Genomic DNA, 105781 nt, shown 5'->3' with positions numbered 1-105781 from the left:
GGGTCCCTTCAGACCTGAGCAGGTGGGAAAGGGGCAGGTGGGAGGCTCAGCCCGAGCAGATCCCGGAGAGGGCAGTGCGCACGGAGTGGGGGCGGCCAATGCTAACAGGCCTGGAGGCGAGGCACGAGCTTTGGGGGCCCCAGGAGGCCGCCAACAGCATCTGCCCTATACCAGCTTGACCACCACCAACCGCGCCCCCATCTGCCTCACTGCGGAAGCTAAGCAGGGCAGGGCCTGGTTAGGACGGGATGGGAGACCGCCTGGGAATACTGGGTGCTGTAGGCTTTTGCCTCCCTCTCTTTTTGTCACCTCCCCAGGCAGACCAAACACGCACAAGCATACCCACGTACAAAAGCACCCCTCCCCCCCCACACACACACAGAACAAAGGTGCCCCTGTGTCTTTCACTCTGCAGAATTCCTCAGGCCCCTCAGCAGGGGTCCCGAACTCCCACGCGAAAATAAAGATCCCCCTGCACTTTGGACAATCCACTTACAGGAGGGAGAGCCTTTTCTTCCCCAGCGCCAGGAAGAAAAACTCCCAGCGCTATGATATAAAACCTGCACTTCGGAAGGCCTACCTGATGCCCCATAGAGTGAGTTCCCTAGGCTGCTTTGGAATCCTGTACCCCAAAAGTAAAACTCGTGCTCCTGCACTGCAGAGGGGGCAATCCGAGCTATGGAGAGAACACCGAGATCCAGGAAGAGATTCTGGCTCCACAAATAGGGGAGGATCCCCATTTACCTAACTCTAAAATGGAAATCGCAGGCCAGGCACCTACCCTCCTCCAGCCTTATTGAAACAAAGGAGCTGGAGTCAAGTGGAAGGCACAGGGTGGTCCTAGGAAGCCAGAGGGGAGTGCAAAAAAACAGCAAGCCGCTCAGTGTTGCTGAGCCTGGAGGCCAGATGTGGGTTCTTTGGGCTCACAAGCTGCTCACAAACGCTAATTATGTTTGAACCTGGTTAGTACTTAGATGGGGCCTTTTCTGAGAATAACAAGTGCTGAAAGTTTCCTCCCTCTCTATTTCCCTAAGCTGCAAAGAGCCAAAATGGAAGGTTTTTAAAGGCAGAGGAAAAAGGAAGTTTCCAACTATGAGTGGATTATTTCAGGCAAGGTCACCTTCCTTGAAGGGATGGCAGGGGCCTGTCATGCAGATTATCTGACTAGTGCTGGTAGCATAGGTAACGGGCTATTAATAAGGGAAGGGAGCAAAGGGAATCACACATTATTAAGCCTAGTAAACTGGGAAGCTGAATCCAATATTGGGCCTGCTTCACTAGGAAGCTACAGCTTCTCACACACGCCCCAGGGAACCACTGGGCCATTCTGCAGGGAGGGGAATGACAATAAAGGGGAAATTCCTCTGCTGGGCACATGCCCAGTAGAAGCCAAGATGGCAGCCATAGAGGCCTGTGTGTCTAGCCTGGGGAAAGGACGGGATTGGATAAGGGGCACAGAACCCACCTGCCCTTTTGTTCCTACATTTTCTCTCCATAAGAATCATGCAGGTCTAGCAGCCACACAGAATCCAAGGGCAACACCGTGCCAGCCAGGGTGCAGCTGGGAGCAGGCTATGCTAGCCGCATGGGGACAGACGTGAACTAAGCTTCCACATGGCACAGAACTTTTGGAGACTGTCCTTTGATGAAGACAAGGCTGAATTTCTTTCTTGGCAGAACAGGTGGAGACTGGAGCTGAACTCGGGATAGTCCTTTGTGTTCACTCCAGCTTCTTTAATAAATCTTACAACTATGCCACAACCTCCCGTACATGGGTCCCTGGAATGCTTTCCTTGCCACCCTGTGAAAGGAGACTACTTCTGCCCGCAACTGTGCTGATTAGGTAATTCCAGGTTGACTGCTTAAAGGTCCCATTCCTGGAAGAGCCTGAAACTGCAGTTAGATTAGTAAGTCTTGGTTTGCTGACATGGAGCTTAGCACAAGTGACTCCATTTTAGGCCTGTTGTTTCTTTTTTAACAAGCTCTAAACAATAATGACCAGAATAAATTAATGTTTATCTCTTCATCAACAATCATACCTACCAAAAGTTAACACCACATAAAGTCATCAATATTAGCAGGTATGGCCCTGGGCGAGGCACTTGAACATACATTCTCTTAGTCTTCATTGACAACTCAGGGAGATTAACATTGTCCCTATTTTATAGGTAAGAAACTAAGCTTCAAAGGGAAGTAAATTGCCCAAGATTCCAAAGCTGCTAAGTAACACAATTAGGATTTGAATTCACGTCTCTCCCAGATCCTTCTGCTTCACCCAGCATAGGTAAATATATCATGAAGTTAATAAAGGTTAAGTTTCAAGGCCCCTCATTTGCATGTGTACCTTCCAATCCCCTGTGCCTAGTTTTTTCAATTCTCAATTTTGCACTATTGCTCATAAAGAAGGCCCCCACTATTGCCTAAACTTCAGGTCCTGCAAAACCTAGATCCACCCACTCCTGAACTTCCCAAGTTAACATAAACACTATCTTGTTTAGTAATTTCAGCCTGAGGGCATTTTTAAAATATGAATGCAAGAGGAATCCTGCCAACAGCAACCAAGGCTCAACTTCAACATGACAGTGCACACAGCCCACACAGGGAGCACCTAGAAGGCCCAGCTCAGGTGACGGGGGAGGCTGAGCCACTGAACCCTACAGGACACCTACTACACAGAGCCACTATAAATTCCAGGAGACATAGCAGCTCTACCTAATACATAGAAACAAACACCTGGAATCAACCAAAATGTGGAGGCAAAGAAACATGTCACAAAGGAAGGAACAGAAGAAATCTCTAGAAGAGGAACTAAATGAAATAGAACCAAGCAAGCTAACAGATACAGAATTCAGAATTTTGTTTATAAGGATGTTTAAGCAGACTATTAGGGAAATAACTGAGAAAATTGATAACATAATAAAGTACCAATTTGAAATGAACAAAAGGATCTGACAAACTAAATAGATCCAGAGGTATTAATGCATGCAACATACGATCATATTTCAGAGGAAAGAGGGAAGGGGGGTGGAGGGTGGGAAGAGATTAACCAAAGAAGTTATATCCATATATGCATAACCCATTGACACAGTCAATAACAGGGTGAAGGCCTGGGGAGGGGGTGGGAGCGAGGGGGAGGGGGTCAATTAGAGGGGAAAATGGGACACCTATAATAGTTTCAACAATAAAGATAAATTTTTTAAAAATGAGGAATTCTTGCTGGCTTTCTGCTCTGGGAACCCATGCTGCTACTTTAAGCAATAATAGAATATGGTTTCACCTTGTGCCATGTAAACATGGGTAGCTCACTAGCCACTCTTCTCCCACTTTTACTTTGTACCCACCATAGCTTCCCCCATGACCTACTGTGAACTTCCTCTCTCCCTTGTGGCAGGCCAGCTACAGTGTGTTTCATCCTGCAGCATGCCACCCCATTCTGGTTTTCATAGATCTCTATTCTTCACCTAATCTGTGTGGTAGAGTCTGTCTTGCCCCTCCTGCTGCCTCTTTTCACCATCTGCTCTTTGGACCAGAACCTGCAGCACTTTGGTAGTGGGCCTCAGCTGCTTTTTATATTCCTTTTAGATTACTTTGAGCTAAAGGCAATGTTATCTTCAGGCTCAAGAGAAACTTCCACACACACCCCCCCCCCACTCCACCCCCTTAACTACCTAGGAGAATTTGAATGAAAGGCGTTGCAGAGAAGAGAATATCAGAGATAACTTCTTTTGACACATCTAAACTTCTATTTACTAAAAGGTCTGCTCTTCTTATCCTGCAATGACCTCTTGAAGCTCCCAAGCACCTTCCCTCATCCCTAGCTCAGGATGCCTTATATACCTCAATCCTTCTTTCTATGGCGGAACCTCTCCTGTATGTGGAGTCTGATTCTTTCATGTATGCGGGGTTCCCATGTGCAAGCTACTAAATTTTATTTTCTGTCAATTTGCCTCCTGTTGATTTAATTATCTGGCCAGCCAAAAAGAACCAGAGGAGGAAAAGGGGAATTTTTTCTCTTCTCCATAGTAGCTATAAATGCAATGTTTATTGATCACTTGGAAAGGAATGACTTGAAAAGGATTAGAGAGGGAGCATTATATACCTCAATTTCTGGTAGGCCCTAATACTGGAATTTTCACATTTTGTTCTAGCTTCATCTATAACCCCATCAAAACATATTAACGCTATCTTTATGTTACTGGGAAACTCCGGTGGGGCTCAGGGCTGCCTGTCACTGTATCCAATTCAACAGAGGCAGGGTTGAATCATATAAGGCATTTATTGAGAATGCTGGCCAACCAAGAAGATAGGGTGCATACAAGTATCCAAAACCTGTCTTCCAGAGTGGCCTGAGGGATTGGGTTATGTGGGAGCAAACTGAGTCTAGGAATGGAATGCAGCTACTTGCAGTCCTGGAAGTCATTCTTTTGATCTTGGTTGCCTGGGGATGTCTCGATAAGGTGATATCGTTACCCATTGTTCACAGCTTCGCCACCTCCTTAATTGCTTCAGTCCAGGATCAAGGGGAGTGCAGGGTGCAAAGTCCTAGGAGAAAGAAGCCTAAAGGGAAAAAAAACTTAAATTCCTGCCTATATGTGTTCTACAATTTTATAAGTAATATAATTATATTTCAGATTAATTCAGGTGCTCAAACTTTGGAAATTATAAGTGCCCCTATCATTAATCCTAATGTTTCTTTTTTTCATCTTCACCTTAGTTGTCAAACTCCTGTTCTTTAGATTAAAACAAAATTTCCCTTTCTTCCGCTCTCTGCCAACCAGAAAAAACTTTGGAAAAACATAGTTTAGCAGAGAAATACCTTGGGAACTGGGAATTTCATATGAACTCAGCACATCTCCTCCCTCTGCCTGTTCACTCATCTCCCATAGTCTCCATATCTCCCACACAACTATAGTCATCTCACAGATAGAAAAACCTCTGCTTGGTAAACAAATACTTATTGTACAATGGTAGCTGAATTAGTAATATTAGAAAAAACAGATGAAACTAGGCTATTTATACATATTCCCCAGACACATTTTTTATGCAAGCATTAGCCATCTTTTAGGAGTGGTTTAGATACTATCCTACTGGGATCAGAAGCATAGAAAAATTGATATTAGGATGCCTGGAAATCTTAGGGATATGTAATTCAAAGATATGATTTGAACCTAGAGCAGTAGAATATTAAACATATCCCATAAAAGAACTGCAAAACCAACACACAAAGCCACTGGTGACTCATGCTTTTGCTGAGCTATGAACAAAGCTATAGGCAGTGGATATATAGGAATCGGCTATCAGTAGCAGAGATGGCAATCTTATTATCTTAGAAAGGAATTATTAGTTTACAAACTTAAGATGAAATACTTTAAAACTCTGAATTCTGCTTTCAGTTTCTTCTCTTGTCTCCTATCCTTTCAAACCACATATAAAGAAATCAATTCACTAAACTACCAAACTATGTTCCTAGGAACAAAATAGAGATTCTCAAAATGCATGGGAAAGATAGAGTAATTTCAACGATAAGGAAATCCTCACATTCCACATATGTGAATGAAAATTGGGACTGGGAAATGTAGCAACTTTTGCTGACAGCCTCCAAAAGCATGAGGCTTCAGAAGAAAACAATGTACAGAGTAAAAACAAATTTGCAAAGACTCTTAACTACGTATACTGAGAATCTTATGAACTGAAAAATTCAAGATCTGATTCCTTCATCAAGATTGTAGTTTAAAGATTAAAAAAATACTTTGAATAGACATTAAAAAGGATATGAACAGGCTTCCAGTCAAGATGGTGGCATAGTACTCGCACCCTCCCACAGACACATCAAAATTACAACTAAACTACAGAACAGCCATCACTGAGAACCCCCTGGAATCTAGCTGAACAGAAGTCCTACAACTAAGAATACATAGAAGAAGCCACATAGAGACTTGTAGGAGGGGCAAAGATGGGGAAGGGGCTGGTCCCAAACCCATGTGTAGCAGATAAAAATTGGAAGGGATATCTCAACTGCAGAGGTCCTCCCTGTGGAGAAAGAGCTCCCCAACCCAGGGTTTCAGTGCCAGGAAGAGAAGACCCCATAACTTCTGCCTGTGAAAACCAGCAGGGATTGTGGCTGAGTGAGACTAAGGGCTGTTGCAGTCCTAGGCATTCCTCTTACAGGGCCCATGCACAAACTCATTCCCTCTGAGCTCCAGTGCCAGGGTAGCAGCTCTAAAGGCACCAGAGGCATACAGGGAGGAACTGAAGTGTCTGGCATCAGCATGAGAGCTAGAGGGGCAGCTTTCTCCCAGACAGAAGTGCTGGCAGAGGCCATTGTTCCTTTCTGAGCCCTTCCCACAACAGAGCTAGCAGGTGGACTCCATATCTGAGTCTCCACCACCCTGGCTCACACTGTTCACCTATCCTTGGTGATTCCCTGAGACCCCCACCCAACTTGTGGGCCCACCCAAGTTGTTTCCAGTGGCTTTTCCATACAAATGTCCTCTCTTGGCTCATGTTTTAGACTTTCCTAAAATCTCTCAAATAAGCAGCATCTGGCCTCTGCATGCCCCCTACCTCTCACTAAGTGGACCTGTAACTGCTCTGAAATTTTGTTTTCCCTAAACTGACCTTTTATTTTTTATTTTTTCCTTTGACTCAAATTGGCCTCACCTAGCACTCTGACTCGCTCACCTCCCTCTTCCTTGCTTAATCATTAAGCACTCAGGACAATGAGGTTCTGGTCAGCATCCAGTAATCTTAGAAACAAGGTCCTGGGTCTATTGACTATTGAGACAGAGTTTTCAATCTAACTAAAGATAATATCTTGGCCTCACTTGTGTTTTAGCTCTGGGCCCAGGAAAGTGGAACAATCTCACAAAACAAATCCTTGAGAAATTGGACAGAATAACTCCATGGTTGAATCAGGACCAAATGCAATGATCAATTACCCCCTACCTTAGCACCAACCAATCAGTAGAGACCACAACCCTAACTCTATTAGTCACCATGATTAAGGAATTTTTTTCCTTTATAATCCATCCCCCTGGAAGCCATCAGGGAGCCAAGTTTTTAAGCATTAGCTACTTGTGGCTCTGGATATGGCACTATCTCCTTAACAAATCCTTACTTTCTGGGCTGTAAACACCTATTTCCGTCTTATTGGGTTTTGATGCATATAGACAAATAGACTCCTTCAATCTGGTAATAGACCCTGGCCTGGGACTAGCAACAACCAAACTTAGTTCACAGCTGGGCCTCTCCTGGGCACCTCCAAGCCCAGCACAAGTAGCAGCCATATGCAAATCACTTTGTAGCTCATGCTAGGTGGCCCCAGCAGAACACAGGTCATGAATGACCTTGGCCTGCACCTCCTAGGAGGCCCCAGAGCCAGTACTCCCAGTGGACAGTTTCAGACCATGTCAAAGCACCAACAACCACCTCCACAGCGATACACTCAAGGAGTGAATTCAGGGAGCACCAGAGCCCCACTGAAGTAAGTCCTGTGCTGTGGGGTGGGCCCTTGCACAGTTAATCCTCCACAGTGGTCACAGCCAGTCCTTGCAGCCAATCAGACTAGGGGGTAAATCCTTCCCATTGACGGGCCAATAGCAATCAAGGCTCAACTACTACAGGAGGGTGTACACAGACCACACAGGTGTGTGTGGGGGTGCACCTGGAGTGCCCAGCTTATGTGAATGGGAGGCTGTGCCACTGGACCTTACAGGACACCTTTTACATTAGGCCACTCTACCAAGCCCAGGAGACATAGCAGCTCCACCTAGTACATAGAAACAAACACAGGGAGGCTGCCAAAATGAGGAAACAAAGAAACATGTCTCAAATGAAAGGACAGAGCAAAACTCCAGATAAAGAACTAAAAAAATGAAGACAAGCTATCTACTAGATGCAGAGTTCAAAACACTCATTATAAGGATGCTCAATGAAGTTAGGGGAAGAGTAGATGAACTTAGTGAGAACTTCAACAGCACACAAAAGGACATGAAAACCATAAAAAAGGACAAGTCAGAAGTGAAAGATACACTAACTGAAATGAAGAATAATTTACAGAGAATTGGCAGTGGAGTAGATGAAGCTGAGAATTAAATCAGCGATTTGAAAGATAAAGAAGCAAAAAACACCTAAATCAGAACAGTGAAAGAAAAAAAGAATCCAAAAAAAATGGGAATAGTATAAGGAGTCTCTGGGACAACTTCAAGCATACCGACATTTGCATCATGGAGTGCTGGAAGGAGAAGAGAGCAAGGAATTGAAACTGATTTTAAAAAATAATAATGGAAAAGTTTCCTAACATGGTGAAGAAAATAGACATACAAGTAAGGAAGTTCAGAGAGTCCCAAACAAGAGGAACCCAAAGAGGCCCACACTAAGACACATCATAATTAAAATACAGAAGGTTAAAGACAAGGAGAACCTTAAAAGCAGCAAAAGAAAGTAGTTAGTTACCTACAAGGGAACTCCCATAAGACTGTCAGCTAATTTCTCAACAGAAACCTTGCAGGCCAGAAGAGAGTGGCAAGAAGTACTCAAAGTGATGAAAAGCAAGGACCTACAACCAAGATTACTCTACCCAGCAAAGCTATCATTTAGAATCAAAGTACAGATAAAGAGCTTCACAGATAAGAAAAAGCTAAAGGAGTTCATCACGAAACTGTATTACATGAAATGTTAAAGGGTTTTCTTTAAGAAGAAGAGGAAGAAGAAGAAGAAGAAGAAGAAGAAGAAGAAGAAGAAGAAGAAGAAGAAGAAGAAGAAGAAGAAGAAGAAGAAGAAGAAGAAGAGGAAGAAGAAGAAGAAGAAGAAGAAGAAGAAGAAGAAGAAGAAGAAGAAGAAGAAGAAGAAGAAGAAGAAGAAGAAGAAGAAGAGGAGGAGGAGGAGGAGGAGGAGGAGGAGGAGGAGGAGGAGGAGGAGGAGGAGGAAGAAGAGGAAGAGGAGGAGGAAGAGGACGAGGAGGAGGAGGAGGGAGGGAGGAGGAAGATTAAAACTATGAACAATAAAATAGCAAGAAATACATATTTATCAACCATTGAATCTAAAAAACAAAGAAGCAGAACAGAAAGAGATTTAGAAGTGCAGAGAACATTTTGACAGTTGTCAGATCTATAATAATCTTGTTCTAGGTACTGTACTAGATCCTGGAAATATGAATGCAGTGATTATGATACAGTCTAGTGGTTCTCCCCTTTAGCATGTATCACAATCACTGGAAGGGCTTGTTAAAATACAGGTTGTTGGCTCTGCCCCAGAGATTCTGATTCAGGAGGTCTGGGGTAGGGCCCATAAATGTGCATTTCTAACAAATTTCTAGATGCTGCTAATCCAGAAACTATGCTTTGAAAACCATCGTATAATCTAACTGATACCAAAGCTCCATGAAAGAGCATCTAAATAAGATTAGGTGTAATCTGAAAGTTTTGGGGAAGACTTTTGGGGATGAGCTGAGTTTTGAAGAATGGGGAGGTAGTAAGGAAAAAGTGGGTAATGGCATGACAATCCAAACAGAGAATAATGAATTGAGAGGGACAACAATATATAGGGAGGTAATGTACAGATGATGTATTGTAGAATTGTATACCTGAAACCTATGTAATTTTATTTACCAGGCCTGCAGACCTGGAAATTAATAAATCCGAACATCAGACATGCTCAGGTGAACAAGTTTTGGTTTTTCTGTTTCAAACCCATGCTTCATGGCCCCAGAGCACCCTGTTCTCAGCATCCTGGGTTTGGGGGCTCTCTGGACATTAAAAACACTGTCCCCGTCTCCCCGTACATGGATGGAGTTATCAAGACTAATCTTGCCTGAGAAAGGATCCTAGAGGAAGAGGAAAGAAAGAGAAGCCAGAAATAACTCTTTCCCAGATGCTGTTGACCTAGAGGGATGTGGAAATTGAATTCTCTCAGGAGTGGGAATTGGCCAGGGACATGATGTTGGAGAACTACAGGAACCTGCTCTTTCTGGGTGAGGGTAGTGTCTTTCCAGGAATTGATCTCTATTAGATGTGTGATTAAGGAATTATCATCAAACAGAATATTAACAAAGGAGAAATATTCCAAACATTAATGATGGAAAGACACAAAATAATGACATCAAGGATTTTTATTTCAGGAAAGTCCAGCAAAATATGCTTGAGTTTGAGAGTCAGTGTGGATATGATGAAGTAAGTTACAAAGGTGTGAGTGCATCCTATAAGAAAAAGCTTACTGGTAGAAGAGATCAATGGTGTAAAAAATCCTGGAATAATTTCCTCTAAATAAGAGTGTTTCAGTAAGGAAAAGTACTTATCAAATATTACAAACACAAATCATATAAAAAGGATTTGTTAAAGCTAAAAAATAACATAATCAAATGCAGGAAACAAGTACATAAAATTTTCTAAAAATAGGCCCTGACCTGTGTGGCTCAGAGGTGAGAGTATCCGCCCACACACAGGGTTTTGGGTTCAATTCCTGGTCAAGGGCATGTACCTGGGTTGCAGGTTTGATTGCAGGTTGGGGCACATTCAGGAGGCAACCAATCAATGTATCTCTCTCAAATTGATCTCTCTCCCCCACCCCCGTCACTCCTCCCTCCCTGTCTTCCACTCTCTCTAAAAATCAATGGAAAAAATGTCCTCCAGTGAGGATTAACAAAACAAAAAAAGTTCTGAAATAGGACTGGATAAAGGTTTCAGTCACATCTGGCTTAACTTCAGAAGTTTCAAACTGAAGAAAAAAATTATGAAAGTAATCAAGTTGAGAAGTTTATTAACAATAGTTGTTCTGCTTCACCACTTCAAAGAATTCCCCCTAGTGTCAACATCAACATTTGTAATAAATCTGGAGAAATTTTTATGCATCCTTATTACTTTTCCAGCAACAGAAAATGCCTATTAGTGAAAAATCTTACAAATGTAATTTTGTGGGAAGTTTTTTAGAGAAAGCTCAAACCTGATTGTCATCAGAGAATTTAGTCCTGGCAGAGACCTTATAAATGTAATGAATGTGGGAAATTTTTTATCCAGTTTGCAAGCCTTACTAGATATCAGAGCATCCATACCAGAGAGAAACCGTGTAAATATATGTGGCAGGGGCTGTAGTCAAAATTCAAATATAGCAAATCATCAGAAAATTCACACTGTTGAGAAACTTTACAAATGCAATGAGTGGGCAAAGCCTTTTCTGGGTGTAAGGAATGTGGTAAGAATTTTAGAGGATGCTGATATCTCACTAATCATCAGAAAATTCATTCTGCGCAGGGACCTTATATATGTAATGAGTGTGACAAATCTTTTAATTGCATCTCACACCACACTAGACACCAGAGAATTCATTCCGGAGAGGACCCATATAAATGTAATGTATGTGGCAAGTGGATGGTAGTGGAGAAAAATCTCACAACTTTAATGTGTATGGCAAAGCCTTTCAAGTGTGTTCAGTTCTTACTTGACATCAAATAATTGATACTGAACAGAAACTGTATAAAAGTCCTGTATTTGGCAAAGCCTCTAACCAGGCTCACACTTAACTAGACATCAGAATATACATATTTGAAAGAAGACACATGCATATAGTGGGTACCGCAAGGCTTTTATCCAAAACTGAGCCTACTGTAATGTTAGAATTCCTACTGGAGAGAAAACTTATTAATGTAAGGACTGTGTTAAGCTTTTATCAAATGTTCATACCTTTGGGGTCATGAGAGGTTTCATAATGGAGAGAAAACATACAAATGTATTGAATGTGGCAAGGTCAAGCAATAAATTGTTTAACTTTTTCTTACCACAGGCTACACTTCAGATAATTCACACTAGAGGAAACCTAATGCTCTCAGCTCTTCTCAAAGATTATTCAAGTTAAATTCTACATGGTCATTAAAATCAAAATCATGAAACCTATAATGGCCATCAGAGTTGCAAGGATACCTGTGGAAAGGTCCCGTTACCTTCATTTTATTAAATTTTCATTTTATAATTTAAGGTTTCTTTAAATAGCTACATTGCTATTGATGATTTTCAACTTGAGGTTTTATGACTTTATTACAATTCTTTCATGTCACCATAAAGGTGTTTGGGGAGGGTTTACTAAGACGAAAGGGCATACTTTATCAGGTGAGGTTCATTGATGTCCAAAGTTTTCTGGAAGAACAAGAACACTGAATTTATCATAGAATATAGTATAAATTTGAATGAGAACATGATGGAAGACTGTTAGTATTCAAATAATAAAAAATTAAGTCAGACTTTAAAAAAATTTATTAACCAATGTCACCCCAATAAATTCAATTAAAAAATTAAAAAGGGAAAAAAATATTAACAGGAGGAACAAAGGCATGAAACATCATTCATTCAAGTTACTTATTGAATGTTTGCTATTATATGCAGGGTAGTGTTCTAGTTGCTAGGTATAGAGTGCGCCCAGGGAGGATATATAGAAAGGAGCCTCGATGCCATTTTAAAAAGGTACACAGAAAAGGAGACTGATTAAATAGCAGCTAAAGAGAAGAAAAATTAGGAAAGAGTGAAGTATAGCACTCCCATTTCAGCCTTTACAATCGCTACTTTGAAGATAAGCAGCAAAATTTGTTATGTAGAAACAATGACCTCTTCCCCTCCCCTGGCTCTTTGTAAACTTTGTAAAAGGTTTCCACCGCTAAAATTCCAGGGAATAAATTCCAAGGAATAGTTAACCAAGAAAGCTAATTAACGCTTATCTTAGCTTCTGTATGCTGCTGTGCTAGTCCCCCACCTGCCCCCCTTAGCCAAATAGAATGTGTTTTTTGCCTTTATATTCTCCCTGTGAAGCCTGTTCAGGGCTCTGAGTCTGTTTAGGGCAGGAGCCCACTCTAGCCGCTGGCTAATAAACCTCCAAATGATCAACTTGGTCTCTGTGTGAGTTGGGTATAACAAAAATAGTGGCCAAGAAGCCAATCGTGGAGTTTTTAAAAGGGAGAGAGCCCGGCTGGGTGTGGCTCAGCGGTTGAGCGTCGACCTAGGATCCAGGAGATCAGGGTTTGATTCCCAGTCAGGGCACATGCCCGGGTTGCGGGCTGCAGCCGATCAATGACTCTCTCATCATTGAGGTTTCTATCTCTCTCTCTCCCTCTCCTTTCCTCTCTCTGAAATCAATAAAGATATATTTTAAAATAAATAAATAAAATAAATAAAAGGGAGAGAACAATAGTGTCAAACGCTGGAGAGAGGTCCAGAAAGAACTGAAATGTCCACTGGACTTAGCAATATGTAGTTGATGACTCTAGTAAATGTGGAATGTTAAGGGTAGAACTAAGATTACAATAGACTAAGGAGTGATTTGAAAGTAAAGTAGAGAGGACAAATGGGGCTTGGCTCAGAGAGAAGAGGAAAGGCAGATTCAAGGGAGAATGTTAATATGAGACTCTAGCATGTTTATATGCTGGATGAGTTAGAGACGATACACTGAAGATAAAGGGAAGAGGGGCTGACTGATGGAATAGGTCCCTAAGGAGTTAAGATGGGATGGGACTCATTGACTTGCTCATTCATCTATATATTCATAGTGTTGGCCAGAGGACAGACACCTCTTCTGAGACAGATGAGGATGCTGATGGTAGAGGTGACTAAGCTTAGAGCTCTCCTATAAGCTTCAATTTCCCCAGTGTCAGGAGGGGAGGCCTCTGCTGAGGGAAGAGAAGTGATAACATGGGGGTTTGACAAGAGATGAAAGTCTTAAATAGCCTTTAAGAATGGAAGAGGGCCCAGCCATGCGTGGCTCAGCGGTTGAGCATCGACCTAGGATCCAGGAGATCGGGGTTTGATTCCTGGCACATGCCCGGGTTGCAGGCTAGGCAGCAAATCAATGACTTTCTCATCATTGATGTTTCTATCTCTCTCTCTCCCCCTTCCTTTCCTCTCTCTGAAATCAATAAAGATATGTTTTTTAAAAAAAGAAAGAAAAAAAAAAGAATGGAAGAGGTTGTTGGACCACTGGGACTGCTAGAAAAAGTAGAAAAGTTTATTTATAAAGGAATAAGGAATTGAGGTATTTATAATACAAAGAATTGACAGGAAGGGCAGCAATAGAAAATGAATTGAAGATAGCAAGTAACAACACTGGAATATGTGGAGAATGGGCTGATCACTGGACAGGTGTCTATTTTAGTTGGCAGCAATGAATTACAGGGATGAGAAGCAAAGTGAATCAAACCATCCTCAGTGTTTTAACTGGAACTGTGGAGTGAATTTCTATTACAAAATAAACAGAAGCACTGAGCATTGACCAAGGCTAGATGTGCTTGAATTGTTGTTGTGGGTTCCAAAAAGAATATTATTGATAATTGTTTTGAGTCTCAACAAAGCTTAGCCTCAAGTAGAGAGGATGGCATGGCTAGGCCAGGAAGACAACTAAAGTTGCCATGGTCCAGGTGGCCTACCTGTTTCAGCAGGGCACATCCCTGTTAGCGAGGAAAAGGGCCTATGCTTTGAGTGGGGGAAGACTATGAAGGCCAGGTCAATTCAGGAGAGTGTCACAGTTAGGTCGGTGAAAACGTGTCTGACACTCTCACCTTACTTTCAGAGAATTTGGCACTGAAGAATGGCAAGATGCTGGTTTGGGGGCACACATGAAAGTCTTCATGAACTGCACAATTCAGACAGATCCAAGTGAAGGTAAAACTACTGGTAAGCTCTAATATGAATGTTAATGACCAATAATTAAAAACTTTCTAAAAAAGATTTCAATATAGGCTGTATGTTCCCTCAGTACTGAACAGATTTTTCTATCATTAAATGGGGGCTTGGACTACATATCCAAAATCCATCTATATCTTACTCTTTAAATTCCATAAAGTTTTATTAAGAAACATCCTTAAAATTCATCATCTATGTTTTACCCTCTCTCAAGGAGAGGGGCTGTAATTTAAATGTCTTTGTATACATATGAACTAACCCACACATGGTAGAAAAACAAGACTCAAAAAAACTAAGTAACATAAGGTCATACAAAGAACCATAAAACCCAGATTACTTGATTCCTAAATCCAGTGTTCTTTACCTGAAGTCCTCATCTAGGCTTTTGAAGTTTTTGTTTGTTGGTGGTTTTTGCTTCTTTGTTTTTAAATTTATCTTTATTGCTGGGAGTATTACAGGTGTCCCATTTTCCCCCCCAATTGATCCCCTCCACATCGCTCCCACCCCCTCCCCAGGCCTTCACTCCATTATTAACTGTGTCCATGGGTTATGCATGTAACTTCTTTGGTTCATCTCTTCCCACCCTCCACCCCCCTTCCCCCTTTCCTCTGAAATATGATCATCCGTTGCATGCGTCAATGTCTCTGGATCTATTTAGTTCATCAGATTCTTTTGTACATTAGCTTCTTCTTAAAGAAGACCCTTCAACTTTTCCTGTAGTGCTGGTCTGGTGGTGATGAACTTCATTTCAGTTTGTGTAGCCTTCATTTCAAATTTAGCTTTTTCTTATCTGTGAAGCTCTTTATTTGACCTTCAATTCTAAATGGTAGCTTTCCTGGGTAGAGCAATCTTGGTTGTAGTTCCATGTTTTTCATCACTTTGAATATTTCTTGCCACTCTCTTCTGGCCTGCAAAGTTTCAGTTGAGAAATCAGTTGACAGTCGTATGAGTGCTCCCTTGTAGGTAACTAACTGCTTTTCTCTTGCTGCTTTTAAGATTCTCTCTTTGTCTTTAACCTTTGGCATTTTAATTATGATGTGTCTTCGTGTGGGCCTCTTTGGATTCCTCTTGTTTAGGACCCTCTGTGCTTCCTGGACTTATAAGTCTATTTCTTTCCCCAAGTAGGGGAAGTTTTCTGTCATTATTTTTCCAAATAGGTTTTCAATTTCTTGCTCTCTTTCTTCCCCATCTGGCAGCCCAATAATACAAATGTTGGGCCTCTTGAAGTTGTCCCAGAGGCTCATTATACTATTTCCATATTTCTGGATTCTTTTTTCTTTTTGCTCTTCTGGTTGGGTTTTTTTTTTTTGTTTCCTCATGTTCCAAATTGCTGATTTGATTCTCAGCATCCTCTACTGTTGATTCCATGTAAATCATTCATTTCAGTTCCTTGTAGCCTTCATTTCAAATTGGTACTTTATTATGTTATCAATTTTCTCAGTTATTTCCCTAATAGTCTGCTTAAACATCCTTATAAACAAAATTCTGAATTCTGTATCTGTTAGATTGCTTGGATCTATTTCATTTAGTTCCTCTTCTAGAGATTTCTTCTGTTCTTTCCTTTGTGACATGATTCTTTGCCTCCACATTTTGGCTGATTCCAGGTGTTTGTTTCTATTAGGTAGAGCTGCTATGTCTCCTGGAATTTGTAGCGGCTTTGTGTAGTAGGTGTCCCATAGGGTCCAGTGGATCAACTTCCCCAGTCATCTGAGCTGGGCCTTCTAGGTGCTCCCCTGTGTGGGCTGTGTGCACTGTCGTGTTGAAGTTGAGCCTTGGTTGCTGTTGGCTTCCCCGGGAGAAATTGACCCCCAGGCCAATCAGCTGTGAGGACCAGCTGCAACTACAGCGAAAGAGCTGCTGTTCTGGAGACACCCCTATGGAGCAGGATTTATTTCAGTGGAGCTTTGGTGTTCACCAAGTGCGCCCCTTGCGTGTGTCACTCGTGGATGTGGTAGGATTGTAATCCAGTGTGGTCATCTGACCACCAGGTGCACTGTCTCTGGGGCCTCCGGGGAGGTGCAGTCAGCCTCTGCCAGTGCCTTGCCCAGGGCCACCCAGCATGAGCTACACAGCAAACTATAGTTGGCTGCTACTTGTGCTGGGCTTGGCGTTGTCTAGGAGAGGCCAAGCTATGAGCCAATGCAGGCTGCCACTACTGCCAGGCCTAGGGCCACTTGTCAAGCTGTATGGGGCCTGCTGCTGCTTGTTTGAGATATTTTAGGAAAGTCCTAAGCATGAGGCTCAAGAAGCCACTTGCATAGAAAAGCCACTGGAAATGGCCTGGATAAGCTTGCAGGTGGGGAGGGGCGGGGCCTCCAGGAATCACCGAGGTGGGGCCAAAGGTGTGAGGCAGGTGCTGGCGATTCAAATATGACGCCTGCCTGCCGGCTGTGTGCGGTGAGGACTCGCCAAAGGAGCAATGGCCTCTGCCAACTCTTCTGCCTGGGAGAAAGCTGCCCTTTCAGCTCTTGCTCCAATTTCAGGCAGGTTACTTCCTCCCAAAATGTCCCAGGTTCAAGCTGCTTCGCGGCGCTGGGGCTCAGAGGGAGCACGTCTGAGTCTGTGCTCGGGCCCTTTGAGCTGCTGGGGCTCCCGCAGCCTCTGCCACCCTCAGCGACAGTCCCCGCTGGTTTCCCAGCCCTGGAACCCTGGGTTGGGGGCCTGCTGTGGGGCTGGGATCCCTCTCTCCTCCGGGAAACCCCCACCGCCGAGATTCCCTCCCAGGTTTAAACCGCACCGGGTGTGGGCTCACAGCGGAGTCTCCGAGATTCAGCCCCCATCCGCCCGTGTCTCTGCCCCTCCTACTGGTCTCGGTGCTCCTTCTGTTCCCTGGTTGTAGGGCTTCTGTTCAGCCAGATTTCAGGAGGCTCTGAGTGATGGTTGTTCTGTATTTTAGTTGTAATTTTGATGTGGTTGTGGGAGGTGGCGAGTGTAGCTGTTACCTACGCTGCCATCTTTTTTTTTGTCCCTGGTTTTTTATTTTTAACTACAGGAAATTCTGGCTTCACCCCTATGTCCCTTACAACTCATCAGGGTTCCTTAACCCTTTGTGGTTGTATTAAATTTGGACATGGGTGTCGTACTGGTTGGAATTAATTTCCATTGAAAGAGCAGTGATACATAACATGCAAGATTATGAAGGATAAACAAGATTTATGAACTGATACATGAATGGAGTTAAGATTCGTACGGTTCCTTGCTGTGGTGGCTGAGAGCAGACATACAACCGGAACGGTAAAAAAGCTTTGGTGGCTGAGAGTAGACAAACGACTGCAAAGGGTTAATACAAGCTTCATCAACCAGCATCACCAAGCTATTTTTAAAGTTTTTTGTGGTACTTTTCCCCCATGAAAAAGATATACATACTACCTAGCTCCAAAGACAAGGTTAGAGAAAATCCTTGCCTAGTAATTTCATGAAATTACTATATGGAAATATTAAATTCTAAAAATCACTCAAAGTTTACTCACATAATATTTACAGTATTTGACTTTACTCTTTATATTGTTCTTTACTTGTATCATGTGTAACTTCCCAATTAATGGCTAACTTTCCCATAAAGAGATTCTGGATCTTCAATTTATTGGTATCAACTGCTGTGCCAAGGCCGCAAGAAATGCTTGACCTGAACTGGGAGAGTCCAACACAATTTCTAAAAACAAAAGAATGTGCAACCTTATGAAATTTCAGGTCTTTCTTTGTTGGCAAGAAAGTTCTTTTCCAAATTGAGATAACCAGACTCCCCCCCACCTTTTTCGCACCAATTCTCCTCCCCACACATACAGTCACATACCTCATATCTGAGGCCAATTTCACTGCAAGCAAACCTTAACATTTTCAGCAATGGTGGGATGGCCTGGTAACCTTGGCAATGAGAAAAAGGTGCTATTTACTTCTCTGAAGTTGCAGTTTGAACTAGTTTTAAGCATTAGGAGGCCAAAGGAACGTACAGTTGACCTTTGAACAATGCTGGGGTTAGAGGCACCCACCCCTGTGCAGTTGAAAAACCACATATAACTTTTGACTTCTCAAAAATGTAACTACTAATGGCTTGCTGTTGACTGGAAGCCTGATAACATAAACAGTCCATTATCACATATGTTAATTTGTGTGTGATAAATATTATATATTGTATTCTTACAATAAAAGCTAAAGAAAGTTATTAATAAAGTATAAGGAAAATACATTTATAGTACTTACTGCACTGTAAAAAAAAACACCTGTGTATAAGTGAACCTGTACAGTTAAATGTTGCTCAATGGTCAACTGTATTTCCTCATTTTCCAAATTACTGGTTTGTTGCAAGTAAAAAAACTGCTCAAGAATCAAATCTTCAGGAATCACTTCTCCAACTTCACACTTTCTGAGAACACTCTTCTCAGCAATGCAGGTTAATCACACTAATGATCAAATTATTTGAGGCCAGTTCTTTAGTTTATAGAAAGCAAATGCGATATTAGAAACTGCTTTGGCACAGGTTAAAGGTGGCTCTCATATACTTGCTAGTTTTCCTCAGGATCATTAATAGTTCATTACCAAAATTCACCTTTACTCGGTTACCACTCAGAGTTGTCACCAATGTAAATGATAGAGTAGGGGGGGAACCTGAACACACACAAGAAATTTATTTATTTTATAGATGTAATGCAAATAACCATATCTAATATTCTTTCAGAGAGAAAAAATGCAGAACATGCTCAAAAAAGGAGAAATCAGGTTATACTTTTCATAAGGCACCACCAAAAACCCTGGCAAATTAGAATTCATATACTTGTGTCTCACTAGCAGCTAAATAAGTATGTAAGGGAATACATACCAATAAGAGGGTCTTGAGGTTTACAAAAGACATTCCTGTTTAGACATCTTGGAGTCTAAACTTACCTTGCAAAAATAAGCAGGATACATCTTTAAAAACCCATCCTAACCTTTCCCAGTGCACATCATGCATTGCATAGTGGTGACTGGATATGATCCATGACGCGAAGACTGCAATTCCAAAATAAATCAACATTCATTCTTTCCTGCTCATGCTGTACATACCAGATAGCATATCCATATCCAAAAAGTAATATGCTGATTTTAAAAGGGGGGATGGGGTGGCAGCAAGTCCATTGCCTGTTTTTTTAAATTTACACTTAAGGACCTACTGCAAAAGCAACGTACTACCCACCTGTTCATAAACCTTTCTTGAACCTCGTTATTTGTGGGACGTTAGCTTAATTCTTCCACAATTTACAAATCCCATTCTAAACTGTCACTTTCTCCTTTAAAAAGTAGGTAATCTCTCCCTTTAAAAGAAGGGCTTTCTCAATTTTTCCTTTCATCCTATTTTAAGTATTGGCTGCTGTCCACACAAATGATTATAGAATCAAAATATTGACAAGCAGGGAGTTTCTTTTACATGCACTGAATTGTAACCAGGCTCAAAAAATTAAGAAAAAGTTTCTTAGATATTTGCTCAAGACAAAAGCAGAGAAGTAAAGCACAGGAAAAACTGTTCTAATATTACAAGCCTGTTAGCCTTTGCAAGGGTTTTGAGTAAAGCATATTGTGGGGAATCAGATTTAATGTTTGTTTTTTCAATTCAAAGTATAATATACAGTAGTTTACTGAGGCACAAATTTGAATTACGCAGTGTGGAGTTGGTTTGCAGCAACTTAGGGAGCCCAGCATTTACATCTCAACATGGCTTTGTTGTAGTAACTGTCAAAGTGAAATAAATGCCCCTTGTTCCCCCAACAAGAAAGCTACTACCAATGTTTTAGATGTACTTGTAAACTTGGGGGTTTGCATAGTTCTAATTACCTACAGTTTGAGACTATCAAAGACCTATCATTTTTTTCATTTTTCATTCTATAACCTTTGCCAAAATAGTTTATAATGAAGGTAGTAGGAAATACCTTTGAAAGAATTTACATATAAGTTAATACATTGTTTGCGGGTAGTTTTTATCGCGCGCTCTACTACCAGTCAACATAAAACGTATAAATACGTTTCCCGCATACAATGTTTTAAAATACCAATGGTAAAGAATTACAACTTTGAGGAGACAGAAGGGTAAAGAAACATTTTAAATCAAGTTTTAATGTAAAATGTTATAATACTGAAGAATGGAATAAGTTGTAAATAGTAATTTCCTCTAACTGAAAACAATGTTTTGTGTTAGAGCATCAGCATTTCTTTAAATAGATGAATCTTAGTCCATTAATTTCAAAATTGATTTTTGTATGTTCATTTTTCTTTCTCTCTCTTAAAAAAACTAATTTCACCTGCTCTTCTCAGCCTTGGTCTAACTCTACGGTCGAGTCAGATCAAATCCTCTGAGGCTTTCAAATACAGAAAATCCCACACTATCTATTAAATGATATATGTAAGTTTCAAAATGTCAGAAGAAAAACAGGAGGCTATTATTCATGGTTGGAGACTGTCCTGCATTTTTCTCTCAGGTCTCTAGCAGGCAAATGCCATATTAAGAACATAAAGCATTCCTTAAACAGCTACCTATATCCATCTACCATACTCCAAGAAGCAAAGCACCTTAGCCATCTTTCTTAGCATCTTCATGTCCCTCCATTGATGGTTGAGTAGTTAATGGGTGACTAAAAAGGGAAAATAGGATATTTTTTAGTATATTCCAGACAGCCATCACTTAAAACTGCATTCAATTTTTTAACCCACAAGTATTTGATGATTTTTACAGAGAAGACTAAAAGGCAAAAAATACTGTGCTTTCTTTTATAACACTGACCAAATGAAATTCTTAATAATACCTTTATATAAAGTTTGGCAAAATGAAAACTTATGAAACTGGTTATCTTACAATATCCACTGAAATCTTAAGTTGCACACACATCTGAGATGAGATTCTCAAGACACGTGTACAGCAACACCTCTAAACCTCTTAACAGGTCAAAACACTCAAAATGTTCCGTAAGGGAAGAGGGACTCAAAAGTAGGTGGCGTGAGACATAAAGCATTTACAAAACCAGTGTTTTATAGAAAAGCTTTTTGTGTTTGTTTTTTGTTTTTAGTGAGATGCCTTTTGAGTTAAATCTCATACCCACTCAAACTGTGACTGGACAGTACATTTCACTTCTAGTTACTAGAAGACATTTCTTTCAAACAAATTGGGGTAAAATGTGAAGGAGACTAGAAGCTATTCTTTAGGTCCACCCTGCTCCTGCCCCCTTTAAAAGTAAAACTGATGAATTTAAGTCAAACAAAATTTTTAAACCAAATTAAAGGGACACAGGATAGTAAAGACAAAACACTATTTTTAGTTTGTTTTTTTCTTTAAAAAAAAATCCCCTTCTATAAGTTTCCATACAGCTTACCTAACACCTTAACAACAACAGAGAACAGAAGGGAAGAGGACACAACGGCACCACAGCTGCACACACTCACACACCAACACAAAACAGCCACCATAGGTACAGAAAGACCACATTTCCCAAAGACAGGGACAAGTCCCAACACACGGAAGAAATATAATTATTTATTTAAACAAAAACAAGGTGGAAGATCTGGTTAGGCTAGGATGGAGAAGGAAGTGCTAACTCCTTGTACTATACGAGGAGGAATGGAATTTCTTTATTAAAAAGCAAAAAACAGTAAGCAAGCCCCCAAAAGGATTTCTGACGCTGGAACTCTGTTATATGCTGCTGGTAACAGTAAATATATATATATTTATATATTCATATATGTATATTAAAAAAGGAAAAATAATCTATTTATAGAACAGTCAGTAGTCAGAGACATTTAGAAAAAAGTAAAAACAAGTCCTTTTTTGTTTTTTAAAAAAAATGGATTTACTAAAACAACTTTGTTACCCAGAGGTCCTACAATCCCACATCCTCTGATGAAGCCATGGTGTTATTCAACAGCATCTGGTGTGGGCCACAATCAGAAATTGCCAGTATTGGAAACAGCAGACATTGGCGTCAGGGCTGCAAGGCAAAATGTTATTTGCTGGTCTTGCTCATGGCCATGCCTGAAGCCTGGTGGTATCTAGTATACTTGTGAATGAAGGTTTCCCCAAAAAGCATGCATCACTGTGGCTCAGTAAAACATTAACTTGTCTTTTCTTTTGCAGAAGCCTGGATCCACGTACCTGTTCTTCTCTAAAATGTTGACCCAGACAGCAAAACTCCTCTGTGCCAAAAAAGGCTCCTTGCCTTGAAACAAGGAAAATTCTTCCCAGAATATAATCTAGTCAGATTTCTGAACTACATGATATCCTGACATCCTCCTCCTTGGGAAAATAAGGTGATCTACCTCTCATTTGGGGTTTTCTTCTTGATATAAACAAGCACAAGAAGCTGAGGCCCAGACTGTGCTACTACCCCATGACTTCTAACATTGGGTAACTTTGGCCCTATTCCTCTCCTAGTTGTATTTGCAGGGCATTAAATGCCAGATAACAGTGGGGAAACAGTGGTACTCTGACTCCTCTGTAACTTTCCTAACTAAGGAGATCCAAGTAATCAGCACCACCAGATGATATTGCCTCTAGGTGGAAAACCTCTAATTAATATCAACTGGCCATAAGACACATCCTACATTCCCTGATGGCACTCCAGTGTATTAATCCCAACCAGCCATCCTGGAGCTCAATCAAATGTCTGGCCTTAATGTAACAAACCATACTCAACAGAGACATGAACTGAAACATTGGCTGCTGTACCAAAGAAGACACCCTCTGCACAGATGTGTTGATAAGAGAATGTAGATCACACAGTCCATGCAAAGAGGAAGTCAGCTACAAGGACTTTCTCTGAAGGCCATTCATCTTTGGAAGCAACATTGTGAGTGGATCTAAACCACTCAACTTTATGACTAAGGTCTTAATGTGGTCCATTTTCCCCATGTCCCAAACTAACTCAGTATCTGCTAACTGGTCTCCTTAAGATCCTCCATTGGTAGTTTGTAGCTCATTATGAAGGAAGGAGCTGGTGCTTGACCTGGGCTATCTGGCCCTTGCTTCTTTGCACAGTTTATACAGATATAATCTTCATTTTCAGCCATTTCTGGAGATACTCCCACACAAACTTGATGAAACCACTCATCACAGCCACCATCACATTGTACCCAGTCCACCTGTAGGAGACAAGATTGAGAAATCTTTAGGTTACATAATCATTATGCCTAAAATAAAAGCAAACCAAGAGACAATGACTTTTTATGGGGTTCTTTTTTAAAGAAAGGAGGTGGGAAGCTAGTACCTCAAAATTATATTTTACCAGAGTATGTCCACAAAATTAGGCCTCTTAGGTACTCCATTACCTCATAAATGCCTGAGACTCCTTGGAAGACAGAAACATGAGAAAAACTTGACAAAAAAGGAGCTTCTAATAGAGCAGCCAAGTAGTTTTAGCTAATATTAACAATTTCTAGGCAATGCAATTATCAGTCAAGAAAGGAAGAGTACAACAATGTGAAGGCAATCCTGTGTATTAGCTTTATTTCAAAGAGATAAGCCAAAGTACTAAGAGCATTAAATACCTTTTTAGAAAAGCAGTCACATAGGCCACTTTTAAAACTAATATTTTTTATTCTTCTCTTCTTCCGTTACAAATACAACTCCCTATAAAAAGTTAGCAAATATCAGATAAATACAAATTAACCAATTAAAACAGTCAAAGACACAGATCAACAGATCACTCTGGGGTTTAAAATTAAAGTCTGGATAACTGTTAGGTCAGTGGCAGATGCCAGGCAAACTTTGACCCTTCTGAGAATATTGTGATACTAGGAAGACCTAGAAAGGCAAGCCTTGGGCCTAGAGTTAAAAAAAAAAAAGTGGTTTTTGGCTTTTCTATTAGGAGGGTGATTGTGGTAGTTTTTAAAGCTGACGTCATGGCAGATGCAGTACACACTACAAAAGTTGATCATTTCACTTGGCAATGTAGGATGTCACTTAAAATAATAAGCTTTGCCAGATATCAGAGCCAAGTAAGGAGTATAAAGAGATTAACTAAGTACCTCAGTACAGCATATGAGAAAGAATAAAGAAAGAAGGTTTTGGCTAGGTAAACAAGTTTCAAGGAAAATGAGTTTTCAAAATTAGTTTCCATGTACTATAAAAATTATCAAAACTGAGTCGTGTTAGTAGTTTTAGGGTTATAATAAAGGGTGGGAGAAATCGCTTATCAAAATAGTCTTTCTGCTTTCATTGCTCCTATTCTAGAATTCTAGAGCTTAAGAAACTATGTTGTGGCCCGGCCAGGAGTGGCTCAGCGGTTGAGAGTCGACCTAGGATCCAGGCAATCGGGGTTCGATTCCCGATCAGGGCACATGCCTGGGTTGCGGGCTCAATCCCCAATGACTCTCTCATCATTGATGTTTCTGTGTGTCTGTCTTTCTCCTTTCCTCTCTCTGAAATCAATAAAGATATATTAAAAAAAAAAAAAAAAAAAGAAACTATGTTGTGTATGCAGTATACAGATTACTAAATTCAGCCAGAAGTTCTAACGTGCATAATTTGTGGTAAGTCATTTAATCTCATTTTTAAGGCTCAATTTCCTCATCTGTAAAATGGAGATAACATCTTCTTTTCAGAATTATTTAGAAGAGCAAATGAAATAATGTATGGCAAAATACCTAGTTACTGCCTGGGATCCTGGAGGCACTTTTTTTTTGTTTAATGTTTTTATTGATTTCAGAGAGGGGAAGAGAGAGGGGGAGAGAACAAGAAACATCAATGATGAGAGAGAATCATTGATGGGCTGCCTCCTGCATGTCCCCTACTGGGTATCAAGCCAGAAACCCAGGCATGTGCCCTGACTGGGAACTGAACCATGACCTCCTGGTTCATAGGTCAGCACTCAGTCACTGAGCCACGCTGGCTGGGCCTGGAGGCACTTTTTAATATCAGTTTCATGGCTCTACTCATTATCCCACCTTTCACAAAACTATTGCATCTTGAAATAACTTCCTGCAGCAGCACCCCTTCTCAAAATGAGTAGACTACTCGCATTAGACTCACCTGTTATATTTGTTAAAAGTGTAGCTGAGACCAATCTCAAAACTACAGATTCGGAATATCTTGAGGGTATAAACCAGAAGACATTTTTAATCAGCCCCCAGGTAATTCTTACATATTCTAAATTTGATCATCATTGGCACTTTGTGATACTGCTTTCTGTAAATTAGAACCTAACAATTCCTTCCTAAAATAAACTGCTTTTTTTTCTGTAATTGTTTGTATAATATTTAGCTTCTGAAGTCTGCAATACTGAAAATAACTGATGCCCTGACCAGTGTGGCTCTGTGGTTAGAGTGTCAGCCCTCGAATCAAAGGGTCACGGGTATGATTCCTGGTCAAGTGCACGTACCTGGGTTGCAGGTTTGTTCCCCGGCCAGGTCCAGGTGCATGCAGGAGGCAACCAATCAATGTCTCTCTCTCACATCATGTTTCTCCCCCCCCACCTCTCTCCCTCTCTTCCACTCTATCTTAAAAAAAAGCAATGAAAAAATATCCTCAGGTGCAGGTTAAAAAAGGTAATCAAGCCCAGCAGGGTGTGGCTCAGCAGTTGAGTGTTGACCTAGGATCCAGGTGATTGGGGTTCGATTCCCAGTCAGGGCACATGCCCGGGTTGCAGGCTCGATCCCCAGTCGGGGGCATGCAGGAGGCAGCCGATCAATGACTCTCTCATCACTGATATTTCCATTTCTCTCTCCCCCTCTCCTTTCCTCTCTCTGAAATCAATAAAGATATATTAAAAAAAAAAAAAAAGTGATCGAAATGCTCTTATTTTGGCAAACTATATCAAAGACAGAAAAGGGAGATAAGGGCTTCTGTGTGACAAAATAAAAATAAAGGTCCTGCACGCAGGTGAAGGTTTATAAAGTGCTAATTTAGTAGTAGGTGAACTCAGAATAAGTGTTTTGGTTATTTGGAACTGGTAAAGGGAATTGGTAAGATAAACTGTGTTTCTTTGGACAGCCCAGATTTGAGATATTATCTTGTTTATGATGCCATCCATGAACTAATAGATAACTCTACTCCTATCTCCAAACCTCTTAATGCAGTACAGTCCCATTCACGATAATCCATAGGATAAGAAAACTGCCAATTTATCCATATTTGCAAAGAAAAGTGGGTCTCAGGTCAAGTCTTTTAAAACCTAGTTCTGCATTATACTCACTGGCTTCCAGTTTCCCAAACTTAAATCTATCACTCTTTCAAATAAGGAAGACATTTTTCCTTTTGTGATTTTGGCTAGAGGTCCATTCCTAGGCCTAGCTCTCCCACTGGATTCCAAGAGTACATAAGTTTCCTTAAAATATTCATTGGTATACAGATTCTATCCCAGGCCACAGGTTATATTAACAATTTAGCAGGGAAAAAACAGTCCTTCTCTTACTAATATCTTTTTATCATGTTCATCTACTAACAATCAAACTCCAGTTGTTTGATAAGACCCACAGGAACAAAAAGCAAACTCAACTTTGGAATGTCAACTGAATCCACAGAAGATTTTGACACACAGGGGATAGACTAGTAGTAGCCTGAACACTCAAGAACACAGAATTTGGCTAACTGTATGTTAAGTTCTAATAGTCATTCCCCTTTCATTACTTCTGGAGAATGTACTTATCAAATTATAAAAATAATTATTAAAAAACTTCATAGCTATGAGCCATTTAAATATTAAATAAGAGTTTTAACATTATAGAACAAATAGGTTACTTATTGTGTTTGGATTTTGGGAAATGTGTGTTTAAAAAAGAAATATGTTAAATAGAGGAAATAATGTAAGTTTGACATTTCATGTTTTTTGCTATATGGTTTCATATTTATGTTTAAGAAAAAAATACTTGACATTATATTTTTGTTCATTTCTAAGAGCAAATTACTCCATTCTTAGCTCAGTTACCTAACTGAGCTTTTGGGGTTTTTGCATTCAATCTGTTCTGTACCAAGGTTCCTTGCAAAAATCAGATTGGAAAAAATTTTAAATCCACTTAAGTACAACATAACACATATTCAGAAACCTTGTATATATTTTTGGTGCTCTCAGTCTGCCCAAGATTGATGGGTTTCCCAAGATACAATTTCAGTGCTAAACCAGGAAAGTTGCAGGTAAGTTAGAACATAATGGGATAAACATATTTTTAAAAAATCTCTTCTGATAATATTTTTCCTTTCTCTTTCTAAAACATTTTGAAATTGAGGCTAGATAACATTTAGGTAATCTTTCAATGTTTTCTCAATCTGCACGTTTTGGGGAAAAAGTATTAATTATTGGTTATGAAAATGTTAAGTATACACTTACCTAAATATGAATAAACCCTGTTATTTGTTATTGCATGATATTTTAAAGAACACAGACTTTCCTAAAAATCATTGTTTTCTTGTTATCATTTTGTTCTGAAGATGTGTGCCATGAATTTGGTCTTCTTAGAGAAACACTATACTTTGAGAAAGTTGTAAAATTATTTACACAGCTTGTAAAGAAATATACCTTTTATGTAGTAAAACTAGTATCAGGAACAAACTTGAAGAACCATAAAAACGGCAAAGCAGCAATAATGGGTAAAATGTTTAAAATCTGAAATAATGTTTAAAAACATATTACTGTCCTAGCCGGTTTGGCTCAGTGGTTAGGGCATCAGCTCGAGGACTGAAAGGTCCCGGGTTTGATTCTGGCCAAGGACACGTATCTTGGTTGCAGGTTCCATCCCCAACCCCGGTCAGGGAGAGTGGGGGAGGCAGCCAAATGATGTCTCTCTCTCACATCTATGTTTCTCTCTCCCCGCCCCACTCTCTCTGAAAAAGCAATGGAAAAAATATCCTCGGGTGAGGACTTAAAAAAAAATTAAACGAAACATATTACAGAAATACAGTATTTACTAAGTTTCTTTTATGTAAGTTAATGACAGGTTACAGCACACACTGCTCACCTTTATATGTTTTAAAAGTCTAAAACAGACATTTTCTCTGAATGTTAAATCTCCTTTTACTCTATCACACTGTACATAACTTTCTAGATTTCTTAAAAAATAACCTATAATGTTAGGAGCAAATCTTGGGGCTCATTTAATAATAATGATCACATCCTTTTTCTTTTAAAATCTTCACCCAAGGATATGTTTTGTTTTAAATTGATTTTAGAGAGAGAGGAAGGAGAAACAGCAATGTGGAAACATTGATTAGTTGCCTCCAACATGCACCCCAAATGGGGCTCAAACCCCACAACCTGGGTATGTACCCTGACCGGGAATTGAACCTGCCACCTTTTGGTGTACAGGACGACGCTCCAACCGAAGTCACCCAGGCAGGGCAATAATGATCACATCTTAACACTTATATTACATTTTTGGTTAACAAGAGCTTTCAGAGATTATCTCACCTATTCTCTCATAACCTTGAGAATAAGCAAGTTAATTAAAAAACTTTCTGCCCTGGCCAGTGTGGCTCAGTTGGTTGGGTATCGTCCTGTTTATTGAACAGTTGATAGTTCAATTCCTGGTCAGGGCAAATGTCTGGGTTTCGGGCTAGATCCCCAGTAGGGGCTGTGCAGGAGAAAGCTGATGTATGTTTCTCTCTCCCCCTAAAATTCAATTTAAAAAAAAAGTATTACAAAAATTTTATAACAGATGAGAGAAAAAAACTGTGTAGTGTTTAGATGCTACAGGAAGATAACAGGGATAATAATAGATGAACTAAGCCATATTTAAAACGCTGAGCAGAGAGGGAAGAGATTAAGTGAAAAGGAGGGGAAAAAAAGAAAGTAAAAGGTTCACGATGCATGTAAACACTGTATGGATAATAGGAAAGCTTGAAAAAGAAACGCCATATTTTGCTGACAGTCCCAAACTGCCATAAAATTAGTTAAAGGAGAAAGAAAAAAGAGAGGTCCTGCCAACACTGAGCTGCTAATACCCAAAGAGAAACAGTTAACCTTTCATCAGCCTCTTTAATAAACAAACTCAGATGAGAATAAATTCAAAATGAAAGATAAAAACAATACACACATATATAATTGTACCTACTAAAATGCTTAATAATGTTTATAGCATATGCAAATGCTTATGAAATTAATAAAGATACAAAAGTGAAGAGACAGTATGATATGGTATAAAATAAACTATATAAAAAAAAAAGCCTGGAAGGAAACAAAAATATTTATAGCTATTGTCCTTGGAAAGTCAGACTATGGGATATATATTTTACTGTATATTCATTTTCTAAAAATGAGTGGAAAAACTTTAGTAAGTATAATTTAAATGTAAGTGTTAAGTTTTGGAATGTGTTTTTGTACTTACATCTCAATTAACGGTGGGGTGAGGATATTAGTGGAGAGAACCTGCTCTGTGGGGCCAGGTAACTAGGGTTCTACTTTTGGTTTGCCACTAATTAGCTCTGTGACTTTGGTCACTTCATTTAACTTCATTGAGTCCTGGTTTCATCATTTATAAAATGAAGAACCCTGGGCACAGTGACCTCTTCGAGCTCTAACAATATTTGACTGAGGAGGAAGAGAGGGAATAATGATGCAGTTGCTATTTATTCTGTTCATATATTCAAATTGAGGAGTTATTAAAATTCTAAATACCAAGTGGTATAATAAGCATAATAAATTAGAACTATGAATTTACTAATAATCTTGATGGGAACCATAATAAATGCCTCAAGTCATTTTATGAACTGAGATTTTTCATAGAGACTATTGATCTTTCTTAGAACATCAATATTACCTAAAGAATGGCCATTACACATAATTACCATACTTAAAACTTAGGACCAAAATTTTTTAAACATTACCTTTTAAAGGTCTTAATTATTTTTTACAAGGAATTTCAAAAAATCATATTCCACTTAGAGGAGAGTACACATAGGCCTGAGTGTGGCTAAGATACAGACTGAAAAGGGAAGACGTTACCCCTTAGTTTTAGGTGGTTAGAACTAATCTTAATGCAATTTGCCAGAGCTCTTAGGATATTGGTGCACGATTTTTTCAGGGCACTGTGGCTAACTAACAAGGTATTTAGTTCTCAGAGTCACCCTATAGGGAAGGCATACAACTACTTTGAAACTTTTTATGCCTACTGCATATGAAATTCACTGCTGCCCCAGGTTATCACATAGCTCCTCTCCACTCTTGCCTCATTATGCTCACTAAATATATGATTTTTAAAATACAACATTTCTTCTACCAAGCACACTGACCTAAGAGCTTCATAATTCAAAAGAGTTTACAGAAACTATAGAAAACATTATGTTGGAAGCCCTAACCCTGGGATCAAAACAGATTATCATTGAATCAAACGTGTCTCCATGCCTGTTACTCTGTGTCCTCTCTCACACTTGCCTACACCTTGTTAGAACTCACCTTATCCTTGCAGGGCCTTTGGCAGTTTTGTGCTGCACACACAGCATTCTCGTCATCAGACTCCTCTGCTCCTGACCAGTCATACTTTGAGGGGATGTCCAGCACTTTTCTTTCTCTCTTTTTCTCAGTATTCTCCTTCACAAGTTCGACTTTGGCTGCAGCAGCTTTCTCCTTCTTTTTCTTTCTCTCTTCCTCTTTTGCTAGTTTCTTGGCCAGTTTGTTCAACTCCTTTGATTTTTCTGCATTTAATTTTAATTTCTTCTTTTTAGGTTTATCCATTTTCTTTAACTCCTTGGACTTCTGTTTTCCTTCTCCAAAAAGTTGTTCTACTTTTTCTAGCTTCCGTTTCCGTTTCTTCTCTGAAGAGTCCTTTCCTTTTATTTTTAATGGTTTCTCTTCCATGCTGTCATCCTACAAAAATATAAAATTAGACACAATTTTAAAGGAAGACACTTAAAAACAGTTTTGTTCTCTTATGTGAAGTATCTTGAAGAGGTAAATACATAAACACAAAGTATAGTAGAGGTTACTGGGGGAGAAAGAAATGGGATTTATTGTTTAATGGGTACAGAGTTTCTGTTTGGAATGTTTAAAAAGTTCTGGAAATAGTGGGGTGATCACTGCATAACATTGTGAATGTAATTAATACAACTGAACTGTATACGTAGAAAGTTAAAATGGTAAACTTTGTGTTGTATACACTATACAATAAATATTCTAGATATTTAAAAGACATTTTAAGAAAGCAAATATAATGTTCAATGAAGACAATCAATAGCGAAAAATAATGGCAAGCCCTAAATAAAATATCTCTTATTTTTAGCTTTCTGAAGGGAAAGAGGGCAAAAAAATTGTTAGCATATATTAATATAATCTGTAGCATCCCTATTTGAGATGAAAACATACACAGAAAACTAAGTGTACTAAATGTATATTAAATTATATAATAACTTTTTTGGTCTTTATTTACCACCGCTATAGTTCTTTATTAACTCATTTAATTAATAAATTCTTGGTGGTTAAAAAGTTATTAGAAATGTTATCAAAACATAAAATTGGCCCTGGCCAGCATGGCTCAGTGGTTACAGTGTTGGCCTGCAGACCTAAGGGTTGCGAGTATGATTCCTGGTCAAGGGCATGTACCTGGGTTGCAGGTTGATTCCCTGCGTTGGGGTGTGTGCAGGAGGCAACCAATCAATGTGTGTCTCTCCCACATCGATGTTTCTCTCTCCCCCCACTCTTTCCCTCTCTCTTCCTCCTCCCTCCCTCCCCCTCTCTAAAACATCAATGAAAAAATATCCTCAGGTGAGGATTAACAAGCAGACAAAAAAACCATATAAAATTGTATCATGATCTCATCACAAAGGATATGTGGTGACTTTAACAAGAGCTAGAAAACAGTTGATGTAACAAAGCAAAACACACATTTTTCTTTTCAACTTCCAAATATTGTTGCTATGATGTGCCAATGTAATAAATATTAAAATTTTAATAGTAAAAGTATGCCTAGTAACAGGAAGAACAAGGAGGGAGGTTGAAAAAGAAATGCTGGAAATATAAGTTTGATAATTACTTAGAAAATAACACTTGAGCTAAGAAATATATGATTTCACTCATATGTGGGATATAAAACTGAAACTCATAGACATAGCATGGCAGTTACCAGAGGGAAGGGGATGGGGTGGGGGATAACGGGGACCAAATATATGGAAGTGATGGAAGATGACATGACTTTTCGGTGGTGGGCACACAATGCAATATACAGATCATGTATCATAGAAATGTACACCTGAAACTTATATGACCTCATGAACCAATGTCACCACAATAAACTTAATAAATAAATATAAATAAATAAATAAAGGGATTTTGGGATGAAAAATACAATGAAGTTGCCAATTAAAAAAAAGAAAGAAAATATGTTTGATAATTACTTAGGAAATAACCCTTGAGAATTTTTCCACAGATTTGTGAATGGAAAATCTTTGATAAGGACCTAAAAATCTGCAGAATCCAAAGAAACACTGCATTATAAAGGTCTAAGTCTATCACATCTTGAACAAGATTTTTAACCTCTGAATACCTTTTATTTCCTTACATGTAAAATAAGAGAATCAGATGAGATAATGAATTTGAAGAAAATGCTCTGTATAATGGAAACCATTATTTATATTAGGCTACACACGCTGCATCTGACTCTCAAACCAAAACATACTAAACTATAGTTTGCTACGCATATCTGTATCAACAACTATTGGTGACACTGTACCATTCCATTACATGGAAACAAATAATGAAAAGAATACTAGAAATCAAATGCCAGAGTTAGAAACCCAGTCTCTGTTTTTACTACATGTGTGACCATAGGCAAGTTTCCACCTCTCAGGTCCCAAATTTCTTCACATGCAGGGCTAAATACTTGCCCTGCCTATCCTTTTCCCTCTCCCCCTTCAGGATTATGGTGAGGATCAAATGAGATCATGGATATATAAACACTGTATATATTAGAAACTGCTATACAAGTATAATAGATGGATGTGGACATTCCCTCTCCACTTCTATATAACCATTTCCTTAGGAACCTACACACACTTATCCATTCATCTACTGATGGACACTTAGGCTGCTTCCACATCTTGGCTATTGATAATGCTGTAATTAACATATGGACATCTATGTTTTTTCAACTTAGTGTTTTGAGTTTCTTTGGATAAATACCCAGAAGTGAAATAGCTGGATTCTTCTTTGTCTCTATACAGCCTTTGTTTTAAAGTCTATTTTGTCTAGTAAAAGCATTACTACCCCAGCTTTTTTTATTATTTCCACTTTCATAAAATATCTTTTTCCATTACTTTACTTTCAGTCTGTGTGTGTGTGTCATTTGATTTGAAGTGAGTCTCTTATACACAGCATATGTAAGGGTCTTCTTTTGTTATCCATTCAGCCATTGTATATCTTTTTTTTTTTTTTTAAATATACCTTTATTGATTTCAGAGAAAGGAAGAGAGGAGAGAGAGAGAAACATCAATGATGAGTCGTCACTGATAGGCTGCCTCTTGCAGGCCCCCTACTGGGGATGGAGCCCACAACTCAGACATGTGCCCTGATGGAATTGAACCGCAATCTCCTGGATCCTAGGTCGATGCTCAACTGCTGAGCCATGCCCAGCTGGGCACCACTGTATATCTTTTGATTAGAGCATTTAATCCACTTGCACTTAGAGTAATTGTTGATAGATATACATTTATTACCATTTTATTATTCATATTTTTGACGCTCCTCTTCCTTCAAAAAGACCCTGTCAACATTTCTTATAATACTGGTTTGGTGGCGATACACTCCTTTAGCTTTTTCTTGTCTGAGAATCTCTTTATATGCCCTTCAATTCTAAAGGATAGCTTTGCTGAGTAATCTTGGTTGTAGGTCCTTGCTTTTCATCACTTCGAATAATTCTTGCCAATCCCTCTGGCCTGCAAAATTTCCGTTGAGAAATCAGCTGACAATCTTATGGGAGCTCTCCTAAATAGTAGGTACCTAACTAATTTTCTCTTGCTGCTTTTAAGATTTTTCTCTTTGTCTTTCATCTTTGGCATTTCAATTACGGTGTGTCCTGGTGTAGGTCTCTTTGGATTCATCTTGTTTGGAATTCTCTGTTCTTCCTGGATTTGTATGTCTATTTCATTCACCAAGTTAAAGTTTTCCATCATTTTTCAAATGTTTTCAATTCCTTCCTCTCTCTCTTCTCCTTCTGGCACCCCCATGATGTGAATATGTTGGTACACTTGATGTCCCAGAAGACTCCTCAAACTATTTTCTTTTTTAATTATTTTTCTTTTGCTGTTCTGATTGGGTGTTTTCTGCTTCCTTATCTTCCAAATCACTGATTTGATTTTCTGCTTCATCTAGTCCACTGCTGATTCCTTGTAATGTATTCTTAATTTGTTATTGTAGCCTTATTTCTGACTGGTTCTATTTTATGTTTTCTATCTACATTTTTGTTTCCTATCTCTTTGTTGAAGTTCTTGAGATATCCTTAAGCATCCTTAGAACAAGTGTTTTGAACTTTGTCTCTGGTAGATTGCTTATATCATTTTGTTTAGTTCTTTTTTTGGAGTTTTGTTCTGTTCTTTTATTTGGGACATGTTTCTTTTTCTCCTCATTTTGGCTGCCTTCCTGCGTTTGTTTCTATGTTTTAGGCAGAGCTTCTACATCTTCTGGTCTTGGTAGAGTGGTCTTATGTAGTAGCTATCCTGTAGGGCCCAGTAGCACAGCCTCCCTGGTCACCTGAACTGTGCACTCCAGATGTGCTCCCCATGTGGACTGTGTGTACCCTCCTGTTGTAGTCTTGATTGCTGTTTGGCAATGGGAGGAATTTCCCCCCAGGCCAATTGGATGCAAGGACTATCCACAATCATAATGGGGGACATGCTGTGCAGTAGCTGACCCCACGGAGCTGGACTCACTTGAGCAGGACTCTGGTGTCTGCTGAGTGCACCCCTTGAGTGTGTTGCTCATGGAGATGGTTGAGTGGTGCTTTGCCATGGTCTGAAGCTGTTCACTGGATGTGCTGGCTTTGGGGCCTCCCAGGAGGTGCAAGCCAAGGTTGGCCACCATCTGTGTCCTGCCCAGGGCCACCCAGCATGAGCTACAAAGTGATCTACAGATGGCTGCTACTTGTGATTCTGAAAGTGGCTAGAGTAGGGCAAACTGTAAACCAAGGCTGGCTGCCACTAGTGTTGGGGCTGGGGCCACTTACCATAAGGTACAGGACACAACAAGGCCAGATGCTCCTTGATTTAGAGATTTTAGGAAAGTAGGCAGCATGAGCCAATACTTGGGTAGTTGTTGCTTTTTTAGCCATTATATTTTCCCCTGCCTAACTTTTGGGCCTTTGAATGGTGGGAGTTTGGCTAAGAAAGCTGTTCTAAATTGGTAATTTTCAGTAACCCCATTTCTTTTAAGCAGAAATGGTCTATTTTCCCCAAAATTATACATCACATAAAATCTCGATAAAGAAAACCATAAAGTAGAATTACTTTGGCTTAATCAGAAAGGAGGACAGCCAGAATACTACCCACTCAGCCATCTCCACTTGCCAGCATTTATGGTACCTCCAAGAAACTTGGGCCTTCTAAATAGTTTTATAACCACTGTTTGAACAAGCTTTAAATCCATACCTCCATGATATGCAGGAATCTGTCTTCAGAGGGTGGGTGTGTGGCCTGCAAAATCCGCCATATGTGTTGAGTCTCATCTAGAGATACTTCCAGGAGATCTCCAATCATCATAAGTTCTTCCAGTTGGGCTTTAGCTCCAGGTGACAACTCCAACACTGGAGGTTCCAAACTTCGGGGCACCAAAGGGCTCTTCCGAGGTTGTTTCCTTGGAGTGCTAGAACCTTTCCAAAAAAATATGATACAAAACAAAATGAAAATTATGAAAAGAAATGTAATGTTTCCAAAGTAAATATTTAGAGGAATGGTTCTTTCTCCTCAAATACTTTACACATTCGAATTGACTGCATCATTATGAAAGTGAAAATGAAATTAAAAACAAATACAGAACAAAAAGATCTAGAATTCTAAGGCCCATTCTAAAATATTGGTTTAGAGTAGAAAATTGGTTCTGTATTATTTATTTACCTGTGATTAAAGAAGGGGAATAGAAAAGAATCTCTTAATCCATGCTCTCTCCCGTTTAGAGGACACCAACAGATTAAACATATACCTGCCCTACATAAGTGGTTATTTTTCTAATGAGCAAATAACAAACACAGTTGACCCTTGAACAAAGTGGTTTAAACTGCAGGGGTCATGGTCCACTTTTATGTGGATAACTGTGTGTCTACTTAAGTGGAGATTTTTAAAACTTGTGTATAAGTGTATTAAATCTGCCTCATTCAAGGATCAAATGTATTTTGTTGTTGTTAATCCTCACCAGAGGATATTTTTTCCATTGATTTTTAGAGAGAGTGGAAAGGAGGGTGGGAGGAAGGAGATGAGAGAGTGAGAGTGAGAGAGAGAGAGAAACATCTATGTGAGAGACACATGCAACCAGGGCCAGGGATCAAATCTGCAACACAGGTACGTGCCCTTGATGGGGAAACCAACCCGTGACCCTTCAGTGCTCAGGCAAACGCTCTAACCCCTGAGCCACCCGAGCTAGAGCAGGTCAACTGTATTTTTGATCCAAGACTGGGAATCTGTGTATGCACAGGGCTCACTTAAGTTATATGCTAATTTTCCACTGCAAGGTGAGTCAGTGACCCTAACCTCCACATTGTTCAAAGGTGAATTGTAATACGCTGTCCGGCAAAATTCTGAATTTTTACTATGAAGAGATGAACACCTTTCATTTTTCAGAGGTATAACCTAAAGCAGTGTGACTTAGGCTTCCTGAAACTAGAATATTCTTTTCTTTTAATCCTCAACCGAGGATATTTTTTCCATTGCTTTTCAGAGTGGGAGAGTGGTGGGTGGGGGGTAGGGTAGAGAAACATCAATGTGAGAGAGATACATCACTGGTTGCCTCCTGCACTCACCTCTACCAGGGCTGGGGGTCGAGCTTGCAACCGAGGCACATGCTCCTGGCTGGAATCAAATGTGGGACCTTTCAGTCCACAGGCCAACGCTCTAACCACTGAACCAAACAGGCTAGGGCTAGAATGAATATTCTTAAAAAGCAACAAGTTCCTTAACAACTGGTAATGAATAAAAAAAAAGACTAAATGACTCGTTATCAGAGATTTTATAAAAATGAGAGACAGGGCCCAGCCGGCATGGCTAAAAGGTTGAGCATTGACCTATGATTCAGGAGATCATCGTTCGATTCCCGGTCAGGGCACATGTCCAGGTTGGGAGCTCGATCCCCAGTTGGGGGGGTGCAGGAGGCAATCAATGATTCATAATTGATGTTTTTTTCTCTCTCTCTCCTTCTCCCTTCCTATCTCTTGAAATCAATAAAGACTATTTTTTTTAAAGAGAGATAGGACTAGATAGCCTCTAATGTTCTTCTAACTAGGATTCAATAATTCTATGTAAGTTTTCAGATTATCACCTAATGACAGTAAATGAAAACAGGGACTGGCTTCTAACCAAAATTGCATTTTTAGGTTCTAATAAAATTTCATGCCAAAGTTATGTATTTAAGAGGAATTCACAGTCTTGATTAATACAATGGTTTTTTCTCACTGGTTTCAGGCTTATCTTCTCCACACTGTTTTAAAGGGTAATACCTTGAGAACAACTCTTAGAAGCAGAAGAATAAGCATGTTCTGCACAGAATGAAGGTGCTGTCCACATGTGAGTGACAACCTCCTCAGACTTGATGGGAATCTCTTCATCACAAAAAAGATTGGGTTCCAGACTACTGGAGGACTTTACACTGGCTGTGTCCTGAAGAAGAAACAAAGAGGAGTATTCAAAATTAGAACCACTTAACTTATCCTATGACAACGATCTAAATGCAGGCTTTCAGGTTAAAACTTCTAATACATTCTAAAAATACTACTTTAAAATTAAATATATAACATTAAATAAGATAGGAAATGTCCACTGGGGGGGGGAAACAGTAATGACCCCAATTTCAAGCCAAAACGGAAAGAGTAAAAAGCTCAAAAATAATCCAGAGATAATAAAGCTACAAGAAAATAATATTAAGTAATTTACTCTATAGTTTATAACTCATAAAAACTCCTATACCCAAAAGAAGTTAAGGAACTCTGATACTTTGAAAAAAAATAAAATGGGCTTAGAAGGGGAAGAAAGGTTTAGATGTGACATCTTAAGGATACAAATCATTTAATCCTCTCTAAAGGTTTTCAAACCTGGAAGCTTACTAATTGCTCTTACTTAATACAATGAAGAGCCTGACTGACAATATTCAAATTATATAATTCTTACAGTTATGATTAGATCTCAGATGGTTCTCCCCTGTGGTTAATTTCCATAAACTCGTATGTACAGCTTTAATGGTCACAGTGGAATCAGAAAGACAGAAATCACAGGTGTTTCAACAAGGAGAATTTAATAAAATGAACTGGTTAAATGTACAGGGTGGGGCAAAAGTAGGTTTACAGTTGTTTGTAGTTGTTTACAGTTGTACTGAAAAGACAATAATCAATAAATAATAATACAAGAATAAACTGCTTCATGTACTCACAACTATAAACCTACTTTTGCCCTACCCTATACATTAAAGGCCTAAAAGACAAAAAGGTAACACCAAGATAATTGCAAGAAAGAGTTGTCATCCCAAGGGCTTGAGATAACAAAGGGATGAAGTGGAGTTATTACAACCTAAAAACTCAGAGGAGGGGTACTGGAGAATTGGGATTCAAATCTCTGAGTAAGAAGCACTAGCCAGTTAGTTCTGCTGTCTCCAATGGAACATGATGTGGTTGGTTGGTTTTTGGGATGTCAAAAAAAAAATTAGAAACTAGAAACAGTTGCCACTGCCAGGGTAAAAAATAAAAAAGCATGCAGTTCAGATTGTGACTGGAATGGAAAATATAACAGGAAAGATCAAGTCCCTTCTCATTGTTCAGACCATTTAATTTTCTCCAATGTCCTCTATTGGCAGAAGGGAGGCAGCAGGCAAAGGACAAATAGGTAGAGCAGAGATTGGCACACTACAACCTGTGGACCAAATCCAGCTGGCAGGCTGTTTTTTGTATGAAATATAAGCTAAAAATAGTTTTCACATTTTTAAAGAGTGGTTAGAAAAAAAAGAGGAATATGCAATAGAGACCACATGTGGCTCTCAAAGCCTAAAATATTTACTCTGCAAAATTATTATTATATCTTAATATACATTAATATGTTGATATATTTATTACTTTACAGAAAAAGTTTACAAACCCCTGGTATAGAGTTCTACCCCCAGCAACACAAAGACTATTATAAAAGAGTGAGTTAGTAGAAGAGAGACAAATGCTTAATGACTAATGTAACACCTGATTCTCCTTGTAGGTTGTAGGAAAGGAAAATCTGCTATCATGAGATTATCCTTAATTAAACAGGACACTTAAAACGTTTTATAATACGATTCTGGAAGACAATGCCACTCACTGAAAATTTAGGAATAGCAGTTCATTGTCTTCTTCCCTATTCAAGAATTTAAGTTCTGTACTTTCCTACTTTAGTTCCAGATGCTGCTTCTCACTGACTAGAACTGGAACTGTCTTTTCTGACCTTGATTCTACTCATTTCATTATAACTCACGCAGGAAACTTTGTTAGGCTTTCAAAATGGAAAAGGTGGTGAACAGAAGATAATGGAGGAAAGTAATAATAAGTAAAAAGAAAATTTTTTAAAAATTACTTCCCCAAGTGAAGTACAAAATGTGAAGAGGTATAATATTGACTTTGGTAAATTAAAGATGCATTGTTACATAGACAATAGTGTGGTGAAGGCCTATAATGGGGGATGCAGGGTGGAGAGGATCAATGGGGGAAAAGGAGAATATCTGTAATACTTTCAACAATAAGGATAAATTAAACAAAAAAAATTATTTAAAAAAATACATTGTAAGCCCTAGAGGAATCATTGAAAAATAAAAATAAAAAAGGTATAAGAAACTAATAAAAAATGAAATAAAACATTTTTTAATTCAATTAACACAAAAGAAGTCAGGAAAATAGCAACAGAAAAACAAAAAACAAAAGAACTTAATAAAAAATAAATAGCAAGATGGCCAACTTAAACCCAACCATGTCAACAATTACATTAAATGTAAATGAACTACACACTCTCAATTAAAAGATCTTAATATTACTTTAAAAAAATATACACACAAAAATAAGACTCAACTATTTATTTTAAAATTACATATATATGCAGAATACAGACAAGGGCCCTATTATATGTTATCTCAAGAGACACATTTTAAATATAAAGACACAGATAACTTGAAAGTAAAAGGTTGATAAACAACAAGCTTAAACAAATTACTCTCCCTAAGGAGGAAAATTATAGTTCAGTCCCACTAATGGCAAATATGGAACAGCCTCTCAGTTAGAAATGTGTTTTATATATAGATTTATCACTCCATCTTATCTGGTATTAGGTCAGACTAAAGTCTAGGGCAAAAGTCTACTCTATTTCCACTAAAGCTCAAGCCACCCAGGTATTAACAAGGATGAGAAGAAAAAAATAAAAGAATCTAAGTGCTTAACTTGCCTTCCTCTAAAATAAACAAGTACTTTCTGGGAGATAATAATTACTATTATTTTATACCCTCCTTTCTGATGTGGAATTCTGCACATATATGCATTTGTAAAATATAAACTTTAATATGAATAAACAGTTTCAATAAAGGTAAACAATATGCCTTAAAAGGAAATAATTATATAAATACGTGAAAGGGTATTCCAGACACAATCACAAAAGATCTGTGATGGACTGCTTCATTAAATATATATTTTCCTAAGTAATAATTTTCTTGAATTGCTGCTCAGAATATTTTAGCAGTGATCACAGAGTATTACATGCAAAATGAAGTAAACAATGTGAAGCACAAACCGTCTGTTTTAAATATTTAAATGCTACAATAACTAAGATCAAATAACCGATTTTATTTTTCTATATAATTATGCCCTCTTCTACCTAAACCAGTACAGGGCTCTTCTTCAAGCAAAGACATTAAATTCAACCTATTTTAGGGATAAATTCATGGTCCATAATTGGGGACATCACACAAAAGGAAAATTCACCAAGCCAATTGCAAATAAATTGGCAAATATAATTTCCATTATAGTAAGTCTTTGCTCTATGGGAAAATACTCAAAAGTAAAATTTTTGTTAATGCAAAAATACCCACATCAAGGTAACTTTTACTTTGAATTACCACCTAAGTCTTGCCACCATTCTTCCGCTCTTCTAAGCTGTCAAACACAATGCTAACAACATAAAATCTATAATTTTATTTTTCACCTTGCCAATACCCTGACCAAAGAAGAAACTGTAGGCTAAAACTCCCACATAAATTTTGCAAAAAAGAACTACTGCATACAACTGTATCAAACCATAGTTTTGATCCCTAACCCTGAAATCATGTAATACCTGTGATGTTCTGTTTATATGGGTTACAAATCTGCTTCCAAATCTGCATCCTGTTTAGCAATTCTATAGTAGTGGTTGATTATTAATGTGTTAGAAAGATAAGCCAAGTATTGGAGGACGCAAAGCTATGGCACGCAGGCAATTCTAGTATTAGCTAACTAACTTATACGTGGCATGGGCTGTATTTCCTTTCAACTGCTCCTGGTCATCCTATATAACTTTACAAACAAAGATAGTCATTAACTTCAGGGTAAAAAGGTGCTTAGAACCTTATTTTAACAGGATAATTCAAATTTCAACTTTTCTCAAGTCTTTATTTCATGTAACTACAAAGCCCCTCATTAAAACATTCCCTGGGATCATTTTTTAAAAAATCCTCATCCGAGGACATGTTTATTGATTTGAGAGGAAGAGAAAGGGACAGTGAGAGGGAGAAAGAGAAGGCGGGGGTGGGGGGGAACACTGATCTGTTGTCTCCCGAGAGTGCCTCAGAACTAAGTATTGAACTCACAACCTAGATATGGGCCCTGACTAGGAACCGAACCCACCACCTTTTTGGTGTACAGGACGGTGCTCCAAACAGCTGAACCACCCAGCCAGGGCCTCTGGATCCATTTTTATCTTGAAAAAAATATTTTCAGCAAATAATTTATAAGCATCTATGATGGATGGTTTTAATTTTATATCCTGAAAATTTAATACTGATGATATTCATTGCTCTAAGAATGAGTTTACATCCCTGATTTGCATGCTGAAAACACACACAAAAAAATAGTTAAGGGGCATGGAAAAGATTGCACCCTAGGTCTTGAATACAAAAGAGCATGAACTTCTAAGGAGATTCCAAGAAGGCAGCAGATTAAGTGGAAGCTAAACTGACACTCTCCCAGGACCAAACTGGAATTATAACTAAAATAAGAGAAAAACCATCCTGAATAATCAACAAAAGACTAGCTGGAGAATAACCTCATAAACAAGGAAATAAAGTGAAGACTGTATAGAGGCTGGTAGGAAGTGTCGAGGAGCAAGAGGGCTGGCTGGGCTTCCACAGACAGCAGCTGAAGGTCCAGAGGGATATTTTAGCTGTGGGGGATACCCAGAGAACTCTGGAATCTAAATCCCAAGCTGGGCTCCCAAGTCCAAAGCACCAGAACTGAGAAAAGGGCCCACATAACATCTGGTTGTGAAAAAAAAGCAGCAGCATTTTCTGCTTGCTGGAGACGGCTGGAAATGCAGGCATCCTCTTAAAGAGCCAACACACAAACTTTCATGTGCAGCCCCTCACCTTACTCTCCAGCACAGGGAGGGTAGAGTAAACTAGAGCTGTGTGAGGAGAATGCAGGGTTGGGGACTGTGGGGATAGAGCTCGGATTCCTGTGTTGAGTCATTTCCCCAAATGGCAGAGAACATCTTTCTCAGGCAGATCTTTACCATCCAGACAGCTTTTGCCTGTGGGGAAGCAACTGCCACACTCTGTTGGAAAACCTCTTGACCCACCCTGTGGACTTTACGCCTTGCTGTGGTCTACAGCCCGAGGCTCATTAAGATACTGAGAATAACAATCAGCCTGTAGGCAAAGGTGGATCTCTGGATGTTTTGAGTCTTTGCCTGATCTGCTTCTGGACCCAGGGCTTGGAAAAGCAACCTTGGTGCACATCTTGGTCCTGTCCAAATGTACCCTGCCCCAGCAGAGGGAGCCACGAGCTGTGGAGTGCAGAAAGCTCCAAACAGGGTACTTGGCCAGTCAGAAACATCTGACATTGTCCTGCACCAGAGACCCTCCAAAAAGACTGGGATTCCTAGCAGATCCATCTAATATGTAGAAACAAACCCAAACTGGCAGCCAAAATGGGGCGATAAAAACAAACCCCAAGTGAAAGAACAAAAGAACTCTCCAGAAGAGATAAATGAAATGGAAATAAGGAACCTATCAGATATAGGGTTTAGAATAATGATTGTAAAGATACTCAACAGCATGAGAAAAGAAATGGAAACTATGAAGAAAATTAAGAATGACATAGCAGAAATAAAGAATACACTGGAAAGGACAAACAGCAGATTAGTGGATGCTGAGGATCGAATCAGTGACTTAGAAGACAGGGTAGAAAAAACTGCTCAGTCAGAGATGAAAAAAGAATAAAAACAAAAAACAGGAGGGGGAGCTGTGGGACAACAATATGAAACATACAATATTCGCATCACAGAAACACCAGAAGATGAAGAAAGTGACCAAGGGATAGAGAACCTGTTTGAAGAAATAGTGGCAGAAAACTTCCCTAACTTGGTGAAGAAAAAAGATGCACGAATTCAGGAGGCACAGAGTCCCAAGTAAGAAGGACCCAAAGAAGCCCACATCCAGACACATCATAATTAAAATGCCAAAAATTCAAGATAAGAGAGAATCTTAAAGGCAGCAAGAAAAAAGCAACTTGTTATTTACAAAGGAGCTCCTATAAGGTTGTTAGCTGATTTCTCATCAGAAACTACAGGTCAGAAGGGAATGGCATCAAGTATTCAAGGAAATGAAAAGCAAGGATCTGAAATCAAGACTAACAACTAAAAAAAATACGCAATCAGTCATGACAGCTTTCAGTAACTAACTGCATAATTTTGCCGGTCCCTCTAAGCCATAGCGAGTTACAAGGTGAGAAAAAGAAAGTTTAAAAATTCTACCCTTTAATAAAAATTATTTCATCAATGTATATTTTTGGAGCTTTGAAAAAAAATGCTATCACCATAAACTCAAGATAAATAGATTACTAGCTTTCTCTTCCACTCTCAGGCCTCAAATATCAGTATTAAACAACTTCTTAAACAAACCAAGTGATCAGGTATGTACCCACAGACCTGGCCATGTAATTACCTTCATGTCATAGCCATATGTCTCCCGAATGTCTTCATCAGAATCTGTTTCTTCGTCATCATAATCCATTGTTTGTCGAGGGGAAGAAGATACGCTGCTCACCACCCGGTTAAAAGCAGACTGCTGGAAACTAGGTAAATGTCCCTAAACAACAAATAATTCCAGGATGAACAGATACACATTAAATAAATATGGGTAATATGCGATTATGACTACCAAGATGTAATGAACTTGCAAAGTGGCTAACAGAGTTCACCAGTTAGTACAAGAGCAAATTACCTGCCTATGATAACAGGGTCCACCTGAATGATATTTCCAGGTAATTTTTCACTAAAATGACCAAGGTATATATCCAAAGAAAATCCTATGGGCGTATATAGAAAGAAGACTTTATGGATAATATAACTGCTGACAACTTACTATTGCCTTCCTAATCAACTGGTAAGATAGAGTTGATTTACTATTTATACATTCACAAATATTATCTCATGAAATCTTAGAAAATCCTAAACTTGCCTGTAAGTCTGGATTGGCAGCTGCTTTTTGGAGTTCTGCACTGATGATCTTTTCAGTTTTTTCTCGAGCTGCCTGCTCCACCATACGCTGGCTCAAGACAGACAGTTTGGCCAGGGCAGAAGACAGTTCATCTGTGGCTAGGGCCTGCCGGGCTCTATCCTGCCAACTCATAGCACGTTCTGTCAAACACTGAAGGGCTTCTCCTTCAGGCAACCGTACAGGCAACTTCTGAAGGGATACTAGGAGTGACAGAATAGTCTCTAGCCTTGGCCTTCGAGACCGCATACAAAGAGGGCACAGGAATTTTACTTCTTTAGCCTGCCAGCTAGATCCTTTTTTCTGGGAACTTGACTTAGGCAGCGGAACACAGCTGTTATGGAACCAGTCTTTACAGAGCTCACACTGCAGCATAAATCCGCTGGCTGTCTTGCGGCAAATGCAAAATTTTACTTCTTCTATGCGGTCCACCATTGTCATCTTGGCTAGATTGGCTGCTCTGAGGGAATGCATGGCTTCAATCTCTTTTTGCTCCCGTTCTTTGAAAACTGCCACCTGTACACAAAAAACATTTAATAGAAAGGAGTCACTGCAAAATACTCCAAAAATACCAAATCCTCAAGGCCTTTAAAGGATCATCTCCAAGTTGTGGCCTCATGGTGACATAACATTGTCCTTTAAAAAAAATCAGTTGTCAATCATTTCCTAAAATGTGGGGCAGGCTGAGAGCTTCCATGCAAACATTCCTTGTCTGTGAAATGGGCAAAGTGTTACTATATTTGATCATTTCATCAGTAGAATACTTTGCCTGGCAAAACTGACCTTTTAGGCAGGTTCCCTAATGAGAAATCATTTTAATGCCCTCGAAACAGGGTCATTTGTCAACAATATTATAATAACTATGTACGGTGCCAGGTGGGTACCTGAAATACTGGGGGAATACTTGGTAAAGTATATGATTATGCAACCACTATGCTGTACACCTGAAACTAGTATAAAATAATGTTGAATGTAAAGTGTAATTGAAAAATAAAACTAAAAAACAAAAAAACAGGATCATTTGTAGGCAGAAACAGCCATACGTAACTTGGCTTACTATTACACAATGCCCAAATTCATTTTTATTTTTTCCTCTATTTCCTCAGACTCCTAGTAATCTTAACACATTCTTCCTACTTTCAAAAAACAAAAACAAAAACACCATAATTCCAATTAGTTAAAGCATTTTATTGAGCACTCACTATACTATTGAATGCTAATAAGGGAAGGGAGATATTTTAAACTGCAGCTGGTATCAGTAAGCTAATATAATACCTTTGAAAAGCACAATAGTATTAAGCATCACAAAATGCTATTAAATTCTAACCCAGTAATCCCATTCCCAAGAGTCAAGTGTTGGAAAATAACTTGAAAAAGGAAAAGGCTATACAAAGAAGTTTACTTTATTAGCATCCATAATAGCAAACACTAAGTAGTAACAACCAAATGTTCAATATCAGAAAAATGTTCAGCAAATTATAAAAAATTTGATAGAATATTAGACAACTATTAAAACAACAATATAGAACAGAGACATGAAAAAGACGATTTCAGGAAGAGAACAGAATAGTAAACTTTTTATATACTTTGATTATAAATATTAAAAAATATCTGAAATAAAGTCAAAGAAAATACAGAAAAATTAAAATAATTAAGGATGAAACAGTGAATGTGCTTCATAGAATTTTGTATTCATGCAAAGTCAAGATATATATCATAATTTCTTACCACCATGGCTGTATCTCTGGTTTCCTCCAATCCTTCCTCCAGATCACTCAGAGGCTCAAGGTCCAAATCCTTTTCTTTTTCTTTTTCTATTAGTTCTTTTACTTTTTTCCTTCTGTTTTTACCACTCCCATATATACCAATGTCAGTTCGGGGACTTAGCACCTACAAAAATAAAACCAAATACTGAGCTCTGGTTTAAAAAAAAATCTTAAAACTGAAAATATTAACAGGAACCATTTATTGATTACTCACCAAGTCTCCTAGGCACCTTCTTAAGGACTTAACACACATTATCTAACTCAACTCTGAAGTAGGTATTATCTGTATTTTATAAACAAGGGAAACAGGCTCAGAAAGGAAACAACTTGCCCAAGTACACAGGGTCAGTCAATTAGGAAGCCAGTTCTCAAACATGAAACTATCATATTCCAAAGCCTATGTCCTATTAGCTAAAGCATTTTATTGAGCACTCACTATACTATTGAATGCTAATAAGGGAAGGGAGATATTTTAAACTGCAGCTGGTATCAGTAAGCTGGTATAATACCTTTGAAAACACAACAGTATTAAGCATCACAAAATGCTATTAAATTCTAACCCAGTAATCCCAATAAATAAATCACTTATTTATTTTTATTTTATTTTCAATTACAATTGACATACATTATATTAGTTTCAGGTGTACACCCCAGTAGTTAGATATAACTTACTAAGTGATTATTCCAATAAATCTCGTACACATCTGACACCACACAGTTATTGGAATATTATTGACTATATTCCCTATGCTGTACTTTATATCCCCTTCACTATTCTGTAACCACCAATTTGTACTTCTTAATGCCTTCACCTTTTCAACCCATTCTCCCAACATCCCTCCCATCTAGCAACTATCAAAATGTTCTCTGTGTCTGAGTCTGTTTCTGTTCAGCTTATTCATTTATTTTGTTTTTTAGATTCAAATGTTGATAGAAATATATTTATTGCCATTTTATTGTTCATATTTTTTATCTTTTTTTCCTTTTTCGTAAAGAAGACCCTTTAACATTTCATATAATCCTGGTTTGGTGTTGATGAACTCATTTAGCTTTTTCTTGTGAGATGCTCTTTATCAGTCCTTTGATTAAAATGTTAGCTTTGCTGGGTACAGTAAACTTGGTTGTAGGTTCTTGCTTTCCATCACTTTGAGTATTTCTTGCCAATCCCTCCTGGCCTGCAAAGTTTCTGTTGAGAAATCGACTCCCTTGTAGATAACCAACTGCTATTCTCTTGCTAATTTTAGTATTCTTTGTCTTTAAGCTTTTCCATTTAAATTGTGATGTGTCCTGGTATAGGCCTCTTTGGGTTCATTTTGTTTGGGACTCTCTGTGCTTCTTAGACTTGTATCTACCTATTTACTTCACCAAATTACAAAAGTTTTCGGTCATGTTTTTAAATAGGTTTTCCATTTTTTGCTCTCTCTCTTCTCCTTCTGACAACCCAATGATGGTAACGTTGGTATGCTTGAAGTTGTCCCAGAGGCTCCTTACACTATCCTCATTTTGTGGACTTTTTTTTGTTGCTGTTCTGATTGGGTGTTTTTAATTTCCTTATATTCTAAATCGCTGGTTTGATTCTCGGCTTCATTTACTCTATTGTTGATTGCTTATAAATTATTCATTTCAGTTAGTGTATCCTTCATTTCTGACTGTTCCTTTTATATGCCATGGAGGTTTTCACTAAATTTAATGAGTATCTGTATAACCAGGGTTTTGAAATATGCATTTAGTAGAATGCTAGTCTCTGTTTGGTTTAGTTCTTTATCTGGAGTTTTGTTCTGTTCTTTCATTTGGGACGTTTCATTCTCTCCTTATTTTGGCATCCTCCCTATTTTGTTTCTGTTTTAGGTAGAGCTGCTCATATCTCCCAGGCTTGGTAGAGTTGCCTAATATAGTAGGTGTCCTCTAGGGTCAAGTGACACAGCCACCCTATCACCCAAGCTGGGCACTTGAGGTGCACCTTCATGTAGACTATGTACACTCTCTGTAGTAGTTGAACTTTGATTGCTACTGGCACATCAATGGGAAGGATTTACCCCTAGGCTGATCAACTACAAGGACAGGCTGTAATCACTGGCCACCAACCTCCGACCACCACGGAGGATCAGCCGTGCAGGGGTCAACTCCAGGGAGCAGGACTTACTTCAGTAGGGCTCTGGTACACGCTGAGTGCCCCTCCTTGAGTGTGTCACTTGTGGAGGTGTTTGGGTAGTACTTTGACATGGTCTGAAGCTGTCCACTGGGTGCACTGCCTCTGGGACCTCCAGGGAGATGCAGGCCAAGGTCAGCCACCACCTGTGCTCTTCCCAGGGCCACCAGGCATGAGCTACAAAGCAATCTGCAGATGGCTGCTACTTATGCTGAGTTTGGAGGTGCCCCTGTAAGACCAAGCTGTGACCCAAGACCAGCTGCTACTAGTGTCAGGCCTAGGGCCAGGCTACCTGAGGCCAGATGATGCTTGTTTTGAGAGATTTTAGGAAAATCTGAAGCATGAGCCAAAACAGGCCATTTATATGGAAAGGCCACTGGAAACAGCTTGGGCCCTGGCTGGGTAGCTCAGTTGGTTCGAGCATGATCCTGGTACGCCAAAGTTGCAGGTTAGATTCGTGGTCAGGGTACATACAAGAATCAACCAATAAATGCATAAACAAGTGGAACAACGAATCAATGTTTCTCTCTCTAAAATCAATCAAGCAATCAATTTATTTTTTAAAAAGAGAAACAGCCCAGCCTGTGTGGCTCAGTGGTTAAGCATCAGCCCAGGAACCAAGAGGTCATGGTTTGATTCCCAGTCAGGTTCAGGGCACATGCCCGGGTTGAGGGCTCAATCCCTAGTAGGGGGCATGCAGGAGGCAGCCAATCGATGTTTCTCTCTATCCCTTTCCCTTCTTCTCTCTCTAAAAATGAATAAAAACATTTTTTAAAAAGGAGAAAGAAATCGCTTGGGTGAGCCCAAAAGTTGGGTGGGCAGGGTCTCAAGGAATCACCAGGGTGGGGCAAACAGTGTGAGCCAGGTTGATGTAGTCTCAGATATGGTACCAACCTAGAGGCTGTGAGGGGAGGGCTTATCAAAGGAACAGTGGCCTCTGCCAGCACTTCAGTCTGAAAGAAAGCTACCCTGCCCCAGCTCTTGCTCTGATGCTGGACAGTTCAGTTCCTCCCCATATGTTTCTGGTACTTTTAAGCAATTGTCCTCAGGCTGAAGGCCAGAGGCAGTGAGTCTGAGTTAGTCCTTACATGGGGCCCTTTAAGAGGAAATGCCTGGGACTCCTGCAGTCTCTATCTCCCTCAGCCTCAATCCCCGCTGGTTTTTATAGCAAAAAGTTATGGGGGTTTCTCTTCCTGGCATTGGAACTTGGGCTGGGGAGCCTAGTGTGTGCTGGGACCTCTTGTCCCTTAGGGGGAACCTCCACAGTCGAGATATCCCTCCTGATTTTTATCTGCCATACATGGGTGTGGGACCAGCCTGTTCCACATCTCCGCCCCACTAACAATCTTGATGTGGCTGCTGCTTTTATTCCCTAATTGTAGGACTTCCATTCAACTGGATTTCACACGGTTCTGAATGATGACTGTTCTGTAGTTTAGCTGTGATTTAATGTGGTTGTAGGAGGAAGCTAGTATCATCTTTAGATGGAACCAAGCTGCCAGCTTTACCAACTACTATGTTTAAATGCTCAAAATGAAAGGGTAATAAGTATTTAAATTTGTGCTTCTGAGAAAGGAGCTCTTTCAGTGAGAGTCCATTAACAACATAGACAAAATCCAAGCTGATTGCTTTTTCTGGACATAGCACAGGATGAAAAAGAAATAAGTTTGCCAGAGACTCTAGATTTCTGGTCAACATTTAATATTACCTAATAGCAATCACTTGTATAATCATGACCAGATAAAGTGAAAAGGACCCTCACCAATAATACTACTACCTACTTCTGATGAGGGTGTTGAAATATGTATTCATAATGTAAACTACTCTTTACCTGTAACAATGTATGGCTAGAATTCTTCTTAAGAAAGGTCCGCCCCGTCCGTTCTCTCCATGCCCGTGCTGCTGCTACCTGTGATTCTACTTGGGGCAATGCATCAAGACGCACAGGGATAGGGCGCCCTTTAGCAGATAAGCTCTCCAGCTGCTCCAAGTAAGCATAGTTGCTGCCACTCTAAAAAACAAAAGTACATCCTTACACAATTTGCATTCACTTTTAGAGTTTGGCAATATATTATCAGAATACCTTACGAAGAGTTTAAAGTGAATTTTTTTACTAAATATTATTCTTTAACCCTAATTATATCTCTTGAATTAATAAGAGTTACTAATGTTCTTTTTAAAAAGTTTGTGCAAATATAAAATACAGATGATATATAGAATTGTACACTTGAAAATGATGTTATTAGCTAGTGTCACCTCAATAAATTTAATTTTAAGTCTGTGTAAATTCATGCTGTCAAAAGATTTTAATTTTATTAGTTAATGAGGGAACCAATAAGATGTAAAAATCAGTTCAAAGGACAATGTAAGAATAGACATATATATGCAATTAGAAATGAGAAAAGGAATTTGCTAATGGATGGAAACAAATGTTAATAGAATACAGGACAATGGAATTACCTTTTCTACAGTGTGGAAATCAACTGTTCCAAATGTGAAGACAAATTTAATTGCTTCTCTATGAACATAATTCATTTCTATCACTATCATTTTTAAATAATTGACAGAGTTGTTAAATAGCTTCATCAAAGAAAATCTAAGGCATATAGTCCTAGAATTAGATAACTGTGGAGGGGGTCCACTAGACAACATCCGGTATTCCACTGAAAGGATATCCAGTAATTTCTTTTGCCTGTTTCAAAGTCTTTCACAATTTTTTGAACAACTACAAAACAATGTTTTCATTCTGATAACCACCTCCATTTTATGTTATACAAACACATATGATGTGTGTTTAGACACGTTTCAACATTTCCATGTAATGAAGTCATTGTTTTTAGAACTTATATACGGTTTTAAATTCACTAAATAATTAAATCATTACAGGTGAGAGAGTTAACAAGTAATTCATTCCAAGGTCTTGGTAAGAACATCTGAAGTGAGCTGGCAGCCTGTAGACATTAATTCAGAGTGTTATCTTAGATTGGATGAATCTAACAGATAAACACATTAGTATTCCTGTAAGAAACTGTACATATCTCCATAACATTGACTGCTATTCAGAGGCTATGAAGGAAAGGCATAGTAATATGTCCTAAATACTAAATTCCATTAAAAGGTTATTTCCCATGTATTAACTGACTCATTTGCCTACAAATTCATTTTGAAAGTTATACTGAAATGTGGAAAAATAAACTCGCAAGAAACTTTTGAAAAGAGTAATAAGGTTCTCATCCTGAGATATTATAATGGTATAATTAAATCACTATGGTGTTAGAATAAGAATTGACAGCTAACTGAAAGAGAAAAGCAAGCCTAGATACAGAAAGGGTCAAGAAATACTGCATTTACTACTAATCCCTCTGTACTCAACTATAGCCATTGGACTACAGAATACCTTCTGGCTAAACCTAGGCAGAGCCTATTTCCAAACTATGTATCCTAAAAAAGAGCATGCATGTGAACAGAAGCTGCCCACTTACTTAAGTATCTACAAGTCAGTCAGCCTGCTGAACTGAAGGGCTTGGTGCAGGAAAAGTTCTTCAAAATTAGAGGGAACACAAGACAACTACCTGTACTTGCTGACTAAGTCCTTCAATCATAAACAGCCAACTAAGGATTATCCGGTACTTGAGGACAACGAATTGCCTGAAATAGGTCAAAGATGAAACAAGGAAGCTGTCCTGATGAAAGAGATAATTTTAAAAACAGCATACAGCATAGAAAGAAAGCCAGCTAAGAAGGTCCCAGAAAAGAGCCTACCGAAAAGTAAGTAAAAAAGTCATTAGAACTTGACACCTAGAATATGTTCTCTCTTAGTGCAGCAGTTCAGTAGAAGACAGTTGGTTTCCTTTTCCTTTGAGTATGCCTCTGTAATAAAGAGGACTTACATACTAAGTACTGTGAATGCTGCTAATGGTTTGTATAATTCAGAAGAAATATGTATTCAAGCATACTTTTATTTCTGGGACTTAATTCATTAGGTAATCTTTTACAGCAGGGAGTCAATAGAAACAAGTAATGTTTAAATAGGTAATATCTATTTTGAATTATAAAATCATATGAAAGAACAAGTGAATTTTAAGTACTGTAATTTTTTTTTTCTAATCCTCACCAGACGATATTTTTCCATTGCTTTTTCAGAGAGAGTGGGGCGGGGGGGGGAGAGGGAGAGAGAGAGAGAAAGAAACATCAATGTGAGAGACACACACCAATTGGTTGCCTCCTGCCCATGCCCTGACCAAGGCTGGGGACTGAGCTTGCAACAGAGGTACATACCCCTGGCTGGAATCAAACCCGGGACCCTTCAGTCCAAGGGCCGATGCTCCAATCACTGAGCCAAACCAGCCAGGGCAGTACTGTAGTTTTTTATTATGCTTATTCTATTCTAAAAAATTAAAGGTTTAAAGGATTCATCTGTGAAACAGCATTATCCAAATGGTGAGAATTCAAAAGGCTCCTTACCTGAATAGCTTCCACTTTAGTTGTCCATTCTCGAGCCTTCTGTATGGCTTCTTTCAGGGACAGTACATTGGGTAGAAAGGCTGGAATGTTCTTAGCTTCATTTACAATGCTTTCTAAACTAGCCACGCTGTGCCGAGGTCTAAGAAAACACAAAAAATACGACATGCATGAGGGAAAATCAAACTACCAACATTTACATAACATTTTAGAATGTGTAGAGAATTTTCATATACATGATTTCATTTAATTCTTACCACAATCCTATAAGGGAGCCAAAACAGCTATTATCTTTTCTTCCATTTTACAAATAACTTTAATTTAAAGATCATTTATTTTCCCTAAAGTCACGTAGTAAATGGTATACCTGAAATATTGTCTCAATTCCATGCTCAATCCCATGCTCTTTTCACTACACTAAATTGCCTCTACTTGAGTTCTCCACAATATCTGAAATTGTCGGAGATGCATATTAGACAGCAACATAGAAAGCAACAGTCTAGAAATCCATTCATATTGACCATGTACATTTAATTCAACTACATTCTTTAACACCTAGTTACACAAAGTCAACTAAATTCATTAGCATCTAGTTATACAAAGATGAATAAAACAGACCTTTATCCTCAACTAATCAGAATACAAAATAAGCATGTACTGGGAATTAAGAATAATTCACGAGGTAGTGATTAGTTCTGCCTAGGGGCGTTGAGAAGGGCTTTGAGCTAGGCCTTAAAGAAGTGTGATTTTTGTCAAGTGAAAGGTTAAAGAAAAAAACAAACAGGAATATAATGAACATAGAGAAACATTTAAAAAATGAGTTGGTAGTCTAGTTTAAGATCAGGGATGGTGTGAAGACTGAGGGAGGGAGTAAGAGCAAGAAGTAGGGGGATTTGGCAGAAAAGAAAGATGTATACAGATTAAGAGATCTTAAAAGCCATGAATTTAACTATGTAAGCAATGGGAAGCTACTGAGGATGGGAAAAGTTTTATCACCATCCATGAATCCTATATGTTAGGCATTGTGCTATGTCCTGGAGATTATTATTATTTTTAAATATATCTCTATTGATTTCAAAGAGGAAGGGAGAGGGGGAGAGAGAGAGAGAGAGAAACATCAATGATGAGAGTCACTGATCAGCTGCCTCCTGCATGCCCCCTACTGGGGACCAAGCCCACAATCAGGCATGTGCCCTGATCAGGAATCGTATCGAGATCTCTTGGATCATAGGTTGATGCTCAACTGCTGAGCCGTGTCGGCCGGGTGGTACTGGAGATTATTAACGCATAAGAGTGACAGTGTCCTTGCCTTATGAAACTTATTAATCTTGTGGAGGAGGGGATTATAAATAAGGAGTTAGATGCTCTATTAAGTGCAATGATAGAGGAAAATAAAGATGCATCAAGATATATACTAGGAGGGCCTAATTGACTTGGTAGGTGAAGGAAGAATTCCTAAGCTTTCTTATCCTTTCTGACTAGGAGTTAGTCAGAGAAGCTGGGGCCAGAGGGAGGGTAGGGGTGGTGGAGGTGTACCACAGGAGATGAGCATAGAGGAAGGCAGTTCCATAGGAGAACAAAAGGTGCAAAGGTCCAGAGATAAGAAAATACAGCAAGTTTGAGAAACTGGGGGGGGGGGGGTGGGGGGGCAGGGGTGATCACTATGTTAGAATGCAAGTGGAAAAATGGCAAGGTATGAGGTGAGATATTAAAGTAAGGGGCTAGATTACATTACAGCTGGCCTTATAAATCAGGTTAAGGAATCTGAACTTCATCCCAAGGGGAATGGGAAACAGTGAAGGGCTTTAAGGAAGGGAGTCAAATAGTCACACCTGTATTTTAGAAAAATACAAGCTGCCGTCTGGAAAATGGATTAGAGAAGGGTGGGCTCATAGACAGGACATGTTGCTATGATCCAGATCAACTATGATAGCAACCCAATGAAAAAGAATGAAAGTGAGAAATTGAGGAAATTGAATCAGCATGACTTGGTAGTTCACTGAGTTTGATAGTAAGAAAACAGAAAGGGGGAATCAAAGTTAATATCCAAAGTGCAGGCTTGTTCAAATGAGTGAAAGATGGTACAATTCAAAGGAAAAAGGAACCAAGGAAGAGATTATGGGAAGGAATTAATGTGTCCAATTTTGGATATGAGAATTTGAGGAACATTCAATGGAATTGTCTAACAGGCAAATGATATCTATTAAAAAAATCTATGTTATAGATGAGAAGAAGAGGTCTAGGCAGGATATCGAGGAAAGTCATTATTTAAGAGGCAGAACCAGAAGCCAAAAGGCAAAGAAGGATATTAAGAAAAATATGGTCAGGCCCTGGCCAGGTAGCTCAGTTGGTCAGAGTGTCGTCCTGATATGCCAAGGTTGTAGTCAAGGCACATACAAGAATCAACCAATGAGTGCATAAATAAGTGGAACAACAAATCGATGTTTCTTTCTCTCTCCTTTCCCTTCTCTCTAAAAATCAATAAACTTTTTTTAAAAATTAAGAAAAAAAAGATCAGTACTTAACCAATACTAAGAAATGAAGAATATTAAGAACGTGTTTCAGAAAAGTAACTTTGACAGTAATTAGAAAAGGGAAGACTCTAGTTCCCACCATTCTCACCAACCCCATCACCCCCTACTTCTTTACCAATTTTATTTTCTTCATGACACTATATATTTGAAATTCATTCACCCCTTCACTACTCAACTGTCTCTCCACACTAGAATGTTGGTTCTGTTTTAAAGCAGGGACCCTGTGTGTCTTTTATTCTACTGTCTCCAAAGCACTTCAAATTAGTGCCTGGAGTGTAGTAGGTACTCTTTAAATACTTATTGAATTGCGAAGATCAAGAGAAAATATAAGAGTACTATAACTAGGTCAATGACAATGGAGTTGAAGAAAAAAGATATGGAAGACATTTTGGAGGCAAAATCACCAAAACTTGGTGACTAAATGCAGAAAAATGGGGGGAAAAGTTTTCAAACATTACTACAAACAAATTTCATTCACTTGACTATGGTCAGTTGCATCAGACGTACCAAATCATAGTTTTGAATTCCAAAGTTAGTTTTTCCCATTTAATATGCTCCCACCTCCTGAAGCGTCATGACTCTAAAGGCACAGGAATATTTTAGACAGGAAAAGCTATAAATAAATATAGTTTGCATTCTCCATAGCACCAGGAGAGCAAAATATCCAATATACATGGAACCTTTTTTGGCTGAGCAGAACTATGTTAATTAAATCATCAAAGAACTTTTCTATCAAATCCATTCAAAATAAGTGGGCTGGCATAGTAGTTAAGCTCATGGAGACTTTGGAGTAAAGTGGAAAAGGCTTTAAATTTGAGCTGTCTTGCCTGGCCAGTGTTGCTCAGTGGTTAAGCATTGACCCATGCACCAAGAGGTCACTGGTTCAATTCTCGGTCAGGGCGCATGCCCAAGTTGCAGGCTCAATCCCCAGTAAGGGCTGTGCAAGAGGCAGCTGCTTGATGTCTTGCTCTCACACTGATGTTTCTCTCTCCCTCCCTCTCCCTTCTTCTCTCTCTAAAATCAATAAAAACATGTATTTTTTTTAATTTGAGCTGTGTTATTTAATAACTGTGATCTCTCTAAGCATCCCCATTTTCTCATCCTCACAACAGGAATTATATAAATATTAATCCTAGCTACTGAAAAAAGACTTTCATAAAGAACATTACAGTCAAATTAGCTGACATACAGTCAAATATGCTTTACTGAGATCTCACAAATCCAATGGAGTGCCGACGCTATTGCATCTGCTTAACATTCTTATGTCTGATTTTTATCTCCCACTGCCTTCCTGCATAAACCCATCACTCCAAAAAAGCCCATTTAACTTTTGTCATATATCTTTAACTTAGCTTATGACATTTCTCTTGCCTCCTCTTCCACTTCAATCCTACTCATTTTTCAAGGCTATACCCAAATTCTTATATTTCTCTCAAGATTTTCTTCTGGCCATACAAGCTAACACTGATCTCTCCTATTTTGAATTCCTTTTCTGTACCCTCAGTTAATAACACACTGCAATGAGCTTTATATTTCTTAGCTCCTAACTATGTCAGTAATGGAAGACTATAAACAAAATACTACTTTGTATCATTTAAAGTACCTAACAAAGTACTCTGCATATAATATGCACACAGTATTTCAAACTGTATATATGTAGACTCATTTGATAACTTAGTGACTGGTCAAGGAAGGCACAAGATGTTTAATGAAATAGACCTCCTCCCACTCTACTATCTGGCTTAGTCATTAAAGAGGCAACAATCACCAATATATTTGTTCACCTTGCCTGTAGGCAGGCCTTAGCCTTTTCTTCCCATCGCTCAGAGACTGTAAGGAGTTCCTGTAGTTCAGCCATTGCTTTCTCCACAGCATGGTGGGGAGCCAACCCCACTCCAGAGTCTATCAATTTCTTCATGACATCCAAAGTGACTTGTTGTGGATCTGATAGAGTCAGTCTTACTTCATCCAACCATCGAGCCTGCTGTAGCTCTTGCTTTAGTCGGGCTAATTCAGGTAGCTCCACATACAGACTACAGCCCATGTCTATCAACATCTGGAGTTTAGAAGAATCTGGGGTTTCATCCATCATGGCCTCTTGAGCACGTTCATGAAACTCTTCCACATCATCCAGCAGATTCTGAAAAGGTAAAAAGAATAAAAATTAAAAATTAATTTAAAAGATAAAAAATGAGTATGTAATATACATATCTAATAGGCAATAGAATAGACACAGTTTTGATAGACAAAATTATCAAATTCTAGACCATCTAGTAATCTCACCACAATAGCACCAAATAGACATGATAGTTAAGGGCACAAATATGCTTCTCTTTAATTACTTACATAGTCCTACTTTCAAAATATGATTAAAACATATTTAATGACTTCTGACCTAAATGCAGGCACTGTTCTAGGCATACAGCATTAACAAAACATATAAAATCCTTGTCTTCCAAGAACATGCATTTCAATATAAGTGGCCAGTCACTGAATACATGAATAAAATGCTAGAATTTTTTAAAGTGCTATGAAAATAAAACAGGGCAACACAGGTGAGCAGCATATTACTTTGCAATGGTCATCTGAAAGACAGATGAACCATAACAAAAACAAGAAGGTAGGTGTGGGAACCTTATGAAGAGCCGGGAAAAGAGCAGTTCAGGCAGGGCAAATAATAATTGCAAAAGCTTTTAAAGAGAAATGAGCTTGGAGTCCTGCTCCAAAATGGATGAAGAATAAACGCAGCTAAATAATAAGCAGAAGTGAGATTACATAGTGCCTTGTAGATTATGAGTTTGGATTTCATTCTAATGGCTTTGGGGAATCATTGGAGGACTTTAATCACAAGGAAGTGATATGATTTGATTTATATTTTACATGATCACTATGGCCACTAAATGAAAAATAAACTGTCAGGGACAAGACTAGAAGGTAAATCAGTTAAGAGGCTGTTGCAGTAATCTAAAGGACAGATTCTAGTGGTTTAGAGAGTAGTTTAAGCAATGGAGTTGATGACAAATGATTTACTTTGGGATACATTTTGGAGATAATAGTAGCACTTATTTAGAGATTGAATGTGGGGTATAAGGGAAATAAAGGAATCAAGAATTTTGATTTATTAAAAAAATTTTAAGATGAATTTTAGTCTTCCAAAAGGAAAGTAGAATATACAACTGGATATTCAAGTCTACAGAAAAGAAGAACAGCAGTTAAGAGTTGAAGATTTGGGACTCAACTGAATATACGTGATATCTAATGTCACTGGACAAATAAGATATCAGGACCAAGAGTAAAAAAGGGCTGAACCCTGGCCAGTGTGGCTCAGTGCTTAGAGCATTAGCCCATGCACCAAAGGGTCTGAGGTTCAATTCCCGGTCAAGGGCATGTACCTGGGTTGCAGGTGGGAGAGCATGCAAGAGGCAACCAATCGATGTGTCTCTCTCACACTGAGGCTTCTCTCTCTCTCTCTCTATCCCCCTCTCTCTCTCTTCCACTCTCTCTAAAAGAACAATGGAAAAAATATCCTCAGGTGAAGATTAACAAAAAATACACACAAAAAACACATCACAAACTACCAAAAGATTACTAACTGTGCAGGTTAATATATTTGATATATACTATTTGATTTTACATATTCATTAAACCAACAGGTCCTAGTAATGTCAGAGCTCTGTATTTTTAAAACCTCATGAACTAATAACTCACTGATACATGCCAATTATTTTAACTAATGTCTTGCAGTTTAGTTACATCTAAGTTAAACAGGGCTTCTGGCCTAAAATTAATACAGAAAAAAAATCTAAACTAGCCTTAATTCCAGAATTGTAAAGTGGGAATTACAGGCTAAAAATGAAACCAAGAGATCCTTACTGCCTACTAAAAAACCTTTAAATAACAGCACTTACATGAGAAAGGAAAGAAACAGAACAAAAAACTAGTTTAGACACACTATTCTGTTTACCCAAAATTGTAGCCCATACTACAAAGGATATTATTACCCAATTAAAGAATGTAATACTCCACCTTTACTTGTCGAGCTTGGCTGATGACACATGGAAGACTAAAAAGTTGTTGGACAAAGGCCTTCAATTCTTCCACTGTCAGTTTGGTCCGAGTCCTCCCACAATCAGGGCTCTGCCTGATGTAAAATAATATTGAGATATAAGAAAAATTAAGTTATTCTGATATCAAAGGGGCTTCTAATCTTTGTAAGTCTCACCCAAGCAATCCCAGAATACTATGTTTGACGGATTCCACCTGCAATGGTGATCACCTCCAAATTAGGTTTTTAGCTCTATGGTTAATGGCTCAAAGATTCAACTCCCCAAGTTGTAACTCCTCCAGTCTTACAAGTATTAAGTATTTTAAACATTCAATAAGTTCCTCACGCTAAAATATTAAGTTCACTGATAAAACAGAATCCTCTATCTCAAAAAGCTTAAGATAAGGAACAAGGGCATTTAACCTGGCTTAGGAGACAATAAACCCTTTGAAACTGATTCAAAATTTTGTGTATGTTTTTCTTTTTTTAAAAAAGGATCCCTAAGCTTTTACCAAATTTTTTATGGGTGTCAGTGACCCAATGACAGGTGAAGATTCACTGATCAATGTCTCTAAGAAATGTTTCTGATAAAATGGTAGATAAAAAATGTACAATAATTTAAAACCCAAAGTAAATTGCTATAGAAAAAGCCATTCAGATACAAGGAATGTGTTGGAATGAATATGAAACACTACAGAAAATGTAACACATACAAATTACATTAAATCAAGGGCAAATTCTTTTGTGCTCCTTAAGAACAGCTTCCCCTGCATCCATCAAGGTTACTCTTTGCTGCCATCTGCCTTCAGCCTATCATATTATATACTTACTTACAAGTATTTATTGCATACCTACTATGGGTTGGGAATTGTTCTAAGCACAAGAAATATAGCAATGAAAAAAATCCCTGGCATTATAGACTAGCATACATTCTAATGGGGTTGGAAAAGGAGATAGACAATAAAGTAAGTAAATTAGAATATCTGGAGGTGACTGGGCTAAGAAAAAAACAAAGGAGAAGCATAAGAAGGTTGCAATTTTATAAAGGACTGTCAGAGAAGGCCTCTACAAGAATATGACACATGAAAAAGACTTGAAAGAAGTGAGGGAACAAGACACCTAGGTATCAGGGAAAGAGAACTAAAAGCAGAGTGAAGAACAGTGTGAAGGCACTAAGCAGAAACATTTCTGGTGTGTATGAACAGTAAAAAGGAAGAGGGTTGCAAAGTGACGCAAACAAGAAAGGAAGTAGTAGGAGATAAGATTAGGGCATTATTGGAAAAGGGAGGGACAGGAACATAAGAGGTCAAAGATGATGAAGGGCCTCAGAGGCAAGTTAAAATTCTGGCTTTTACTGTGCAAAATAAAAAAAAGGAAACCATTAAAGAATTCAGCTCTTCTTAGTTTTACCTGTGTTTCTGCTTTTTGCTCAGAAGCAGTTGAGCCACAGAAGCACAGGTCTCAGCTTCTTTTACAGCATCCCTGAGTTTTCTAAAGAGATCATTCTCTGGGTATTTCCTATCCTCAGCATCTTCCAGCATTACTCGTAATTCAATTAAATCTATAAAAATAAATAAAAAAGCCATATACTATGACCACAGACATAAAAAGTCATTTATAAATCTTCACTAACTTCTTTTAAGGGAATCATCAATCTATTAGCAAAAACATACTGAAGCTGTGAAAAAACCTCACCAATGCAATAAAAGCTTATTCCTAATTCTTATAGACAGTGTCTCTCAGATAAGGCAATTTTTCTTTCTCAATAAGCCTTTAATGTTAGTCCACTGGTAACAATGGCTCCCCAAAACATATATCTACTGCAAGTTAGTTATCTGTCCCATTTTATATCAACTTTTTCACCTAAAGGTCCTCAAACAGAAAAGTAAGACTATAACCAACCAACCCATTAGTCTCAAATCTCGTATGAAGCCTAGGATTTTTGCTTGATGGAGGAAAAACACATCCAAAAAAAAAAGGCCTCTTTGAAAATGACAACAATTTCAGTGTAACCTTTCTTGTGGTTGAAGTTGGCAGATAATGCTTCTGTAACACGACTGACCCAAGTGTCATAGGACTGTGCCCTGACTTTCACACCATATAGCAGAGAAGGGAGGTCCTCTAATGGGTAGCGATATCTAAAAACAAAACAAAAACATGGAAATAAAAACTTCAAAAACCAACTTGAAAGTAAAATAAGTTTTAAGTACAATCACTTTAAGGAAACCACAATGGTACACATAAAGAGAAAATCAAAGAAACCCCCAGATACAGAACATGTGAAATCAACTGATAAAGAAACTAATTTTAGCTGCCAAGTTTAGGAACAAACTTAAAGTACTAGTTCTTAAGCAGGAAGGTAGATAAACAAGAAGTTACCAGTCCAGACACAGGCAAAGGAATTACAAAGAACAACATTAACACGTGGCCTTAAAAGAGGGTAATGGAACCTGGTCAGTGTGGCTCAGTGGTTGAGTGTCAACCCAGGAACCAAGAGATCACGGTTCAATTCCCGGTCAGGGTACATGCCCGGGTTGTGGGCTGGATCCCCAGTAAGGGGCATGCAGGAGGCAGTTGACCAATGACTCTCATCACTGATGTTTCTATCTCCCCCTCCCTCCCTAAAAATCAATAAAAACATTTTCAAAAAACAAAAGAAGAGGGTAGTGGAAGTTTAACAAGAAAGTTATGGATACCTAAGACATTTCTTCTGCATGGGGCAGGAGCACAGATCAGTTGGATGATAGAGACACACAAGCCGCTCAGGATTACAGGAGCATGTGAGAGCAGAGAGAAAACATGTGGTTCTGCATGCTGAACACTGGCGCTCATCATCAGGAACAAGTTCAAACACTTCTTCTTCTGACATTAGGACACCCTGAAATATAATTAACATCATTAGATCAAGTCTTTCCAGTTTTTCAAGCATCAAAGAACTTATTAAATGTTTTAATGTAATTTTTATTTTTATTGAGCTTAGAAAGAGAGAGAGAGGAACATCAATTTGCTGTTCCACTTTATGCATTCATTGGTTGATTCTTGTATGTGCCCTGACTGGGGATCAAACTCACAACCTTGGCATATCAGGACAACACTCTAACCAGCTGAGCCAACTGGCCAGGGCCTAAATATTTTTTTCTATGGGCAAATCTGACTTAAGATATGAACATGGGGGTACAATGGCACTTCATCAATATACTTTTTAAAATAATCATTAGTAATTTTTTTTAAACGGGCAAGGCTTAACCTTGATATCCAAGAATACAGATTTGACTGAAAAAGTATTTTAAAAATGCAAGGAAGTTATTACTACAAAGGTCAAAGCAGTCAGGGAAGTTGTAATTGGAAGGTACTTTTAAGTGGCTGACAAAGTTCTATTCATGACCAGAATTGTGATGACAACAAAATTTACCACATAACAAACTCATAAAGTCATATATTTGTTTTATGTGGTTTTAACTTCGCTTTAAAAGAAGAAAAAAAATTACTGTCCCCAGGGACAATATACCTTTGAAACAGATACATTAGTAATCTATGATCTAAAAATAACAATGATATGTACAAACATATGCAAGGATAAAGAAGTATAAAATTACTTAAACTGCAAATCACAACATAATCTACTTAAGCAAGGTATCAAAAAAAAAGTTAATTGCCCTGGCCGATGTGGCTCAGCTGGTTGGAGTGTGTCATCCCATGCACTGGAGGGTTGTGGGTTCAATTCCTAGTCAGGGCACATACCTGTGTTGCAGTTCAGTCCCCAGTTGGGGCATGTACAGGAGGCAACTGATCACTGAGCAATGTTTCTCTCTCTTCCCCTTCCTCTCTAAAATCAATAAAAAATAAAAATTATAAAAAATAAAATAAAGTTAATCAATATGCCAGTTTAAGAAAATAAGAACATCTGAAGTGACATTTTTCAAAGACTTCCATTTAATATGATCATTTATTCACTGTCAAGCACAATCCAGATAAATATATATACACACACATACACACACACGCACACATGCATTTTTTAATGATAGTACTTTTAAAAATTATTTATTGATTGACTGATTGATTTTAGAGAAAGAGGAAGGGGGGACAGAGAGAGAAATATCAATTTGTTGTTCCATATATTTATGCATTCAATGAAACAAAAAGCTGGTTCTCTGAAAAATTCAATAAAATCATTAAGCCTCTAGACAAGCCAACTAAGGAAAAAAGAAAGAGAACACAAATAACTAAGAACAGAAATGAAAAAGGGGACATCACTATAGATCCCATGGACATTAAAAGGATAATAAAGGAATACTATACCTACGAATTTATAAGTTATATTTCTAGTAACTGACAGTCTGCAATCACCAAAATCGTAACTTTCAGTCAATTACAAAACTCAGAAAGAAAAGAAAGATTTGAATTTTCTTGTTTAAAAAAATACTATATGTAGATTTCTTTTTCTAATGTAGGAGATTTTTAAATTTTTATTTTTAATCCTCACCCAAGGATATGCTTATTGATTTGAGAAGGGTAGGTGGGGGGACACTGATGTGAGAGAGATACATCAACTGGTTGCCTACATACCCACAACCTAGGTATGTGCCCTGACCGGGAATCAATCCTGCAACTTTTTGGTATACAGGACAATGCTCCAACTGACTGAGCCACACCGGCCAGGGCTATGTAGGCGATTTTTTAAAATAAATACACACCTAAGAGATTCTATCTGACAGGATTCCATTTCTTAAAATGTAGAGATGATGACATAAAGATTCTTAAACTTTATCAACTTGAAGAAACCAAAATGGAAAGTATAAAAATATGAAACCTTTTCCAAACTAGTGATTTTTGTGGTCAACTTCCAAAAAGATCAAAGATAAATGAACTTTTTTATAGGTTCAATTTTTTTATATTCCATAAGCAATATGAAATAAAGGAAATGTGTTCAGCAAACTCACCATTTGTACAACTGACTCCCTTAATCGTGTCTCTTCTTCAGTCATCAGAGTCAATTCTTTGCACACCATGGCAGCTAGCCCCACATCTAAGCATTCTGGATCTGCTGCCATTTTGAAAATGAGTTCTTCATGTGAAAAGACACAATGACGCCTTAGCCGTCGGTAATGATTGACACACTGACGTCCAATGGGCAACTGAAAACAAGATTCTCAAATTAAATTACTTGCTTATAGCATATTCCAGAACAGAATCACTATTTGCCCTCCAGATCCTCTCTTTTATTATAAAGAAGACAGAATAACAAACTCCATTTGAACATTTAAATCACAGCCTTCTTCTAAAGAGTATCAAGAGCTTTCACTTACATCATTTCACTTGTTTGAGGTTAAGTAAATCTTAGCATCTTTTTATTTTAATATCTTTATTGATTTCAGAGAGAGGAAGGGAAAGGGAAAGGGGGGGAGAGAGGGAGGGAGAGAAAGAGACAGAGAGAGAGAGAAACATCAATGATGAAACTCGTCATTCATCGGCTGCCTCCTGCACACCCCTGACTGGGGATTAAGCCAACAACCTGGGCATGTGCCCTGACCGGAAATCGAACCTCCATCTCCTGGATCCTAGGTCGATGCTCAACAACTGAGCCATGCCCGCCTGGGCGATCTTAGCATCACTACATACCAGGTAAAAAAACATAGGTCTAGTGAAATTTAAAAAGCTGCCCAAGATGAAATATCAATAACAGTGAGCAAATTAAAGGCAGAAACCATCTCTAACTAATCTCTGAATCACCTCCATTGCCCACCCTACACATAACCAAGAAGCAAATAAATCATAAACACTAAATAAATGTTAGCTGAATTTTTTAAATACAGCTCAAACCAAGGCAAAGTCCTAAATTTGGTCTTGTTCTTGCTGCTTCCTAAGCCTAATAAGAAAGAAGTTTAAAATTACTAAATCAAATAACATTATTCATTCTATCATTTCATTCATTGGCCAAGGAAACAAAAATGGTTAATCATGAATTTTAATAAATTAAGGTACCCACAGAAAACATAAGATCCAATATTACTAACGAATATCCCCCAAAATGTTGAGAGGTGACAGAAAAATAACATCACTAAAAGAAAATTAAAGTCAGAGTGTATTACAAATTTGCAGTCTTTCCCCAACCAACATGACATAATTATAATTGAATTTTTATAATCTACCTCACACAAAAACAAAATAGCAATTACCGGCACTGTCATGTGCACAGTATAGCCCATAGAGATGTCAATATTACAGTTACTCTTTAAAATAAATTTTTTAAAAAGGGACTATAGAAAACATTAAATGTCAGGGAGAATAAAAACACCAAATTGTCCACTAGAAGAAAGTAATAAAGGAATGTTTTAAAATAAAAGCATAGAGCTAGATATTTGAAAATATGGTGAATTAATTTTGAAAAGATCTGGTAATCTTTAAAAAATCCCAAAGTGCTCAGAGAAAGCAAAGACTTAAGGAATCATACTCTCTCATAAAAGATTAAGATTCAGAAAATATAAACTGACAATTTAAAATTCAAACAAAATGGGGGACCAACTGGTGTGGCTCAGTGGTTGAGCATCGACCTAGGATCCAGGAGATTGCAGTTCAATTCCAGGTCAGGGCACTTGCCTGGGTTGTGGGCTCATACAATAGACAGCCCATCAACAATGACTCTCTCATCATTGATGTTTCTATCTCTCTCCTCCCTCTACCTTCCTCTCTCTGAAATCAATAAAGATATATTTAAAAATAATAGTAATAAATAAAATAAAATAATAAAATAAAATAATAAAATAAAATAATAAAATAAAATTCAAACAAAATGGGGGGGGATGAATATGAACTATGAAATCTTCCAAATAAAAACCGTAATGGGCCCGGCCAGTGTGGCTCAGAGGTTGAGCACAGACTTATGACCCAGGAGATCGAGGTTCAATTCCCAGTTGGGGCACATGCCCAGGTTGTGGCCTCGATCCCCAGTGGGGGTGTGCAGGAAGCCAATCAATGACTCTCTCTCATCAACAATGTTTCTCTCTCTTTCTCCCTTCCTCTCTCTGAAATCAAAGACAACAAAAAAAACCCATAATGGGAACCCTAACTGAACTTTCTAAATTACCACAGCCACTCCACTCTCTACTGAAATAGTCATGAACCCTCCCCTCCCCACCTAAAAAACTATGGCAACTAATAAGATGCATTTTCCAGGGATGTTAGTAGACGTACAACAGCTACTTGCTATAGAACAGACCCAGTCAGCAGTACAGAAGTTCACAGCTTCAGCAAAGTTGTAGCCCTGATTAAATCCAGAATGATAGGCACGAGGAAATGTCACAACAAACTCGCCAGCACACTGATTGGTCCTGTACACCTAAATGCAAATTCAAAACAGTGATACAAAACAAAATAAAAACAACAAAAAAGGGAGACAGATTTGATCAGTCAGTTTCAAAAGCATTTTCTAACATCGAAAACAATAAAGCATTAACCTACACACCAGAAAATATCAAGTTTAAGAAGCAGCCAAAATTCCACCTTCTTAAAATAGTCACTGATAACAAGTTATAACTCATGACAAAAATTAGCAGCCAAAAGAAATTCTCAAAGAGAAAATGTTACTCTCACTAAGCTGCTAGGTTCTAATAACTTGATAAAATTTTACAATTAAGAGAATTTAATTTTTTATTCTTGTGTTGTAAACAGAGGTAAAGGATGGAACTTCCTCCTACTGTTGGATAAGTTTTTGGAAAGGGACTAATTGATTAGCTCATATAAATATGGAGATATCCCCAAAATGAGTTTTTCTAAATCTCACTTCATTTTATACTATGCATGTTTTGAAAAGTTCAAGATTCTAGTATAAATTCATTCTATAAAGACAAAGTAACATTCCCACTAATCTAGTCTCATTAAGGTTATGATGAATATTTGACTGTATGTAACAAAATTATCAAATTTATACTTAATCAGGCATTAGTAGCTTAAATTTAATAATTATTTTCAAAACTAAGTTGAAAAGTAGAAAGAGTATTCCTATGTGTTTACTTCATCTCATGTGGAAAACAAAGCTGTGAAACCTTTATATGAAATATGATCTCCAAAATAATAAGCATTAGTTACTAAAACTACCACTTAAAATACTTAAACTTTGGTTAAATAGGGATAACAAAAATTATAAGATTTTTGCTAAAACCAGAACACAATGGTTTACTGAGAACAGAAGGCTATTTTTATAGATAGCTATACATAAAGTATAATTAATACTTTAAAACACCCCTTCCTTATTCGAATAGATGTTCCCTTCAGAATATAAATTCTAACTTGGCTAGAAGATGACATGATCTTTTACTTCCAGTTACAAAACAAGGTATCTGTTGTAATCAAAAGCTAAAATAACTTTAAATTTAAAATATCGAAGGGAGACACAAAAAGACTCACAGGCACACCATGCTCCATTAGCACGTTGGGGTTCATGATGGTGACTAACTGATGTAGAAGATCAGGCTGGGATTCAAATAACTCAGGAGCCAGCTCCCTCATGACCTCCTCCAGTTGTTCTGCAGCATGAGATGGCACACCATACCACGTCTTTGGCTCCCCCCTAGCAAAAGCAGTAACTGTTTAGTCAGGTAGAACATGGTGTCAATGAGGTCAGGGTCTCTGATTCAAATCCGTTAAATTATAATAAACTGTCTTGTTTCATGGCCGCAGACTGAAGCCATGAATCCTGGCAACCATCTCTTAAATCCGTGCTACTGTTTGTTACAGAAACATACACATAACTATTAAAAAAGTGATTCAAAACACATGAACTCTTTAAGGTGCATCAGTAAATAGTATCTTCAAACAGGAAAGAAGCTATATGAAAAGAACACACTGTTCCAAAGGATACTAAATACTTCCTTGATTCACAGGTCCACTGAACATTCTAATTATTCCCACAATGATCAAAGGAAAGGTCAATGCTCTCTAAAATACCTTTAAATAATTTAACTGAGTTCAGTTTTACTATCCAAGGAAATAAAACAAGGCTAGAAATTGTTGAAACCCTGAATAGAGTTCTATCTATAAATCTTAAGGGCCAAAAATTTGGCACTGTTAATGTGCTAAACTTTAGTACACTAGAGTTCATTTACAATACCAAGTTGTACTCTCAGGAAATGGATTTAATTACTCATGCTATTTAAAGAATAGCTAAATTCTTAATCCCAATACAATTCACAGTGCCACAGCTAACAGACCTCACTATGATGATGAAAATGTTCTATATCTGTACAGGCCAATACAGGGGCCCCTATTCACATGTGACTATAAAGCACTAGAAATGTGGTTAGTGCAATTAAGAAAGCAAATTTTTCTTTTACTTAATCTTAACTAATTTAAACAGTCACATGTGGCTAGTGGCTATCACATTACATAGCATAGTGATAGAGAACGAAAACCACTAGTTTTCCACTGCAAGTGTGATCTAAGCAGTAGTTTCAAAATGGACAGGAAAATATCATTTAGTTAATATCATAATACTGGACAAGGAACTTGGTAAGCTGTGGGTGAGATACAAAAAAATTTAACAAAATAATTTAATGAATATACATCTAACAGGCAGTTAGGGAAAATGTTATATAAAAAGGAAAAAAGCACCTGAAAATTTCAAATATGGAAGGTTTAGTCAGACCTTAAGTATATAAACTTCAAACAGCCCTAGCCAGTTTTACTCAGTGGTTAGAGTGTCGGCCCTTGGACTGAAAGGCCCCAGGTACGATTCCAGCCAAGGGCACCTACCTCATTTGCAGGCTCAACCATTGGCCTTGGATAGGGCACGTGCGGGAAGCAACCAATCAATGTCTCTCTCTCTGTCACATCAATGTCGTCGTCCGTCTGTGTCCCCCCCCCCCCCCCCCCCCCCCCGCCGAAAAGTAATGGGAAAATATCCTCAGGTGAGGACCAAAAACAACAACAAAACTTTAAACATCCTCCCTTGCATATCAAAAGATATGCCAAAGTAATTTTCATGTATACCAAATAAGTATCATTTGGTCTAAAACTCTAAAGCTCCTGGGCATGCGCATACTTTAAAAGGGAAGGTGTCTGGCCCTGGCCGGTATGGCTCAGGTGGCTGAGCATCCTCCCATGCACCAACAGGTGGCCTGTTCAATTCTCAGTAAGGGTATATGCCTGGGTTTTGGGCTCTATCCCGTCAGGGTGCGTATGAAAGGCAGCCAAGGGATGTTTCTCTCTCACAAAGATGTTTCTTTCTTTCCCTTTCTCCTTTCCTCTCTAAAATCAATAAAAATATTTTTTTTAAAAGGGAAAGTGTCTGAGATATACCCTTACATCAGTATACTTTTCTCTTTAATATATTATCCTCCTTTTTGACAGAAAATATTTTTAAATTCAGCTCTCCATGACAGTATCACCTAAGGTTATTAAACCTTTAAAAAGGTTTCTGTGTATGCTGTTAACAAAGATTATACATACCAGTGCAAGTAATTGATGGAATAACTCCAGTGATCTTCAATGTGCCAGCAAAAAGAAGAGAAACACATTCCCACATAGAGCCATGGCACTTTCATACCTGAGATGTCTACATTAATATGTGCAAGAACAGACTGCTCTAGAACAGGCATGTTATTCAAGTTCCAACCAGAAAGTGCATATTCCTATAAAGAAAAAAAAATGTAAATGAGAGATCAGAAATGACCGGTGCCCAACAGAAATCTCAAGGGAGTATACAAAAAAAGTATTTTATATTTACAGTAAGCTAGTCCATAGAATCTGTACTCTTTGCTCTCTAATACATATAACTGATATACCAAAATATTTAATCTCCTGTCTAGGTGGTATATAGATTTCCCTTTAATTAGTTCAGATACCTCTGGTTTATTCTGAAGAATATAAAATAGTGTGAGACTCATTTTAATAGGTCCTTATTACAGTTCTACTTTATCCCCAGTTGCATAACTTCCCAAAATGTCTATCACTGTATTTTAAGAATGATGCCAGATACTGAGGACATAAGATACATAATCCTGAATTTGTGGCAATATTGAAGACTGAGGAGATGCAGAAAGTCACCACCACTACCCCCACTACAAACTCATCTGGCAATATTAGATAAATTATAATAATAACAAAGACATTTCATAGATGAACTCGAAAGAAAAGAGAATTCCCAGTTTCCAGAAACAAAGTAAGAAAGCAAAGCCAGAATGAAAAAAGACAGCAGTTGTCTGAGTTTTCTTAGAGGTTTCTAACTGAATATAAGCACTGGACACTGAGTTTCAAACACTCACCCTAAAGCCATATGAGGTAGAGACTTAGAAGTTCGTATGCTTGTGGAGAGCAGTTCTCAAAGCAGAGTCTAGGGAGCCCAAAACTATTTCAGGGGATCCACAGTCAAACTATTTTCATAATAATTCTAAGACGTTATTTGCCTTTTTCACTATCATCCTTGTAGGAATGTAGTGTGAGTTTTCCAGAGGATATGTGATAAGTGACATCGCAACTACTTAATACAGAAACAGATAACAGAATCCGATTGCCTTCCACTGGAAGGTTGATAACTATTGAACCTAGATGCCAGGTACTGAGGGAGGGAGGGAAGTGCATTGTTAAGATGTTTACTTTTATACTTTTGAGACTTTCTATAATACAGGGCTTAAAAATAAAACCCTCGCCCGGCCGGGTGTGGTTCAGTGGTTGAGCATCCATCTAGGATCCTGGAGATTGTGGTTCAATTCCTAGTCAGGGCACATGCCCGGGTTGGGGGCTCGATCCCCAGCCAGGGGCCTGCAGGGGGCAGCCAATCAATGACTTTCATCATTGATGTTTTTGTCTCCCTTCTCTCAAATCAATAAAGATATGTTTAAAAATAAATAAAATAAAACCCTCAATGTAAGAGGTTAAATAGCCAATGACAAAGCTGAAGAGAGAATCTGTAAACCAGACAGATTTGAAGATATCATCCATAATGCAGCAAACAGAAATGAAAACTATAAAAGTGTAATTAAGAGTCACAGAGAAGCCCTGGCCAGTGTGGCTCAGTTGGATGAGCATTGTCCCATGCACCAAAAGGTCACCAGTTTGATTCTCAGTCAGGGTATATGCCCAGGTGGTGGGCTCAAGCCCCATTAAGAGGCATGCAGGAGGCAGCTGGTAAGACATTTCTCTGTCACATCGATGTTTCTCTTTCTCTCTCTCCTTCTCCCTTCTTCCCTCTCTGAAATCAATAAAAACATATTTTTTAAAAAAGAGTCACAGAGGATAAGAAAGCTCAACATAGGTTTAACTAGGAATTCCAATAAAAAATAGATATGCAAAAAGCTTAAAAAATAAGAGGCTTTCAAAGAACACTATTCAATATGTTTTTAGCTGGTTGATTACCTGGTTGGCTGAAAAATAATGAATCTAGTTGAAGAGACAAGGCCTACATAAAAAAGTTCCAAGACAAAGCAATATATATTAAACTCCAAATACAGATAAAAGAGTAAATTCTATAGTTCCTTCAGAGGACAACAAAATACTCATCATCATGGGTTTGGACTGTTAAGAAAAATTCATGGAAAATGAAGAACCTGAGCAGAACTTGAAAAGATAGATAAGATTTGAAGGTAGACAGAGAGACAATATACTGGTCAGGTTGATAAAGGGGCAGAGTAGAATAGTCATACTCAGTAATACAGGAAATAAGACTAGAAAAAAGATTGGGCCTTTAGTCTTAAATTTCAAATTAAGAAGCTTGAATTTAATCTTAAATTCAAAAGGGGAAAAATGCATCTTAAATATTTTTAAACTTTTGATTATAGAAAACTTCAATATAAGTAAAAGCAGACAAATTTAGATAATGAACTCCCAAAGACCTATCAATCTTAAAATTTTAAGTGAAATAAAACCATGAGAAAGATTGTAGACAGAAGCAGTAAGCAAAAAATCATTACCATAGCAGGCCTTAGACTGCTATGTTTCAAAAGACTTGCTTAAGGTTTGGTCCTTGGTTTGCATCTGGAAACTTGCATGGTATTAAATAATTCCCTAGACTGATCAAGTGACTCACAGGCCCTAAGACTGTACAATGTGATTTATGCACACTTGCTTTCCTTCCAGTAGGCTGGAATTTTGGTGTTAGGCAGAGGGTGCCTATGTTGCCAGCCCCTAATAAAAACCTTGAACACAGACTCTCTAATGAGCTTCCTGGTAGGCAACACTTCACTCTTTGTCAATCTGATAATGAAGTAACTAAGTGCATCCTGTGTGACTCCACTGGGCAAGGACTCTTGAAAGCTTATACCTGGTTTTCTCTGGACTTTGACCAGGCATCTTTTCCCTTTGCTGATTTTGCTTTGTACCCTTTCACTGTAATAAATCATAGCCATGAGTCCACCTAGAAAAATCACTGAACCTGGAGATGGTCTTGGGAACCCCCAACACGAGTGGTCATTATGTAAGACCATGGCAATCATCCCAACACGATGTGATAGGACCAAGACAAGGATGGTAGTAGTGGGAATGAAAAGAGGCCAATCCTATAAAAAAATAATGAAAAATGAATTAACAGGGTTCAATGATTTAATATGGAATGAGGATAAGAAGAAAACAGTGTTCCCAAAGTTTCAAGTTCTATGCTATCTTTATTCCTCAAAAGCCGTTTGTAGAACACATGTATTCCTAAGACAAATGTGTTAACTTCAAATGTAGTTTTCCACTAAGCTATGATACCAAAGCAGCACGCAATCAGGTATCAAAAGGCTAACCCATACAGAAGTTCAACACAAATGTACAATTCCTGGTGAAAAATTTGTAGTTATCGATTATTCTAAGAGTCACTTTCAGAGGTAACAAAGTGACATAAAATATAAGTATAAAAAGTCTAAAGATTTTATACACATTTTCTAATTAGTCCTTATAATCCTTTTGTGATAAATGGGTTCTCTCATTCCAACCTTCAACACGAAAACAGAATTCTGTCCTAGCCAGTTTTTCTCAGTAGTTAGAGCGTCAACCTATAGACTGAAGGGTTCCAGGTTCGATTCCAGCCAAGAGAACGTACCTCGGCTGCAGACTCAATCCCCAGCCCCGACCCTGGGGTGCATGTGGGAGGCATCCAATTGATGTGTCTCTCTCACATCGATGTCTCTCTCTCTCTCTCTTCCACTCTGAAAAGCAATGGGAAAAATATCCCCAGGTGAGGATTAAAAAAAAAAGAAAACAAATTCTGAGTTAAACATTACTGCTTAGAAAATAAATAGCAAATCCATGATCAAGTATGGAGGGAAGGAAAAAAAAGGCTGTACCACCTATCTAGTCATACTATGAGTGGTGTCTTTATTTTATTTTATTATTTTTAAATATCTTTATTGATTTCAGAGAGGAAGGGAGAGACAGATGGAAACATCAATGATGAGAGAGTCATTGATCGGTTGCCTCCTGCACGCCCCCTACTGGGGATCGAGCCAGAAATCAGGGTATGTGCCCTGACTAGGGATCTAATCGTGATCTCCTAGATCATTGGTCAATTCTCAACCGCTGAGCTACACCGGCCGGGCTATGGGTGGTGTCTTTAAAGGCCAGCATTCCTCCACATTCTTACATGAAGGTGAATGGTACAAAAGTAGAAATAGATACATGGATAATCATACAAAATTCAAACATGAAAAAGCTAATATTTACATTATTAATATTAGTTACTTGGGGTTGACGCTTAAAATAATCTTTAAAAACTCTGTGACCTTATCTCTAAGATTAGGTATAAACATCTATTCAAGAACTTAAACAGAAAAAATTTCAGAAAAAGAGCTGTAAAATGAAGCTTCCTCCCAATAATGAGGTAATTGTCTACCATTTGCCAATAGAAAGGTATGAAGAAACTCAGATTGATGCAATCCTTTAGTTATACAAACCAGGTTTAATTCAGTGATAGTGAACACATACACATTCCAACACTGAAACTCTTCATACAAAAACCATTCATATATAAATCTATGTTCTCCATCCACTGTAATCATTCTCTCTCCCCCTAAGTAAAACCCAGTGTCTATTCCTGAATAAGTATTACCCTAATCTGACTATCTTTACCTGTGTTCTACCATTACAAAAAGAAAAAAATCAATAATGCTAAAATAATGAGAAAGCCAGAATATACAACTTTTGATCATACAGGGGGGGAAAATGAAAACTTCATTCAGCACATATTGAGTGCTCAGATATTTCTGAATGGACGGCTAGCATAACAAAAAATGAGATGGTACCATGAATAAACTGGGTAGGTAATGCTGTAAGCAATTAAGATGGACTGGACAGAGCATGCAAGGACTCAAAAAAAAAAGCCAGGTAGAGAACCCTGTAAGCAGTATACTCCCAGTTCTGTTTTAAAGGAATATGTAATTCTGTATAAGTGCTATACAACTGCTTGTATGGATACACTATATCTGGAAGGATATACTAGAAGATGAAACAATCTTCCTGTTAGATTGTAAATTTGGGTAGGAGGAAACTTTTCATTGTAAAGGACTTTCAGCAATGATAATGTGAAGAGGTTGGGTGATTTCTCTTCACAGCAAACAGGGACAGGTTTAAACAAAATTATCAAAATAACCATTTCAAGGCACTAGAAACTGACCAAAGGCAAAAACAAACTGAGAAGCATTTACTCTTGAAGAACTAAAAGAAGGCTAAATAAAGACATTCCCAGATAAGCAAAGACTGAAAGGATTCATTGATAACAGACCCACACTATAAATAAATGCAGTCCTCCAGGCCAAAAGTAAATGATCCCAAATGGTAACTTTGATCCACAAGAATGAATGAAGAGCCCTGGCCAGTGTGGGTCAGTTAGTTGTGCATCGTCCCATGCATGGAAAGGTTGCTAGTTCAATTTCCAGTCAGGGCACATGCCTAGGTTGATAGATTGATCCCCGGTAAGGGGTGTGCAGGAGGAAGCTGAACGATGCTTCTCTCTCTCTCTCTCTCCCTTCCTCTCTAAAAAAATGAATAAAAAAATCTTGAAAATAAAAGCATGAAGAGCACCAAAAATAGTAAATATCCGAGTAAATATATTTTAAAAGTATATTTTTTTCTCTTACTTTAAAAAAAAGGTAGTTTAAAGCAATAATTATATTGCTGTGTTGTATTCATACACTATATACATACAATGTACAATAAACGAGAGTAGGAAATGAAGAGATACTGTTTCAAAGTTGCTATATTTAACAAAATGAAGTCAATATTAACATGAGGTAGACTGTGATAAGTTAAAGATGTTCAGTGTCAAATAAAATTTAAAAAGAAAAAAAACTACATATGAAAATTCTTAGAGTCACTAATTAACCAAAAATATATAGCCCAAAAAACCCCAAAGGAATTAAAATGGTATTAAGAAAAATATCTGTTCGCCTAGCTGATGTGACTCACTGACTGAGCACTGACCCATGAACCAAGAGGTCACCGGTCAAGGTGCATGCCCAGGTTGCAGACTTGATCTCCAACGGGGGTCATGCAGGAAGCAGCCAATCGATATTTCTCTCTCATCATTGATGTTCCTATCTCTCTTCTCCCTTCCTCTCTAAAAATCAATAAAAACTTTTTTTATTTTAAAAAAAGAAAAATATCTGCTCAACACCAAAAGTCATAGAGAAGGAGCAAAAAGACGACAGACATAGAAAATAGCAAGATGGCCGACATAAATCAACCATATCAATAATTACATTAAATGTAAATGGACTAAACACTCAAATCAAAAGACAGGCTAGATTTAAAAAGCAAGATCCAATCACATGCTGTCTATAAAAAGACAGCTTCAAAGTAGAAGAAATGAAAAAGACCCCTAGCCGGTTTTGCTCAATGGTTAGCACACTGACCCTCAGAATGAAGGATCCCGGGTTCAATTCCAGCCAAGGGCACCTACCTCGGTTGCAGGCTCATTCCCTGGCCCTGGTCAGGGTGTGTGAGAGAGGCAACCAACTGATGTGTCTCTCTCACATCAATATTTCCCTCTCTCCCCCCCTGCTCAATCTCCCCTTCTATTCCCTCTGAAAAGCAGGGAAAAAATATCCTCGAATGAGGATTAAAAAAAGAGAGAAAGAAATGAAGAAGATATACCAATAAATAATCTTAAGAGATCTGAGTGGCTTTAATTTTCATCATAAATCCTTCTACACTATGTAACTTTTTATTTTATAAACTGTGTAACTTTTAATAGGAGATAGAACTTTTAATCACTGCCAATTATAGAGGGAAAGGAAAAGTGACAAGGACCAAAATAAAGAGAAAAATAAATGATTATCTTAATTCAACTTTATGCACAGAGGTAATCTCCAATGTGATGGGTCTTTATTATACATTATAATTTATTTAATTATTTTTCATGTTTCTTTATTGTTGAAACTACTATAGGTGTCCCATTTTTCCCCCCAACTGACCCCCTCCTCCTCACTCCCACCCCTTCCTCAGGCCTTGATCCCATTATTGACTGTGTCCATGGGTTATACATATATGCCTATAACTTCTTCTGTTAATCTCTTCCCACCCTCCACCCCCCTTCCCTCTTTCCTCTGAAATATGAGCGTCTGTTGCACAAGTCAGTGTCTCTGGATCTATTTAGTTCGTCAGATTCTTTTGTTCATTAGCTTCTTTTTAAAGAAGACCCTTCAACATTTCCTGTAGTGCTGGTCTGGTGGTGCTGAACGCCTTTAGCTTTTTCTTATCTGTGAAGCTCTTTATTTGACCTTCAGTTCTAAATGACAGCTTAGCTGGGTAGAGCAATCTTGGTTGTAGTTCCATGTTTTCCATCACTTTGAATATTTCTTGCCATTCCCTTCTGGCCTGCAAGGTTTCTGTTGAGAAATCAGCTGACAGTCATATGGGTGCTCCCTTGTAGGTAACTAACTGCTTTTCTCTTGCTGCTTTTAAGATTCTCTTTTTGTCTTTAACCTTTGGCATTTTAATTATGATGTGTCTTGGTGTGGGCCTCTTTGGGCTCCTCTTGTTTGGGACCCTCTGTGCTTCCTGGACTTGTAAGTCTATTTCTTTCTCCAGGTAGGGGAAGTTTTCTGTAATTAAGTTTTCAAATAGGTTTTCAATTTCTTAATCTCTTTCTTCTCCTTCTGGCATCCCAACAATATGAATGTTGGGACTCTTGAAGTTGTCCTAGAGGCCCCTTATACTATCTTCATATTTCTGGATTCTTTTTTCTTTTTGCTCTTCCGGTTGGGTGCTTTTTGTTTCCTCATGTTCCAAATTGCTGATTTGATTTTCAGCATCCTCTACTCTGTTGATTCCCTGTAAGTTATTCTTCATTTCAGTTTGCACAGCCTTCATTTCAAATTGGTACTTTATTACGTCATCGATTTTCTCAGTTATTTTCGTAAAACTCTTACTAATATGGTTGAGCATCCTTATAACCATAATTCTAAACTCTGTATCCATTAGCTTCCTTGGCTCTGTTTCATTTAGTTCCTTTTCTAGAGATTTCTTCTTTCTTTCCTTTGTGACATGTTTCCTTGCCTCCTCATTTTGGCTGCTTTCGGGTGTTTTTTTCTATGTATTAGGTAGAGCTGCTATGCCTTGTGGAATTTGTAGAGTGGCTTTCTATAGTAGGTGTCCTGTAAGGTCCAGTGGCTCAGCATCCCCAATCACCTGAGCTGAGCCTTCTAGATACTCCCATGTGGGCTGTGTGCACTGTCCTGTTGTAGTTGAGCCTTGGTTGCTGTTGGCATCACTGGGAGAAATTGACTCCCCAGCCAATCAGCTGTGAGGACCTGGGGCAACTACAGCCAAAGAGCTGCTGTGCTGGAGACACCCCTATGGAGCAAGATTTACTTCAGTGGAGCTTTGGTGTTCACCAAGTAAGCCCCTTGAGTGTGTCACTCGTGGATGTGGTAGGGTTGTAATCCAGTGTGGTGGAGTCTGACCACCATGTGTACTGTCTCTGGGGCCTCCCGGGAGGTGCAAAGTCAGCCTCTGCCAGTGCCTTGCCCAGGGCCACCCAGCAAGAGCTACTCAGCAAACTGTAGTTGGCTGCTACTTATGCTAAGCTTGGAGGTATCCAGGAGAGGCCAAGCTATGAACCAATGCAGGCTGTCATTAGTGCCAGCCCTGGGCCACTTATCAAGCTGTATGGGGCCTGCTGCTGCTTGGTTGAGAGATTTTAGGAAAGTCCTAAGTATAAGGCTCAACAGGCCACTTGCATAGAAAAGCCACTGAAAATGGCTTGGATGAGCTTCCAGGTAGGGAGGGGTGGGGCCTCCAGCAATCACCAGGGCAGGGACAAAGGTGTGAGTCAGGTGCCAAAGATTCAATTATGGCACCTGCCTGCCAGATGTGTGTGTGGAGGACTCGCCAAAGGAGCAATGGCCTCTTCCAGCTCTTCTGTCTGGGAGAAAGCTGTCCCTCCACCTAGAGCCCCAATTTCAGGCAGGTTAGCTCCTCCCCAAGTGTCCTACGTTCCTTTCAAGCTGCTGCCCAGCGCTGGAACTCAGAGGGAGTTAGTCTGTGCGTGGGCCCTTTAAGAGGAAAGCCTGGGGCTCTCACACCCTCTGCGTCCCTCAGCGACCGTCCCCACTGGTTTTCACAGCCCGAAGTTGTGCGGACTTCTCTTCTCAGCCCTGGAGCCCTGGGCTGAGACACCTCCCTCCTCTGGGAAACCTCCAACGCCAAGATGTCCCTCCCGGGTTAAACTGCGGTACCAGGTGTGGGCCGGCGGCCGTGTCTCCGCTCCTCCTACCGGTCTCGGTGCTCCTTCTGTTCCCTGGTTATAGGGCTCTGTTCAGCCAGATTTCAGGAGGTTCTGAGTGATGGCTGTTCTGTATTTTAGTTGTACTTTTGATGTGGTTGCAGGAGGCGACTGGACTGCTGCTACCTATGCCGCCATCTTGTTTCCTCCCCTATACATTATAATTTAAATGCATATTTGAAAACCTATTTCCTCAGGTATTGCAGGAAACTAAATCACAGACTTATCAATGAAATATAATTTTTTTAAAAATCTTAAGTCACCTTCTAGATTTTCAAACAGAAAGAACTAGGTAAAATTATTTAAATGAGATTGAAGTTTTAAACTAGTTAAATTGATTTTCATTTATTATATTTATTTTTCTTGCACTGTATCACACACTTTAGTGCTTGTAGAGGCCAGGCCAGGCAATGGTTCAAGGCCACAGTTTGCTCTGGCATGGGCACTATGAGAGATCCAGGGGGACATGCCTGCCATAAATCCAAAACTATGCATTTAAATTGGTTGTGTTTTGTTTCGTGTTTTTTTCGTACTTTGGGGGTTTTTTGGTTTTTTGTTTTTAAATATGTCTTCATTGATTTCAGAGAGGGAGAGGGAGAGAGAGAGAGAAATATGGATGAGAGAGTCATTGATTGGCTACCTCCTAAATGCCCCTCACCAGGGATAGAGCCCACAACCTGGGCATGTGCCCTGATTGGGAATCAAACCTCAATCTCCTGGATCATAGGTCAATGCTCAATCACTGAGCCACTCCGGCTGGGCTAAAATGCAAATTTAAATAATTTTTAAAAGTACTTTGAATTTTTTTTTTAAACTGAAGAATACATTGTCCAAATCTTACATATTTAATATTTTTAACAAACCTGGTCTCTTATGATTAATTAGAAAGGTAGTTTTCTATATGCAAAGACTAAATCAGGTAGGGGTGAGCGAAAGTTTAAATACTACTATCTGCTATGCACCTCTTCTTCTGGCAGCATCTTTCTCCGACCATCCTTTACAGGAAACCCACTTCCAAAGTCTTTTGAAGAAATATCAGCTCCATACTCTACAATAACATCTTCTTCAATGCTGCTCACCAGCCGCCAGAATTCCTTTTCTACTAGTTCTGTGGGAACCATCTACACAAGGAAAACAAAGATTATATATTACTAACTCATTATAACCAGAATCCACTATAACATTAATACGTACTTGGTCAAGGGAACACAAATCCATGATAAAATAGAAAACCTTATCTTGTCCCAGAGCTGAAAAGACTGGGGTTCTAGCCTTTCCCACTGAGGACAGGGAAAAACTAAAGACAACTTAGATGTCCAGAAAAACATAATGAACTTGAACTGCCTTTTTTTGCAAGCTGCTTACTGACTAAGACGGATAAAGATCTTTGACCTAGGACATAAAAGAGGAAAAAGGAAACACAAAAATCAAGGCTTAATTTTAATAGCTTTGACAAATTTTTTTGATAGGGACTTAAAAAAGATGCCTAGGAAAAGAAGCAAACCTCATATTACAAATAACTAAACAAAAGCAGCAACCACCACATATTCATGCTTTTCTGTAAAAGATTACTCCCAGAGGGCTAATAAACAATTCAAAGATCAAAGTATATCTCTCAACAGAAGAGTGCACATTGCCACATTAGAAAGTGAAAGAAACAGAAGCAGATGCCAGGCCCCTAAGTCTTTAGATGTAGTGGTCTGTCATCTTTTACATGCTGTCCCTGTTTTCTACAAAATAATGTAAGTAGAAAGCAAACCAAAAGCTTTGGACTTCATACCTTCCCAAACTGACCTAAAGATAGGATACTCACATGGACTGGCATATTGAAATAGTCAGACTTAAAATTATCTGCCATCTCTCCAAAGCTCTGAAGTGTATACTCTCGTACAGCCTGTTCAAATCCAAAAGCTTCTCGAGGTTTATTACATTCCTGGGAAGAAAGAATATCTAAGATTAACGGACTGAAATAGAACTCAACAAAGTATTTTGACTCTCAGGTACTCCCTTCTTTGATCATTTCCCTAAGTGAAGCTAATCCAATCAACCAAAACAAGTATCAATTACTTATAATATGGAATTATGAAATAATGTTCTACAACCTCAACTGCATTTTTCACAGTCTTCCAATAGGCAGGTGGTAATAAAACACATTTAAACTTTGGAGTTGGCATTAAGCTCTGGCACTATGACAAACACCTATAGGACTACTCACTTGCAATCAAGCCTAGGGATGTCTATCACTCTCAATATATTAGTGCATCTAGCTATGGAGAACATAAATGTTCACGGAGGAAAGAGAAATAATGGATAAAGGTATACCCAATGGATTGCTAGAATATCTAGCTAGATATTCATAACAAATATCTTAACACAAATATTCACTTATCTAGATCTGCTTCTGAATCATCTAACCTTCAGAATAAGTAATAATTCAAAGCCATAAAAGACCTCTAAATATGCCTAGATACACCCAGATAACGCTGTTCCCTCAATATCCAATCACATTTTGTTAAAATAAGTAAACAGACTAGGCATTTCATGACAATGACATCATATCATCTTTCACAAGAATAATTTATACAATCAAATCAAAATTTAAACAAATTAACAGATACCATCAGTTTATTCGGTAGCACAAAAAAATGAATGCATAATTCCTAAGTTTTAGAGTGTCGTGTCTGATTTTTTACTTTTCTTAACTGATAAAAATAACCCACAGCCTTTCTTCATTTTTATTGTTTTCCAGGAATACGAACATTCTGAGCAAAAGTCTCATTTATCTGCAGCAATAAACAGAATTGTCGAACCATAGCCAGGAAAAAAAACTTTGAAAGGCAAGGTGTCACAATACAATTTTTACAGTTCCATTCAGTATCTCTCTTTAAAAATTCTGGAGATTTTAAACACTGAAGAACAAAGACAGAGTGGAAGGTGCTTTAAGGAATGTGTTTACTATATGTGTGTATGTGTGTGGTATTATTCTTAGTTTAAAAAAAAAAATCTATAAATTGTACCTCAGCAACACATTTAGGACATCTCCAATCTCCTTTGGGCACATCAGGTAGTGGGGGAATTAAACAAAATGTATGATAGCTGTCATCACATCCATCACACAAAAGCAACTTATCTTCATTATTTCCCCGACCACAAAACATACAAACATAGAGATCAACCTGTTAAAAAATGAAGTAAAATAAAAGTCCATTTTCTATAATACTAAATTTTTACCAGTGACTCCTTAATTGAAACAAAATAATGTAAACTAAAAAGTAAATACAACTTAAATCCTGAATATTTAAATAATTGTACTTAAAGAGCTTTTCATAAAACTTCCTAAATTTCTTCAGAGTTTCTACAGACAAGTTAATAAGAGCATATCAAGTTATGCTCTTGCCTTTATCTTGAATAAAGAAAGACTACAAATCTATGGTACTTGGAAGTCAATGTATAGAGATAAAATGACCATGTAATCTTTCCTATATACAAAACTGTTAGAGAATGCATACTGAGCACTGTCTATAATAAGCTCAGCTCAAGGATTTACAGATTCATATTCATTCTCTTACTTAGTTACTTAGTTACTCACAAGGTCTACGACTTAGGGGAACAGTAAGTATACAGGACAAAGCAAAGTTAACGTTACATAACCAAAGCTGCTACTTCAGATTCACCATTAAGTCTTCTAACCAAATGAATTAACTAAATAGCATACTAAGATAGTAGAGGCAAGATAAAAAAATGCAAAACTAAATAAAAATAAATCCTTTCCCTCCTGACACATCTCAGAACACTTACAAAGTTAACAGAGAGAGTTCCTTTCCGTTGTCTCATTTGCATGTTAAATGCGTCTGACCTGTTGGTAACTTTCCGTCTTCGGGAGACCTCATCTTAAAATAAAAATAGTTATATAATATAAAAATAGTAAAAACTAATGTTGAGAGCTTACTCTGGACCAGACACTATTTAAAATTAATTAAAATCTCACAACACTATGAGGTAAAAAAAACTATTATCTCCCCCCTTGAAGATAAAGAATTTGAAGTATAGAGAAGTTAGATATTTGCCCAAAATCACACAGCCAGTCAATGGCAGACTAGGATTCTAATCCAGGATATCAAGCTCCAGAGAGCTTACCTACTAATTCTATACTGGTTGTACATAGTACTTATGAGGGACTAATTTGAGACTAGTTTTATGATTACTGCCAGCCAATACAATAATTACAAGAATGGAAAAGATAATCAAAGTGCTTAATTCTTAAAAGGGTAATAATAAACATTATAATGTATTTCGTAAGTCCTATCATACTGAACATTTTGAGACTGATGGAACAATATTATCTGATCCTCCAGAGTTCAGTCCACAATCTGAATTATGAGTTAATTACTGATATAAAATGTATAGTTAATATAACTTATGATTATAGCATTTCATTAAAGTTTTACACAGTAAAAAAATATCCAACACAATCTTCGTTAAATTGAATTTTAAAACTGACATGGACATACAGATAAAGGTGGAACTTGATCTTTTCATTAGTAATTGTACTCACAGAAAGTTCCAAACATGCTGAGAGTAACAGGCTTTCCTCAAACAAAGGGTTTAAATGAAGTATAATAATATATCACGGCTTATAGAAAATATCAAAATTATGGTTAGAATTTAAGTCACAAGTTCTCCCCACTACTATCTTTTGATACTAAAGGCCAGATAATCCTATTTCTCTTTGAATTTAAAAGTTACAAGCCTTAGATCACCAGGAGAAAACCATTAATTTTACTACTCTCATAAATTAGCCTTTAGAAACTATAATAAATTTCTGTCACTTATTAGACATGGAAGAGGAAGATTTCTCTCTTCAAAATATTATAAAAATTCAACCTCATATGGCTCCTCACACCTTAAATTTAGATTATCTGACGTAAAAAAGGTGATGTGTTTAGGAACCATGTTGCAAGTTTACAAGTCTTAGGAAAATCCTAAGGCAGACTGCAATTCAAATATCATTTGAATCTTGCTATAACCACACTGTTATACCTTATTTCTTTTCATGACCAAATAAAAGATTTTACCTTCTTTATCTTTTGTTCCCATCGCGAGGCCCACAACCTTAGGCCCAGCCCCAAAAATTCGAAGTTTCTTCAGTTCTGTATTTCTATTCATGTCTCCAGATTCTGACTAAAAATAAAAAATAAAACACATTAGTCTAATTATTCTGATTCATATATTTATTTCTTACCAAGGAAAAGTTTTAAGGTCCTCTTCAAAATGAAGAAAAAAATTACTTGATTTCTTCTCTAATTCCACTTGCTGCCTCATTACAACAGTTGAGCACTCATCATCAAAACACTATACAAGAGCAGTTGGCTTGGCTCAGCGGTTGAACATTGACCTATGATCCAGGAGATTCAGGTTCAATTCCTGGTCAGGGCACATGCCTGGGTTGCAGGCTCGATCCCCAGTTGGGGAAATGCAGGCGGCAACAGATCAATGACTCTCTCATCACTGATGTTTCTCTGTCTCTCCTCTCCCCCTCTTTTCCCTTCCTCTCTCTAAAATCAGTAAAGATATATTTTTAAAAAATAAAATAAAAATAAAAACACTATGCAAGCTCTAGCTGGTTTGGCTCTGAAAATCTTACGTGAAAAATATGTCCTTATGTGAAAACTGTGTTTTTAATGTTTAAGCTACTGTCATTTGGTATTCTAGTACTTCAAGATGAGAACATCCTGACAGACACCGCTGTTACACCTTGAATTTATATGAACCATAATCTCTGAATGGACTCTAAGAATCAAAATTTATTTAAAATATACTTAGGAAGAATAAGAATAAACCAGGATAAAATACAGACTACTTTATAAATCTATGTCTACACAATAGCTGATGTATGCAGACTAGACTAATAAAAGATCATATAAGAATCAAACCAACCAAAAGGCATTTCAAAATTTATCTTTAAACTTCAGTAAACTGATTTGGCTATACTTATCAATCTCTACAAATAATCCAATGTTAATACAACACTACACATTCTTTACCTCTACTAAAACAAAGTACATAATAATAAAAGCCAACATGTTGAGTATAAAGTATGTGCCATATCCAAAGTATTTTAATCAGTTAATCCTAACAAAAATCTTTAAAGACAGGCAATACAGCTCCAAAAAGCAAGTAAAACAACATTTTCTGATCTTATTTTTAAAAAGCTAGAAATAACAAAATCAAAAGGCCCTTCCACCAGAATTTTTTAACTTTCTATTAAAAAATGATATTTTCAAAAATGATAATGAAAAGACTATATATCAGAATCTCTGGAACAAATTAAAGCAGTGATCACAGGAAATTTTATAGTCTTAAACATAACAATCAAAACAAAAGAATTAAGTTACCAACTAAAAATGCTAGGAAAAGAACTACAACAAAAACCAAAAGAATTTTGTGATACTGGATTAGAAGTGGAATTATTAGTATGAACTGAAAATATCGAGTCACAATGTTTTTAAAATTTATTTCCCAGCCCTGACCACTAAAAGGGCCTATAAACAATTTTATCCCAGTAGGAACAAGCATACTTTGTGCTCAGATCTTGGTTTCTAAATACCATTTCCCACTCAAATTAACCAGGATTCTCTGGATAAATGGCTGATTCCAGGTCTAAAGCTGGACAAGACAACCAGCCTTTTTTGTACTTAAATAAGTGCTCAAAAATGGGTGGAAAGATGTTGAAAGAAATTCATGAATCAGCTTGAAGGTGCTCCCAATTAGTCAAATTTGGAACAATTTGACTATCAAAAAAGAATAAAAGGTTCTAATAGACTTTAAGAGATGTATCAAAAAAAATCATGACCTACAGTGATTAAAAGAGGGTCGGTCAGTCATGGTTCCAAAAGTATAAACATTCATCAAAATGTAGACTTAAGATGTACACATTTTACTGTATGAAAAATACAGCTCAAGAAAAAGTATGGTATGATCTTTAAAGAAAAAGGCTAACTAATGAATATAGAAGGAATGACAGAACTAAAAAACCACCCAGTTTACAACTACCAGTATAGTAACTAATTCAGGCAAAGATCATCAATGAATAAAGGCTATTGGATAAAACAAACTAGGAAAGAGATTATTCATACCCTCTCATTGCTCTGATTACTTTTATTACAAAGAGAATAAGTACTTTACAATGGAGAAATCTGGTTCAAACTTAGTGTCACCAATAATGGGACATATTGGCATTATTGGTGTCATTCTAATGTATAAATGTGTTAAAGATTTGCTAATTCTTGGTAAGACAAACAGTGATCCCAACTTTCAAGGAACTCACTCTAGTGAGGTCGCAGATGAAAAAACAATTAGAGTATGGCAAGTGATGCAATAGAGGTAAGAAAGAAGAGTAGGATAACTTTCATAACTTTCTTGTTTGAGAGACTACTGGATGGCTTTGCTTATCACAGTCACCAGGATAGAAAATATTAAAGAAAACACAGACTTAGGAAAGATAATAATGTTTGAGACATAATGAATTTAGCACACCTGAACTGTGGCCACCAAGGAGCACATGTACACATGTACATGTGCACATATACCCTCATGAACAGAAAAACATGAATGTCAAAACATATTTAGGATTCCTCAGTGTATAGGTATTAATTGAAATCACACGGTAGATGAGATCACATGAGAGAATAAAGATAAGAAAGGATTAAAAATAGCATGTAAAGAGCAGAAAGACGGGATAACAAAGATGACTGAAGAGTGGTCAGAGTGAAGGGGAAAACCAAAAAGTGTCACAGAAGCCAAAGAAAAATAAAGTTAATCAAATTTCAAGGAGAGGAATCAACCACCATATTAAATGTAAATATGACCAGAGATGAAGAATACAAAATGAAAAGGGGCCTCCACATTTGACAATTACTAACTCAGTGGTAACTTGGATAGTGAGTGCAGTTTCAACAAACTTATTTGGCTCAAAGTCAGATTACAAAATATAAAAACTAAACAGACATTGAGAAAACTCAGAAAATATAGACTATTTTTTTAAAGAAACTTGTCCATGAAAAGAGGCAAGAATTAAGGCAGTATCTAGGAAGAGGGATTTTGTTTTTAAGATGATAGAGACTTGAACACATACATGGGGGCTTAGCAGAGAGAGGAGACAGAAGAGAAAGATTTCACAACTGATATACTGAAATCACTAAAGCCAAAAAGGATGGAAGTTGATTATCCTTAGAGAGAAAGGGACACTCTGCCCACAGAGATAGGCAGAGATTAAGAATGAACACCTACGGTTTTGTGTATGGGCAAGAAATTGGAGTTCTATCAGAACGACTTTTTCTTTCTTACTGAAATAGAAAACTAGAGATAAGGCATACTGGCAATATAGTAATAATAAATATGAGTTTAAGAAATTCTTAATTGCAAATCCTGAAATGGTTCTAGTTTCTTCCTGATATCAACCAATCTGATTCCAGTGACAATTATTACAATGGGTAAAAGTATTCTATGTAGTCCCTACTCTCATACTAAGAAAGACAAATAAAAATAAGTAGAACTTTTTTATAGTTTTAGAAGAAACATCAAAAGGGATTTCATCACAAGCTGGCAATTGATTAGATGGGCAAGGCCACCCAGGGCAACTCTTCAGAATTGAATCATCAGGTCAAAGAGACATCATGTCAAGTGTTTCAGGTCTTAAAATAAATCCTGACCCAAAAGTGATCAGAGCTTCTCATACCAATCATAGTAATAAAAATCACTTAATGACTAAACCAGAATTAACTAATTTATAGTAGGGCTATCACCTTCCAACGAATTTCCATAAGTTCATATTCCCCATCCAAGACACCTATCTTTCTGCTATCAAAGTACCTAAGAAGCGAAATGATTACATCAGGAGGTTATTTAATAAGCATAAACTCAGGACAAGGGAAGAAGACATGGTATGAAAGAGAGATGTCCCCTGAGCTCTAAAAAAGCAGGATAAAGTATCACTAGCCTGCCTCTCCAATGACAAGACTCCTTACCACCCAGATACAGTATCTCTTGTCTTGGACTATCTTCCTTCTCTGATTCCTACTTTCAGTGTAAACCATTTCCATTCGTTTAACACATTGTTTTTTAGATATGTTAGTCAATGATTAGCATCCAGTTAAGCTGTATTTTGATCTACTCTTATGTTTAACTTAAATGGATCACATCTCAGAGTTCTAAGGGCATCTCACTGTCCCAGGTTACAGACTTGTCTTTAACAAAAATCTTAGAAAATACAACTTTGGGGCCCTGGCCAGGTGGCTCAGTTGGTTGAAGCATTGTCCCACACACAAAAAAGATTTCGGGTTCAATTCCTGATCGGGGCATGTACAGGAGACAGTGGATCAATGTATCTCTTTCACATTAATGATACTCTCTAAAAATCAATGAAAACATATCCTTGGGTGAGGATTTAAAAAAAAACAAAAAACCTTTTGGTATCACAAAGAAATGGGAATACTAAGGGAGAGCAGACAAAAAGAGATTAGGGCACTTTTCTTCTGCTATATTCATTAAGCTTTGAAATTATTTTAGGTTACAAGAACACTATAGATGTTACAATGGAATGATCCAGACACTAAGAAACTTATACTCTGGTTTTTAAAGGAATGACAAGTGAAATATAAAACCACTCTTTCCTACTCCTCTCATTTCTGCTAATCATTTCACCGGCATGTCTGTGAAACTGACCCTACAATATCCAGAGTTACCCTCTGACTAGCCATTCCTGTCAAAAACTGTTCAAGATTATCAAAAAGCTTTCTAAATCAAACCAAACTGAATTTTATAATTTCTTCCCCATTCATTTCAAAAGTAATTGAAAGATAGGTCTCTTTTAAGTTTTAATGAATAAGAGTATGTGAATGACCTCCCATAACCAGATGCACATGGAAATGGATACCTGAGACTTGACACGTCTTGTTCTCTTTGGCAGAATATTCATTCTTGTGCCCGGCTCTGGGGAAGTTTGGACTTCAGTGCCAAGAACCTCAGGCTCCACTTTTTCCTTAAGATCTAAATTAGGCATTTGTACACCCTAAAGAATTAGAGCACAGAAAGAAAGCAGATTCACTGATAAGAGATCAGATTTGAGACTCAGGCGGGAAGTAATAAATATCCAATAAATCCCTAATACTACATGAAACCAGATGACAATTCTCTCACCAAATTGATCTATATAGATTCAAGACAATTCCTATTAAAATTCTAGCAGGCTTTTGTAGAAATTGAGAAGCTGATCCTAAAATTTATGTGGAAATGCAAATTGTTTAGAAATTCTGGAAAAGAGAAGAACAAAGTTTGAAGACTTAAACTACTGGATATCAAAACTTACTACAAATTTTATTAACCAACGTCATCCCAATAAATTCAGTAAGAAAGAAAAAATAAGTAAAATAAAATGTTTTCAAAAATGTACTAAAAAGCTTTAATACTAAAGACAGCACAATATTGGTGTTAGGGTAAATATATAGATCAAAGAACATAACAGAGACCAGAAATAAACCCACATATTTAAAGTCAACTGATTTTCAACAAAGATGCCAAATCAAATCAATGGGAAAAGGGTAGTCGTTTAAACAAATGGTGCTGGTACAATTGGATATTCATACACCCCTCTGTCCATCAAACAAACTTATATACCTTTACCTTGTTCTGTACACAAAAAATAACTCAAAATGGATAAAAGACTTAAACAAAAAGGCTAAAACTATAAAAGTTCTAGATGAAAACAAAGAAAGAAATCTTTGTGGTCTAGGGTTAGGAAAAGATTTCTTAGCTCTAACAACAGAAACACAATCCCACAAATGGGGAGGAAAAAAGTTTGATAAATTACTCTTCAAATAGACACCATTATAAAATAAAAAGATAAACTATAGACTAGAAGAAAATATTTGTAAAATCATTTTCTGATAAAGAACTTGTATCTAGAATATACAGTGAAGTTAGAACAAGTGTAAGATGAGAAACAACCCAATAAAAAAGATTTGAACAGACACTTCATAAAGGAAGATATACAAATGGCTAATATGCACATGAAAAGATGCAGAACACCATTAGTCATTATACACCCACTAAAATGGCTATAAGCAAAAACACTGACAATACCAACTGCTGCAAAGATGTGGAGAAACTGGAAGCCTCTACATTACTGGTGCGAATGTAAAATGGTTCAGTCACTTTGGAAAAACAGTTTGGCAGTTTCTTAAAAAGTTAAACATAAACTTACCATATAACCCAGCAATTCCACTCCTAGGTATCTACCCAAGAGAAATGAAAACATATGTCCACACAAAGACTTGTATTTGAATATTCACAGCATTATTCATGATAGCCATAAACTGGAAATAATCCAACTGTCCATCAACTAGTAGTACATGGATAAACAAATGTGGTATATCCATATGATGAAATAGCATTCAGCCATAAAAAGGAATGAAGCGCTAATACATGCTAAAACATGGATGAGCCTTAAAAACATTAGGCTAAGTGAAAGAAGCCAGACACAACATCATATTGTATGATTACATCTATGTGAAATTTCTAGAAAAGGCAAAACCACAAAACCAGAAGGTAGATCAGGAATTGTCTAGGTTTGAAGGTAGGAGCAGGAACCAACTACAAATGAACACAAAGGAACTTTTTGGGCTAATGAAAGTATTCTAAAACTAGATTATGGTATATAATTTACTAAAGCTTATTTACTGTGTATCTACAATGAGTGAATTCTATAGTATGTAAATTATACCTCAATAAAGCTGTTAAAAATACATAAAACAAAGAGGAGGAATTTTTCAAAAAGTGTAAACAGAAGGACTTATTTTAAATAAATAAGAAAACAGCCTTCATTCCCATTAGCCTTTATCTTGTAAACCACCAAAAATAACTGATTTTTAAACTACACCTTGCTCCCCCAAATTCTGGTACCTGAAGAAATCCTTTTCAACTTGCTACGCACAGTCAACTGCTAACTTGTTATGGTGAACACAGTCTAAGGTTTATACATGGCAGACTGGATTTATCCACTCTTTAAAAAATGATGCATCTCACCATAAGGCTGACACCAGACTGGAAAAGCTCATATGGGTAGAGAATTCTTTCATAGTGTGACTTCAAAAGAGACCCAGTTCCTTTTCCTGGCAGATATCCCAAGCGGCTACCCACTTTAGACCATTTCTTTTCTTTGGTGACCATTTCAAAACCTCCTTTGCTGGCAACAATCTGAAAAGAAAGTAAAAATTATTTAGGGAAAGAGGGTAAATTCATGTACTCTGACTCTAAATCTTGCTTGCTAAATACAAAAATTATTCTGGGCCTAGATTTCAAATTTCCTTTCAATAAATACCTGACAAACCTGAAACCAGTCAACATTTTAAAATATGGAACGAGATGATGATTTTTGAAAGTTTTAAACTTTATTACTTAATGTTATTGTGCCTACCTTAAATGAACCAGGCATTCAAAAACATTTAATGAATTTACACTTTGTACATTATATGCCTAGAGAAAACTAAACACATATATGTTCTCCATATCCTCAAGGACCTCAAAATATAAAATAAGAATTAAATCCAGACCAAAGAGAGACATGGGATTATATAGTACAAAAGAAACATAATTCCTGAAATTAGAAAATACACCAAATAACTTTAAACTTTAATAAAAATGTCAAGCAAACAAAGGATTCGGAGGATATTCTGAAAAAGAGGCTATAATTTTTCTAAAGGAGAAAAGTTTTACATGGAAGATTATAAAGGAATAATATGGAAAGATCAGATGATAATTATTAGATTTACTGAAATGTAGCACAGAATGTATTAACGTAGGAAGTAATGAGATAAACTGGCCGATTTGGCTGAATACTCACATCAAACCTGGCACTGTATAAAATATACATGTATCAAGGCCCCTATCTTCCAGAAGCTAATATTGTGCATCTTTCATACTCTAAAACACAGGCAGGGATAAAAAAGCTGTGGGACATATACACCATGGAATACTACAGAGTTGTAAAGAAGAAGGACCTTGTACCCTTTGGGACAGTATGGAAGGACCTGGAGAATATTATGCTAAGCAAAATAAACCAGGAAGAGAAAGATAAACATCACATGATCTCACTTGTATGTGGAATCTAACGAACTTAATAAACTGATGAACAGAATAGATTCAATGACATGGAAGTATGGATCAGACTGACAAATCTCAGAGGGATGGAGGAGGGTGGGTGGGTGGAAGGGGAAAGATTTACCAAAGAGTTCATATGCATATATGCACAACCCAAGGACATGGACAATGGTGTGGAGAGGGACGGGGGAGAGGGGTGGGAAGGGGTGGAATGGGTCACTGAGGAGAAAAAGGGACATCTGTAATATTTTAAACAAAACTAAACACACTCAAAAAAATTTTAAAGATAAAATACAGGCAGTTTCCAGTTTCACTGACAACATAATAAAAAGGACCGTGGAATAGTTATTTGAACTCAAAGTAATTTTCCTCTTTGAATATACATTACTGTATTTACCATATCAAAAGAGTTAGAAAAATTAAACACAGAATTACCACATGATCCAGCAATTCCACCTCTAGGTATATACCCAAAAGAACTGAAAGCTGGGATTCAGATAGATACTTGCATAGGAATGTTCACAGCAACATTATTCACAATAACCAAAAGGTGGAAACAATCCAAATGTCCATCAAAAGATTAACGGATCGCGCAGCCGACGTGGGTCAGAGGTTGAGCATCGATCTATGATCCAGGAGATTGTGGTTCGATTCCTGGTCAGGGCACATGCCCGGGTTGGGGGTTTGATCCATGGTGGGGGGCGTGCGTGCAGGAGGCAGCCAATCAATGACTCCCTCTCATCACTGATGTTTCTCTCTCTCCCTCTCCCTTCCTCTCTCTAAAATCAATAAAAAAAATATTTAAAAAAATTAATGGATAAACAAAATGTGATATACACATACAATAAATACTATTCAGCCCTAAAAAGGAATAAAATTCTGATACATGTGACAACATGGATGAACCTTGAAAACATGCTAAGTGAAATAAATCAAACACAAAAAGATGAATATGATTCCACTTACATGACATACCTAGAATAAGCAAATTCAGAGAGAGAGAAAGTAGAATAGAGATTTTACCAGGGGACATGGGGGGAGGGGTGAAGTTCTGGAAATGGATAGTAGTATAACATTCTGAATGTACTTAATGCCACTTAAAAATGATGAATTTTATGTTATATATATTTTATCACAACTTTTTTAAAGGCTAAGAGCATGTGCTCTGGAGCCAGACAGACAAGAGTTCAAATCCCAGCTCTGCTACTTAATAATTGTATGACCTTGGGTAAGTTACATAATTTGCATCTCAGATTCCTCACTTTAAAAAGTTATAACAACAGTACCTACTACACCTCTTTATGAAGATGTTGTGAAGACAAATGAAGTAAATAAAACATGAAAAGCATCAGGACACAGTAAGTGTTATATCAAAGTGAGCTGTATTGACTGGCCGGGCATGGCTCAGCAGTTAAGCATCCACCTAGAATCCAGGAGATCACGGTTTGATTCCCGGTCAGGGCATATGCTTGGGTTATGGGCTCGAACCCTAATTGGGGGCATGCAGGAAGCAGCTGATGAATGACGACTCTCTCATCATTGATGTTTCTGTCTTTCTCTCTCATTCCCCCTTCCTCTCTCTGAAATCAATAAAGATATATTAAAAAAAAAGTGAGCTGTATTATGTCTTTGTGTGGGGGCAAATGTAGGGGGGATATACATGGTAAGTGCTATATCAATGTTAGCTATATTAGAAATGTTTATGTGGCCCTGGCCAGGTGGCTCAGTTGGTTGGAGCATCATCCCAATGCCCCAGGGTTGTGGGTTCGATCCAAGGTTGGCGCACATACAGGAATCAACCAACAGGTGAGTGAATGGGTGGAATATCAGATCAATGTTTCTCTCTCCCCCCTCCCCCTCCCTGTCTCTCAAATCAATTTTTTTTAAAGTGCTTAAAAAATGTCTATGTGTGTGGGCAAGTGTGTGTGTATTGGGTGGGGGGTGCACATGTTATAAAAATAAAGGAAATGTTTTCAACTTTTGTGATCTACGATACTATTATAGTCAAAGATGGACCTAAAATTTTCCAGTAGTGAAATATCTGAAAGCTTGGTAGAAACACACGTAAGTTCACATGCACAGAGTTGAACACATCTCTAATTCTTTGCCTTTCTTTCTTATCTTTCCAGTGCTTCTATACTGTCAGCTACTGTTCTAGATGCTTGAGACATGGCTGTGAATAAAACAAAAATATTTGCCTTCATGGGCTTACATTCTAGTGGGAGAAGACACACAATAAACATAATATGCAAATTCTGAAGTGATAAATCCTGTGGAAGAAATTTTAAAAAGCAGTTAAAAGGCCTCACAAGTAGCAAAAGGAGGGTAAATTGAAGTATTAGTCATAAAAAGCCTGACAAAGTTGAAATCTGAGCAAAGATGTGAAGGAAATAAAGCAGTTACCCAAACAGACATAGAGGAAGTAGCCAGAGCAAGGTCCCTAAGTTAAGAAGCAAGCCTAAAGTGTTTGAGGTACAATAAGGAAGCCAATGTGGCTAAAGCAAGTGGAGAAGACTGGTAAAGGAAGTTGGAAAGAAAATAGAAGCCCTCTCAATAATCTTTACTATCCAATACAACAATCACCATTGCATAATAATCTTCTTTGTATTCAATGCACTTGAAGCTAAATTTCCATTAGTAATGATACATCTGCATGGATCCAGTCATGCTTTCCCAACCAGTTCTTATTACTGGCACACAGCTGTGAAAATGATAGCCAGCAGAATTAGAGTATGGCCAAGGAATAAAACAAAGCTCTCTCACAAATAAATAAAAACCATGAGTGTGGCTTCATGCATATAATACTCTAACAATCTAACAAGCCCTAATACTATAAAAACACAAAACCTTACACTTGTTTTTATTCAGCTGACAGGTTCAAGGATTAGCATGCACAATTTCAAAATATAAACCATTCATTCCAAACATACACAATGCAATATATTACAATGGTCACTATAAAAACATCACTTAAGAATCATGCCCTATAAAAAGAAACATGGCATACATTTAAATTGAAAACAATGAAGAGAAGACCTTAATCAAAATGTGACCAAAGAGTAATGTCAATCAAGGCCAAAATTTCAGTCCAATGACAAATGAAGTCTGGCTAGCAAGAGATAATTATAACAGAAATAAAGTAGTAATAGCACTGTATTATACTTAAAAGCTCCCTCTCAGAACTCCACTAAAGACAGTAAAGGAACACAAAGACATAATCCCAAGAGGACAAACAGGCCAAGAGAAAGCAGGTGTACAAGTGATAACCCAACTGGCAAAAAACAAACAAACAAAAAATAAAAACCAAGCCTGGCCAGGTGTGGCTCAGTGGTTGAGCATTGACCTAGGATCCAGGAGACTGCGGTTCAATTCCTGGTCAGGGCACATACCCAGGTTGCGGGCTCAATCCCCAGTCGGGGACGTGCAGGAGGCAGCCAATCAATGACCTTCTCATCACTGATGTTTCTCTCTCTCTCTCCCCCTCTCCCTTCCTCTCTCTGAAATCAATAAAGATATATTAAAGAAAAAACAAACAAAAAAACAAACACCTGCAATAAAACAGAAGCCAAGGAGAAGCTTTTGCAACACAGAACCTGAAAAGGCTTATGAAATGGAAGCAGAAGTACCTTTAAAATTAGGGATGGCAATGAACAAAGAACATGATTGGCTGAAAACCTGTATAAAAGCAATTAGACCACCACCGCTAAGCACAACCAGGCAACTATCCCTCTGCAACCCCAGCAGAAGACTAGAGATTTTGAAATTAAGGGACTCTACCCTATGAAAGCAGTAAGTAAACTATAGGATCAGTCTAATAGTCTAATCAGCCTAACAGTCTAACATCCAATAAGAGAGTTTAAGTGGAAGAAACTGTCAAAAAACAAATACAAGAAAAATCACAAGAACTCAAAGATGTGAGTTTAGAGAGTTTATCATGTGCAATAAAAATATTGAATAAAAATAAACACATACCAATGAATATCACTGTGAAATCTCAAACCACTGGGAATAAAGATTAGATCCTAATGTCTTCAAGAAAAAGAAAATCACATAGAAAGGAACAAGAATTAATACAGCATTGTTCTTTCCAACAGAAATACTGGAAGCCAGAAGATTAATGAATAATGCTTTCAAAATCCTAAAGTACAATGATTTACAATTTAGACTTCTAAACCTCACCCAAACTACCAATAAAGTTTTGAAACTTTTTTAGACAAGCAAAAAATTTACGTCCCATTTACCTTCTTGCTCACTAAACCAGAAGAGAAATGTTTCACCAAAATAGGAGTAAACCAAGTAGAAGAAAGACTTGAAACATGGAGAGGCAAAGGGAATTCCCAGAATAATAGTGAAATGAAGTTCCAGGCTGACAGCTGACCTTAAAAAACAAACCAGTCTGCATTGGAGCATGAAAGAAAACTCCAGAGGAATGGCTCCACAAAAATGAAACAGATTATCTGATGGGTAAAATCATGCTGAGAGAATTATACTTCTGCTGAAAAATCTGAAAATAGATAGTTATAAACAAAACATACAAAACATAAAAAAGGGGGATTATTAACTCCAAGGAAAATAAAAATTAGTATAAGGAAACAATCTTAGCACCCTATAAGGCTCAAGTACAAATAATACTTGTATTTTATACAGTCACAGTACTAATTTATTAATAAAAATTTGACTTAACTACACTAGAAGGGGACAATAGACCTGGAATTTGTGAGAATTCTTACACCCGTTCCCCATTTCTAATAGTAGAAAATCAGTATATAATATTTAAAACTAAACAATGAAGAAGTAGCATAATGAACATATTATTTGGAAATATAAAGATCAAAATCAGAAAGAGCTAAAAGAATTGAAAGTGATTAGCTCTAAAGAGTGGGAATGGGAATGAAAAGGTGGAGAAGAGAGAACACTGGTTTTCCAAAAAAAAATTTTTAAGTGCTAGAATAAATGTTCCTTGATGCACTGATTATAAACAGTAATTGTTAATGTGAAACTCCATTAAATTATAGACATTCCAAGTAACACTTTTTATTATCAAAAATAAGGGAGAAAGATAAAGTGATTTAATCAGAACAGGAAACTATCACACTGACAATTAGCTCAAAGATGCCTATCAACTGTCAGCCAAAAATGATATGTATTTTTTAAAGGGCATACCTAACGACATAAAAATATCAGAACTCCAGCCTGTCCAGTGTGGCTCAGTTGGTTGGAGCATTGTCCTGTACACAGAAAGTTGTGGGTTCAATTCCTGGTCAGGGCACATACCTGGGTTGCGGATTTGATCCCCCAGTTGGGGTGCATATGGACAGGCAACAAGTCAGTGTTTCTCTCTCACATCGATGTTTCTCTGTTTCTCTCTCCCACTTTTCCTCTCTCTCTCTACAATCAGTAAGCATATCCTCCGGTGAGGATTAAAAAAAGGAAAAAAAACTAACAAACACATATATATATGAGAAATCTCAGTATTTTTTGTACAGCCTGAACCTCTTGCTAGAAAGTAAAACGTCATGCTAATGAAATAGTCACCCAATGATAGAGATCAGAATAGTGGTTACTTTGGGGGAGAAATACTGACTGGGAGGGAGATAAAAGAGCCCACAAGAGTGTTGTAAATGTTCTATATCTTGATCTGGGTGGTGGTTCCACGAGTGTACACATATAAAAAGATCTATCCCACTGACATTTAAGATTTGTACTAAGTTACACCTCAATATAAAGAAAAAATTTTCATGTGGTAAGAGGCAGCAATCTCACTGACATTTAAGGAACCAAAATATTATAAACAAAATAACTACAGATCAAAACCTGTCTGCCTTTTATCTTTAAATCTTAGTTTTATAAGCATTCTCAAAGGTTAGGGGAAATAGATGTCCATGTGGACGTAAAGACAAGACTCCAGTAAACCCCAGAACAATCAAACTTAACCTTTAATCAACATATTGTCAATACATTCTCTAAGTACTTAAACATTTTATTAGTATTCTCCCTTTGCACAAAAAGGAACTGAATTTTTTCAAGATAGAGTTAAACAGTTCAGATGATAAATGTTAAAAAGAAATTGTGAAAAATTATAGATTAGGTTAGCTCCAAAGTCCCTTCCTAATTCTGAAATTCTACAACTCTATAAAACCAAGAATGCAACCTAATTTGCCATCTAATTCAACCTAATGTTTACCCTTAATTGCTAAAAGAGAGAATTCTTAAAACAAATATTTATCCCAATGGTTCCCTATAAGATACAAACCCAATCCCTCAAATTCACTATAATTTGCCCTTTGGTATCATAGGTTTTCATATAACTACACTAGATAATTCTTAGCACAGTGCTTAATTACTAACATCATTAAGGACTGATAAAACAAACCTAGAACTATATTTTAGCATAAGATTACACTTCCCAGAATTTTTGGTATGAAATAAAAATTTTAGAGATTTCTGACCTGACATTAATTTTCAAACATATCATGAAAAATAATTTAAATATAATTATTTTCACTTTTTTCCTTGAAAGTGAAATCTTCCAAAATTAACTCTGTAATTTAAATAAGAAAAAATTTCAAAATAGTGTATTGATCATAGGACATAAAAGACCACAGAAATAAGTTGAGCCCCAGCCAGTGTGGCTCAGTTGGTTGTAGCATCGTCCTATACAGCGAAAAGTTGAGCGTTCCAGTTCCCGGTTAAGAGGACATACCTAGGTTTGATCTGTCCAAGAACAGGAAGGCAACTGATCGATGTTTCTCTCTCACATCAATGTCTCTGTCCTTCCTCCTTCCCCTTTCTCTAAAATCAGTAAGCATGTCCTCAGGTGAGGATTTTTTAAAAATTGTTTAAAAAATAAGTTGATTTGCAAAATTCCTCAGATAATCAAGCTGTCTTCACTCACAAGTAAGAGCACTCATTAATTTCTATTATTGTATTAACAAGTATGTCTTCAAGGTAATTGTTATAATTACCTTGTAGGTCAGTTAGTTTTCTTCACATTAGAGAATGTAACGTTACATAGTTAACCTAAGTTTAGGCAAATATTAGTCTAAACACTTTAACCTTAAGTTTGTGAGCTATTATTCATTCTACTGGATAATGCTGGCTTCAGTTAACCATTTAACACTACTTACAGGTATTAATACAACCGATATACACCACACAGAAGAATGTTGAATAACATCTCTCTTTAATGTACCAAATTTACATTAAGTAGAAAAAGTGACAAGCTCAACACAGTACATTATATACTCAACACAAGATAATATTAGGTTGGTGTCATTTCTTTTCCATTATTGTGTACAACAGAGCCTACTAATCTGAGTCATTAAATATTAATCTCATAACAAAGTATAAAACAGACTTTAAAGATAACTTTGAGATCTCTCATTTCTATTCATGTTTGCACTTCATTATTAAACAAATCCTACATAAGAAGTGATGTTTTCCATCAAGTTTATTTGAAATTTCTAATTTTATAAATTCATTAGCCTCTGCTCCAATTTCTAAACCCAGTAAAACCCTCACCTTGCTCAAAGCATACAGATCCAGGATTTTTCTCTCCACCACAGGGATCTTCAAAGTAGATCCTTGAAGTTCCCAAAATTTTGCTAGTTGATCCAAGAAGTCCAGTCTCACTCTCGTCATTGCCTAAGATTATTAAAACACAGAAATCAGAAATAAGAACTACATTATGGTTGAAAATAAATGTGTTTCACTTAACAGAGGTACTGAGTTCTCTAAAGAAATTCAGATTTTCATTATTGCTTACTCCAACCTTGTAAAGTAAGCTAATAATAAAGAAGCAAAATATTTCTAATAAACTTTATTCATTAAGGCTAAAAAGTTACTCTAGTATATGTGAACAGTTCTCATATTATCAACCAAAACAATTTTCTGGATGAAGGTGGCTTATCTTCAAGCTATCAGAAAATTTAGTAGATCGAATTATTCTGTTTCTAAGCATTCTGCCACTGTATCTGTAGATAACATGCTTATTTAAGGTACAGCAACTCTCTACCTCACTGATATTAAGATCCTTCATCAAGAATCTAATTATAAGAGACTAAAGGAAAAGATATATATTAAAATCTCAGAAAATGTTTTAGGATCACCAAGGGAAAAAAAACCTCAGCATGATATATTAAGCCTTAGCTAAGATTTCTCTTTTGTATGCCAAAACAGTTTTTTACCACACTAAAGAATCTTCTGAAAATCTGGCAGACAAGAACAACAATTTTTAAATAGAGAGATTAGTAATATTTAAAGGGAGATCTTAATAAATCAGATTAATTTGAAGATTTTAATTTTAAAAATTAAAAATTAATTAAAAATTTGCTCTCCTGGAAAAGTCAAAAAAGAAAAATGAGTGAAGAAAGTACAACTTAAGAATTTCAGGTTTCTGAAAATAACTAAGCTGGATATTTCAACTATGAAAAATATGGCTAACGGTAAGTTTCCCCTAATCCCAGTTAAGTGGAAAAACAGTAATAACTACTTGAGACAATTTTTTTAAAATCAGAAACTTCCTTCCATTCAATCCCAATTAACATTAACTCTGAGACCTGGTACATGAACTTCTCAAAGTTCTCTGCCAAGAGCCCTAACATAAAAAATGATTCAGCAGGCAGCAATGGTGATATAGTACTCACTTCAAGTTCATTCAGGCGCTGGACTCTGGGTGTGAAACGAAAGCTTTTTACTTCACAGGCAAATGGAGGTTGCCAATCCTAAATAGAAAGCATACTGGTACATAAGCAAGGAATGCGTTATTCCTTCCCTTAATTTAAGGGGTGAGTTGTCACAAACTATGATGACAAGAGAACTACTAAAAAGTCGTCTTTATCATAAAGAGACAGAGTAGTATCTTTAGATAAAATATTACTTATCTCCAATTACTTATCTCTAATCTTCTTAGTATTAAAATTTTATCTATAAATCCTTAAATCTCTCAAGTACCATTATTTACATCCCACAATTATGCTTTCCTCAATTACTCAAGTAGAATGCAGTGAGCTCATGTATCTCAAAGCAATGTCTAATAAACATCTAAGCTTACAAATTCAAAAGAAAACAGAATTTAAAAGAAACAAAAAAGGGTACAATTGAAGGTTAAAAAGTAATTTAAGTACTTATATAATTGGACATGTTTTTTCATTCATGTATAATGTGACACAGCACTTTACAGTCTATGTTATATAAATGTCTCGTTCAAAGCTCCACTTATGGGCATCCAAATATTAAAAAACAAACAACAACAACAAAAAACTAAGCAAACCCACAGAACAAGGACAATTTCCAGATTGGAAATGCTGTATAACTAAATGAGATTAGCACAATGCAAGTAGGGTTCTAGAGAACATAGTTTGATTTGGCCTAAATAATAGTAAATTACTTAAAAACCTGACTAATCAAAAATATTTATCTTACCTTGGAAACTAAAGAAATCCACCAGTATTGAAATCAAATTAATTGAAATTAAATTTTCATTAAGTGACATACAAAGAGAAGGTATATTATTTCAACCTTTTTTGAAATAATAAAAAACATGTTTTGTTTTGTTTTACCAAAAGGGACCTTAAACAGAATTTCTAAGTCATAAAGACAACAGAGTAAGTAAAAATATGGTTTAGGAAAAACTGCAGTGCTTAAGGTTTTGTCAATATTAGGTAATTTTGATAGAAAAAAATTTAAATAAAGCTTTTGGAGGATGGCAATGCCTACCTATATCATCACTCACCATAGCAATTATCTGTTAATGCTTTACTTGCACTGACAGTCTATAATGTTAACCAAATTCATTTAGCATAATAGGAGTAGCATGTCTGGGTTTTAGTAGCAAACGGATCTAGGTTCAAAATCTACTTTGACACTTGCCCAAGATCGCACATTTGATAAGTTATTTAACTTATCCAGACTCCCCTCTTTGTCTGCTAGGGCTTCAAAGAATATTCACTGAAATTATCTATAGGTGCTAAATTAGCTCCTCTCTCCTCCCTCCTATCTTAACTCTTTTTATTCACTGCACATAACTGGTAATGAAAGTAGAAGCTTTTTTAAATGCAAAACAAGTAACCGTACTTAACATTTTAGTTGTATTATCAGTAGATAAAACATAAAGCAAGGTGTCCCTTTAAGAAACACTAAGGGAATGGTTCACAAACTTTCATGTGCATTAAAGATCATCTGCGAGTACTCGCTAGAAAAGCATTAGATCTTCCACATACAGAAACTAATTCTGATCTGGGAATGAGGCCTAGGGATCTAAATTTTAACAAGCATCCAACTGACCTTGGTGCAGGTACACCAAGAACATCATTTGAAAAGCACCGGTCTACTGGGTAAAGAATCTTTTGACCTTGAACAAATCACTCAGCGTCTTGGGGCACTAATTTCCCCAAACAAGGGGGGGGGGTATCTACTTTCTTTGCCTTAAATATTGAGGTAATTAACCTACACACACACACACCAAAAAAAAACCCGGTTATTTGAAATAATTGCTATTTGTAAATTTCTGATCCACCGTTCCTTCTATCACAAGATTTGAACGTTTTCTTCCATGTCTATCACTGACAATTCTTCCTAAACCTCTACATTTTAAAAATAAATGCTGCTCCTCTTCCCCAGGGAAGGTTTTTTCGTTGCAGCAGTAATTAGTCTGGGGTTCTTGTTTGGTGATACCATCCTATGGGGACTAGAGCTCAGATTACTGTTTAAGAAACCTTAGCTCTGAGATGAGGCCTGCAAATATTTAACAAAGCATCAATAGGGCTTGGATAAATAAACAGCCGACAGAGGACAGTTTTTACTATCCTGCCGTAATAAGGTCTGTACAGGAGTGTAGGACATATCATGCCATAATACTTCAAACCTCTCATCGGCTAACGAAAGGCCTAAAGCCTTTTGTTACCCTTGCCCACAACCCAGGAAGAAAAGTATCAGTTCCCAAATTCTAAGCGGAAAGGCCCCAGGGACACCACTCTATAGTATTCAGACAAGCGAACATAAGCGCAAAAGTAACCAAGGCAAAATAAGTCCAGAAACTTAGCTTCTAGTTGTTGAGAAATAAAGGAAGGTAAATATGAAAAAACAGAAAGACCGGAAGAGTAAACCTAAACGAAGTGCATCGACTTCCCCCCTGTCTCTTCTCCCCTCTCCTCAGACGCGGGTACCTTGGGCGGTCGAATTTTGCAGATGCCGGTTTTCTCCGCCAAAGGCCGGATGCGGCCGATAAAGCTGAGCGGGTCTGTGAACTCTTCCCAGCTGGGCTCAAAGACTGGGCACTCCGGCGGTGGCACAAACTCTGCCGCGTAGCCCCCCGACCCCACGCCCGCCATGGCAAAACTCAGGGGGCCCCCGTGAGGGAAACAGGTGGACAAAGGCTGGTTGAAGCCCACCGAACTCTCTCACGTCCCCTGTCAGGGGCCGAAGCTCATCTTCTTGGACAAGACAAGCTCAACACTGGAACCCCAGAATCGCTTCCTCCTTCGTTTGTTATTGTTTCCTTCGGGGCTTTTCCTCACTGGGCTAGGACTTTTCCGGAAGTTAACGTACAGTCAGATCCCTCCGCCACCCCAGGAACAGAATCCCTCCGCAGCAACACGACGCCTGGTCCTACAACCCTCCTTCTTCCTCCCTTTCCCGGTAACTCAGTGTTGTTCCTTGTCTCCTTGTCCGTGAAAGTTCCGCGCTGTCCGACGACTTCAACCGGCACACCTAGGAGGTTCCACGATCTCTCCTTTGGGGAGGTGGGGGCAGCCCTCGGAAATGAGACGGGACGCGCTCTTCCGGCGCGGAGGAATGTGTGTAAAGCCCCAGAGTGCAAAGGTTCTGCTTCCGGCGTGTGGAGGATCCGGGCCCGGGGAGTAACCCGGCTTCCCCTTGTATATACATGGACGGAAAAACGAGCCTCGCCTCGCTCGCTTCAGCGACCCCACCTCGCTTCTAGTTCATGGTGGTCTTTTTCTAACGTGTCTGTTTCCATGTAACGAATGTTTTAAGATTCTTTTGTTTTTAGCCCTTTGACTCTTAGCGTCTAATCTCGGCCACTTTATATCGCTCCATCTCCATGGCAAGTTCTGCCGGAACCCATGCCCCAAATCCTAACGGCTGGCAGAATTGCTTTTTGTCCACATAACGGCTTTTGACGTTGCTTCTCCACCGGCTGCCGTGCCCCAGGTCATCTATCTCCACTGCAGCCACTTTCCTCTGGCATCACTTCCTCCCTAATCCTTTCTCAGTTTGCTCTAAAAGCTGTGGCGACTGTTCAGAACCTGCTCGTCAAAAATCTCTATGCCTATATCCACCTCCACTTGCTCCAAATTGTGGAGAATAATGTAGAAATGACCAAAGAAACCGTGAGAGGGTAGTTCTTAGGATTAAATACTTGTTGGAAGGCTGACTTAACTTCCCGGCTTGTTGTCATCCTCCCGGCGCTCGGCTTCCCCCAGCTATGGCTGACGACTCCCAAATCCGTATTTCCAGCCGAGGCTTCTCCCCTGAGCTATGTCCAGATACCT

At 37.8% G+C, this 105781-nt stretch overlaps 1 protein-coding gene and 1 pseudogene across 2 annotated transcripts; both read right to left on the bottom strand.

Annotated features, from left to right (window-relative positions):
- Positions 1-22129: 22129 nt before the first annotated feature.
- On the bottom strand, positions 22130-104789 carry KDM5A (lysine demethylase 5A). Of its 2 annotated transcripts, XM_016224856.2 has the most exons (28): positions 104435-104783; positions 101915-101992; positions 100791-100913; positions 92196-92366; positions 90049-90183; positions 85190-85295; positions 83913-84004; positions 83132-83290; positions 81928-82047; positions 81077-81235; positions 70868-71049; positions 68828-68990; positions 67641-67760; positions 65365-65559; positions 63118-63299; positions 62435-62559; positions 61832-61982; positions 60403-60517; positions 58161-58516; positions 53846-53984; positions 51213-51392; positions 47195-47356; positions 45431-45982; positions 44915-45058; positions 38226-38385; positions 36169-36389; positions 30992-31402; positions 22130-23750 (listed from the first exon to the last, which is right to left on the bottom strand). In XM_016224856.2, the coding sequence occupies exons 1-28, from the start codon at positions 104597-104599 to the stop codon at positions 23544-23546; spliced, it is 5073 nt and encodes a 1690-aa protein (XP_016080342.1). In that variant the 5' UTR covers positions 104600-104783; the 3' UTR covers positions 22130-23543. The 2 variants fall into 2 exon arrangements, with proteins under 2 accessions (XP_016080342.1, XP_016080343.1); XM_016224857.2 differs by lacking the exon at positions 90049-90183 and having other exon boundaries at positions 104435-104789.
- On the bottom strand, positions 80481-80607 carry LOC148093773 (small nucleolar RNA SNORA42/SNORA80 family; annotated as a pseudogene).
- Positions 104790-105781: the final 992 nt, after the last annotated feature.

Source organism: Miniopterus natalensis, chromosome 2, assembly GCF_054644295.1.
Source record: "Miniopterus natalensis isolate mMinNat1 chromosome 2, mMinNat1.hap1, whole genome shotgun sequence".
Taxonomy (NCBI): Eukaryota; Metazoa; Chordata; class Mammalia; order Chiroptera; family Miniopteridae; genus Miniopterus; species Miniopterus natalensis.
This window is presented reverse-complemented; position numbering and strand designations above follow the sequence as displayed.

Excerpts from the sequence above, each read along its gene's own strand:
- KDM5A (XM_016224856.2), bottom strand. The coding sequence starts at position 104,599 with ATGGCGGGCGTGGGGTCGGGGGGCTACGCGGCAGAGTTTGTGCCACCG. Across the intron at positions 82,048-83,131 it reads GTCCTAAATGTGTTGCTGAG|GAATGTAATAAACCTCGAGA; the intron begins GTACAATTTATA and ends CTTTCTTCCCAG. Across the intron at positions 38,386-44,914 it reads CATATGGCTATGACATGAAG|GACACAGCCAGTGTAAAGTC; the intron begins GTAATTACATGG and ends TTTCTTCTTCAG.